The 144179-nt window shown below is 36.5% G+C and overlaps 2 protein-coding genes across 3 annotated transcripts; both read right to left on the bottom strand.

Annotated features, from left to right (window-relative positions):
• Positions 1–25914: 25914 nt before the first annotated feature.
• On the bottom strand, positions 25915–91223 carry cdh19 (cadherin 19, type 2). Of its 2 annotated transcripts, none has more exons than XM_022680293.2 (12): positions 90854–91223; positions 73664–74033; positions 71701–71995; positions 63828–63947; positions 61650–61817; positions 51250–51437; positions 44575–44828; positions 40770–40906; positions 37093–37214; positions 36162–36279; positions 34118–34369; positions 25915–28207 (listed from the first exon to the last, which is right to left on the bottom strand). In XM_022680293.2, exons 2-12 carry the CDS (start codon positions 73871–73873, stop codon positions 27699–27701), a joined length of 2373 nt encoding a protein of 790 aa, XP_022536014.2. In that variant the 5' UTR covers positions 73874–74033; positions 90854–91223; the 3' UTR covers positions 25915–27698. The 2 variants fall into 2 exon arrangements, with proteins under 2 accessions (XP_022536014.2, XP_049319532.1); XM_049463575.1 differs by lacking the exon at positions 25915–28207 and adding an exon at positions 31413–31569 and having other exon boundaries at positions 90854–91222.
• Positions 91224–120771: 29548 nt separating this feature from the next.
• LOC125800758 (uncharacterized) lies at positions 120772–125570 on the bottom strand. The gene is made up of 5 exons (XM_049476497.1): positions 125551–125570; positions 125136–125223; positions 123456–123623; positions 123190–123285; positions 120772–121574 (listed from the first exon to the last, which is right to left on the bottom strand). The coding sequence occupies exons 1-5, from the start codon at positions 125568–125570 to the stop codon at positions 121257–121259; spliced, it is 690 nt and encodes a 229-aa protein (XP_049332454.1). The 3' UTR covers positions 120772–121256.
• Between the last annotated feature and the right edge of the window lie 18609 nt (positions 125571–144179).

Here is a 144179-nt window from a genome sequence, read left to right as displayed (position 1 = left end):
CTTAACCTCCTTTATATACAATACAAATTGCTGCAAGTGATCTGATTAGACTTTGGCATTTTGCCAAAAAGAGTGCATGAAGTCTCAGAGGCTACTTTTACTTTTGGGTAGTGCACCTCTTGGTGAGAGATCACAAACCGCTAGCTATGCTTTAAGAGGGGGCAAATCTTTACACAGAGAGAAGCAAGATCATTGTTTATAAAATAATCCCACCATAAAGACCATAATCTCTCATCCAAGTCACATTTGTTTTTTTTTGTTGTTTTTTTTTGCATTGGTGTTGTTAACAACAGGTTTGAGTTTGGAGAATTAGTGGTGAGCACTTTAATCCTGCCTTTGCTGTGGGGCGACAAACTGGGTCCTATGTTACACCCTGTGCCGCGATGCTCATTGCTATCTTACACCTAGTCAACATTTTCATGCCTGCCCCATTAACATAGCGTCGGAGTTTAGAACTATATCTATACTGATGGGCGTGGGTGTCTGGAAATTAGGTGTGTTCAGGTAAATATCTGGTATGTTTCTATCTTGGCGGTGAGAAATACAGGTGCGCCACTGACTGATTTAAACCATGAAAACAATCAACAGTCAGCTGCCCACTCATGAAGGTTGTGCAAGCTCAGTGCATATACGCCCCTGCTTGTTACACACACATATAGATTCGCTGCAGAACGCAAATTCAGCTTTTACATCAACAATAAACAGAGTAAAGAACAAAATAACATTGCTGTTCCAATAAATTAGCTGCTTAAACATCAGTTTTCCTTTGCTAAGAAGTGCAAAACCACTGTGCTCTTATGATATCAATGTGCCGATGTCAGAGCACACCTGGCTCTTAAAGGGAATGATCTATTTATTGCATGTTACACCCAAAACACACCCATGATTACACATGATTAATTTTAAAGAGAATTCATTCATGTCTTTTGCACATTTTGAGCCGTGTAAGGCCTATGTTTTGCATCCTCACGATACCAAAGACACACTGACACACCCTAAATCCAGCTGCGTGATATGCAATTGACCTGTGCATTAAAGATATCTAAAATAGGGCCTACTATTCCACCTGCTGCTGAAATGATCCGGGGAGCCATCGCATATGACAGTCAGTCATCCCTAGTAGAGAATTGAGGAACACAACATCTTAGTCCCCATGTTTCTTCACATGGCAGATCTTCCAGCGGGCATGTTTCAGCAGGATAATGCTCACCCACACAAAACGAAGGCTTTTCTTGCCTGGCGTGCCTGATTATTAGATTTATCTATCTCCACACTTCCACTTGCAACCTTCCTCATCCGTTATAAACTGCATTGAACTGACTGACAGGTGGTTTGTAACAGTGTATATTACATACAATTACTTGTATGTTATATTGGATAATTTTATATTACACATATATCATACATAAGAGATGTTTTATTAATACATAATAACTGTGGACACAACTGCACAATGTGTACAATGGATAACCTTATTATTAAGCATGCAGTATCTATATTTTACACAGTATATAGAGTCTTACATAAAGTATGGGCCACATGTATGATCTTGCATTCTGCTGGTGAAAAGTGTGTGTGTGTGTGTGTGTGTGTGTAATAAGGCAAGTGAAAATGAAGTAGGCCTAGAATAGGAGAGTCATTTCTCATTTCCGTGCTCCACTAAGCGACAGGCAGGAGCTGTGCATTTTGAGTGATGGTCCAAACAACACAGAGACTCCTTTATGTTTGACTGAACAACAACCCCCACGGCCCTGAGATGGAGAGAGGGAGAGAGAGAGAGAAGAGAGAAGAGAGAGAGAGAGAAGAGAGAAAGCGAGAGAGGTAGAGAGAGAGAGAGGGTGAGTCACTCCAAAAAAACACCATCTACATCAATATGCCTTCCCAATACCCTGAGACCATATCCAAGACTCAGCTCACACTCATGCCCCTGAATACCCACAAATCCTTTCCATCTCACGCCGTCCGTACAGCTGCTCACATATACACTGCTTGTTCAAAGTTTGAGGACACTGGGCTGTTCACAGTTTTCACCAGTTTGCAATAATTTAACACAAATACAGTAGATACAGAAGAGTTTAGCTCTTGCCATTTACTTCCCACAGGTCCAGTGGATAATAAGGCACATTATATAACACTAGTAAGGAACAGGGGAGTCTTCCGGCTGGGTGAAGAGATCTGTAAAGCTAAGCTAACTTAAGTGAACAAAACTGTAGTTATTAAAAAAGTCAAACAAGCATATTAATCTACACAGATTTTTCTCCTGAAAAAAAAAAAAAACATTTATTTGGCTGAGAAAAGTGCTTCAGTTTATTTACAGTAAGTTTAGATTTCTGGGTATAGCAGCATTAGCATTAGCAGCTAACCTCCAGCGCTAGCCTGACAGTGCTACACTGAGGAACCCTGAGTGTTCCGGTAAGCCAGGGCAATATTAACAAGTGGTCACACGTAGCTTGTCTTTTAACCCGGTTTACACGCAAGGTACAGTCCGATATACTCACCTCTGAATGGCGAAAGAGCTAGCGCTGTGGTTAGCGGCTAATGCTAATGCTGCTCCAGCAGTGATAGCCGGGGTTAGCAGTAGGCTACCTTTTTGTAGGATGGGTACGATGTATCGTTGTCTTCAACCAAAGAAGTGTGGAGTGTGGAGTTAAGCAGTATATTATGTTATTTGGGTTAACACTGACATATTTAACTCTTTCAAATAACTTCAACAGTGAACACCATTTAAATTCGAATGAGATGCATTTACAAAATAAATCAACTCTGATTTTTTATAAAAGTTTTTGCTGTGCACAGGTAATATTTTTGATGTCTTTTATTGTTTAAAAAATAAAATGAACTACACTATCAATAAAACTGGGCTAATCGAGAGAAATATAAATGTGATTGCTGTCCGAATTCACATTTAATGGCGTTCCTACGGGAATAACAGATCCAACTCTGCAACTCAAGGCCTTGTTAACGTTAACGAGCTGATTAGTTGAAGCAAGTATGTTTGGAAGAAGAAGCCGTGGGAAAACAATAAATGCGCAGGGCAGAGTGTATTCTCCAAGACTGTTCTCCAGGAACAGGGTTGAGCAACACTAAACTTGGCTAAATAAAGCATGCTAGCTTTTACTCTGCGTTAGTCTGCTCCCACTTTCCTCTAACAATGAAAATAAACCATTAGTTGGAAAGTTTTAAAAGAAGCCCGATGCCTCCAAATGCCTGATGGGCAGGGTGTCTTACCGAATTCAGTGCAATCTCAAAAATGCTCGGCTGGGTGGGGAAACAAACACACAGGCAGCCAGGCTTCAATACAGCCATGTACTCGCTAGTTTAAAAAAGAATGACATGGGGCTTCTCACCTTCAAGAGCTCGCTGTAATGAGGAAGCATCAGTCCTGCAGCCGGCTGAGGGCCCCTGATGGTAGCCCTCAGTAATCTCTTTCTCATTAATGGTGTTTCTGACTTTGCTGTCTGAGCCTCTGATATTTTATAATGGCATCCTGACGGAGCCGACCGACAGAAGCGGCGATATTAAATTAGATCAAGAGGGGCTAGCTATAATTGTCTACGCTTTTTTCCCTGTTTGTCCGGAGCCGATCTCAGGAGGGGTGTCAAGCTCAGCGACTTGACCTCTCGTCATCGGTGAGCAGACTTTACAACACGAAATTTGAGAAGTTTTGGCTCGTTTTTGGCAGGTTTCCTTCAAAGTGCATAGACCGTCGAGCTGCGCGGCACGGGTGGGATTGCTCAGTTTCTTAACCTTAAGGCAAATCGTCAGTCTGAGTTTGATTTTCGATGCATTTAAATAGTTACAGAAAGCTCATAAAATCCAAACCTGCGGAAATCTTAACAAACATGCTACAATGGACTTAAAAAAAAGGAGAATTATTGGATCAACTTGAATTCTAAATCAGCTCAATATAACTAGCCATGGAAATGGGTGAGCTGCCTACTTTTCTGCCAAACAGGTAATCACTGAGCTTCAGTAAGGTTTGCTAACCAGTGTTAGCAAATTAGACTCCTGTAGCAATTTAACACGGTTGCTCACATTTATTACTGGTTGTTCCTTTAAGGCAGGTTGACTTAAGTTTCCAGTTGTCAACTTAATGATATTATATATGATTTTGTATTACAATGTAAAATATAGCTTAATGTAAAGTACAGAATGGTTTCAGAAAAAGTAGCTTCCATTAGTGCATCATTTGAGTCATTTCTTTAAGTTGACTGGAAAATGAAAAAAAAAAATGTATAGAAAAATAATTACATAATTATCTGGCAACTTTAAATTGACACTGTGTGCCCTATTGTACATATTTTACAATTACAGATTGCACAGCCTAATTTAATGTGTGTTAATTTGTCTTTGGTATCGACACAAAATATGCTTTGCATGGCTCAAAACATCTAAAAGGCGTTTACCAATGTACTACTCCTTCTCCTTATTATTCATGGGTGTATTTTGGGCGTAAAGTGAAATAAACTAATCAGTGTGTATCTTGACATTCCCTTTAAAAGGCAACTGCACTGCGACTTTGGCGCGTTCGTATCTTAACAACGCGGCACTTTGTGCGTCTCAGATGAGGAAGCTGACCTGCACATTCATGGTGTAAAGATACGTCAGCAGCTCATTTTAGGGAACAGCAATGTTATTTTATTCTTTATTCTGCTTGTTATTGAGTTAAAAGTTAGGGTTTTAATCAGTCAGTGGCGCACGTGTATTTCTCACTACCAAAATAAACACATCTCACTACCAGACCACCACGCCTATCGGTGTAGATATATTCCAAAACTCTGACGCTATTTAAGGCTTTTGATGGGGTGTAAGATACTGTAGCAATGAACATCTCATGCATCTATACACCTTGCACAGGGTGTATGATAGGGCCCTTTGTCTTAACTTAAATTAAAATAATTACATTAAATCCATTAAGGGATATATTTTTTGTACTAACTTATAACATGATCAGGATGTATCATCAAATATTATGGAAACTAAATAAGTGGCATCTTATGTTAGCAGAACTTCAGGGTTAGTATTTTTTTTATGTGAACCCAGTAGTATGTCACCTAAATCTTTATGGGTTTTAGCCTCTGAATCTGCCCACCTCCATCCTCCCAGTTCCAGGTCCACACTCAGGGTTGCCAGGTATAGACAGCAGCATGCAAACAGTGTGCTGTAGCCATGTAAATGGGTGAGCTGCCTATTGTTTTGCTGAACAGGTAATCACTGAGCTTCAGTAAGGTTTGCTAACCATATCTGGTTTAATTCATCACCACCACTAGCATAGTAGAGACAGGTATTTTGGACATTGAGATAAATGTATGTATTCACTGATTAGCTACAGAGTAAGACTTTGCTTTTCATTGTGTGTCAATCTGGCAACCTCACATCGCATCTAAAGAGGAGTGGGTGGGGCAAAAACTCTACCAATGTTTGCAAATTAGACTTCTGTATTCGCTCACATTTATGTAATTGTTCCTTTCAAGTTTTCAGTGTTTCTAACCTAATTCTATTAGAAATTATGTTTTATTTGAATGTAAAATACATTAAATAAAACACTAGTTTCAGAAAAAAGTAGGTTCCATCAGTGCATCATTTGTGTATCTTTGTAAGTCATTTAAGTTGACTAAAAAATTAAACCATTTAAATGTGATTTTTTTTTTAATATGACGTTATATTATTGAGAGTGCATTAAAAAAGAGGATAAAAATATAATTTTTCTGTTCTGATTAATGACTGCACTTACATTTCCTCTCTCAAACCAATTTCACATTATTTTTAGTAGACTTTAAATGCCATTTGGCTACCAAAGGGGGAAAAAAACAATTATTGAAGGTTTTATGAATTATTAAACCACAGGAACTGGGCACAGTTTTAAATATTAACATTCACATAATGTTCTGCTACATATTACATGCGACATGGTGTGCTCATATAGTGATCACGGCAGTTACAGAAGTTAGATAAGCTTTCTGATAAATCCTAGCCATGGGAGGCAGTTTAACTCGCTGTACTGTAATAATACAATGTGTGCATATTTGTAATAGACATTTTTTTTAAACTTCATTCTTTATGTTTATAAATATTTTAAAAATATGTGATTTGGTGTGTGTAACTTGGATGCTCCTTAGACAAAACTGCCATAACTTCTTTAAATCTTCATGTGCTTTACTTAAAGAATAATATATTTTGTTTGGCTTAGATTAAACTGAACTACTGGCTACACCCACAGAGCTTAGTTTGACAACATAGATAGAAAAAAAATATCGACATGAATATATTTTTATGATTTTTGATTTCTTAATCAGTACAGTTGCAAAAGTACATGTTGTGTACTGAAGTTGAATAATATTAATATATAATAATTACAAACATTAGTAGTCTTAGTAGAGATTAGATTTATTACAATTGTCAAAAATGGGGAGGGGTTGCAACCCTATCTTTTTTAATTTGATTGGTTTAAAGGTTTATTGTGGTTGGTGGTGGTTATGGGGGTATATATTATGTTTGTTGGGATTCATAAATAGGATTAATTTGTGGTGGTACCATTGGTGCACCCTCTTGGTATTGGGTTGGAGGGTGGATAAGGACCTCAAGCCTATTTTGATGTTACTTTTATTAACTGAAGTTGGACTAGCATTAGCTTTAAGTCTTTACAGATGCTACACAGACTTTCACGTATGGGTAATTGTAGCGACAATTTTATTTCTTAATTTTGCCTTTTGTTAGCATTTAGCTTTTTATGGGGTTCCTCAGGTTTTTGCAAACCAAAGGGCATCAACAAATATTTTGGAAGTCTGTTGATTTGCCTAAAGATGGAATGACAGTACAAAGCTGCTGCATATCCCAACTGTACTTGACCTTTATGTCACAAACTGACAAACGACAGACTTTCTCCTTCAGGATTTTCTGATTGAGAGCAGAATGCATGTTTTCATTAGTTATGACAAGTCATCAAGATCCCACAAAGAGACAAAGCAGCTCCAAACCATTACACTACCACTGCCAGTGGGTCAACATGTACATGTACAATTAATAATAATAAAAAAATCTATATAAATGCTTATTATTCTTACATTAGTTACCAAACATAATTAACATAAGCAAACATAATAAAGAAAGCTAATTAATTAGTAAAAAAGCAGTAAATTGTGTCTAAATATTTGTGAAGCAACCAGTCACACAATGTATTTCTGTGCTATTGAAATGCTGGGATCATTAGACAGTATGTTTTTATATGGAGATGTATGTTTATAGAGGCCTTTTATATTATTTACTACATTGTCTGCAGAAAAGCATAACCTAATGACATAAATGGTCAATATATTAATTCTCACTTTGTGTTGATAACAATAAACAGCCTGTTTAACAACACAATTAAAGTGCCCTAGCTATATTACTTCAGAATAAAAATGATGAAATCTATCTATCTATCTATCTATCTATCTGTCTGTCTGTCTGTCTGTCTGTCTGTCTGTCTGTCTGTCTGTCTGTGTCTGTGAATATTTAGCCCCATCTATTCTGAAACCACTAAATAAAAGCCAGGGCAATCAATTGCCTTCAGAAGTCACTTAATTAGTTAATAGAGTACAGCTGTGTGTAATTCAGTCTCAGTATATATACAGTTGTATATACTGTACAGTATATACAGTATATACTGTTCTGTAAAGGCCTCAGTGGTTTGTTAGAGAACACTAGTGAACAAACAGCATCATAAAGACCAAGAAACACACAAGACAGGTCAGAGATAAAGTTGTGGAGAAGTTATGAAAACATAGCCCAAGTCTGAGCAAAATATTCTACAACTGCAAACATAACAAGACATGGCCGTCCACCCAAATAAACATATTTGAGCCAGGAGAGCACTGGTCTATCTATCTATCTATCTATCTATCTATCCATCCATCCATCCATCCATCCATCCATCCATCCATCCATCCATCCATCCATCCATCCATCCATCCATCCATCCATCCATCCATCCATCTATAACATAAGTCATATGGAAAACGGATCACCACTTCTTGGAAAATCATTTCATCTCAAATTCATATATGAAATTTTCACTGTATATAAAATCACTTCTCCTGATGCTCCAGGTCATACACTACAGTAATATGCCTGATCAAATATGCCCACAGCTCTATATGTGTAATGGTGAGGCACTTTACTATCTTTAGGATTTGACATTTTCAGAAGATCTCATAGATATGCAGAGAGAGTGTCTGTCCTTATTATTATGCATTTCGTGGTGTCTTTCTTTGAACAATGTAGCATATCCACTGCCTGGAAATATGACAGATGACACCAGCACATTTATATGATGTTAATATCCCATTTCGCTCTCTTTACATACATATTCTCTCAATGACACAAATTATGGACAACCATCAATTTCTCGTCCTTTCTGCTTGGACACCTTGTCTCATCCCTCAGCGGATGATTGTGGAAACTTGTAGCTTCCCCATTAGTAACAGAAGGAAACCTCTGACAGATATGTTTTCCATTTGAGGAAAATTGGAGGGTGACAGGGGGTGGGTCTGGGTTCTGATGGAACTCTAAATTGTGTTGGACGTGGCAGTCCTCTCGGCTCGGACATGTCTGAGAAAAGGAACATTTGATAGCATGTGTCATGGTGCAGAAAGGCAAGGCTGATGGAAGGAGAACCTTTCACCCAGTTATAATGGATATAATTGAGTAAAGAAAGGGACCCCTCACATTAAATTAACCGTGGTATTCAGGGCCAGTAATGAAAAAGGAGAGTCTATAAGGTTAAATGGCTTTTCAGAGCTCTGAATGCTTTCAGAAGTTCCAGTGCCTTTTTGAAAATGGCATTACAAGAAGGTATTCACCGCTGATTACAATCTGCCACATGTGGAATGTGTAAGTGGTGATTGAACTCACTTCTTCTTTTTCATCGCTTTCTCTTTGGCTCACTTTCTCGTCAGACTCTTGCTTTAAACATACGGTGAATACTTTATACAAATATGATACGAGATTTGTTTTTTCTAGTTTCAGAAAAGTGTATTTAAGAATTCACTTATGTTTTCTTTAAGGAGTCAGGGTTTGACAAAAAGCTATTTAAACACGTATTATTGTTAACTCTTTAACATGCATTGTAACGATTGGTAGACCTTTTGAACAAGCAAATTGATGCAATAAAAACTGACCTTATTCACCTCATTAAATATAATATACAATGGACATTTTCTTAACAGTCTGTTGCATTGCAATGAATTTACCTACAAACGAGTTTTGCTAATTGCTTAGAACATATCCATAACTAGTTTGTAGAGACTAGTATCAGGATAATACATCAAGTTTTGATAATGTTTAGAACCCTAGATGAAAGTTGTTAGATGGATAGTTAGGAACTAACAGGATCTTAGTTTAGGATGAATCTTCGGTCAGTTTTGAAGACTGCTATATCGACACGCAGTGGAAGCTCATTCCACCACCTTGGTGCCAAGACTAGAAAAGTAGAGAAGAGTCAGGAATATCTGTCTTGTGTGGGACTTGAGCAATGGTGGGTCGAGCCAAGCCATACTGGAAGCTCAAATAGCTCTTGGTGCCAATCTAGCTTTGACCATTGCCTTCAAGTATGAAGGAGCTGGTCCGTTTTTGGCTTTGTAGGCCAGTGCCAGGGTTTGAATCTAATGTAAGCAGCAACAGGAAGCCATTCGATGGACCTTCAGAAGACTGAAGATGAGGCATGCTGCCACACTATTCTGAATCAGTGGTGGGGGTCTGTTGGCTCGCAATGGAAGACCAGCCAGAAAGGAAACTGCAATAGTCAAGTCCTGAAATGACAAGATACTGCACAACACTTGACAAGTCAAATTTGAGAATTTAAGAATGATAACTGGTCATCCTTAACTACACCAAAGCTTCATTCTTCTGCCAAAGAAGTGGCCACTAAGTTCTCGAAGCAGATGGATAGCTTGTGGTGAAGACCAATAGTTCCTGGGATGAAGAGTAAATGCAGCAAGTTACAACCCATCACTGCTAGGCATAATTCATGCTTCATAATACAAACAAAAAAATTATCATAAATAATAATGTGGAACTTACATTATTTCAAATATGTTTTTCCCATTTTATACCAATTCATCTGGCCAATTGTCCCACCCATTCAGCGGTAACGCTTTCTTTTACAGTACCCTAAGTTCTAGGTATTAACCAGGTAATAGTGAGGTACAAACTCTGAAGTACTAAGTAATTATTTTTGGTAACGAGATGGTAAGTACCAGGAAAGTCTTGCCTAATTACACTGAAATATCTAGGTATTAACCAGGTAATAGTGAGGTACAAACGCGGAAGTACTAAGTCATTATTTTTGGTAACAAGATGGTAAGTACCAGGAAAGTCTTGCCTAATTACACTGAAATGTCTAGGTATTAACCAGGTAATAGTGAGGTACAAACTCGGAAGTACTAAGTAATTATTTTGGGTAACGAGATGGTAAGTACCAGGAAAGTCTTGCCTAATTACACTGAAATGTCTAGGTATTAACCAGGTAATAGTGAGGTACAAACTCGGAAGTACTAAGTAATTATTTTGGGTAACAAGATGGTAAGCACCAGGACAGTCTTGCCTAATTACACTGAAATGGAACTAGGTAATAAACAGGTACATGGGTGGTACAAACTCTAAAGTACTAGGTAATTATGTTGGTTAACAAGATGGTAAGAACAAGGCCAGTTCAATTTAATTACACTGAAATGTCTCACAGGTTCTAGGTAATAACCAGGTAAGTGTGAGGTACTAACCCCAGTAACATGATGATAAGTACCAATACTGTTCATTTTAATCAGTCTCTATTTATTTGATTTAAAAATAAAAGGTCAATACCTGATAACAGAGAAGAAATAGCTTATTTCTCTGAGTTCTTACCATTTAGTTCAACAAATAACCCTCTGTAGAACATCCTTCTGTAAGTACCATATAAAACACTGTGTAACTAACAGAACTTTCTGCTTAATAAAGGAGTAAAAGGACTGTAAAAGAAAGCAGAGCTTATTTCTCTGGTTTTACTCAGTTCTTACCGTGTAGTTCAACAAATAACCCTCTGTAGAACATCCTACTGTAAGTACCATATAAAACACTGTGTAACTAACAGAACTTTTTGCTTAATAAAGGAGTAAAAGGACTGTAAAAGAAAGCAGAGCTTATTTCTCTGGTTTTACTCAGTTCTTACCGTGTAGTTCAACAAATAACCCTCTGTAGAACATCCTTCTGTAAGTACCATGTAAAACACTGTGTAACTAACAGAACTTTCTGCTTAATAAAGGAGTAAATGGACTGTAAAAGAAAGCAGAGCTTATTTTTCTGGTTTTACTCAGTTCTTACCATGTAGTTCAACAAATAACCCTCTGTAGAACATCCTACTGTAAGTACCATATAAAACACTGTGTAACTAACAGAACTTTCTGCTTAATAAAGGAGTAAAAGGACTGTAAAAGAAAGCAGAGCTTATTTCTCTGGTTTTACTCAGTTCTTACCGTGTAGTTCAACAAATAACCCTCTGTAGAACATCCTTCTGTAAGTACCATGTAAAACACTGTGTAACTAACAGAACTTTCTGCTTAATAAAGGAGTAAAAGGACTGTAAAAGAAAGCAGAGCTTATTTCTCTGGTTTTACTCAGTTCTTACCGTGTAGTTCAACAAATAACCCTCTGTAGAACATCCTACTGTAAGTACCATGTAAAACACTGTGTAACTAACAGAACTTTCTGCTTAATAAAGGAGTAAAAGGACTGTAAAAGAAAGCAGAGCTTATTTCTCTGGTTTTACTCAGTTCTTACCGTGTAGTTCAACAAATAACCCTCTGTAGAACATCCTACTGTAAGTACCATGTAAAACACTGTGTAACTAACAGAACTTTCTGCTTAATAAAGGAGTAAAAGGACTGTAAAAGAAAGCAGAGCTTATTTTTCTGGTTTTACTCAGTTCTTACCATGTAGTTCAACAAATAACCCTCTGTAGAACATCCTACTGTAAGTACCATATAAAACACTGTGTAACTAACAGAACTTTCTGCTTAATAAAGGAGTAAAAGGACTGTAAAAGAAAGCAGAGCTTATTTCTCTGGTTTTACTCAGTTCTTACCGTGTAGTTCAACAAATAACCCTCTGTAGAACATCCTACTGTAAGTACCATGTAAAAACACTAACTGTTACACTCCCCAGGCGTGGGTTAGGCTATAACAGTTTGCGACCCCGGGTGAGCAGGGCCTAGATCAGCTGAATACAGGATACAGAGAAGACACAGTGAGACGGTGTTTCCAGTGAGTTCTCAGCTTAATCTCTTTATTTAACAACATACACAAACTAAACCACTTTTACTTTGGTCTCTTTTCTCTTTCTTTTGCAGTTTCACATACACATTGCATCTCATCTGCATTTTACATACATTCACAGAGAATCCTTTTTTTTTTTTACTTTTTTTCAGTTAACAAAACTCTGTATATCACAGTACATATTACCTTTACTTTTTAATCAGCAAACCCTCTTAATACTGTTTCTACACAAAATATATATGAATATATATGAATATATATATGAATATAAAAATACTACTCTATATTAATACATTTACATATGCATACATATACCAATACTCAAACTTCTTTCATATTAACACACTACAATACCAAAAACACCTTTAACTTTTACTGAGCACACTAACTACATCTTAGTGCTTTTAAATCTCATTTCAAGCAGAGTTTCTAATATTTGTATCTGCATAGAGTGTATAGAATTGACCAAAGTATAAAACTTGAACAAAGTGTATAAAAACATGATTACTTAGAGAAACCTTAAACTGTAGCTTATCTAGCTGTAATAACTCATTATTGTGGTTGGCAGAGGCTCTATATTTACTTTAACAAGGCCAAACTGGCTCTTAAAAAGAGAATAAAATTGACTTGACTTTTAATAAACATGTATTTAACTAACAGCGACTGCTAATGCTAGCGTAAATGTATAGAGAAACAATAGGAATGAAGGCGCGAAATTAGCCCGAGCTACTTTGAGAAACAGCGACACACGGGCACAATTACCGAGCGAAAATAGCTAAAACTAGAGCGCGAACACACGAGAGATAATTACAGGCGTAAACACGGTTATAGAGCGAAGTTAGCGACCGAAAGAGCGAGAGGAATAACAGCGGGGAGCCGGTAAGGCGCGCGTTTAGCGGGGGCAGTGGCTAATGCTAGTGGCAGAGGCAAGAGCGCCGGCCAGGCGCGCGGCTCGCGGGCCGCGGGAGTGAATGCTCCCCGATGCTGAGCGTCCACCAACACACAAGACCATAGCGGCTCATATTACACAGCAAAACCTTTTAACGAACATATACACTCAAATATCCCTCTTATAGTGCTTTGGAAACATTTATACTTGCACAGTTCCACATATTTCCCCACCTGGATACAGAGAAGACACGGTGTTCCCAGTTCTCAGCTGAATCTGAGACCCATCTCCTGTTGCTCACCTAAGCCACAGCCTAGCGCCCGCCCCCTGGCACTGCTCCCCCTACAGGACTGGATGTTTCACGTTTCACATACAAAAACCCATTCAGAAACCCAAAAGAATATATATTACATGGTACTTACAGAAAGTTGTGTCACATTTAAGTAGTTATTATTTTATATATAATAACTACTTAAATGTGACACAACTTTCTGTAAGTACCATATAAAACACTGTGTAACTAACAGAACTTTCTGCTTAATAAAGGAGTAAAAGGACTGTAAAAGAGAGCAGAGCTTATTTCTCTGGTTTTACTCAGTTCTTACCATGTAGTTCAACAAATAAGCACTTCAAAAAGAACAACATACAACTTCAAAACAAAACAGAACTGTTTACTGTTTATTATGTATCTCTTTTTTGACACAACCAAGCATGCATTACTGAACTTATATATATACAATGAAAGCTGAGGACAGCTTTTATTGGGGTAAGCAGCTTGCGGGCAGGAGCTTGCCTTCGCCCCCTTGACCCTTCCAAGCCACTTCAAATTTTCTATTTCTCTGATCTTACTATGTATAGGTACATGTTTGAGTAAAATGAACCCTGTTATTTTATTCTATAAACTACTGACAACATTTCTCCCAAATACTAAATAAAAATATTGTAATTTAGAGCAGAAAATGAGAAATGGTCAAAATAATGAAAAAGATGCTTTAGTGCTTTCAGATCTCAAATAATGCAAACAAAAGCAGTTAATATTAATTTAGAAACAACTATAATAATGTTTTAAGATTTCAGAAATCAATATTTGGTAGTTTTAATAACCCTGATTTTTAAGCAGTTTTAATTTATATATATATAAGTTAAATATATATATATATATATATATATATATATATATATATATATATATATATATATATATATATATATATATATATATATATATATATATTTAACATGTAAGACCTTATTCTACAAATTATGTTTAAAAAGGGGGTAAATACACATATTCAACACTTTATTCTTATGGTATACTTTTTCACCCTTAAACCTTGTAACATGCTCTAATGTCTTTAAACATATGGCCAAGTATTCCATTCCTGTGCTGTCTTCCTAGTGAAGAATTCCACTCTATAAACCTTAAATTCATTTTTAGGGATTTCTCAGTCAAATAAATAGAGACTGATTAAAATGAACAGTATTGGTACTTATCATCATGTTACTGGGGTTAGTACCTCACACTTACCTGGTTATTACCTAGAACATGCGAGATATTTCAGGGTAAGGAGACTGTATTGGTACTTATCATCATGTTACTGGGGTTAGTACCTCACACTTACCTGGTTATTACCTAGAACCTGTGAGGTATATCAGGGTAAGGAGACTATATTGGTACTTATCATCATGTTACTGGGGTTAGTACCTCACACTTACCTGGTTATTACCTAGAACCTGTGAGATATTTCAGTGTAATTAAATTGAACTGTCTGGTTCTTACCATCTTGTTAACCAACATAATTACCTAGTACTTTGGACTTTGTACCACCCATGTACCTGTTTATTACCTAGTTCCATTTCAGTGTAATTAGGCAAGACTTTTCTGGTACTTACCATCTTGTTACCCAAAATAATTACTTAGTACTTCCGCGTTTGTACCTCACTATTACCTGGTTAATACCTAGACATTTCAGTGTAATTAGGCAAGACTTTCCTGGTACTTACCATCTCGTTACCAAAAATAATTACTTAGTACTTCCGAGTTTGTACCTCACTATTACCTGGTTAATACCTAGAACTTAGGGTACTGTAAAAGAAAGCGTTACCCATTCAGCTGCCATTCAACTGTATATCCCCGATCACTCGATATACCACAACACACAGAGGGGGAAGACTAGCACATGCCTCCTCCGATACATGTGAAGTGTCAGTCATCGCCTTTTTTTCCGAACTGCTGCTAATATAGTAGCCAGTAGAAGGAAAGCGCAGCAACTCTGCACCAATACATCAGCTCAGAGATGCTTTGTGCTGATCGACATCACCCTAGAAGTGATGTGGGGAAAGAGCGCCATCTACCAACCCAGAGAGAGCAAGGCTAATTGTGCTCTCTCAGGGCTCCAGCAGCTGATGGCAAGCTGCATGACCGGGATTCAAACCAGCGACCTTCAAAAATGTTTCTTTTATTAATGTATACTTTGATGAAGTAGTAAAATCTGAGTTTTGAGGGCTGTGCACCAGTAAATGCTGTTTTGTCAAAATTTTGTGAGCCTCCATCCACAGAAAAAAGTCAACCAAGAACCTAGAAGGATAGAAGGGAGAGTAAAGCAGCTAAGTCTCCTGTGTAGCCTGAAATGCAAGTGATTTGATGTACATGAGGAAGAGCAGAAGAGTGAAAATGTGACACTAGGGTAACACCACTGCTGACAAGAGTGAAACGCTCTCATGCAAGGTTAGGTTTTGAAGTCTCTCCTGGTTTTGAAGTGAACAATGAAAGTACAGTTCTGGATACCCATGACAGACTGAGCAGAAAACCAAACCTGATGCTTCATCAAGTCAAAGGAAGGAAAGAGTAAAGAAAATGGGCAGTGGGATGTTTGTCACGATTGTGATTGTGAAGTGATTGCCAGGAGTCTGATAACTTGCCTCGCACACCAACTAATTTTTGTCAAGGACAATCTGTTCCTGACTGATACTGTGACTGACAGGTTGCCTACTGTGACTCCTGACTGGTAGCTGCTAAGAAATCATAAAATGACAAAGATAACACAGGCTATTAAAAGTATATTAAACAGGATATCATAAGTAATTTTTTTATTTTAATAATTATTCATTACTGTATGTCTCATTTAAAGCACGCCATCAGGCCTTGCTCAAACCCTGATGATCTTCTTTACGAGATAACACCTCACAATTTTATGTGTTTCCATTTTATGATCAGTTACATGCTGCTGTTACATAAGTGGAGCTATGTATTATAGCTAAGTTTTGGGAGTTGATCCACGCCCTCACTCCTCCCACTTCCTTCCCTATTTAAACCGTCACTTCCTCTCTACCTGCTCGTTGAACAACCTCGCACCCACCTCCTCCCCATCTTCCTCCTTCTTTAATTTTATTCTTTTCCTCATGTTTCTCTTCGTGTGAGGGGGGGCTTTGGCTTCACGCTTTACAGCGAAGCTGCCCCGAACTCCACCCCAAATTCTCTGAGTTCACTCCCCCTCTTTTCTTCTTCTCTGCCCCGTCAAGGGCCATTTAATGTGGGTGTTTATTTATTTTTTTCTTGTTTCAGTTGCTTGTTACCACAAAAAGTACAAATTATTGGCAGGATAGAAAAAACTACTATATTTGCAAAATGCAATATGCACTTGCATTCTTTTATAAATCATATGCATGCAAAAACTAAGGATTGTGATTGTGAAGTGATTGCCAGGAGTCTGATAACTTGCCTGGTACATTAATTTTGTGTCAAGGACAAGTTGTTACTGACTGATACTGTGACTGACAGGTTGCCTACTGTGACTCCTGACTGGTAGTTGCCAAGAAATCATAGATAACGCAGGCAATAAAAATAGGGTGTTAAAACGGTATTTTTTTTATTTTAGTAATTATTCATTACTGTATCTCTCATTTGTAGCACACTGAGACAATCAATATCATATTTGTATGTTGATTAAGAGACATTCTCACTTGAATTTAATGACAAATTACTGTTATGTATTATTATCTTGCAGAAAGAAAAACAAATTTTATTTGTAATATCTTGTATAATTTAAAACTACATTATTTCATTGCTGTCCAATGAAAATCGCATATCCCCACAACAGCAGTTTTACAGGAGAGAGAAAAAACCTTCTAAACTTTCAATGGAAGTCAATGTAAAACGAGTCTAGTTTAGGTCATTTTGAAGTATTTCTATTGGTCCGTTCATCAAGACATTTTGGCACAATGTAAGGGACAGTTTTTCTGCTCAAATTTTTTAGTAAACTAAAAATCGACATAAATGGAGATACTTGTTTTTCATTGGACAGCGAAGATTTGCAATATGCAGTATGCATTTGCATTCTTTTATGAATCATATGCATGTGAAAAATAAGATTTTTTTGTTAAACATAGATTTGTTTCTAGCATGTTTTTTTCTTTTACAAACATGATTCCTAATGGAGCTAAAAGTGGTGTGTCCATGCTATTCCTCAGGAAACCATTTAAAACACCTTAATATCATAAATACCATATTAAAATGCTAGTAATCCATAATCATTTTCAAAAGTTTGAAGTTGATGGATGTTGGCTGATTGTTATTGTCTTCATTGGATCTTAAAAAGGATGGGTTGGGTTGGGGTTGGGTTTGAGAAGTAGCCAGAAATTTTTAGGCTAATGTTCTTTTTTTTGTCTAAGAAAGGCCATTTCCAGGCTGAGGTTTGGAGTGAAGGAGAGGGGTGGAGAAGAACAATGAAGCAGGTGAGTTGATAAATGGAGAAGGGTCAACGAGAGATTAAATGCGGTAGAATTCTTTTTGAATCCGGTGTCCAGAAGGTGGTGGGTGTAGGGACAGAGAAGTGCAATCCTTTAGGGGAAGAGCACAGAGCAGAGTTAAGTGGCCTGGAGGACAATTTATGTGAAGTTTAAGTGGTAGGACTGCCATTACTGAGCACACCAGGATCAAGAGAGGTCAGACAGAGCTGAAAGAGAGAATGGCCCAGAAGAGGCAATTAGCAAACTTGCGCCACCAGCCTTCAAATAGTGAAATGAAGAGGTAGTGTACACTGATTAGTGATGAAGTCAGCATCCACAGTTAGCTCTTCACCCAGGCAAAGCTCCAGACGTGATGCTTCATGAATTCATGGGGCAGCAATTGTGAAACCTGAATTAATGGACCAGTTTACAGAGTCAGACTATGTTATTTTTAAGTGTTTTACAAGTTTTAGAACAGCATTAGATAAAAACAACACACTGAACACATTCTGTAAACATTTTGCTCAATTTATTAGTTTCACTTAAAATCTTTTTTACTTAATATCATATGAAAAACTAAAGTTCAGTACAATATGTTCAGCTGTCAGGGTCAGGTATTAAAGAGGCTTTATTAGAAAGGGACAATCCAAAAACATACCAAAGAAAGTGAGACAGTCCAGGTCAAAACACGCCACGGCAGTATCAGAATACAAGGAAAGAATTGTTGTAGGGGTATAAAAAGGGAACCAGAACAAATAATCGGCAGATAAAGTAAATTTTCTGGTGATTGTGGTCTGGGAGGTCAGGTCAGATGATGTGTCATATGAGGGAGTGAATGAATAAATAACAATATAAATAGAGTCTGGAGATCGCTGGTAGACACAGTTGCAGGAGAAATATAAGCACCTTTGATCATTTTGGCAATTCTTTACTGTAGGACACACTGTAGTTCAGCATTTACAGTACCAGCTTATTGAGGATAACAAGTGTGTGGTTGATACCCAGGTTTAGCAAGCTGCCCTTAATTCTTACTGCTTCTCGGGTGCCATAATGATGGCAGCCCACCGCTCTGGGCATGTGTGATCACTGTATGTCACAGAATGTGTTTGCTAGTGTGTGTGTGTGTGTGTGTGTGTCTACTTGCATAAACCAAAATTGGGGACAAATCTCAGAGTACACACCTGTCGATCAGGGACGCTATTGCAATTGGGGACAAACCCGCACCAAAATCATAATTCATTTTCCGTTAATCGGCCACTTCCCATAACCCAACATAACTGTAATCTTTGTGCCTGTAAGAATCTTGTTTTCTTCCTTTAAATATTTCCCATTGTGACCATCAGGTCCTGTAAAGTCTGCAGTATGAATCTTGTGTATGTGTATGTCCTCATAAGTCTGCAGTATGAAGTTTGTGTATGTGTATGTCCTCATTTTGATCATATGATCCCCATTTGTGATCTTAATAATATTTGTCCCCAAAGTAAAGTAAAAATTTCAGATGTATAAATAATGCTTTTATCAAATATCTGCAGTTGTTTTCTTTTTTGTTTTGTTTTAAATTACATACAAATCAGTTAACATTATCTTTCTAAACCCTCTGGAAAGCAGTGTCCGCAAAAGTGGCATCTATTTCATACGTCCCCAATTTCCTTTTATGGGGGTATGTGTGTGTGTGTGTGTGTGTGTGTGTTCACTGCATGAACAGATTAAAGGCATTGGTCCAATTCCATCTTTTTCCAGTACATATAGTAATCATTGTTGTGTTCTTACTTTGCAGTATACACTAGAATATTTGCATTTTTGGTTAATGACGGAATAAACTATAATCCTTTTGCAAACCATATGACCACAAATTAATGTTAAATATATAAGCAATATTTTATAGTATAGTATAGTATAGTAGAATTACGTAAAGTAAAATATAGTATAGTAAAGTATTGTATAGCACAGCATAGTATAGTATAGTATAGAAAGTAAAGTAAAGCATAGTATAGAATAGTATAGTAAAGTATAGTACAGTAAAGTGTAATATAGTATAGAATAGTATTGTATAGTATAGTGTAGTATGGTATAGTATTTTATAGTATGCTATAGTATAGCACAGTATAGTAAAGTAAAGCATAGTATAGAATAGTATAGAAAAGTATAGTACAGTAAAGTATAATTTAGTATAGAACAGTATAGTATTGTTTAGTAAAGTGTAGTATAGTATTTTATAATATGCTATATTATAGCATAGAATGGTATAGTATAGTATGGTATAGTATTTTATAATATTGTATAGTATAGTTTTTTGCAAATCATATAATCGCAAATGGATGTTGAAATAAGAGCAATATAGTATAGTATAGTACATTATAGCACAGTACAGTATAGTAGATTTAAGTAAAGTAGAATATAGTATAGTAAAGTATTGTATAGCATAGTATAATATAGTATACAATAGTATAGTAAAGTATAGTACTGTAAAGTATAGTATGGTATAGTATTTTATAGAATGCCATAGTATAGAAAAGAATGGTACAGTATTTTAATTGTATAGTGTGGTATGGAATAGTATAGTAAAGTATAGTATTAGTTATTTGTATTATAAAAGGCACATGTAGTTTATTTTCTCTGGTCTTTTTTTACAGTTGCATTGTATGGAAGTGTATGGAAGTAAAATATGTCTATGGTTAATTAGCTAATTGGAAGCAGGTGGCGAGAGCTAATGTCTAATTAGTGATTCAGTAAAACACCCTGCTTTTAGAAGTTATAAATCACTGTCTACACTGGCCTTGCTGGGTCCCAGACCTATCCTTTAAAACAAGTATGATTAGAAGCCTCAATAAAACACAGATTATTGTGCTTACACCTTACATCAGCTAATTCTGATTTAACAGCACTTAAAACAGTGGAGTTAAAAGAAACAAGGCAATCAACAGAGGACTAATTAAAAATGTGTATTTAACACATACATGCTTTATTTACAGACATAGATTAGATCATGTTTACCTACATGTTTAATTACTCTTTTAACACTCATGGTAAAATAATATTCATATTGTAAATGTGTTTCATGGCACAGAAATAAAATGCACAGCTTGAGTCTAAAAATTAAATTGTACATGAGTGTCTTAAACATCTCTGAAACAAAAAATAATTACAGGAATGTAGAGATCTACTAAACAATAGACAGAGAGAGTTGTTATCCAGTGTTCTGGATATTGGCTGTACCATCCTACACTTGTGCTTCGTCCTTGTCCTTTTCTGACCCTCTCAGACAGAAAACTACCCAATTAGTTGATGAAGTGAACATGAGGAAAGGATGTGGTGATGAGTACTGCAGCATCCAATCGCTCATCAACTTCAAAACATCTTCCAGCTCTCAGAAAGACAAAACCGGCAAGATAAGCCCCAGAGATTTCTCTGTACAGCAAAGCCAAATATTGCTTTTTTTGTATTTTTTCCTTTATTTTTTGTCTGTTGGTAATTGTGGTGTTATTTAGGCTTTGTATCATTTATTTATTATTTTTTTATCAATAATATCAGACCATGAAATTTCATACTATAGTATGAAACCACCTCATGCCTGAATCTCACAAAAAAAAAAAAAAAAAAATCTTTTATAGGTAGCCTCGGTAGGCAAGAGTAGTCTGCACTGATGGTGAGTCAGGGGTGGTGAGACATGTCCAGGGGCCAATAGTAAGGACGTACATTTTTGTGAAACAAAGTTAGTTTAGCTAAAATTAACTCAAAATATGGAGTAAAATATATTCAAACAAGGTGCGAGCACATTGTTGCTTCAAATGTCTTAAATATAACCACCTGTTGTTTCCTCAAATGTTTCTGTTAAATGTACAGGTAGCAGCTGTATCCATAGAGTATCACAGTATACATTGAATTCTACAGTTTTAGAAACCAAACAGTAATATATTTTTAATGAATTTACTGTAAAAAATAAATACAGGAATTGGTTGCAGTGCATGTTTCATGTTCACAGTTCCTGTTCAGGGCATGTTCAGGAACTTCAAAAGTGCAGCAATGTTTTTTCGGACAGCAGTGGCTTCCCCCGTGGTGTCCTCCCATTAATTCCATTCTTCTTGTTTTCTAATGTTTTCCTTATTGTAGATTTGTCAACAAAAATGTTAGCATGTGCCAGAGATTTCTGTTAGTCTTTAGCTGACGCTCTAGGATTCTTCCTCACCTCATTGATCATTCTGCGCTGACTGTGCTCTTGCAGTCATCTTTACAGGACGACCACACCTAGGGAGAGTAGCAACAGTGCTGAACTTTCTCCATTTGTAGATGGAGAATGAACATCAAGGCTTTTGGAGATACTTTTGTAACCCTTTCCAGCTTCATGCAAGTCAACAATTTTTGAGCGTAGGTCTTCTGAGAGCTCTTTTGTGTGATGCATGATTCACATCAAGCAATGCTTCTTAAGAACAGCAAACTCAAAACTGGTGTGTGTTTTTTTTTTTTTATATGGCAGGGCAGCTTTAACCAACACATCCAATCTCATCACATCCTGGCTCCAATTAGCTCTTAGAAAAATCATTAGCCTAGGGGTTTACATACTCGCCCCCGCCTGCACTGTGAATGTTAGCATGTTGTGTTCAATAAAACTATGCAAACATATATATTTTTTGTGTTGTATTAGTTTACGCAGACTGTGTTTGTCTATTGTTGTGACTTAGATGAAGATAGATCAGAACACATTTAATGACCAATTTATGCAGAAATCCAAGTAATTCCAAAGGGTTCACATACTTTTTGCATCTGTAGATACATCACACGCTAAAAGATAATCTGTGAGGATGATCGTTTACCATTACCCTGAAATCGTGAGTCTTTTGGATCTGAATATCCTGTAGTGTGGGCCAAATCTTAGTCAGCTAACTTCAAATTTACAGTATGATTTTCAGGATAAACCTGTATGCAGTTCACCCAGTCCATCCCAACCTGTATTTGGTCTTCTTTTATAAATTAAAAGTTCAGTTTAAATTGATGGTGGTTATATGTTAATGTGTTGGTTCACAAAACCAAAAACAAGTAGCTGATATTTTTCATTGCATTGCATTGCTACACCAAACCCTTGTGTAGAAAAAGGAAGAACATTATGTTTTCAAGCTACGTGCCCTTTAAACTCAGTTGAAGGCAATTTCGTGCAACTCTAGCCTGTATGCCACATCATTTATTTACGCCTTTGTTTCTGTTCCTCCAACTTTCTTTTTCTTTTGTCTCATCACCAATGCTCCAGTCAGGCTGATAATCTAATTCTGAGAAAAGAAATCTGCAAAACACAGCCTCCTGATAATGCAGGAACTCTGGGTTTTAGAGCATTGTATAATCAAGCCCTATTCACTCAAGTGGCATGAAATAAACAAGAGTGCAGAACTTGCATTCACAGAGCTCTGGGTCTGAGCTATTTCTCCGCTCTGCATTCAGCCGTTATCAAAAAAAATCTGATGGCCAGATATAGAGGTCATACAGTTGAGCGCTGAAACTGAAAGCTGAAAGAATGAGTGTTTCATAAGTTATACGTTAAAGTGTTTTGCAATTTGCAATTGTGTGACAAAGAAAGTATAAGCTGTGCACTGGGGCTTGGCTACCTTTAAGTTTAGCAGTGCACAGGTTTTGCATTTTTCTTTCCTTCTCAGTTTTTCAATATACATTATTTTAAAGACTGACCAGATTGAATTTGGGGACAGAAATATATATTAAAAAACACAGGGGTTGGGCAATGAAACTGAAACATCTGTCATTTTAGTGTGGGAGGTTTCATGGCTAAATTGGAGCAGCCTGGTGGCTAATCTTCATTAATTGCACATTATTGCACCAGTAAGAGCAGAGTGTGAAGGTTCAGTTAGCAGAGTAAGTTTTACTCAAAACACTGCAATGCACACAACATTATGGGTGACATACCAGAGTTCAAAAGAGGACAAATTGTTGGTGACCGAGACAGCAAGTCTTTGTGATGCATCAAGAGCCACGGTATCCAGGGTAATGTCAGCATACCAGCAAGAAGGACGAACCACATCCAACAGGATTAACTGTGGACGCTGTAAGAGGAAGCTGTCTGAAAGGGATGTTCAGGTGCTAACCCGGATTGTATCCAAAAAACATAAAACCACGGCTGATCAAATCACGGCAGAATTCAATGTGCACCTCAACTCTCCTGTTTCCACCAGAACTGTCCGTCAGCACAATAAATTATTCTGGTCTAAAACCAGGTGTTTCAGTTTCATTGTCCAACCCCTGTATATGCCTGTATTAATTACGTGGGTGGCACTGAGTATTTTTGGAGTATTCTTATTGTTAGAGCTTACAAGTTTTACGTATGTTGATTGGGTTGTGTGTGTTTATTTACAGTTTTGTTGGGTAGCACTCTGTGTTGTCTAAATAAATTTGCATTTGCATAATGGCCTGACCTTTATACTCTATAATATATACTATATACTGTAGTTTAAAATATAAAATACAAGCAAGCTTTTCAGTACTGGTTAAAATACTGACCCTCCAGGCTAAAAGGACAAATCATATTTAAATGATTTAACTGACTATTTAACTAAAATACTATTTAACTCAAATATGTGACCGCTTAAACACTGCTAGCTGGCCATAATGGCTCAATGTGAAGCTCACTCGGGTTGCCAAGTTGAGGAGGCTGAATCTACACAATCCAGTGCAAGATGAGTTCAGTAACTTTTACCATGGCCCGCAATGATGAGTCATACTCTAAGTTAATGAGCTAATGAATACATTTTGAGTGTTTTTATTGGTTGCACATTATAAACCAGCTTATGTGACCTTTATCTGTAGTTAACCTAACCTAGCTTTATGCACCGCTAGCAGCGTCAGCCTAAGCCAAGCCTGTTATATCGGAAAAAATCCCACTGCTTCAAAAATACACACCCTAGAGTTAGTTCAGCAGATATATACATGTATATTTGAGTAGCGTACTATTTTATCTTGTTGCAGCCTGATCTAGATCTCAGTTATGACCTCCCCCCTTACTGCTGTTCAGCGAAGCCAGTGAAGACTGGGCAGCTGCCACTGGTAGGAGAGGCAGAGAAACTTTCGAATTACTTGCAAATATTTACTCTTGTTTTATTCCTTCTTTGGTCACTGAGCTTTTTTTAAGACATGGTGAGGCTTTAAAGCTGTGTAACAGCTAAGGTTTCAGCTGAACCAATCCTGCTTGTTAGCTTCCATGCTGCACCACCACTCACTCGCTGTTGTGTATCGGCAACCTCAGGGTGGAGTTAACATTGGGGAATGAGCAGCAGGCGGAGTCAGAGGCCAAAACAAACACAGATACCTGCGGCACACCACATAAATAGTCCAAATGGGGACGTTTTTAGCTGAAGCACTGCTGACAAGAGCTGCCAGTGCTTTACCTCAACATGTTTCCTTAATATCTGATGATACATCCTGATCATTTTATTATTTACTACTGAAAATATAATCTTTAAAGATACATTTACCATTAGAAATGATTAAAAATTCCTTGAAATACAATAATAAATGTACAAACTGGCTTGTAGTAAAAGTTTGGAAGAAAGATTTTGGCTTCTTCTCACAAGTTTTTTTTATTTTCTCTGGAGATTTTTAAGTGACAGTGATGATGCGCTGTATGCAGTCCCATTACAATCATTAATTCCAAACTTTTGAACAGTGATTTTAAATAACAATATATTCTACACTTGGGGAAGGAATGCGTTTGCCGATGTTCATTTTTACTTGATGTACTGCAGCAGCACGTTCAATAAAGCCCATCGTTTTTGCTCAGGAAATTTATTTCAGCACAATTGATTTCAGGATTATGCAATTCTCCTATCTTCCTCTCTCTCAGTGTTCCTCTTTTATACAGTCCTTCAATAAAAAGATGAGTATCAGCTGATACACTTCTTGCTATAAGCAGAATGAACAGTACCTTAGAGCCCCAGAGACCCTAGGGGAGCCCAGAGTTTGCAAAACCCCAAGTCAGGAAAACGTTGGGAGAGAATCAGACAAAAAAAGTTCACATTTACATTTTACTTTGACTTTTATTTCACTGTAGAGAGTAAGATGCCTGCAACAAATTTCAAGTGATGAAGTGTTTTAGGGATTACTTTGTGCTGTTTTTTCTGCAAATACATCTTAAGGCGTTCAACGGCACAGGGTTGCCATTTCAACAAATTCTCCACAGGTTAGGACTGCAGACAAGCCAGTCAAGTACCTGTAACCTTTTCATAACCTTTTCTTCACCAGCCCTGCCTTTGTAATGTATGCAGCGTGTGGTTTTACATTGTCTTTTTTTTTTAATGCCTTGACAAGACAAAATTGTCTTGAAGCCAGCATGTGTTGTGCTAATATCTTAATGTATCTTCCCACATTGATGCTGCAATCACAGAAATATACTTACAAAACCCCATAACATGACAGTGCACACATTTAGACTTGTTGCTGATAACAATCTGGATGGTCCTTTTTTTCATCTTTTTTCTGAAGCACACTTTGTCAATTTTTTTTGTTGTTCAACCATAACATAAGTTTACATTTAAGGACACACTTTTAACATGGATTTCTGAGCCAATATCTGAGGTAAAAGAATCATGTCACTCATGTGGATTTTACACAAATATGACCTGGGATATGCCGCTTTACATAGTTTTCATAAGCATTGTCTGAATTATTTACATAGTGCAGTTTTTGGCATGCTAAGTCCAAAATAGGCATTATTCTCCCTTTTACTGCTCAGTGGAGCATCACAATGGTTTTAAAGCTGTTTTTTTAAGGTAAAAATGTTACATAATGTTTTTTATTTCTAATAATATAATACATAATATTTTCAAAAAGGCACATTAAATTCTGAGAGGATTGTATATTTTTTAGTGTTTGAAATTGTGTAGTTATATTTTTGTGTCTAATTGCATACACATTGGGATAGCTAAAAGCAGACTAAAACAAAATATATAGCCATAATACATATATGCATATTTAATATATGACAAATGGGACAGTGCAGAAAAAAGCATTCCCTTTAATACTTTGCCTATACATAAAATCAATCAATCAGCAATTGATCAAAATACTCCAGCAAACAACCTATACTTTATATATAAATAGTACTGTACTATATTGGTTATTAGGAATTATTGCATTTGTAACTAATACTCAATTTACAATTCAGGACTCAGAAGTCCAAATAATATTAAACTTTTTTTTCCCCCAAGAATATTAAACGTTTTTCTTCTATATAACACTGTAGGTACATTTATAATGTATATAAGAACCTAAATGCACACCTAAGTTTACCATCAAGGTTGACGTTTCTCATACAGTTGGCAGTAAGTGCACATAGTGGTTAAAGCCCCAGAAATGTTTAATCTTTGGCTCTGTCATTGAAAAACCTTCCTTAGCGATGCTGTATCTGTTACCAGGAACCCAAAAAGTATCATTATCATCATTCTGTCTTTTTGGATAGGTAGGATGGGTCTTTATTAATGCCCAGTGCTCAGCAGTTCACCAGCTAGCCAATGTGGGAGCCTGTTAGCAGTTAGTTAGTGTTCTCCTCCAAGCATGTTGAGCTGTCCGGGGATATTTAAGAAGATGCAATGGTTCTTTCTGCACTATTCCAGACAGCTTGGAAACACTGTATGGTTGAAGGACACTTAGGAAGGGGGTTGAATTGGACTTCTTGAATTGAATTGTGGGGCTTATATTATGTAAGTGTTTCTGATAAAATGGCAATTGAACGTAGGTACAGAAAGTACAGTAAGTGCACATACTAAACTCACATTAAACATCATTTGTCTTCAGTTCAGGAATCAGAATGAAGTCTCATCCTCCTCTGCTCCTTGCCAGGGGCTCAGTCTCAAGAATCGTGGTCCAGGGTCGTGGGGTCGACTTACGCAGGGATCAAAAGTCGAGGACTCCAGTGAGCTCAGGGATCCGGTTAGTGACCCCGTCCCCTCGAAGGCGTACGTACGCAGGCAATCGAAGGGCGGCACGTAGGGGTCCTGATCGGCCTCGGACAGACGGTCCATGATGAACTGCCGGAAGACCTCATCCTCGGGGCCAATGAGATGCGAGTGACGGAGAGACATGCGTATGCTGGCGGCCACTTCCTCCCTGCGGAGTCTGTGCTCACGGCGCCGAGGGTGGGGCCTCAGGGGGACCGGCTGGGTGGAGAAGGCTGCTGCGTCCTCAACAGTCTTAGCCTCTGTGTAGAGAATCACTCTATCAGAGTACTCCGCTGTGTCCAGCTCCTGAGCAGCTAACTTCTGCTGCTGCAGCTTCCTGTGCCTCCACACTGCTAGCATTAATAAGGACAGGGCTGTGGGGATGACAAGGAGATATATGGAGATGACATGCATGCTCTGTTATGATCTTCAGTCAAGACATTTGTGTCTAAAATTTGCTTATTCAGTTTTGCTCCACAAAATCTAGCAGTTACTTCTGGTGTTCTAGCTATACAGTGATTTGATTGGTTATGAGATACAGTATCGTCTTGATGTTTCAAATACAGTATGCCAAATGTCTCAAGAACATGGGACTACTGTTGTGTTCTTTTTTATTTCTTTTCTTATTTTATTATTAATAGTTTTGTATTACTGCTTTATAAGTTTTTTAACTCTATTATTGTTTTTTATTAGTTCATTTATTTATTTGTATTTTATTGTATTATGCAAAAGTTAGTTTTAGTGCTTTTTAACTCATTTTTGTTGTATTATCTTATCATCTTTTGATCTTATTTTTTTATCAGTTAAACCAAGCTTTATTATAATTATATATATATATATATATATATATATATATATATATATATATATATATATATATATATATATATATATATATTTATTTTATTCCAATTCTATTTTTATTTTTTATCTATTTTTATATTTTATTTACTGTTATTTTAAAATGATTTAATTAAGCTATTATTTTCTTTGTCATTTCAATCCCTGTTTTTGTAAATGCTCGGCTACATTGAAAATGTAATCAAAATAAAGGTTGATTGATTGATTGATGTCCCGTGACTTTTGCCAAATCCCATGGAAACTATTGATTGCACTGCACTGACATAAAGGATATGCATGTAGAGACTCCTGCATTAAATGTCTTGGCAAGTGACTACAGTCTATTGCCAGAGTCACTTATCTTTTCACATTGACAATTCTAGAGAGATGCCACCAGTCATGATCATTACAAACCACTGCACTGTCCACTGTGGAAGGTAATGTCTTATATGTATTCCTGGTACACAGTTGACACTGTGGATTGAGGAGTGTTAAAAGCTAGTACTTCAGAATCGGAACAAATGTTTTATCTATCTGACACCTGCTATTTTGTAGTAAATACTGTTTTGTGTCTGACATTCAAACAAATGGAATGAAAGATTTAGTTGATGTAATTATTAAATTTCAATTGAGCTGTATATCAAAGTTAAAGTATTCATTCAAATTCTTATATACAGTATGTGTATCTGGATTTATAGAGGTGTAGGTCACAGTAATTTACATCACTAACCACATTGACCAAAGAACCAAACAATGTGGGCTGGGAAAGACTTGATAAGCCGTTACTCCTTATGCTTCAGCTCTTCATACTTATTTAATGAGCATGTACAATGTATATAAGTCTATTGGTCGATTCATATATCTCATTGTTACCTTACACCCCGCCAACAGTCTATTTTCACGCTTTCCGCCGGTGGCTTCTGGCTTATTGTTATCTTGGCAGCGGAAATGACCGGAAGTCCGCCACTGACTGAACTCAATAAGGACAACAGTCAATCCTTAGACATTCTTTGCTATCTTAGTTTCTCCTGAGAAGTGTTGGAAAAGCTCAGATTGCTGCACCTTTAAAATAGCAATGCGCACCTATGGATCACTAAAATAGGTCTTATATAGTCTGATTAAGTTAAGCATTTCTAATAAAGTGGCCTTTATTGGTTAAAGCTCCCCGAAAAGTGGAGCAAGTAGGGTTCAGAAGAATGATTCTGACCTGCGTGTTCACATTGTGAAGGTACTCATTTAAGGGAACAGCAAAGTAATTTTATTCTTTATTCTGTTTATTGTTGAGGTAAAAGCTGTGTTTGTTTGTGTAATGAGTGAGGGTAATGAGTGGTACGTTCGCTAAGGGTGCACAGTGTGCACAGCGCTTCTGCATAAGTTAAGATATGAATGGGTGGCTGACTGTTGACTGTTGTCATGGTTTTAATCAGTCAGTGGAGCATCTGCATTTCCCGCCGCAAGATAGAAAAATGCCAGATATTTAACTGAACACACCTCACTTCCAGACCACCACGCCCATCAGGGGTGACGGGGTGTAAGATAAAAACGAGCATCACGACATGCCTTGTGCAAGGTATATGATAGGGCCCAAAGTGTTGTTCTCAGTTAAACTCTGACTCAGACCTTTACTCTCACTTTCATTTGGACTTTGGAAGTGATGATTGGGTCTCGGCCTCTTTTAAACTCTCTTGGTCTTGGGTGCAGATTAATTATTTTAGAACTAGATAAACTAAGTATTAGAGACAATCCTTCACAAGATAAAAGCGTGGATGAGCTTCTCCAGATCTTCTTAGGACATTGAGTCATTAACTCTGGATATGTTTTTAAGATGATAAAGGCTGGTTTGATGACTGTGTGGATGTAGCTGGTGAAGGAGAGATCAGAGTCTTTTTGAAAACTGGGATTTTGGTCTTCAGTGATTAGAGTCCAATAATCAAGTAAAAGTTGGGATAATTTATCAGGATAGTTTTAATGTATTAAGTGAATAATATGTTTTCTTAAAAGGAGTGGGGGTGGGAATAATTACAGTATTAATGTGTTCAATAATCGTCTGGTGAAGATTTTTAGATAAATTGGAATGTTATGATTAGTAGGACTAAAAGCATATTGGCCTACCAATAGCATATTGTAACTGTCACACAAAACCTTGTATCTCCAGTTTAATTATATTCATGTTTTTGATATGTCACAATGTGATATTGTTTTAATTAGCCATTTATGTTGTTTTGAATCACGTTGAAAGTAAGAGTTACAAATTACAGTACTACAACAATAATAAACATTGTTAAATGGCTAAGTAATGTATCAACAAATTATTAACTGACACTAGTTAAGACATTATTAAGCATTTAGCAATTTTTACATAATATTTATCACTAAAGGTTAAGAAATGCTGTAAATAATAAAGAATTGGGACTAACTGGGGACTAATTGGGACTGAAATAATAATTATTAATGTCTTAACTAGTGTCAATGAATAATTAGTTGATATTTATCATTCTGTCATAAGTCATGCTAATTAATGTACACTTACTATAAAGGGCATAACCAATTAAAAAAAAAAAAAGACGATGAAAACAAAAAAACATATTTGCTTTTAATGTAAAGTTCTCATTTTGGACATACAGTACAAGGTTTATTTCTGGACAGTCACAATATATTCATATTTCCACATGTGATGTACATGCTTCAAGAAAATATCATTATTTCTATTATTAATACTATTAATATCATCATCATCATTATGTATGTTTTCAGCTCTACTGCAATCCATGTTAGCACCACACTGGTAAGTATGTTCTATGGTGAGGTTGGATTAGCTTGTCAAATGTCCACTCTGTTCATACTTGCCTGTGTGATGTGAAGTGGAACTGAATTAGCTTGCACTGTTACAAGCTCTCTGTAGAAAAAGAGTAGTCTGTAATTTTCTTTTTCTGTTGTATTGTGTTCACATGCATCTCCACAGGCTTCCAAGATTCCTCATATAACATAAAAAAACACCCTAATAGAGATCCGAGGACCTGCTGTTATTGTGTAGATCTGCATTAGCATCTGGACGATCCCTGGCAAAAAGCCTTTGTTTAATCTATGGTAAACATTAATGGTATTTGAAAAGCCCCTCTACAACTGTTTGTGGTTAACTGAAGAAAACGCCTACTAATCATTGAAACTAATAATTTAGAGGGTACAGTGATAATTGTGAGAAAAAAATGAGTTCTAACTGAATGTAAAAGCTAAGATTTACATTATTTGAAAAATAAAAATGTATTGTAACACCTATACTGTTTTAGTACATTTTCCAGCAAATTGATAAAGTGATAAAGTTTTACCGTACAGAGGTGAGTATTATCGGACTGTTTACCATGATAAAACAAGCAATGAGGGACAAACCACTAGCTAATATTGCCCTGGTTTACCGGAACACTCAGGGTTCCTGTCAAGGCGGGGGTGCAGGGAGGACGAGGAGGCGGACGCAAATGCAAACATAAACAGGATTTATTAACGAAAACAGATACAAAATAAACAGGGATTTACACTTACTGGGAATAACTGAAAACTGGACTGAGGAAACTGGGGAAACACACGGACCACTAACAGACGTAAAAACGTACAAGGATCGACACCGGGGAAATGGAACACGGACCTTAAATAGAGGTGCACACACACAGGAAACATGAAACACCTGGGACGAAGGGGCGGAGTTACAAAAGAACACAGGTGAGTGGAAAAACACAGGCAGAACACAGGGGCACGGGTCACGTGGGACAACACAGGCACGAGGACAGACAGGAAACAGGGCCAGGACCTTACAGTTCCTCAGTATAGCGCTGTCAGATGGCATAAGCTAATGCTCCAACATTAGTGCTGGAGAAATTTGTGAATCTAAACTCACTGTAACTAAATGGAAATGCTTTACTCACCCAAATAAACAGTTTTCAGGAGAGGAATTTGTTTAGATTAACATCCAGCGTTCATTTGACTTTAAAAGAAAGTCTTTTTTATTACAGTTTTATTTACTTAACTAAGCTTTACTTAACTTAGCTACTACCCACCATCACCCAGAGACGAGACCTGCTGAATTAAAAGTTTAGTATAGTGTCTCTTAAAATGCGCCTTATAATCCAGTGCGCCTTATAGTGCAAAAAATATGGTAAATGAACCGTAAAATACTGGCAGCAGAGACAAAGAGCAAAGTTACTGCATTGTACTTCATAATCCTGCATTACGGAATACAGTAAATTGCTCTTATAGCCTACAACAGTGTGGCAAGGCAGAGAACCATTATATAACCATTATATAGAATATATACCTCCTCCAATGAACGTCGCATCGCTTTGCCAAACATTCACACAAACCAATCCAGACTGTTCTCATACAGAGTTCCCCAATGGTGAAACAAACTACCTTCCACTACCAGATCAGGAGAATCTCTCGCTATCTTTAATAAACTCCTGAAGACAGAGCTCTTCAAAGAGCACTTACTCTCCTAACACCTCTAACAAACTAACTGCTTCTAACCTCATTTCCTTCTTCCCCTCCTTCACTCCTCTATCCCCGTATTTCCCTTCGACCTCCTTTAAGCCCTATATAAAAATGTTTTTTACCTTTAACTTCTATTATTTTTGTACTTGACTATTTGTTGGACAAAAGCGTCTGCCAAATGTAATGTAATGTAATGTAATGTAAATACCCAAAATACTGATTACCCAAGGGAATGTAGCCTGAGTAGGCACAACTCCAATTTATGGCAATTTAGGGGTGGGGGAGAATACACATTATGCAAATAAAGGATGTCGGGGCGGAAATATCGGAAAGATGTAACATACTGAGAAGTGGTAGATTTTTAAAATGACTGCAAATTGTTGCTTCATATTTATTGAGCAGATTGGAAATGTTACATTCCACAGTCTATTATCAGGTACAATTTAGAATTTGTGTGGCAGATTTTAAGTGTTATATGAATTGATGTGTTTTCACAATGGTGTTTAGTCTCACATTAAAGCAGAAAAACATCTGGGAAATGTATAAAATATAAAAATAAAAATTATATTTTATAAAATACATTGTGTTTTACAGTTTTTTTAATGTAACATTATTAAACCATTTTTTTACTGTATGGTTGTACTGTGAAAATAATACAACAGCAGCAATTGGTTACAGGGAGCACATTACTTCTACAGAAGCTTTCAAATATCCCATTTTAAATCCATAGGTATTAATATGGAGTTGGTGCTCTTTGGCTGCTCAAGCAGCAGGTGTTTGGTGTTCTGCAGTTACGGAATCAGCAGAGCTTTGAACAGAGGCTTTAATGCACTATGGTTAGACTCCTCATAGCAAATAAAAACAACTGGCCCTGCTGTTCCACTGCTTTCTGAAGTCACTAATCTAGGCTACAGATGGTTGTTTTATTTATTTATTTATTTATTTATTTTGACATTGTAGCTTACCTATGAGTGTGATGATGCACACAGACAGTCCCAGTAGTGTCTGTGTACTGAGGCCCATAGACAGTGCCAGTGCTTCCACCCCTCCTGATGGGCAGTGTCCTGCAGGCTGACAGGAGCACACGCTGATAGTGAGGGTACTCGTGCTGGAGAGGGCGGGGGAGCCGCTGTCCGTTATGACAACTGGAAGTTGATAGTGTGTCCGGTCACGACGGGTAAACGAGCTCCGACGTGTCAGAATACCTGCAGTGTTATCTGTGACAAACAGAGATAAGTGCTTTAAATAAATGACTTAATATGCATGTAAAACATTTTAAAGGGAAACAATTTAAGATTTACATCAAAATACTTAAAATACAAAATACCTAACAAAGAAAGTAATTGGAGTATTAATAATTATTCTGAACTAATTACCAGGTCTACTTAACCTGGATGTGTTAATCCAGGCTTATACATTGCAGTCTTAGCCTGGGGCTTCAATTCAAATATTTTAGGTTAGTTTCCTAAACAGGGATTAGGCCTAGCCATAGACTATATGTTTACTGTCCAATGAAAACATGTATGTCCAAAACAGCAAGAGAGAGATAAAAACTTTCAAGGGAAGTGAATGAAAGAAATTTTAAAACAATGTAGTAAACAAAAAATCAACAAAAATGTAGAGAATTTTGTTTTTCATTGAACAGCGACCTTTCAATTGAATATCTCCATTATACACTGCCTGGCCAAAAAAAAGTCATCACCTGGATTTAAGTAAGTAAATGATGTGGGGTTGATGCTGCAGTTGGTCAGGTTTAGGTTCAGCAACAGTATGTGCTGAAAGAATGAGGTCAGCTGACTACCTCCATTAATGATTTTTTTTTCCCCTGATGACACGAGCATATTCCAAGATGACAATGTCAGGATTCATGGTGCTGGAATTGTGAAAAAGTGATTCAAGGAGCATGATATCATCATTTTCACACATGGATTGAGAGAGTTCACCAGAGTCCAGATCTTAACCTCTAAATCTTTGGGATGTGCTGGAGAAGACTTTGTGCAGTGGTCACACTCTACTATTATCAATGCTGCAAAATCTTGGTGTGAAACTAACTGGATTAAAATAAATCTTGTGACATTGCAGAAGCTTATTAAAACAATGCCACAGAGAATGTATGCCGCAATCAAAGCTAAAGGCGGTTCAACCAAATATAAGAGTGTGACCTTTTTTTTGGCTAACAGTGTATATTCTGTGCAGTTTAAGGCTAGGCTTAATACCTATCTAGGAAACTGACCCATTGAGTAAATGGACATTCCTCAGTGTCTCACCATGTTGAGCAACTGAACACAAAATATGCATAGTTTGAGCAACTTTATAAAAGGAGCTTTATTAATGTAAGCAAACAACAAACCATTTTTTCACTGCACAATTATGTTAAATTTCCTACATGATTGTAGGATCCTGAACAAACCATGTAGATAACTTTTAGATTTTGGCTAAACAAGTTGCTAAATAGCAGGCTAACACTAGTGAGCTAATATGAACAAGCTAGATGACTTGTAAATGCATAGACAGATACAATCATTGTTGCTGGTATGTGAGTTTTTAAATATGCGTGATTCTAGCAAGCTACTGTAAGTTGCATTATAAGGCTTGAATGGAGCTGCTTGGCTTGGAAACCCATTCTAATGAAGCAGTCTGCATGAATACTGTAGGTGCTTGGTTTTATATACCTGTGCACATGGAAGCGATTGGAACTTCAATGGAGGTCAATGATTTGAATGAGTAAGCAAATACTTGGAAATATAGTGTAGTTAAATACTAAAACTTGTTTAGCTTAAAAGGCGATCTGATATTTTGAGGCAGTGCGATGTATCAATATTTTTAATATAGTTTTCTTGTCAAATTACCGAGATCCCAGTCGTATGTGTATATTGCTGCAGCCCAAAGGAAAACATGTATCTCCCAGATAGTAACTTTACAGAGTAGTAAAATACTATAGTTGACTATGGCTCATGCATAATGTTAAAATATATGAGTTAGGTGATATAAGTTAAAGTTGTACTGCACCTTGGTTGTCTCTGATGGTGAAGTTGGGGTTGATGTGTTTATCTGGTAACATAGAGAAATAAAAGTGGTGGCCTTCCGATGGGTCATCTGCATCCACCGCACTGATGATCTGGATCAGCTTCAGAGAGAAACACTGGTTACTGCAAACCTGCAACTCTTGACACGCTTTCAGCTCCTTCTAAATCGCCCTGCACCAAGTAACTTCCTGCCAATGGAGATTCATCAGCATTTGTCTCTGTGTACAACAGTGTACACATGTAAGCCTGAGCCAATCTGAGACTGTATTGTTTATCTGACCTTGATATGATATAGAGCTTACACCTTGGAGTTCCACCTTTATCCGCGCAGCTCGCCGAGTACAAGCCGATTGCCAGATAAATGCGGCGGGATCGCTGCCAGGGGTTCACGCGTGCTATTGATCCTGATGCCCGATCCACCACGCCTGCTCTAATTGATCATTTGTGGCATGAAGACAATGTCTGGCGCGCTGAGTTTTAGTAACACGTAGAATATAAATTGGGAAACAGGGGCTTAAGTAAAGTCTACAGCTCTGGCTGGTCATACCCATGGGGCTTAGCCTGACAAAGTATGAACAAGCGTTCACAGCGCTTTACGAAGCCTAGAGCTGAGTGGGCCAGTGTTGAAATACATCCCCCCCCCAGTGTGCTCATTCATCCTTGATTTTACTTCTTTGTGCTGGTAAATGCGGCCTATTGAATGAAGCGGTTCTTTAGAAGTGAGGGGCTTGACCGAACGCAGACAGACTGGAAAATCCACTGCATACTTCACACACTGTGAGTGTAGCACTTCGCCTAAAACCCCAGAAAAGCTGCAATTCCCCAAGAATGTCCCTTGTGTGATTTTCCAATAAATGTCAGTGTGTGTGTGTTTCTCTGTGTGTGTGTCTGTGTGTGTGCTACCTCCACCTTACCTCTCCTGCCTCTGTGCCCTCACACACGTAGGGCTGGTAGTCCCTGGACAGTGTGGGGATGTTGTCATTGATGTCCAGGACTTTGATGGCGACAAACACTGAGGATGAGAGCTGATTCTCCTCTGAAACAAACAAACAAACAGATAAATAAATTCCAGACAGACAGTCAATCTGAATGTAAAACTTAGTTTGGACAGTGCCTAGAGGCACAATTTCACTTTTCATCTCAACAAGTATGGCTCTGTTTGACAAATTGGAGATTGACAGTGCTCTAGAATATACAGTATCAGAGTTTGGTACCTGGAACTGCAGACATCCTCCCCATTTCTCCCATTTCTGTGGGATTTTCATGCAACCATTATTTTTTTTACAACAATGCATCAGTTTAATATACGGTTCAAATACAAAGTATATAGAATCCACAATGCCTGCATGGATTGCTCATGGTGGACAAAAGACATGTTGAGATAATGCAGATGGTTTTTTTAAATTCTTTTTATCTTATTGTTAAATAATTAAGAGACCAATTCAGTTTTTGAATCAGTTTCTCTGATTGTTGCTATTTATAGGTATATGTTTGGGTAAAATGAACATTGTTGTTTTATTCTATAAACTACAGGCAACATTTCTCCCAAATTCCAAATATAAATATTGAATTGATATTTGTTTTAGAGAATGAGAAATGGTTGAAATAACAAAAAAGATGCGTTTTCAGACCCCAAAAATTGCAAAGAAAACAAGTTCATATTCATAAGGTTTTAAGAATTTAGAAATCAATATTGAATTTAATAACCCTGGTTTTTAATTACCGTTTTCATGCATATTGGTATGTTCTCCTCCACCAGTCTTACACACTGCTTTTGGATAACTTTATGCCACTCCTGGTGCAAAAAATTAAGCAGTTCAGCTTGGTTGCAGATGGCTTGGATTATGTTCCAGAGGTTTTTAATTTGGTAAAAGCTAAGAAACTTTTTTTCATTTTTATGTGGTCTCTTTTTTTTCCAGAACTGTATATGCAAAAGGAAAATCAAAAAGTTTGTTTTATCCTGTGCTAAAGTAAAAGTGATGTGAATACTGTAGGCTTGTTATACGAAATCTCAACAATTCTCCTGCCAACTATTGCCACATACTTACTATCAAATAACTACCAAAAATCAAATATTAAACAAAAGCATTTGCTACCTTTACCAAAAATGCTATATATTCTTTCTTTTTTTGAATCACTTTTTTAGTGCCAACTACTGGACATTAGATGCTAGTGACCCAGCTCACTCATACTGTATGGGTGTGACCATAAATCAAAGAATACTATAGAATAAAGATATACCACATTCTCTGGAGCTAATGTTCTCTGTGTTGTATTCTGAAACGGTTGCAATTGTTGTGTTGACGGCAGGGTGGTCAGGCATTAGCCTCCCAGTTTGAAGCCCACCTGGCTCATTACAAATATTTTCCCTGTAGATATCCAGTCAAAATGTCAAACCCCTCCTGTTCCAAATATATTTTGTCCAGATTTCACGCTGAGTAAGCTTTCATTTCTCTCTCTGTAGAAAAAATGCCACTGGTGTGTGGTTTATCCTTTGTTATTAGAACTGGACAACAGATTTGTATCTTTTCTTACTACATTATAATGATGTAGGCAGTTTCTAGTAAATTCATTATTCTTACTTTAACTGGATGATAGTCTGAGTCTATGAGATTTTTTAATCCTTGTTTTTCTCTATGTCAGAAGCCAATCAAGTACACCTATTAACATCGGAGTGTGTTCTCAACATTAAACTACAACTTGAGATTACGTGTAGTACTTTGAAGTTATTTCATAAGGTGTAAAGGTGCATAATTGAACTCAATAATTGAAGCAATATTTAACACTCAATTTATTTAGGTAAAGTTCACCCCATATTCTGAGTAAAATAGTTGTGACAGCACTGTCTACTTAATATTTCTTAATAGGTTACAAAAAATTGGCAGTAATTGTTTGAACCATGGTAACTGGAATGGCTTAGGTCCTCTTTCACCATCAGCATATATTCATGCCTGCCAGGGCTATCTTCCCTTGGGTCTTATATTAATAATTTATATAAAGGTTAAATGCCTGGCCACAGTGTTGTAGGCCTTAGGAGCAAGTTAACATTTTCTTTTTATCATTTTGCAAAGTGAGACTTGGGAATTGAGAACTGCGCTGAAGTAACTCTATGCTGGATTCATTTCCCATTTTAAGCACGTTGTGTTACGTCGGGGAAGAGTAAAATTATCTCAAATTGAGAGTTGTCATTTGCTTCAGACTGGAAAAAAGCATTATTATTTTTTAAAAGAGGTAAAATATCAATTTCTAGAAGAGCCTCTTGAGTCTCTAAAGTCTATTTGATGGTCACTCATATAAACTGAAAATTAGTTGATTTCAACAAGGTGTGAGGCAAACGTATGACCATTTATGCATGTTATTTATATTTATACTTTATAGTCATTATAGGCCCTGCTAACATCTGACACTAACATGCATCTTAAGTTATTGTATAACAAGTGACTGGCAAAGCATATACTGTAGCCTAATTGATTGAATGCATCTCTGTTGACCTTGCCAGTGACCACGGTGTATCCACCACAGATTTATTGGTTGCCTCCATAAGTAAAAAGCAGGACTCATCAATGAAGATAACCCCCTGCCAGTCAGACTAGCAACCAAGTTTCATTCCTTTTAGTTGATTCCTTCTGGGTGCAACTATTTTGTTGTAATCTAAAATGTACTTTATTTAGCATTGTATTTCTTTTTTTTCATAAAGAAACTTAAATAATCACTTTTTAAAAAATAATAATAAAAGACAGAAATGGATGATATATTTTTTGTTGTTGTTGAAAGGGATCAAATTTGCTGACGTCAGTATTTTATTTTATTTTTATTTTATCTGTAAAACTAATTATTAACTAATATTAATTATACCACATTTAGTTCAGACCCTGCATTGTAAATGGCTGAGAGGCGTTTTATGAGTGCCATTATCAACCGGTAATGCACCGTAACCAAAATATCAAATACACTGTAACCATGTATTACTCCACCACATACAGGTAACTAGCAACGATGCAGCGCTTACAAGACAAACAGCGCAGCTACAAACAGAGCAGCAATGGAACTATTTTAACTCGCAGAGTTTTAATAACCAAAGAGATCATATTTTCTCGTCCATTTTAACTCAAAATCTTTCAATAAACAGCGATAATGGAACTGTGGTATAATCACAATAATACACTCAAGGTTCGTGCTATAACATGTAATATACGAACGCAGCACAGCAGTGCCAATATTACATGTTATAGCACTCTGTTTTGTGTATTATTGTTTAATTATGATGTAATTGTTAGTCTGAAGAACTAAGTGGTTACATATCAAGTATAAAGCATTAAAGAGCTAAGGAGGCAAAGATCTGATACCAGGCGTGTCTAAGTAACTACGTTTGAGACAAGCTCTGGGGTGGGGGGGTTGTCTAAATTGTTATCATATAGCTGAATGATCAGAAATGATTATATTGTATCTATTCTATACAAGACTACAGAAATCAGTCTGTGTGTGTGCAGAAGTATCTTTGCTGGAGATATGGACCTGGCATTTAGCCATATCATACTCCCCCTACCCCATGTCACCCTGTCAGTGAGAGAGGGGGGTTGCAGTCACTCACTGGTTTCTTTGGCTGTGACAGTGAGATTATGCCAGGCTGCTGTCTCTTGGTCCAAAGGTTTGGCCACTGACACTGTCCCATTGTTCGGGTCAATCCGGAAGGCTTTTCTCAAGTCACTGCTCTTGGTTATGGAATATCTGTGGGGGAAAAATGAAAGGAAAAAGTCAAGTCTTTGCAAAAATACTAGATGACTTGCATTGTAAGAGGTTGATGGACTTAATTAAAGCATTAATTTCAAGCAGAAATATACTGTGTATATATATATATATATATATACAGCTCTGGAAAAATTAAGATCCACTTCAGTTTATCTGATTTTGTTATTTATGGGTATACCTTTGGATAAAATAAACATTGTTGTTTTATTCTATAAAACAAAAAAACAAGTTATTATTCATAAAGTTTTAAGAGTTTAGAAATCAATATTTGGTGGAATAACCCTGTTTTTTTTATCAGAGTTTTCATGCATCTTGGCATGTTCTCCTCCACCAGTCTTACACACTGCTTTTGTATAACTTTATGCCACTTGTAGCACAACAATTCAAGCAGTTCAGCTTGGTTTGATGGCTTGTGATCATCCATCTTCCTCTTGATTATATTCCAGAGGTTTTGCAATTTGGTAAAACGAAGGAAAAACATCATCATTAAGTGGTCCCTTATTTTGTTTTCCGGAGCTGTATATTAAAGATATTGAATACCCATCTATAGTAGCACATGGAATGTAACAGACTTGAAATAGAGAGAGTCATATTTGTGTAAAATTCTGCTCAAGGACAAAATTACATTCTATTTTATTTAGCTAATTTCCAAATCATATTTTACTGCAAATAGTTTTGTATATTTTGGGATGTTTGTATAGGAATACCATTTTCTGTTATAGGTCAGTTAGGCAGTGTTTAGGTCAGGTTACTGGAACATCCAGATACATAACTTAACATGCTTGATTCTGCCTGATCCAGTAGCCAAGTGGATCCATAAGCTCTTGTTATTATATTGTATACTTACTGAGGGTATAAACTTTAGATCACATTAAAGTTATAATCAGTATTTCAATCTGATCAGATTGCCAATCAGCTAATCAAAACAGTGATGTTTTCATGCGGATTTCATATTTCAAATATATATATATATATATATATATATATATATATATATATATATATATATATATATATATATATATATATATATATATATATATATATATATATATATATGTATATTCCATAAACATGGAAAATAACTTATCTATCAAGGTTTCAAACTAGTGTGCCTCTACTTGAAAGAAGTGGGTCAGATTGATTAGAATTGATGCAACACTCAAAGACAGGTTAGATCTGTATGTGGTGGCATATCTCTGAATAAATTCTGAATTATTATAAAATAAAATAAAATATAACAGAACAACTAATCTCCAGACATGCTCATGCTGTGACCTTTCATAGGTAAAAAGCAAGACCTGTTAATGTGCCACTGTGCATCATATTACCACATATTTTGTAAATGAATAATGGCCCTGGAGGTCTAATTAAACACAGCAACATGGAACAATCCTTATTATTTAATAATAACATTTTTCTTTTTGCACCCGCCCTTCCAGATCCTGTTTTTTTAATCTGAAATACATTGGAGGATTTTATTCTGCCACAAATTGTGTTCATTTGATTGGGTTGTGCAGGCAAACCTTAGGATGTAGCTCATGAATTGAACTTGAACAGCCCTTAACACTTGAAGTTGTCAGTAGGTGAAGTAAATTAAATACACTTTTAATTTAAATTCAGCAAATATTTTCCACTGACTGCTAGCTGTCAGAAAACAAAACATAAAGTTCATACACATCTTAGCTTTGTAAATAGGAAACAAATAAAGAAGCTTAAACTGTGCAACACAATGCTATTCCAACAGCCACAGTTCAATAATCCCATAAAAGATTTTAACTACAGTGCTGGAAGATATGACCTCATGCTCTTCAGAAATGTTAGATAGCATAGTTGACCCAGTTCATGAGGAAATCCTGAACACTGGAGCTGTTCATGAATAGGTTTACTGGGAGTGTTATTCACTCTGTTGGGGTTGGGTTTAGAGGTCACCACCAGTGGGCTGCCATTTTAAGAAAGAACCACTGTTCATTGGTGGTCATTTCTGTCATTTTAACATCAGCCATGAATATTAATCAGAGGAAAAGTTATATTTGTTACTTTTCTAGTCCCAAACACACTTCTCTATCCTTCAGACCATAGCAGTGTTTTTAATTCCACCAAAGTAGCAGCAATATAAGAGGATCATCCTTTTGTCAATATAATGGATGTCAATTGGCTATAGGTTCATAGCTTTATTACTATTAGCTTCACTCAGACAGTGATAACTTTCTCGCGACGTCTGTGGTGAATTGTTAAAACACCACCCTTTGTGCTGAGCACGGTTCTTCTCCTTTCACCAGCCTCCACTGAGCCAATGACAGAGCTGCTGTCTCTCCGCTGTAGGCGTGCATCACTTGCAAATCCACAAACGTACACAGCTCTGAATTCCAAATGCCACCTCATACTGAGAGTTATTATTTTGGCACAACCAGCGCCGGCTGCTTTGTAACACAAGAGAGAAAGGAAGACATGGAGAAACAGAGAGAAGAGAGAGAGAGAGAGAGAGAGAGAGAGAGAGAGAAAGGTAAAGTGAGAGAGAAAGAGAGAAAGTGAGTGAATGAGGGAATGAGAGAGATAGACCTATGTTTTATTCAGCAGCTCTCATTTCCTACTAAAGTAATATGCGATAAATATGAGCATGTGGCAAGCAGCTGCTACGACGAAGAGCTGAGGAAGAGGAAGACAGGGAGTGGGGAACTCAAGCCAGAAAGAAAATGATTCCTTTCTCAATGAAGGGCAAACACACACACACACACACACACAAACGGACACACACGCACACACACATACAAACGGACACACACGTAAACAATCAAGCCAGAATTATTATTTTATTATTTATTGTTGCTGTTTCTAATGAAGACCTTGGATCTTATTTACTATCATTTCTTAGGAGGACAAATCTTCTTAAAACCCACTTGTGCAGTTTTTACGAAAAATCTGACATTCACAAAATACTCTTTTTTGTGATTTATTCAATTAACAAGGACAACTGGATCCCTTATTATAAAAGCATAGACGAGGGAGCAAAACAATTCCACTGTTTAAAAAACACATTATTCAAAACATTGTGTTATCTATTTAATATATATTATCTATTTATTATTATTTACCATATTTTTCCTCAAAATGTTCCTTAAAAATATCATTAAAATAAAAAAAAAGGTGTTTTAATGTGTATTGGCATTTTACAAAGAAATTCTGTATAAGTGAAATACACAAATTAGCTGTTTGTAACAGATTTTTGCTGGTAGATTTGAGCAAAGTATGCTGTTAAAAAATAAATGTAAGAAAACGAATGTAAAATATATATTTTATGTATATTATATTCATTTTTAACAGCGTGAATCTGACTTTTGTTTAAACAGATTCAAGACAATATTGGATATTTAAAAAGGCACTAAACCCTAAACCATATTCTTTTCATTAATAGCTGAAATATGTTCCTCTGAAGTAGTAAAACATACCAGTCTTGCTTAAATTTTTTATAAACTTTTCCCTACTTACTTTCTTTACCTACAATATGCAAATTAGCCAATCACTAATAGTGCTCTCACCAGCACTACTATTATATATTTATGTAGTGATACATCTGTTTATTGCTGTATTTTGCTCCAGTGTGAAAATGTACAGAATATACAGTAATAAATGCATGTGTGGTTTACCTGATAGGGTTGTTGGCAGCATCGTTATCTCTGCCAGAGACTGTTCCAACCTGCGTTCCAACAGGTGCGTTCTCCAGAACCTTCCATTCATAAACCTCAGCGGAGAAAAGTGGAGGTTCATCCACATCCGTCACCAGGATTTTAATCATCGTCCGGTCACTAAATTCACTGTAGGATAGGAATCTGGTGTCCACGTGGGCGTTGATGGCCTCTATGGCAATGACAAATCTGCGCTTGCTCTCATAGTCTAAAGGCTGAGTGGAAAAAACAAAAATAAAAAAAACAGAAATCAATGGTTAATACAAGGGTAATACAGTATCACACATCAGTCCCTCTAAGAAAAAAAGCCTAAATATTAGGAATAATAATAAAACCTAAAATAATTTTAAAAATAAGCTTTAAAATGATAAATTATTGTATCAATTGACATTCCACTTATGATTATTAGTGCCATGCTCAACCAGCCTCTTCCCTATAGAAACAAATACATAAAAACATTTATTTATTTTATTTATTTATTCTTTATTTAACCAGGCAAGTCATTAAGAACAGTTTCTTATTTACAATGGCAGCCTGGCAAGAGGCAAAAAGTCTCTTGAACATAAACTCACATACACAAAATATGTAAAAAAAAAAAAAATGATGAAAAACAGAGACATGGACAAAAACATCAAGCAATGTGACAACAACATTTCTCATTCAACAATTCTGCAATAGTTTTCTTAAAATCTGACATTGAAATAAAAAGATCTAATTTTAATGTTTTCTGCAGCAAGTTCCAATCATTGGCAGCAGCAGCTTGGAATGCCGACAAACCAAGTGAAGTTTTCATCTTGGGGACTTGTAGCATGATAAGATGGGCAGAACGGGTGTTGTAAGAAGAAGAGGAATATTGTAACAAACTACTGAGGTACTGAGGAGACAGACCAAGAAGAGTTTTATAAATAAGCATGTACCAGTGACTCAAACGACGAATATGCAGTGATGGCCAACTTACAGCAGAGTACAGGGAGCAATGATGTGTTTTAAAAGGAGCATTTATGGCAAACCGGATGGCTGAATGATAAAGCACATCAAGTTTGTGGAGAAGGCTTTTGCAAGCAGATCTGTATACGACATCGCCGTAATCAAACATAGGCAGAATAGTCATTTGAACTAGGGTCAGTTTCGTATTGCGACTTAGAGAGGAGCGGGTTCTATACAAATAGCCGATTTTAGACTTAACATTGGACTGCAGCTTGTTAATGTGTGTTGAGAAAGACAAGGTGTTATCCAACCAGATACCTAGGTACTTATATTCATTAACTTGACCTATTTTATCACCTTCTAGAGTAACAATATCCTGGTGGGGATGGGGTACAAATCCCTTTCTGTCAAACCATAGCACCTTAGTCTTAGTAGTGTTTATTTGAAGTTTTAATGTACAAAAAGCTTGTTGGAGCCTGACGAAGTTATTTTGAAGTAAGTTACTGACTACCTCTGGAGACGGACCAGTTGCATAAAGGACTGTGTCATCAGCATAAAGGTGAATAGATGAACCTTTAACGCAGAGCGCAAGATTATTTATGTATATGGAGAATAATGTAGGGCCTAGGATTGAGCCCTGAGGGACACCCTTAGTAACCAAATGTGACTCTGAGAGGAAATGTTCTGACCTAACTCGCTGGACTCTACCTATAAGGTAACTAGCAAACCATGCCAAAGACTGTTCTGAAACTCCAATACTGCACAACCTATCAAGAAGAATCGAGTGGTCTACAGTATCAAAAGCTTTAGCTAAATCTATAAAAATAGCTGCGCAAGATTGTTTTTTATCCAAAGCAGAAATAATGTCATTAAGAACTTTAAGGGAGGCAGTAACACAGCCATGACCTTGTCTAAAACCGGACTGGGCATAAGACAGAATATTAAAAGTATCCATGTATTTTGTAAGATGTTTGTTTACAATTTTTTCAAACACCTTTGACAGACAAGGCAAAAGAGATATTGGTCTGTAACAGTTCGGGTCAGTCCGATCTCCTCCCTTAAAAAGTGGTTGTATTAGTGCTGCTTTCCATGCCTGTGGGAATTCGGCTGTATGAAGGGACAGATTAAAGCATAAAGCATTACTTTCACAAAATCACAGAATATTCATAAGAAAACCAAAGATAAAACAACAACAACATTTCTTATACCCTTACATTTTTTATGGTCTTTTTAGAATTTCCTATTTTTATTAAATATTGATTTAAAATTTGGATTTATTTATTCATTTATTTATTTTGTTCCGTATTATTTCTTACTAAATGTTTTCAATCCCTTTTAAACTGTAAATGCTCAGCTGTATTGTAAATAAGTGTCACCCTCAATATATTCCCAAGTGAAAATATAGGTCGATTGATTGATTGACATTGAAAAAGTAATTCTAAACATTTTTCCTGCTCATCTGTAGGTTATCTTTTTCATGTGCTGTAATTTACAGACTGTTTCTACTGTATAATCCAATGTCCATATTCCAATGAATATGCTTCAGACATTTATATTACGCAGTTGTACAATCCCTTACATTTTTATGGCCTTTTTAGAATTTCCTATTTTTATTAAATGTTGATTTAAATTATTTATTTATTTATTTATGTGTTTATTTATTTTTTATTTATTTAATATTTTGTTCTTGATTATTTCTAATTTCTTATTAAATGTTTTCATCACATTTTAAATTGTAAATTCTCTGCATTGTAAATAAGAGTCACCCTCGATGTATTTCCAAGTAAAAATAATTGATTGATTGATTGATTGATTGATTGATTGATTTGACATTGAAACTGTACTTATAAACATTTAACTTGCTTATCTGTAGTTTATCTTTTGTGCTGTAAATTACAGACTGTTTCTATAATTCAATGTCAGATAAATATGCTTCAGACCTTTATATTATGCTGTTGTAGAACTTATCAGGTATCACGCATTTGTCCAATTTAAAATAGTCTACTGATATTGGCTCCATGCTGAAACTTGGTACTTTATCAGTTCTATTTCATTACATTGTGTTTCCTTAATCTGTAATATTTTATGTTATACCGATTATATGCTTCCAACCATGCAATGTAATTGGCAAGATAATGGCACTCAGACTAAAGATTTTCAAATATTACTCTTCTAGCAAATATTATTACACACACACTAGCAAATGATGCGATGCTAACAATACAAAACACTAGCCAAAACAAAAAACAGTGTTCTAATTATATTAAAAGAACTGTAGAAAATTGCATTTATGTAAGTGTTTAGTGACTATATTTCATTTGTTACTGTAGTAAAAGCACAAATGAACACTGAAACAAAAGCTAACTACAAGAGAATTCACACAGTTATTTGCATGCCTTAAAACAGAGCATTTCTGTTGCTAGTCTATACAAACATGTTATGAATACATATCTACTAATTTCCTTCAAATTAAAATTAATTTCTTACTATATGTGGGTTAATTGTGTAAATTGCAGGTTGCACACTGAGTGTAAATTATGCTTAGATTTTATATTAAATGAGAAAAAGTTATACATTTTAGGAAATATTTTTAGGATTTTTTTTTTTTGCAAAAAAAAAAACAACAATATCCTCATATGAGAACATTAGTTTCTTTAAATATTTATACAATATCCTTGCCATTTAAGATTTTTTTTGCTTTCTACTGTAAGTAAATGATGGCCCATGGCCCATGTTTCTGTCTGGACTGGATGCAGAAACTTTTTTTTTTTTTTTTTTTTTTTTAAGATTTTTTCCCATTTTATTGGAAACTGATGGCAAGCTACATGAACAGGATTCGAACCGGCTATTTTTTTTTTTTTTTTAAGAACATCATGTGACCACTATAGCATGGGCAGTGTCTGATTATATGATTATAGTTTTATAAGGAAGAGAAACAGAAATGTAATGTCACCATATGAGGACACAGGGTCTCTAGAAGCCATACCAATGAATGAAACCCAAGATTTAAATGCTAAATTTTGAGTTTGAATTGAATGTGGATTTATTTCATAATTTGCTATTCTGTATTTTTTTATTACCGTATTCAGATTTTCAACAATGAACTTCAGCTCTACAAATAATGTGCAGTTCTTAAAAGTTTGTATTCAAACTTTTGACCCGTAGTGATGGGAAACCTCCTCTTCCTCTGATTGCTCTGTAAATGTTTACAGATCGCGGCACAGAAAGACTGAGCTATATTGGTAAGTGAACTCGGTGTCACTTCATAAGGGAGGAGACAAAAAAAAAGAAGAAAAAAAAGAAAAGAAACACAAGCGCAAGCTGTGGTTCATTTTCCTCCAGTTTGTGTCTGATGAGAAAATGGTTCATTCAAACTTGATGAGCCGCCAGCTGTGAGCTAGTCCTTAACCGGTGCTGAATTTTGACAGACACGATGATGCTAGTTAAAAACAGCATGCAAACCATTAATGCGTCTCCCAGCGGAGAGCAGAGCGAGCCGGCCGCTTTCATAACAAGGCGATTCCATCTCCATTCAATTCCCCCAGCATTCCCCAGCAGACACGGCCAGCTAAGCAGGACACATAAAACTATGTGTGTGAAGGGCACTGTCTGCCCCATATCAAACACACCATGGGAGCTGATCTCATCAAACTTAGGACACAACAGCATTACCTCACACACACACACACACACACACACACACACACACACACACACACACACACACACACAGTGTCACTTTCCTCTGTGGAGAATGGCTGATAATAGGGGTAATAATTATAAAAATATTATTATAAAATATTATATAATTATATTTAATATAATATTACATTACTGTAATCATGTACATATTTCCATCTTGGATATAAATGTAATATTTATATTTAGTTATATTTAAATTTATTTTATTTCTTTATTGTATATTTTCTACTTTTCTCTTTATGCGGCATACTTGGTGAGGATCAAAGAAAGAATTTAATTGCAGGAGGGAACTTGTTTCTTACTGTGCTATTGACAAATTTCTCTTTTAAACTTTTTGAATCTTGAGTCTAATAATCTGGTAAAGACAATAAAAAAAAATTACTAAGTCATACATCAAGTGAACAATCCATGTTTGCCTCTGAATGTCTGCCATGAATTTTTTAATAATTAAAAAAAAAATCATATAAAAACATATAAACAATATATATTATTTAAACCCACAACTTAATTATTTCAAAAACAAAAGAAAGATAAAAAAGATAAAATGGAAGATAAAAGGAGATAAAAAATGTAGATAAAAAAATAATTATTAAAGATTGACTAAATGGAGTTGGATTGGTATTAATTGCTTCAAAAATAATTCAGCATGATAAAATCGCTAATACACCAAAAGCCTCACAGGCAACTTGGTAAAGTCAGACCTGGTAAAATTATTGGTAACAATTAATTTTTAATAATCTGTAATCATGCAATATTTCTTAACATTGCATTTTTTTTATAGTTTTATACACAATAACACTAAAAATTATGTACACAAATTTTGGACCTTAAATATATTCTCATTTTTGTATTATTATTTGAAAACGTCCTGGCCCTGTTCCATGCCTGTCTTCCTCTGTCTCTGTGTTTTTACTGTCCTCTTGTTTGCTTATCTCCTCCATGTGCTCTGCTTTGTGTTCTTCCTTGTCTCCTCCCCCATCTAGTGCCTTCACCTGTGTTTCATCTGTAGCTCCGCCCCCTCTTTACCTTTCCCGTGGTGTTCCCTGTTTCCTTTCCTGCCTTGTGTGTGTATTTATCGCCCTATTTATTCTTTGTTGGTTCTTGTGCATTGTTACGTCCGTTCTGGTTTTGTGTATTTCCTATGTCTAATCAGAGTTTCTGTTTATTGTTTGTTTGTTTGTTATTTTGTTTTCTTCGGTTGTGACATAAAAATACTCGCATTTACATTCGCTCTCCACATCCTCTCCTTGCTGCTATCTGACATCTGCATTGTAGATTAATACTAAAGTAATCCAAACTATGAAGAAAAACATATTTTATTATTTAGCAAACAAAATGTTGTTAAACAAATGTGTTAAACAAACCAGAATATGTTTTATATTTTAGATTATTGGTTTGTTTCACACTTTTAAGTTTACTATATGATTTCTTATGGGTTCCTTCATAGTGTGGATGGCTTAATTTAGAGAGTAGAAAAAATAAAATAAAATAAAAATATAACCATTAAATGAGAAAGTGTGTTCAAATTGTCGACTTGTACTGTAAATAATCAGATCATCTCCCTAAAGGGGTACTCTCTGACACTCTCCTCTGTAGAGAATGGATGAAATGATGTCTGAGATGTCAGGCGGACATTTTATTTATTGAATATAATGTGGACAAAACACATACTATTTTCTGGAAATGAAAAAAAAAAAAAAAAAATTCTTACACCAAGTGAACAATCCATGTCTGCCGCTGCATGTCGGCCATGGATTCTTTCCAAGCCAATTTAAAAAATAAAAGAGAAATATGGGGAGAGGAAGAGACTGATTGCTGCTCTGACAGACTTGCTTTTTTTTTTTTATTAAATCATTTACATAACATGCAGCATTGACCACCTGCCAGCATTCATTTGAAACGTTCAAATATAATGTGCTTCACTGCAGAGCCTTTCCCTAATATTATAATATCTAAAATAAACGTAATGAGCTCTGTAATGGTAAATGGTAAATGTTTGCCACTCACTTTAGCCAGGGTCACTATCCCCTCCTGTGTTTCAGGATCCGTATGGACTCTAAAGGTGGCGCTCTCCTCCAGGTCGTCCAGACTGTAGTTCATCTTGGCGTTCACTCCAATGTCAGCATCTTCTGCCATGACCCTGCCCACCGTGGTGCCCACTGGTGCTGACTCCTCTAATGCAAATGTGTACAAGTCTGGAGACGAGAAAGAGAAGATCGGGAGATAAGGTTAAATAATGCCTTTATGAATGATTCCAAGCTTTAAAACTATTGAAGCAATACAACAATTCATAATGAATATGCTTTAATATGGACTGTGCCTTGGTTTCTACAGGCTAACACCACAAACTTTAGCTTGAAATCAAAATTATGGATTATGGGGGGTTGGTAAACGTTAGAACCGGTAAATAATACTGAAAATCTCTTCTCCTGCTCTTCGGAGTTGTCTTCATGTGAAAGCTGAGCGTTTGCAAACATTTCTGCCTGTTTGCGGGGTGGTGTTGGTTAGGTAGCTGTGCCTGCAGGACTGTGGTTAGGTTAGCGTAGCTTGCTTTAGCTTAGCATTAGCTTAGCTTTGCTTAGCTTAGCCTGGCTGGTTACCATTCTGCCAGTCTGCCTCATCAGACATGTGGCCGAGGTAACTGATGGATATTCTTTCCCTTTGTTTCCACAAAAGACGAGCCAGCACAGCGGTGCAATAGCAGTAAATAAGAGCAGTGGTCCTGGAAAATGATTTTTTTTGAAAAATGAAATTCATCTCCATAAAAGTTGTCAGCAGAGGGAAGCGTGAAGTGCTGTAAGATTTTCTGAGGAAACACGGCACTGATTTTGGACGTGATATAACACAGTGGACCAACACCAGCAGATCACATGCCTCTCCAAACCATTATTGCAAATCATCTGCTGGTGTTGATCCACTGTGTTATATCATGTCTAAAGTCAGTGAAGTGTTTTCCCGGAAAATCTTACAGCACTTCTGTCTTGCTTCCCTCTGCTAACTTTTATGGAGATGCAGATTTTATTTTCCAGCAGGACATTTGGTCTGATTAGTTTATTGAGTGTAAGGACAAAAAGGTCCTTACCACTTACTGTCACCATTAACTTCATGGCCTGCATCTCCCAAAATTTTACAATGCTCGATTTGTAGAATGTTTTTATTTCGACTAGTTGCCTTTTTTTAGATGTTGTGCTAAATTCTCTGGCAGAATTCTACTTGTCTTTGCAACAGTATTTGCAAATGATTACCCTCAGATTTATTTTATTTTCTGTTTATAAAATTAGGTTAATCTACAGTTAAAGATACATCAGCCAAATGAATCATGGTCAGGTTTGTTTGCAGTCAGACCAAATTTTGGTACTTTGGGCCAGACATTGGTTCACCACACCTTTCACACTTATTATTTTGGTTCGAACCAAACTGGACCAAATAAGGAAACTGTGAAAGCACCCTTTATCAAAATGCTTGCATAGCATAGTTTCAATGGCAATCATCAAATAAGCTAAAAGAACCTTAAAAATGCCACCGGCTTTTACAAAAGAACCCCATTCCTCCTGCAGGTGCTGAAAGCATAACTACCAGAGTTTCTACACACAGATCTGTCACATGTTGAATAGTCTAAACCCAGTTCTTTGAGTTCTGTGTGCTGAACTGCTTGCTCACAAAAGCTTTAAACCAGCCGAACTTAAGAGACATTTGGAGTTGAAACATGCCTCCCACATATAAAAAAGAAGAATAACACCACATTGTTGTGACGCAAGCGGTGTGAAATTCATAGCCAAAGTGGTTGTCTCAGGAGTGCTATGAGTAAGTGCACTACAATCCCTACAAGAGCCCTGGCAGCTTCATATGAACTGAGATACCAAGTGGTTTATTCGAAAGAACTCATACCACTGCTGAGAGTCTCATCCTGCCAGCGGCAATTATAATGCCAAAGCTTTTGCATGAAGACTCAACAACTCACAAACTTACACTGGTATTTCAGAGCTTGTGATACAATAGCAAGGTGGCTCAGTTAGCAGGAGGGGCTCAGGAGCCTGTATGTTTTTGGTGGGTTTAGCTTTTCAAAAAGGCTAAGAATCATATATATATATATATATATAAATCTGCATTATATGTGATATACAGGTGTTAAAGCAAACAGGCTGTTATAAAGGAATACAGTGGCTTCTACTGTAGAATGGAATTACCAAAAGAAAAGACACTTAAAAGATCTAAATATCTTGTGTTTCTGGAGCTCCCATCCATTGGTGGTGCTGTGTTGCCAAATATACAAACCCTTCCTGCTAATTACCCATGGAATAATTGACAAAACAGCTACATTTATTCTACTGTTCCTCATTTTGTAGCTTCTATAAAATAAATGAATGGAAAGAAACTCATGTAGAAAATGGTGAGAATTTCATATTCTAGTGTAGTTAGGGTTTAGGGCATGGATAAGGTAAAGTTTATATTAGATTAAGTTTAAAATTACGTTCAGAAGTAGGTGGTTATGTTCAGTTTTAGGTTGAATTGTTAAGTGCTCATGCTGATCTTCACTTCTCTTTTAAAGAGATGTGAAAAACCAATTTAGAAAACGATGTTGCGATCTACTTCATTTAAGTTAAGAAACTTTAACATTTTAAAAACCCTTGTATTATATATTTTTGTGATTCTGTAATCAAATGTTATACTGAACATTTTGACTAAAAATTCACAACATTTGATTAAAAAGATTCACAACTGCAAAATCAGGCCTACACAGCAGAACTAAACTTGTGCATAAGTGGGCAAGAAATTAGTGGAGCAAGCAGTACATTGTGCTGTAGATATTACTGTGTTTGTTCATTTTGAAAATACACACATGAAATACTGGCAATAGGACAGGACTGATGGGCGGACAGGAAGAAAGAGAAGGTAGATTGCTAAGGTTTGTGTATGCTGTTTGAGTTTGCCTCAGTAGCTGGTTGTGCTAGCTGTAGTTTGCTATTTAGTTGTTGCTAGTATATTATAAGGTTTCTGTAAACTAAAGTGGAAGACATTTATTGGTCATTTTTTGGATATTATAACTGTATTCATGAAGCACAATATATACCTGCTGAAAAATCTAGCTTTACACTGCGTAAACACTGGCAGGCAACAGAGCGACAGGTGACAACTCCTTTCCTATTGGATGGAACGATTTTGTAGCCGTGACGCAGCAAACTTGAGAGATTTTCTCTATTTTAATGAAGCGTGACACATTATACAACAGTTAGTTCCGACCTCACAATCTGATTGGTTGAGAAGTGTTCTAGCCGTGCTGATATTTGTGATAACATCACGGCCTTCTCACACTAAACTTGTATCACTCCGCCGACGCGTTGCCGAGTAACGGCGTATACACACAGGACACCCGCAGCAGCGTTAGCTTAGCACAGACTAGCGCTCAGCCGCGGCACGCTCGCCCACAGCACTGGCTCGTCTTTGGTGGAAAAAAGGGAAAGAAAATCGCTCGGTTACTGCCGTCTGAGAGCCAGAGCGCTTACCAGCCAGGCTAGGCTAAGCTAAGTTAATGCTGAGCTAAAGCAAGCTATGCTAACCTAACCACAGTCCAGCCGGCTAGCTAAAACCAACACCACCCAGCAAAACAAGCAGAAATGCTCAAAAAATGTGCAGCTTTCACCTGAAAACGACTCCACAGAGCAGGAGAGGAGAGAATCAGCGTTATTTCACGCTCCTAACATTACCATCTTCGCTTATTCCCAATTTCGATTTCAAGCTAACTTTCGTGGTGTTAGTCTGTATGAACCATGCACCGTTTTGTAGTTAAGCTTCAGTTCTGTTACAGTTGTGGTGGAACTACTTTTTGGCGTAAGGCACAGTCCATATTAAAGCATATTCATTCTTAATTTCTTAAAGTTCTTTGATTTATTTTCTTTATTCATAATGTAAAAAAAAAACTGTTGTATAAAAGCAATAGAACACTCGAGGTCGTGTGTTATCACGAATAACATCACGGCTATTCGTGATAACACACTCTCTCTCGTGTTCTATTGCTTAACTACTGGCTGAACAACTTCTTCGGCCCAATCAAAGGCACGGGGGTCAGTGAAATTATATTACTACCGTACTTGGTTCATATCCCCGGCAATGGGGTTCCAGGATTATGGCTGCTGTTTTTGCTCTTTCCTTTTTCCATGATGCAGTTTTACACAAACACAGAGCAATTTAGAGAAAATAAAGCTTGAAAGAAAGTAGTGAACAGCGCAATAGGTAGCTTGCTAGCATGCTAAATGCCCACGCTGACCAGTATAGTGTATGTTGAGTTTGATTTTGGTCATGCTGATCATTTCAGTCAACCAGCTTGATCTTGATGTTCATGCTGGTCAACCAGCTTGGAAATGTTGATCACAGGGGTCAGCCAACATGGAAATGCTTTGCAATTGGTCAGATTGATCATGACTATAGACCAGTTAAACCATCAAACTCAAACACAGACTCAGGATACACCAGAGCAAGACTACTTTGAGAAATTAAATAGCCTTTATTGCTTTACCATTTTACAATTTCTGTCACAACCCACACACAAATAAAGAGACTTACAAAAGTCAAAACTGTCTGTAACACAAAATACACATATCTCGGTACCTGAAGAAGCTCTACACAGATTGCAGTACACTACAAACAAGCAGATCATACATGAGAAGGAAATGCTGCAGGACATGGAGCCTTTCGCTCATCTGGAGCCTATCTGTGATAACTACAGTGATAGACACAGATGTGCTTGAACTCTAGCGTGGAAACTCTAGCGTCCTGCTGTGAGGTGAGCAACTGAGAAAACTGAACATCCAAACTAATCAGCTGTATAAGGAACTGTGATAGAGAACAGACTGCACCAAAGCAGCTAACCATGCTCTCAGTGGAAGAACCAGCCACACCACGGAGGAATATTAAAGAAAATTAAAGAATATATACTAACAGTGTAACTATTGCCACAGACTCCTTAAACAAATGAGAAATAGAAGATTCATAGAGTTCCTGAAGCACAGACAGACACATGTTACAGAACCCACTGTACTAAAGCGAATAAGAACAAGGCTGCTTACAGTTTGGTAAATTATATAGAAGATACTACTTAAATATTACTAATGTATTTAGACAATAATAGATATTAAACATAATGTTGCTTTCAGATTAAAACCATGTATCTTTAAAAAAATGGACAGGGAAAAATATAGGAAGAGACAATAGTCATAATTACAGTACATTTGTGATGATAATTGAGCCCTGTAAAAAAAAAAAAAAAAACATATCAACCATCCTCATTAATGGGAGAAATAAGTTATTTACTATAACTTTCTTTACATATATATATATATATATATATATATATATATATATATATATATATATATATATATATATATATATATATATATATATATATATATATATATATATATGCTGGATTTAGACTTAATTCAAGAGGGTACTTCAAATAAAAACTTACAATAATAAAGAAAATATCCAAAAAAGGAGAATCGGTTGATAAATATGTTTATTCACTGGAAAAGCCTAAGTATGATTAGTTTGAAGCTTAAACACAAGAAAAATATCAAACAATCAATAGGAAAAAAAAAAAAAAATCTTTAATGTATTACCTAAGCGGGGTCTGCAAAAAAAAAAAAAAAACTTTAAAACTACTTATTTCAATATTGTTTTTATTTTTTTTTAAAAAGGTGAATGTTTAAATATTCCCCTGTCAACATTTAGTGCTCATGTGGTTCTTAAGTTGTTCAATACAAAACACTTCTTTAGCTAAAAAAAAACAACTGTATTTTAAGGGTTCAAAAAGCAAGAAGTGTTTTTTTAAAGTAATTTTGCTATCTTTTAAATATACCTGTGCATGTTTGTATCTCTGGCTGTCTTAAGCATAAATATGAGGTTTCTGCTCACCAAAACTAATCAACTGTAGATATTAGTGTGAGTTCAGTTCACTACCCTCTTGAATTTAGAGACAAAGCACCTGCTGCTTAAGTGACTACATAATAAAAAATAGCCAGATAGCTAGCTATTTACTTCTAACTCATTTGTAATTTGTTTCTGTCACAAGTAGTTATGTGACCTTTTAATGAAAACTAATCTTCAGTTTAAAACCTTGCAAATCATAGCATACCTGAACCAAAAACTTTTAGGAGCAAAGCTTTATTATATTACAATTAGAAACATTGACAGCTTAAAAAAGATGTTTAGAAGTGGAATCTTAGATCTATATCACAAAAACTATAGTATTAATTACATTTTATGGAATTACTTATTTGATGTGAAACACTATGCCTTAGGATGAGCAGCAGTATCAGTAAATCAACAAAACATACACAACCTGGAGATGCTGAAGAGTACAGATGAGGTATTTTAAGAAAAATATATGTATAATAAATAGATGTGTTTAGTTAAAACACAATAGTAGTTCAATTACAGTGGTATCAGACAGTCTGATGGTCTGTATTATACAGTGCAGTTCATGTCTGTGGGATATACACATATCTTTGATGCCTTTTTTAATATAATAATACAAAATGTGGCAATTTTGTTTTTGCAGGACAAAAGAAAATCTTTCTTTGTTTGTAAGATTATTTTCTCTGATATCTTTCTGATGTGTTTCCTGTAATCAGGATATTATCTGGTATCATCTACCTAGAAACATCTCCCTATGTCAACATAATTAAGTAGAAGTCCAGTCCAGAGTTCTAAAGCTCAGTAAAATCACACTAATTCACTACACATGTCTAAACATATGGGCCCACACCCAAACAGCCCATAATCCACCTTGCAGCTCACGCGTTTAGATAGATGGTGCATAACTAAGTGCCTCATTCTTTTCGCGTCCAGTTCAAAGCCAGCTCTTCCAGAAACCTCTCTTTATTCATGCTGAGTCATGGGGCCTGGTTTAGTAGTTTAAAGAGCAGATCAAAGAGCTGGAATGTTCTACCAGAACCGGAACCGAGGGAGGTGGTATCCGAGCACGGTCTAAAAGAGGAACTCTGTGAGCCTTCAAATATTTAAAACTACTGTACACAGAAACTGAGATTCACACAGTGTTCCAACAGAGTGAGGACTGTTCCACTGACAGTCCAGATCAAACCGCCGGAGTATTGTACTGTATCACCGCCTTCATGCTGCTGACCCCAAATATTAGTAAAAATCTATTAATCTGAAATTTAATTGACTGGAAATTCACATTAATCCAACCCACTGTTTCCTTCAGGAGTTCAAAAGTGGCATTGTTTATTATTTTATTTATTTATGTATGTATTCATTTATTGACTTACTTTATAGATCCCTACAACACACACTGCACAAAGCACATCACAATGCTCATTGTTATCTTCCACCATGCCAAAAGTATATTGTTACGCCTTGCACCTGCGTCATTTAAATAGTGACAGAGTTTACAAATATACAGCTCTAGACAAAAAATAGGAGACCACTTAAAAATAATGAGTTTCTTTGATTTTACCAAATTGAAAACCTCTGGAATATTCAAAAAAGTAAGATGGATGATCACAAGCCTTCAAACGAAGCTGAACTGCTTGAATTTTTGCACCAGGAGTGACATAAAGTTATCCAAAAGCAGTGTGTAAGACTGGTGGAGAAGAACATGCCAAAATGCATGAAAACTGTAATTTAAATCCAGGGTTATTCCACCAAATATTGATTTCTGAACTCTTAAAATGTTATGAATACGAAATAGTTGTTTTCTTTGCATTGTTTGAGGTCTGAAAACTCTGCATTTTTTTTGTTATTTCAGCCATTTCTCATTTTTTGCAAATAAATGCTGTCGGTAGTTTATAGAATAAAACAACAATGTTCATTTTACACAAACATATTCTTATAAATAGCAAAATCAGAGAAACTGAAGCCATCCCTTATTTATTTTTTTCCCAGAGCCGTATCTGGTCTGGAAGTAAAGGTGTTTTAAGGTAAGTTTCTGGCGTATTGCTATCTTGCCAGTGGAAAACACAGGTGCGCCACTGACTGATTTAAACCCTGAAACAGTCAGCAGTCAGACGTCCATTCCTATCTTGGCTATGCAGCTGCTCGTTACACACACACACATGCATGCAAACACAACTTTTATGTCCCTAATAAACAGAATACACAATAAATTCACAGCATGAGAAAGCAGGTCAATTTTGTCTGCAGAGAGCAGACGCACTGCACCATCACAATGCCAATCTGCCAAAGTCAGAGCAATGGCAAGCAACGAGCTGATTGGTTTATTTCACGTTACACCCAAAACACAACAATCAATAATTATGAGATCAAGCATTTCAATCTGTGCAAAAACAAATGCCTTTTTTAGGATCTGCAGATACCCTGACACACCTGGTGTTGCAGTTTAGTATGGCAATTTCTATCATTTGCATAAGAAATAAATGCATTAGATTTTCCAGATTAACTGCATGCATTAACGCATGAATGTTGACATTCCTAGTTTAAAACACACCACAACCATTTATCCCAAACTGCATCTTAACTGTATCAGTTAAGGATATTTTAGAGTGAATAAAAACATGTGCAACAAACATTTAGTGTAATATTTGTTTTATGATTTATTAATTTATTTGTTCTCTTTGTGTTTTCTTGTTCGAGACCCCAGCAGAGATCTGTTGCTTTGTGCTCAGTATGTGGTCAGCATTAACTGTGTGGAGCTGCAGCTCTGCTGGGAGGTTTCATGGGAATGTTTAAAAGGTAAATATTGAACTGAAATTGTATTTCAGTCAGTAAATATGTGAAGGAAATCTTGTTAAATGTATCCAGGCCAGTTTGCATTACATTTTTTATTGAGGAAATCAGTAAAAAAAAAGGGCTTTGGACAGGTTACTGGAGAAACCGACCGATGGCTGGCTGCATTTGAAACAACCTTACATAGATTTTGCTTAAGAAATGATGGGTATATTTACTGAGCTCATGAGCTACATTTCAGGTAGAAATGTGAAAAGCATTAAAGCTTAAGTTTTGAATCATTTTAAAGCATATTCGCATAATTCAGCTTAAAATAGAGTTTTAAATATCTGTTAATAGTAAACCCCAGGTTTAGGCCATGCTCACCTCAAATTTTAATCAGAATATAAATCTTAATTTTATTATGTATAGTGGAAAATCCTTAACTTATAGGGCAGGCAGAGCTCAGAGGGGTCTAGCAGACTAAGGCACTGTCTACTGTCTATAATCCTAAAGTTCATACTGCTTGCCATCAGCAGCCAGAGTCTGAGAGCCAGCACAAAATGCTATACAGGTTCATAATGTTATGCCATTGTTCATGGGATAACATTACAATGGCAATCTGACATTAAGACAATAGAATTGAAGTTATGATCTTGTGCACAACTTATGCTTCAAGTAAATGTATAAAAAGCTAGGTACAACAATATAAGTAGATGTTTTTTTTTTTTTTACAGCATTCAGAAAATGATTTACAACAGTGATTATTATTATAACACTCCATTTAAAGAGGGAAATAAGGTCAAACAGCTTAAGATGGGTTTGCCAAGTTTTTTTCGCAACATTTTGATATTTTGAAAAACCAGAAAAGCATCTGAAGGAATATACGCATAATAAAATACTGCTTAAAGCAGCATTATGTGAGAATAGGGAAGGGAAACATATGTTTTCTGCCTCTCCGCTAAAACAAGCTTTACACATACATTTCCAGACAAGCTGAAAATAATGAAATGCGGCTTAAAGCAGCATTATGTGAGAATAGGGAAGATAAAGTTTTCAGCCTCTCTGCTAAAACAAGCTTTACACATACAGTTCCAGACAAGCTGAGATACAGTACCATCACTAAAAGTGAAAAAAAAAAATCTTCTGGACAGAAGGCAGTACAGTAATACTACAGGATTTTAGAAAAATATTACTTAAGTTGCTCAGAATATCACAGTTATCGTGAACAATATCTGTTAGAAATGATGAAGCAGCTTTTCTCCATATTACAGGACAGTGGAGCATCACCATGAATTTGAAGAATTTATTGTAAAATAAAAAAATATCTACATAATGTTGTGTAAAATGATCTGCTAATTGGTCTGTTAGTGACACACACACACACACACACACACACACACACACACACACACACACACACACACACACACACTTCTTATTCAATATATACACTGTATATGCATTTTGGGTATCCAACCAATACAGATAAAATAAGTCTAAGGAGACATTTTGTCCCTAAAATTAGTTCCTTTTTCGTAATTTATAAGGGACTGAATATGGCTACAGGATAAAGTAGCCAGAGAATATCCCCAAATGACCCCAGACAGCCTAAACTGAAATGTCATATCCCAGCCATTCACATTAGCCTTACTATTAAAATTAAATGAATGTCTTTATGTCTGATCAGCTGAGACATGGTAGGACTGGCTGTGACTCACTGTGTTGGAAGGTTGGTCCATTATCATTGACATCGGTGAGGGTGATGGTCACAGTTGTCGTAGCGCTGTAGCCTCCAGAAAATCCAAACATGTCTTTCACTTGAACCACCACCAGATACGTCTCACTGGCTTCTCTGTCCATGTTCTGCCAGGAGGTCACTATTATACCTTAGAAGAGCAGGAAAAAATGTTATAATTTTCCTTACATGTGAAAAAGGTGCTTTTTCAACTCAACTATTCAATTCAATGAAGATTTGAGATAAGTATCGATAAGTTTGACAAAAAGAAAGAAATATGCTGTGTAAACTGTGTGGATCTGCTCTGAAGTTCTGGCTTTTTCAAAGTATAATTTTTCATTGAGTAGACAGTGGTCTCCATGTGCAAAACATGGACAAAAATATAAAAATCTAATTTAATATGCATTGAGACATTAGTGATGTTAACGACTGAGCTAAATACATTTTGTAGGCACACCCAGAAGATCCTAACCAGGCCAATTTAAGGAACAAATGCTAGTTTAATTGGGTTATTTTGTGAAGAATGAACATATAACATCATAATGGCACAAACCACTGGCCCACTGATAGATTATACTTGCAGCACTACATACAGCATTGATGATAGCAACCTTTTTTAACCCTTAGTTTTAACCCTGTCAGATTCACTGTGGTCAACACCTCTGAAGAACCTTTAAATCAAGCCTAGTGCAGAAGCTACCTGATCTCTAACCCAAAGTACATTTACATTTGCAATATTTTTCTTAACCCAAACCCTTACACTTGAATTCCGTTACAAAGGCAAAATAATGTTAAGTTTGTAGAATTATCTTTAAATATTTAAAGTTAAATTTTATTTAAGTTAAATAAAGTTATATGTGCTTGCTCTGGCCTTGTTCAAAGTAATTGCTTTGAATTGCTTGATTAACTTTATTTAGAATAAGAAAGATCCAATAAACCCTACAGGACACGCTCTACACATGCATTTCTGGACAAGCTGACAGATACAGACTATTGCTGAAAGGGAAAGAACCATGTGAACTGATGTGGAAGAGTGCTATTTCACAAATTTTCATGAATACGATTCAGATTAGGAAGCACTATGCTTGATGCGATATATGTCATGTCAACCACTTTACCAAAGTAACATAGTGCAGTTAGCAACGTGCAAAGTCCAGAGTAGCTAGTCTTCCTATTACAAGTCAGCAGATCATCACAAAAGTAAAAAAATAATAATAATAATTACACTGTGCTGTAACAAGTCCATGTCTTTTGAAGCAAACTTGTGCTGATTTTGGTAGCCGTTTAACATTTAACATGATGCTAATGGAAATATTCTAAAGTTTCTAATTATTGCTAGTTATTTAGTTAAAATAATTTAGGCAACCATATATGACGTATAGATTTCTTTTTTTTTTTTTTTTTGCTTTTTTAAAATCAAACTTCAATTGTTTAGATTATCAAACAATCTTTGACATTCGTCAGAGTTTAGCTGGGTAAATGCCAAAAGCAGTTGTTAAATGATGATTATTTTACTAAGAAAAAATTGTGGTAGGGAGTGGCTGCCATTTTGTTTGGGTTTTAAATTGGGTTTTGTGCATGTGTTTATATTAGAAAGGGAGTTAGGTAAGCGCTGTGTCTTTTGTATATCTGTTTTTGTATATTTCATACGTTAGGTAGCACTTTTTATAGGAGTTAGTGTGGGTTTTGTTTATTATTTTGGCCTGGGTTACTCCTGAAAGTTTTCTCTGGTGTTGTATATATATATATATATATATATATATATATATATATATATATATATATATATATATATATATATATATATATATATATATATATATATCCTGTGTGAAAAAGTATTTGATGGAACCCTGAGTTTGGAGCTCTACCAGAATGTACAGCCATCAGTTTGTGTCCTCAAGCTTTGGGTGTACTTGGGTTCTGCACCAGGACAATGATCCAAAGTAGACAAGCGAATCACTTCTTAATAGCTTCAAAAACAAAAAAAGTCCTTAATAAATAAAATTACCATTTAAAAAATGCTTATTATATTTAAAATGTAAGTACTACAAAAAAGCTAAAAATAAAAAGAAATACTTTTTTCCCAGCACTGTTTGAGCTACAATATTGGTGAAGCTGATACTGGACCCAAGGCGACGTATAATAAAATGGCAGCTACCTGTTTTGGGCTCCACTGAGAAGTAGGGCTCTCCTTGCAGGATGGAATAGATGAGTTTGGCATTGTTCCCAAACATGGGGTCATCTGCATCTGTGGCTGTCACCTGGACAACTGTGGTCCCTGCACAGAGAGAGACAGGGCATACACATTGTCAGCGCTAGCCTTTGACTCATGTAAATAACCTGTGTGTGTGTGTGTGTGTGTGTGTGTGTGTGTGTGTGTGCGTGTGTGTGTGGAGGTGACGCAGGTGAGCATGACAGTTGCAGGGTCTATGTGACATATCTCCTACTTCTTTTACCCCGAGCTCTCTCTCTTTTTCTCTCTCTCTCTCTCTCGCTCTCCCTTTAGTGCCTCCTTGTCTATCTCTCGCTCTTTATTCTTCATCATTCCACCGCCTTTTTCATCTCTCTTTCCACGTCCTTATCATGTCTCCTTTTTCATTCTTCTTTATCTCTTTTTCTTTCAACTTCTCAGCTAGTCAGTGCATCGCTGTGATTTCTGTTTCCCTGTTGTTTTTTTTTTACTCTCTCTCTCTCGCTCTCTCTCACTCTCTCTTTCCCTTTTATGAATATCTTTGACTGCAATATTCTCCAGCGCAAGGCTATCCCTCTTTCCGTGTCCATGTTTATTTCTTTTCACCTTTCTCTCGCTTTCCATTCCTTCTCGGTTTCCTTTCCCCTGCAGTATGATTTATTGCAATAAAGACATTATGCAGCTGAAACAGATTACGTACAAATTGAAATGGTAATGTGCGTGCAATAAAAAGGCAATAGTAATGATAACAATATTTAGGCAGAAATAAATCATATTGCGCGGATTCGGGCATATCATATCTCCAACCAATACTTTTTAAGTGGCAGAAGCCTCCCTCACATTGAGAAAACCCGGACACCTTGGCAGGAGCAGGTAAAAAAACAATGCGGGGAAATGATAGAGTAGGGGAAACCTTCAAAGCTTAACAGTATTATTTTAAGTTAATTCAGTTCATTTTCAAATGAATCCCTTTATTAATAAACATGACATGACAGTTCCAGTGCTCTGCTTCACCTAGAGTCAGGAGAAGGTTTGAATGATAAAAAAAACACAAAGCTTTATAATATTAAACATACAGTGCATTTAATATTGTTGCTGTTGCACTAGACTATTGTATATCCATTATTGTATATACATTTTTCAGTTTTGGACAAAATGTGAATCTGTCAGCTGTTCTTTATTATGGGTCAGAGATCATGATGAACTGACCAAGAGAAAAATCAAAAATGACTTGGAATAAAATCTTCTTTTCCTTGGTTTCCATTGATAGTTATAATTGACCTAAACCCCCACCCATTAAGCTGCTAGTCAGCTGTATCTCCCCCACTGCATCACTAGTGATGCCACAAGTCAGAATTGCCAAGTAGCATCACAGTGCACTCGGAGGAAAGTGCAGCGACTCGGTTCTGATACATCAGCTCACAGATGCCTTGTGCTGATCGACATCACCCTTAGGAGTGATGAGGAGAGAGAGAGCGCCATCTATCCACACAAAGAGAGCAAGGCCAATTGTGCTCTCTCAGGGCTCCGGCAGCTGATGGCAAGCTGCATGATCGGGATTCAAACCAGCAATCTCCCGATCATAGTAGCGGTTCTTTAGACTGCTGGACCACTCTGAGCACCCATTCTAACTCACTTCTAATTAACTAATCCACATTGCCTTGCCATTAGCATGCTGGCTAGTGTTCTAGTGTTATGATCAGTTTATTTACTGCTATCTCTTGACCTTTGACACGGCAGTGTATATATTTGACCATTATTGGTACTAGTCAGGGCTCAGTAAAACATCAACACGAGAGCAACAGGTGCAGAAACAGCAGCTGCTAGCTGACCCCTGAGGAGATCACCAGCCTGGACATCTGTTAGTTCACACACTGGTGCATCATCGTTATCATCTGGCCTCATGACAGGCAGGTCTGGTTTAAAGATGGCTCCATTAGTGATACACACATTGTGAAAGATTGCACAACAGGTGACCAGAATGTGAGCAAATGATGCCTTCACTGTCTTCAAGACCTTTGGTCAGTGTGAATGGCTATTTATAGCATGTATGCTATATATGTTCTGGTCAGGTCGTTATCAGAATACTGTGCCACTTGGCCAACATAACTTTCAGAAATATTGACTTAAGACCTTGTATTCTTTTGACTATTCATCATATTTATAAGACTTTCCAGCTTTATTACTTTTTATTTTTTACTTTTTATTGCTTGTGATAAATGCCTACATCCTGTCCTGATAAAAGCTGCATGATAAAAGGAGGCACTATTTTGTAAAATTATGCATTTAAGGAAATTACAATTGACTTAAAATTGCATTATCAAAATTGCATTTTGAATTGACCATGATTATCTTGGTCTGTAACAAATAGTATTTGTTTTTTTATGTTTGAAATTTATTTTAATGGATATGGAGACAATATGAGAAATATTAAGCAGAAACCCATAGAGAAATGCAATATATGACACTCTTGTATATGTCCCTATTGAATATCAAGAATGGAATTCCATATACATTACAGCAAGCTTGGGAAAACCTTAAATTCAGTGTTTGTTTGTTTTTTTTTTTTCATTATTTTGAAATTGTCTGGATTGTAGATTAATACTTAATCCATCCAAACTATGAAGAAAATCATAAACCAGGATATGTTTTATATTTCAGATTCCTCAAAATAGACACATCTTAATTAGATAGAGACAGATAGAGATTTGCACATCAATGCATTTTCTCAGTCAGCTTTATGAGGTAGAGTCACCTGGAATATTCAGCTTTCAGTTAACAGCTGTGCTGAACTTATCAAGAGTTAATTACTTGAATTTCTTGCCTCTTAATGTGTTTGAGAGCATCAGTTGTAAAGTTGTGAAGAGTTGGTATACAGTGAATAGCCCTATGTGAGTAATGTTCTAATCCATATCATGGCAAGAACATCTCAATTAGGTAAAGAAAAATTTACTTTGAGAAATGAAGGTCAGTCTGACTAAAAATTTCAAGAACTTTGAAAATATCCTCAAGTGCAGTTGCAAAGACAAAGACCATAAAAAAATAACATTATGATGAAACTGGCTCTCATCAGGACTGTCCCAGGAAAGGAAGATCAAAAGTTACCCCTGTTGCACAGGATAAGTTCATCAGAGTTAACAGCCTCAGAAACCATAAGTTAATAGCAACAGCTCAATATCTGTTACTTTAGTCTGGATAACTTTAGTATAAATTTACATTGTAGGAAAAACAAAAAATAAAAACACTGAATGAGAAGGTGCATCCAAACTTTTTATCGGTTCTGTATATTTACAATATATTTACAGTAAAAAATTGGGCATATATGTAATGTATGTCAATCTTCTATATGTAAAATCTACAAATGTAAATTAAGACAAATATATTATACAGTGATTGTATGCTGTGGACACTTAATGCATGTTACATTGACATTGACTCAATATAAAAAAAAAAATATATATATATATATATATATATATATATATATATATATATATATATATATGCTTATTTCATAAAGTTGGCACAGAGTATATCTACCTCTTAATTGTTAGCATTAGACAATAAACTAGCATGAGCTAAATGCTCCTACACCTACTTCTTCCTCCCTAACTCTCATCTTCAGCTTCTAAGAACATTCTCCCATTGTCTCTATTTAGTACCGGTTTTAATTTAATTGATTTACTTGATTGACTATAAATTGCTTCTTATTTGCTTGATTGAACTGTGAACGTGTCACCCACCTGGTCTTCTGAGCTACTGATAAAAAGAAAAGTGTGTTCATATGTAGACTGAGGACCTATACTGATCAACACTGTGACCTTTTCTCTGACATTAACTCACTAATCAACAGTCTGTGGCTACTACTGTTGTGCTATATATGGCTGAGGAGCTATGTGCTATGTGAATGTACAGAGCTGCCAAAAACATTATTTTTATCTCTTTGTCTCATCCTCACTTTCATCACACCTGTGGAGTATGTAATAAAAACAGCATAAAAATCAATATATAGATATCCATACTGACAAGAACTTCAAACCGAAGATGGGTATCACACTAGCTGGCATATGCACAAGCTTTGGTTACAATACGTCTCAATGTGTCCATTTCTACATCACATAACTCTGCAAGCGCACACCTGCTAAGCAAACCAAGCTAGCTGTTAACCAACGACTGGAAACAATACACTGTAAGCCTGGATAAGCTGAATTAACTTAAATTATTTAAGGAAACCTGTTCATTTTATTGATCTTTATTTATTGATTTTATACAATGGCTTTTTATAAGAATTCTACACTGAATGTTATGGTCAGGTGAATAAAACAGATTTGTATTTAGTCTTCCCTTTGATTTACTTTAGGTAACACACAGACTTGAAACACTCATACAAAATTAGATGAAGAAAGAAAGAAAGAAAGAAAGAAAGAAAGAAAGAAAGAAAGAAAGAAAGAAAGAAAGAAAGAAAGAAAGAAAGAAAATGCCACGAAGAGAGAAAACTATAGCAAACAGCCAACACAGAGTTACTGCAGCAGCTCAGAAAATGATGCTTGTTCTTACAGCCTACAACACAGAGACCAAGCAGTTAATCATCATATATCATATGTCTTAAAATGTATCTATGGTAGCCTGGGGGGAAAGACCACACACTGATGGTGAATGTCAGAAACTGGGGGACACACCCAGCATGCATACAAATTGTTCCAGAAACCAATGGAAAAGAAGTGTCAATGGCAACAGGCTAAACTCAGTAATTATAAATTGATTTTGAACTCAAAGATCTCTGTTTGAATGTATATGTGCTCACACATGTTCATCTAACTCAAACTAGTTCAGTATAGTGAAAAACAGAATCTAACAATATTTTTTTTTTCACAGAATATTTTAAAACAACCTTATTTGTCAGTTAGACTTTTAACACAACTAACCAGATACCCCACACAAGAGCACATTACTTAGCCAGTACAGTGAGTAAACGATCAGAGCACAGCTAACAAACAACACTAACCACACAAAACTGCAAACATAGCAGACCAATTTAGCTATAGCAAAAACTACAGCAGCAATCTGCAATCAACAAAGTGTATTGTCTAATGATCTGTGATCAGAACAGGCCACAAACACCATATCTAGAAGTTACACTTTTGTAATTCCCCCACCAGATAAGGTACTTCAACACCATAAGATACCCATTGTGGACCTTTCAGTCTGAACTGCCCACTAAAAAAAAATCCCACATCACTATGCAGCAGTGAAAGCACTGCCAGAGACCCTGCCCTCCCCATTAAGTACCCTGCTATCTTCGTATTTGGAATTAGGAGATGTGATGTCCTGCTGAGTAATAAGAGAATATTTAAAATAATAATGTTCACTCTGAAAAAAACATTTAAGTAAGGTAAAGCTCCCCTTTAGCTTTCACAAGCTGTAAAAAGCCCTATTTTCTCTATATTCAAAGCGGTATATTCCTGTTAATACTGGGTTAATACTAAAAACTACTTATCTTTTTGTTGCAGTACTATATTTTTAATTCAGTCAAAAATTTGGACACATTATCATTCAATGTTTTTTTTTTTTCCTACACTGTATATTAATACTGAAATCATCCAGACATAAAGTACACATACGAAATCATGTAGTAACTTAAAAGTGTTAAACAAACCAAAGGTGCGTCTTATCTTTGGTGCTGTTAACTTGCCTTTTCTGAGGCTGGGGTCTCTCTATTGGTATTTGTGTTTACTCCTTCCCACCCCCTCCCCCTCAAGCTTCTCAGGCATCAGCAGCCTGTCACTTACACAGACACAGAGACAGTGCTGTGTACCTACTTCTTGAGTCAAGAATCGAAACAGACTATTGCCCATGACGATGCTTAAATTACAGAACATATTAAATAATAATAAAAAAATAATGGTACTGAATTCTTCTATGTTTTGTCATATTTCCAAGGATTTTGATTTTGAAAAAATACTCTAAAAGTTAAAAAAATTATGTGTCCTTTGGCCAAAGTTCGTCCGATTGTCTTTTTTTTTTAATTATTTAACAAAGTGGAAACAATTACAAATGTTTCACATGCAGCTGGAGAGGAAAATGTGCACTTTAGATACTAAAAATGTGGACATTTTCTGTTAAAGCAACAATAGCTTAATAAGACTGCCATTGTAATTAGCCTAACATATTATCCTATTAAAAGTGCATCAATATACGTGCCTTTATACTGATTGTTGATAAGCAGTGTCATGTCCTCTTGTGATAAATGAGACTGAAGCCTTAATTCAAACCAGCAGAAGCATGTTTTTGAACCACGTTACATCACAAGACATAAGACATAAGGGTTCAGTGACAGCACTACTTTAATGGGAATCATGTGGGCTTCGGGGAGTTGTGTAATGTAGATGATTTCTTATGTAGCTTGTTAACAGTAGGTTTATGTTGCCAAGCAACATAATGCTCAAGGATTAATACATGAACATTACAGTGATTCTCCAGCTACTTATAAAGTATAATACTAATTTCAGCTATAGGCTCTAATTAATATACCAACATAATAACTAGTCAATGGGACATGATACTTGTATTGTATCCCATGACTTTTGCCATGTCCCATGGAAAATTATAAAAAGTTGCTCTGACATGATGAGCCCTATCCTACACCTTGTGCAAGACACGCCACAATGCCCATTGTTATCTTACACCCCATCATCACTCTATATTCATGCCTACATAAATATAACATCAGAGTTTGGGAATATACCTGCACTGATGGCCGTGGTGATCTAAAAGTGAGATGTGTCCAGGTAAATATCTGGCATGCTTCTATCTTTGCGGCGGGTGCGCCACTGACTGATTAAAACCATGACAACAGTCAACAGTCAGCTGCTCAAACTTTTCTTAGCCAGCACAAAGCACTACGCTGTTAAGATACGAATGTGCCAAAGTCACCTGGCACACCTGGCTCTTAAAGGGAATGACGAGTGGCACACTGGTTTATTTCACTTTAAAAACAAAACACACCCATGATTAATTAAAATAATTAGTACATGCCTTTTGTGCATTACGAGCCGCACAATGCATGCTTTTTTTCGCCCTCACAATACCAAAGAGTTACACTCTAAATCCAGCTGTGCAATACACAATTGGTGGGTGCACTATACAGTAGATCATTTAAATAGGGCCCGATATGTTTGTGTGGCCTCCTGCATTGAATGCACTGAAAATTCAAGCCAGACACCACCATATACAGTCATTACCACCAACTGCTCTGTCTACTGTGTGTAATAATGCTTTCTATGACATGTTTTCAATGTCCCGTCCATCTGGCCTCACTTCAACTCTGATAATACATGCTGCCTTGCCATGAGCACACTGGCCAGTGTTCTCATGGCACTTACAAGATAACACTTACACAGAGCCATCCCCTGAAGTAACACTTTGTGGTCGATTTGCATACTGTTTTTGTATGAATTATAATCTGTAAGTGTAGTTCCAGCCTTGAACGTGATTGGCTCACAGGCATTCTATGACTGCCAGTATCTCCCACTATTGGTAAAACATCAGTCCACCTACTTTTTTTTTTTCCAAAGACGGATTCTAAACAGAATACAATTTAAAAAATCTAGATTATGCACACAAATCCGATGTCACTTTTCTTTTTCTTTAGTTCAGGAAATTCCTGGAACACTTTCCATTTTACTTCTATAATCTATATCCCGTGCTTTAATAAGTGAAGCTCAGCGCTCATGCTCTGTAGCTCTGGCGCAGTTTCAGACAGTACTTCTTTGGACTTCAGTGAACATGAAAAAGATGAATCACACTCTGAGAGACATAGAGGCAAGAGAGGCAGACGTACCTATCGGACTCATTTCTGGAATACTGGACACGTAGGGCTCGTTTATGAACTCCGGGGCATTATCATTGATATCCTGGACTTTGATGATGAACTCGGACTCGGGCTCCACTGGCTGGCCGTTCCTGCGGTCAATAGCGTGGGCTTGGAGCACATAGAAGGCTTTTTCTTCTCTGTCCAGACTCTTTAGAGCATGGATCTCACCGCTGAACTCGTCGATGCGGAACACATCTCCTGCTCCTTCTCCAGACAGGATGTACCTGATCGTAAAGTCTCCTTTGTCGTAGTTTGATTTCAGCTAAGTTGAAAGCAGTTAAGCAGGAGGTCAAACACAGTAATTACAGTGGCTTAAGCAGCAACTGCAGCAACAACAGTAATCTGAACAATACGTGTAGCTATGCCTCAGTTTCCTAGAATTTACCACCAACTGCTCTGTCTTTCTAAGAATAAACAGTTTTTCTTCAATAAAGTATACTTTACTATCAGGTACATTTTTCAGTGTCCCACCTGTCATCAGACCTCGCTCCGTCTCCAATTGATAATACAAGTTACCTTGCCATGAGCACACTGGCCAGTTTTCTCTAGGCATTAACAAGATAACACTTCACAAAGTATAGACAGATTGTACTTGATAGTAAAGTATGCATCATTTTCCAACAATAAACAGTTTATAGAAGATGCAGGTCAAATCAAATGTTATTTATGCTAAAGGCAGTTCTTTTTTCAACGGTGAAGTTTAATTTATATTCAATCCCATTCAATTCAGTTAAATTAAACTTACTTTAATTATACTAATACAGTTTATTACATTATAATAAAACACTGAAAAGGTAAATTAATTGTAACTAAGTCTCCAATGCAATGTAGGTAAGGGCGTGAAACAATAGTGCTAGGAAAATAGTGCTATTTTGTGCTAGGTTGCACAAAAATACACAAAATACAATTATGTGCATATATGTGTGATTTGTCATGTCTGATGTGAATATTCATTATGTGAATATATAATGGACCAAAATTACCAATTTAAATTAACTAAAAAAAATAAAATAAAAAAATAAACAGCCAAATATGTGTATATAAAAAAATCAAAACGGTTCTTTATCAGTTCACATTTAAGAATTTAAAGAAAAAATAAAAGTCACTCCTAAAATAAACGTTTTTTAAACCAAATATATTGTATACTTTAAAGTAATTGTTAATCAAATAATGGTCCATTTTAAAATATAAATTTCAGTTTAATTTGTAACCTTTTTTTAGATGGAATGATTAAACCATGTTACAGTGCAGTTTCTATGGTTATCTAAAGAATCATCCACTGCAATATTTTTTTATGGAACCACAATTTTTTTTATACAGAATGAGCATTAATGGCTTTATTAAACTACTAAACGTAACAGTGTGGATCATGATGTTTTAATAAAACCTTTGCCACTGCTGGTCAAATGACATGGAGAATGAAAATACTGGAAGAAATAAAAGATGAATTGTGGCATGTATTGACTCTGTGTCTCCATTTTGAATGGAATCTGTTTTATTATTTACTATTGTTACTAAGTTATTTATATGTTTATTGACCTTAATGAATGGAGACATATGTGTTTAAATAAAGTAGATTTTATTTTTTGATGTAAAAAATCCAGCACAATACAAATCCAAATAAAATCTTAATGAAATTTGCTAGTATTTTCAGAGGTTTTGGGCAGGAGCTTTGCTGATTGGGAGGAGTAAAGGGCTCCCAAAATTAAGTTATATTCATAACATATATATTTTTTCCCCAAAAAAGGTCACTTCCAAAACATCTCACTTCCAAAATTGGACATGTGAAGAATCACACACTGTTATATTTTTTAGGAATCCCCCTAAACAAAAAAAAATCGTTCTATTGCAGAATAAGCCTTGAGTAATTAGATCTCAATTTTAACTCTCGTGAAATTAGTCAAACATGAAACTGCACAGAAGGTTTTACCTGGCCGATTATTTTGGGTATGGGATCCTCTTCCTCCACAAACAGCTGTTTCCAGATCCAGCCACGCTTGGCTCGGGGACGGGGGACGCCGAGGCCTTCTGTCAGCTGACTGCCTCTCAGTTCTTGTCTAGACATTCTTAGCTCACTCCCCACCAAACCGGGCATGATGGAGATCATGATGACCACTGGAAGAACAGAACAGCCCTCCATTGTTACACCACTTCCTGTCTGCCCCGCTCCTCTCCCCTATTTCCAGAAGATGTGGTCAGAGCCCTGAAGCAGTTAGTCTTCAGTTAGAATACTGAAGCCTCTTGTGATGGAAATATTCCAAGAGCTTGTTGACGGGGAGAGTGCAGCACGGGATTTCATTCTATGGTTGAAAAACATAGAGGAAATAAATTAGCGAAGAAAGCAATTGCTTTGACTTTGTCAACAATGATCATGTGCTGAATGCAGCTTAACAAGTCATAATGTTCACGACCCAGGAAATCACTGGAGAAAAAAAAAAAAACACAGCCTGCAGAAACCAGAAACCGACTGCTGGCTGAACTGCCTGAGAATCTTTGAAGAGTTCCAGGAACCAAATGACAGCTTTAGCCAAGTCAGAGGCCTCAAAATAGAAGAGCTTCGGGCATTACCCAGAACTTACGAGACAACACCACTTATTGTCTGCAGGGGGAAGACTTTCTGAATACAATCTGTTTACTGAGACATGAAGTTCTCCATCTGCTGAACGGAAAGCCTTAATTAAATCAGCCTTTTCAAAGAGACGGGGGAACACAGGCGGCTGCAGTATGAGCAAAGGGATTCCCAGAACTACGTATAATTGAAAAGCTATTTGCAGTACTATTTTAAACAATTTTATCATATATTTTCAATATATTACGTAATAATATAATATAATATCAAATGCAAGCTAAAGCAGAATCTGCTCTTTTAATAAAAAAACAATAAAACTTTTGCTGCCCAACTGCTGCTCAACTGACATGGGGAATAAAATACTGGAACAAATTAAATGTGAAATATGGCATGTATTAATGAATTAATGTTAATGCACATTTAATATGCAATATTTAAATTTTTGTAATAAAAAACACTTTGCAGAAAATTTGAATTCATGCTCTTTCATTTGTAAATGAAATAAATTTCACTTAGAATATAAAAGAAATGGTCAAATGAGTGCTCCTAAATGTGTAGATAATGCTATATTTCTCTTAAAATATAATAAAAAACATAAAGCTGTGCCTAAATTTTGCATACGATTCCGAGTAATAAGTAATTTAATGGTGTCAGAGCTAATACGCTATTGATTAATCAGTAAACAACAAACCATATTTGCTTGGTAGTAACGTAGGCTGCTAATAATAATTTACTTATTTGACACCCATAGCTAATAAATTACACATGTAACATGTTAAGTTACAAAATATTATTAAAATATAAAAAAACAGAATTATAGGTAATACTTTACAATAAGGATAATCAACATTAATCAACAGTACTTACTTCATAAACTCATTATTAATTAACACAATTTAAGACTATCTAAGAAATTGTTACTTTATTTAAAATTCATTATCATTTACAACATTTCTAAGCATTACAATTTAAAAATGTTTATTTATACAAATGTATTAACTTCTGTCAATTTATGATTAGTTAAGACATTACTTTTTTTTAATGTTTTTTTTTACAGTGTTTAAAACAGTAATAAATCATTTTATTTATAGGATATATTTACTTTTTTCTCCATTTTTGAGAGAAACCAATTATTTTCTTTACTATTGTAAGTGATTTTTTTTAGATGCATGTATCAATTAAGACATTTAAGTATAAGTTATGACTTTTTTTTCTTTATGATAAAAATAAATTGTGTATCTATTGCTATTTATTGAAAGCGTTGCTATTTGTTCTGCCCTGTTGTTTGTTATAAATTCTGAACATGTTCTATAGGTATTCTTTGCATTTACATTGAAGCTTTTCTTTTATATATATATATATATATATATATATATATATATATATATATATATATATAAAGATCTAGCCCCCATGAGCCCCAGTCAGTCCACACACTTGTTCAGGGTAATGTGGTATTTCTTTAACAGCTGTGCGTCCTGCAGCGCGTGATTACCTGGTTCAGGGGTGTTTAAGTCTAGTAAAGAATGTATAATGTGTACGGGCTGCTCGTCCCACAGGGCTGGGTTGAAAACCCCTGCTCATATTAATACCAGCGAGAATGATTTCCTCCACCTTGATTGACTTTGAATGAGAAATGGCCTGCAGCGGGTTGACATTACACACGCCAGACTGGAATAGCATTAGCATAGATACAGACGGATCCTATAACACGCTGTTGGTATGGTAACCCGGGCTAACGCATAGGGCAGCAGCTGTTCATGCCACTGTTCTGACTGGAGTAATGTCACTGATTGTCTTTCATACATTCTATCTGATGGATTCATATTCACATCGTCGCTTTAGCAATATGTGAACTGAATACATGAATCCAGAATGACTTCTGTTTCTAAAATAAAAGAAATAAAATAGTATTGGTTGTATTCTATGGAAGCAGATTAAATAAAAAACGACACTATTGCTATTGTGAATTTGCTCTCAGTATCATCACATTTATGTACACTTATTTTAGCCCTTTAAGCTCTTCAGGTACAGTCAAGAACCGGAAATGGAATAAAACACAGTGTACAAAATTTTGCATTGAACTTTAAGGAAAACAAAGGAGCTAAAATCTAGAAAATGTTATCTCTGAATCAGTTTCTCTGGTTTTACTATTTTTAGGTAAATGTTTAATTAAAATTAACATTGTTATTTTATTCTATGAACTACGAACAACATTTCTCCAACATTTCAAGTAGAAATATTCTCATTTAGAGCATTTCTTTGCAGAAAATGAGAAACGTCTGAAATATAAAAAAAGATGCAGAGCTTTTGAGACCTCAAATAATGCAAAGAAAACTAGTTCATATTCATAAAGTTTTAAGAGTTCAGAAATCAATATTTGGTGGAATAAACCCTGGTTTTTAATCACAGTTTTCATGCATCTTGGCATGTTCTCCTCCACCAGTCTTACACACTGCTTTTGGATAACTTTATGCCTTTACTCCTGGTGCAAAAATTTAAGCCGTTCAGCTTGATTTAATGGCTTTTGATCATCCATCTTCCTCTTGATTATATTCTAGAGTTTTGTTTCCAGAGCTGTATATAAATGTCAATTTACAGAGCCAGTTTACACTACAGAAACACAGTAACTGTTAAGAAGTAGAATTCTTTCATTTAGATAAATTACAGATGAAGCCAGAGAACCATGAGTATGGTTTCTTACATCTTCAAAAATCTTGTGGAAACTGAAGAAAACTGGTAGAAAAAGGAAGAGGTCTTGGTCTGGCTGACCCACATTGCAACAAAACCTTTAGCTTAAGTAAAGAAAAGAAGAAGAATTAGAGGTTTGACATGTGAAGCGCTGTAATAATCCTTGCTAAGATGAGAAAATAAAAAAGGCAGCTTGTCTGGGCCATACATCACTGCTACTGGAGTATATTAAAAAATAGGGGTGTTCTAAAACTTTTAACCGGTGATGTAAGTAAAAACACATTGTGAACTATTTTTTAGAAGGCTGCAAAACATTTTTAATTTATACATCAAAATCCACCATGGACTACCTTTTTGAATGTTTCCCATGACCTATTTGTAAAAATACCTTCACCTATTTTGCAATCTATCAAAGTGTCATATTTTCACTGTTAATCTATGGAAAGATATAATAAAAGTGTTTTTTTTTTAAGAGATACTGTATATATGTATATATGTAATTTGACTGATTAATCATGCGAGAATTAATTCATGCAAGAACTGAATTAGCAAAAGCAAACTTTATCTACAGCCCAGATTGACCTTCCCGTGGCCATCTTTCTTCAATCAAAGGCCAACATGTGGCCTCCAACACTGGAAACTCTTTCAGAGTTAATTATCTCCCACAGCCATGACCAACGCAACCTCGAACAATTACAGGAAAATATCAAAACCTTTCTGCTTGTCACCAGGGGTATCATCAAATCTTACTGACATTCTCCTTCAAAACACTCTCCCCAAAAATATCTATTAAAATCATTAATCATGTCAATGCGACACATTTGACTTTGCTTGGCTGCACCAAGGACTGCACCTTCCTCCTTTATTACATCAGATAAAAGAGCACGTCTTAACTCGGCCTACTACTTCATCATTTCCTCCTCACACACGCCATGCATTCAAATGACGGGCAAATTTCGACTTAAGACAAATGAGTTCATGCAGAATGTCTATTATCCTTAAAAGTCCTCTGTCACTAAAGTTTGTTCAAGTAGATGGCACTCCAGAGGAGCAGGGTATTATTCATTTCTGTTCACCCTAAGTGCTACTAGCAATTATAGGGATACGAGCACCAGAACTAGCACTGTGTGTGCTTCTGATGTTGAATTACAGCTTTGCAAATCAACAAGATCTCATAAAGAAAGTACATATGCTACTAAAACGCACTGCAGAAAAAAAAAAAAATATTTGCACAGATATATTCAGTACATTTTGTGCATATATACTGTATTACAGTTGACAGGGAGCTTCCATTCACTGGTGGTGCTGTTTTGCTACTTAAACACAACCAATACAGGAAATGTGAAAACAGTGGCGCTGTTAGACTTTTACTCGGCACATTGAAAGACTATTTTAAAAAGCATCAAAACTGCCCTGAGACATTATAACAAAGTAAAAAAAAAAAAAAAAAAAAACGTCTAGTCTGTTACTCACTACACAATTGTTGTTCTTCTTAAAGTGATTTTTATGCTCCTCCCCTTTTGTCTAGGGGGGAGGAGGAGTAACAATATGGCATGTGATGGAGGAGAAAACACTAATATAGAGTACCAGTTAGTAGTTTGGACACATCTTTTCATTCAGCTTTTTCTTTACTTCCTTATTAAATTTATGTTCTACAAAAAAAACATGAAAACAATAAAAGGAAAACTATTCCAGGTGACTCTACCTTATGAAGACATGAATAGATTTAAATACCAAGAGTGTGCAGATCTGTCTTTAAAGATAAATGTGCTACTAAAAAGAATTTAAAGTATAAAACATATTCTTGATTGTTTATCACTGTTTTGCTCCTGAATCATTGTAATATATTTAGTGTGAAATTGACAATGTAAAAAAAGAAAACATTGAATGAGAAAAGGTGTGTTCAAACGGTTGACTGGTACTGTGAATATAATTCTATAATAATACAATCTTACATCCATCACTTTATTCAAATGCTTTAGTTTTTAGGAGAAAGCAAATGTGATTACTTGTGATCAATCAAAAATAACTCATTTTTAACATATTAATTTTTATGTCCACTTGAAATTCTGCTCATCGGGATAAGAGCAGCATATCTAGCAGTAGTATGTGTGCTTGTGCTGTTGTATGATAGCTTTGTTAATAGCACTGAAGGGGCTTAAACTGACCGTGGTGTTATGTGCTTTGCAATTAGTCAAGTTTGATGACGGTGTAATTATGACTGTTTCATCTCGGGGATGTAAGTTGCCAGTCAAGCCCTTTTGCACCATGTCACGGCGATAAAAATCAATTACTGATGCCCAATTTCCTCTTTGAAATTCAATTTGCTTTAGAAACGGCAGCGAGGGGCGTGTGTGTGTTTGTGTGCGAGCTGCGAGTCTCGGGGAAGTGCGGCTGTATCCGGCCGGGCACAGGAGTGACATTCCAATTAGTGGCTAGTGAATCGTGAGCTAATGACGAGCTCTCATAAGGCTGCCGTACGCCACAGTCGAGTGCCACGGGCCAAAGATACGGAGCGCTAGCGCTCCTAACACCCAATCTGCTGTCAGCACCTTACATTACATTAGCTAGCCGCCAAAGGCTCAGGAGACAGAGCGATGTGAAGTGCTGAAACACCGGCCTGAGATTCAGGAGCAAGCAAAGACCTGCGAGCAAAACAGAAGCTTCGCCGAAATTCACAACTAGCTTACAAATGAACTCTTATTAACATCTTCTTATGTCTCAGGGTGTCAAACAAATGATTCTCCGGAGTTCTATCACAGCATATTCTGTCTATTATACTCATTGATATACAGTAAATATGAATCTTAAATTGTATTAGTCCAGATAAGAGATTAGCTTAATACTGGAACTGTTACAACATAAAGTTCTTCCAAATTAGCTAGGTCAAATATTCTATCCATCCAGCTGCTAACCACAGCTGTATATCCTTTATGTCACGCCCTGCTCTGTTTCCCTGTGTTTTCTGCGTTTCCCAGTGTGTTTCCACAGTTATTTTCCGTCATGTGTCAATAATTTGTAGCTCCACCCCTTGTTACCTGTCTCCCCTTTTGTCTATGTTTATTCGTCGATCTTTGCACCTTCCTCTGTCGTTTGTCTTGCCACGTTTGCTATAGTTTATTCACGGTTTTCTTTGCGCTCTGTTTATCTCTTGTTTATTTCTAGTTCCTTGTACATCACGTATATTTCCTTGTATATTTCCCTTTTCCTGTTTAGTTAGTTACCTGTCTAGTTTAATTCCTCGTTGTTTTCCCTGCTTGTTTATGTTTACTTATTTTATCGTTTATTCCCTGTTTGTTTGCTTATTTATTTGTTATTTAATAAATCTGTCTGTCTTACCCGCTTTATGTCCGCCTCCCGTCTGCTCCAGCGTTACACTTCATCACTAATGATGCTACAACACAAGGAGGGTGAAGACTAGCATATGCCTCATCCATATTGTACATGTGAAGTCAGCCACCGCCCCTTTTCCAACTGCTGTTGATGCAGCATTGCCCAGTAGCATCACAGCACACTTGGAGGAAAGCGCAGCGATGCAGTTCCGATACATCAGCTCACAGATGCCTTGTGCTGAGCGACATCACCCTAGGAGTGATGAGGTAAAAGAGCAAGGACAATTGTGCTCTCTCTGGGCTCTGGCAGCTGATGACACTTTTTGGATGGTTTGGACTTTCAGACCAATTACAGGAAGTTGAAGCAGGTTACATTAGTTCATTCAACAAAAGAAGACACTATAAATATATTTATCATCAATGCACTGTACATCTGAGTTTAGTTCAAAGATTTCTCAACAAGTAGGCGGGAAAAGCACATAGTCAGCTGTGTATACCTTCAACAATATGCTATCCCTCATTAAATAAATAAATAAACAAAACTTACAGAAAAGCTGTTGGGCTGGATTCATAAGTCATTGGGATTGCTGTTGTGCATTGCTGTGCCCTGAATTTTGCAGTTAAGACTGTATAAACTGCAAAACTGTGGTGCTCCTAGAGGTCCAGTGGTGAAAAGCGCACGCTGACACTATGAGCGGGAGATTGCTGATTCGAATCCCGGGCATGTAGCTTGCCATCAACAGCCAGAGCTCTGAGAGAGCACAGTTGGTCTTGTTCTCTTTGGGTCAGTAGATGGTGCTTTTTCCCTTCATCACTCCAAAGAGTGATGTTTATCAACACAAGGCGTCTGTGAGCTGATGTATCGAAGCAGCAGTTTAAAAGGCATGTGCTAGTCCTGGTCACTTGTTTTATTTTTAACAAGCATTCTTTCATACTCATTCTTTCCAAAAGCACACTTTTCATTGCACACATAGCTCAGCACTTGACATCTATTCTTCAGTAGTAAGGTATCAGCGCTAAGTGAGAGCAGGCCACCCACAGCCTAAAAACAGAGACTCAAATTCTGTCTAAATGGCAAAACTGTGAGGCGCCAAGTGCCCCAGTGGTATAAAGAACTATCACTATGATCGGGAGATTGCTGATTTGAATCCCGGTCGTGTAGCTTGCCATCAGCTGCCAGAGCCCTGAAAGAGCATAGTTAGTCTTGCTCTCTTTGGGTCAGTAGATGGTGCTTTTTCCCTTCATCACTCCAAATGGTGATACCGCTCAGCACAAGGCTGCGTCTGTGAGCTGATGTATCGAAACCGAGTCACTGCACTTTCCTCCGAGTGCGCTGTGATGCTACTCGCTAATGCTGCATTAGTAGCAGTTGAAAAAGAGGTGGTGGCTGACTTCACATGTGTCGGGGGAGGCATGTGCTAGTTTTCACTGTCCTTGTGTTTTGGCCTCACTTAGTGATGGGGGATACACTGCTAGAGTAGCAGCTGAATGGATGGGGCAATTGGCTTAGCTAAATTGGGAGAAAATGGGAAAACATTTGTTACCTGAAGTTAGTTTTGTTAGTTTTATTTTTTTCAGAATGGCCTTCTATGAGGTTTGGCCGCAAAATACAGCACAAGTCTTAAGTGTCCGGCATTGACTGCCCCTGAAAAAATGTTCTGCATCCTTCACTGGCCTTCATTCTCAGTTGTAAACAGAAAGAATGTGAACAATGTCTTAACATTTTTACACAGTACAAAAAAATACAATCATACTAACACTGGAGAGTTGCTGAATTTCAACGAAATGTAAAAAAACAAAAACATACAACCCCAACAAAAACAATCTAAGAATTAATTCCAAGTAACAGCCTGCCTTTATTTTCTTTATTTTTAACAAACATTCTTTTTTCATAGTCATTCTTTCCAAAAGCACAGTTTTCATTGCACACATAGCTCAGCACTTGACATCTTTTCTTCAGTAGTAATGTATCAGCGCTGAGTGACTGCAGGCCACCCACAGCCTGAAAACAGAGACTCAAATTCTGTCTAAATTATAAACACGAACAAACCCATGTGTCTGTAGCTGCAAGCTAGCCTGCCATAATATTCCATATGTGGAAAGATTTATATTCTGCCAGCATTTGTTTTAATACAGGAATGCTTTATTTATCTTTCAAATAAATCTAGAATATGTTCTCTGGTCCTACTGAATACTGTGAATACTGTGATTCAAAAGAATTGAATGGAAAATAATCAGAAATTTTGATTTTTTTTCTTTATGTGTGTTTGGGATATGCATGTGTTCTCATATCCTCCATTAAATGATCTCATTTTCCCATTAGACTTCTGTCCCACAACTAGTCACTCGCAGAGTTTAACACTGTTTAATTGGTCATTAGGGGGCCCATGTTGGGACCTGTTGTTTACTTCATGCATCACAGGAAAATGACACCTTATTTTAAATGTGTAACCATCCATATGCACAACAAAAATAAAGCAATTATGTTCAGATTTTAGAGGATGGCAAATCAGCAAGTGAAAGTTCTCCCCTAACTTACACAAACATTGAAAGGTGAGTTAGGTTTCCCAATGGTGGGAATTAGTAGTTATTTTTGAGGTCTTTAAAAAGGTGAACTATTTAAAATAAAGGTAACACAATCCTTTATAGATGTGTCTTTATACATGCTCCCCAAATATTCAACTGCATGTATCCTAAATGGAACTGAACTCTTAGTTGATTGTAAATGATTCTCTACAAAAACTTTCCCTACACTGAAAAAAAAAATGATGAGTAAAATTTACTTAAAAAGTTTCACAACTTTCTGCATTTGCTTTTTTTTAAGTAAAATTAATTTCAGATAAATTTAAGTAACTTCAACTCGGTTTCAAGAATTAAATGTTACATAGAGTAAATAAGTGTAACCCTTCTTTTAATAAACTTTACTTAATTTCTGTATACAATATTACCTAATTACAATTACTTCATTAATACAATATTACTCAAATAATTTATGATGCATAATATATTATAATTCCTGATTTTTTTTTTTATTAAAACACACATATTACACTCAACACATGGATGGCATGTATTACATTCTTTATACTAGTATACTAAAAATAATGTATTACATGCCTTCCATGTGTTGAGACAGTGAGACTTTGTCTGTTTATAAAAATAAATCTTTGAGATTATGTAAATATTTAAATGTGTGTGACTAAAATTATATAAAATAATATTATATGAATTAAGAATCAGAATCAGAATTGCCTTTATTGTCACATGGGCACAAGTACCAGCGAAATTAGCCATCCACCCATCCTTACAAAAACACACAAGGGGGAAAACAGGACAGGACAGGAAGACAGGGTAAGCCGCAGCATGTGCACGCGCAGTACTTGTAATTAGGTAATATTGTATGCAGAAATGAAGTAAAGGTTACTAAAAGAAAGAATTGACTGAAGTTCAGTTCACTTATTTACTCTATGTAACATTTAAGTCTTGAAACCGAGTTGAAGTTACTTAAATTTACATGAAATTAAATTTACTTTAAAAAAAGCGAATGCAGAAAGTTGTGAAACTTTGCATTTAATAGACATGCAGTCGAATGAAAGTTGAATGTTAGAGGAGCATCTATGAGACATATATGTATAATAGGGGGTCCCAATAAAGTGATAGCAAAATAAATGTTATATTCATGCTACAGCCAAAAGCACCCACAATGACTGTCAGGTAGACTCTGGAATGACAGTAAACCTGATCTGGGAGAAGCAGGTACATTGATGGATGGATGGATGGATAGATGGATGGATGGATGGATGGATGGATGGATGGATGGATGGATGGATGGATGGATGGATGGATGGATGGATGGATGGATGGATGGCCACCCAATACTAAGTTGATTTCTAGAGCCAAGGCTGCAATTAAGATTGGGCAGGTCTTTGAAAGGACTGTTCTATGAAGTCTGCGTCTGAGCAACCTCTTGGCCCCACTTACGGAACAGTGTACTGATGCTTTTACATGCTTTTACATTTCATTATAATTATAAAATATTTAGTTATAATAAGTTCAGTCATAATTCATCCTTCTCCCTCTTACATACAGTACAGGCCAAAAGTTTGGACACACCTTCTCATTCAAAGCTTTTTTTTTTTTTTTCATGACTATTTACAGTGTAGATTCTCACTGAAGGCATCAAAACTATGAATGGACACATGTGGAGTTATGTATGTATATATCTATACATATATATCTTCTCTCATCTCAGTGTCACATTGACCTACATACATTGACCCACCCCCTTTCCTCCCTGCTTTAACTATATTTACTTAAACAATGAAGGTGGGGGTGGGGTTTAGCTTCATGTGCCACCTTGAAGCCACTCTAAACTCCTTCCCAGACGAATTCTGAGTTTGCCTCCTTATGATGCAATATGGTGTTATCCTAATTCGCAAACTAAAATTTAAAAACACATTCTGCTATGGAGGCTTATATCGCTTATATTTTTTGCCCATTTTTTGCAGTCATTCTGTATGTTTTTTTGGGGGGTTGTACATGCACAGTAAATGTACTATGGTGGCAATTTAGGGCCACTCTTAATAAAAAAATAAAATAAAAACAGTTCACTTCGAGATAAAAAGTTGTAATAATACGAGATTAAAGTAAATGGGAATGGGAATGTTCTAATCTGATACATTAAGCCTCTGTGTCCTCTAAATTCTGGGACTATTAAAGAGTTAAAATATTTAAAAAAGAATTTTAAGGGACATGTTGCTAATTTTTACATGAAATTGTACTTTCTTCACAACATATTGTTATAAAATAATTAATGTTTGAGAGGAGGAACATGCCTGAAGCTCCTACCTGTTCCAATCTAATATCATATAAACACCTACTTACATATCATGACCAGCTTTCATAACCCTCCACCTTTATTTCATAGAATCTCCTCCTTTCTCTTCTCTTCCCAAATAGCCATAACCTGAGGACATGAGCTGAACACATCAAGCTTCATGTAGTGCTATAAAAAGTCCCAATGGCTGGCACTAATAAGAAATATTATAAAACATTTGCTTAAAGATAAAAATACAGCAGGTTTGTCACGGTTCTATAGTACATGCACATTAAGTTCAGAAAACTTTTGTGGAACAACAGAAGTGTTGAACCTTTACAACAAGATCCTTGAAAAAAAATAATACACACATATATGTCTAAAAGTGTATCCCAATAAATTGGTATTTACGATTTACACTACAGCTCCTGTCCACTGGTTCGAACTGTTTTTGCTATATATATATATATATATATATATATATATATATATATATATATATATATATATATATATTGTGGCGTGAGGAGGCGGGGGGAGTTGGGGGTCCGCCCCACGCCAGAGCGCACAGCTCTATGTGTCCCAGCTGGCCCGCATCCGGACTGATTAAGCAGCCAGCCAGGACAGGTATAAAACTCAGCCTCAGCTCACTCAGGGGAGGACTTTGACTGGGGAGCTGAGGGCTGAGGCCGCACGGACCTTTAATAGCTAAACTAACTGACTAAGTTAGTTTCTACGGACTCTAGAGCCCCATTGGGCTGAGTTATGTTTCTTTAAGTTGTTTTGGGTGTGGTGGAGGGCATTTTCAAACCGAATAAAGGTACATTTTAAGTTCATTTAATCCCCGTGTCTGTGTATCTCTGTGAGCTTCCTCCTTCCGGGTCACAGTGGTCACGCCCCTAACCCCAGGGGCCTACCACAATATATATATATATATATATATATATATATATATATATATATATATAAACAGTCTGCATTGTACTCCTTTGAAGAAGAACTGAGAAAACAGTGGCTACGTCCCAAAGCCTAGGATGCAGCTGGTGTAAAAAAAGGCACTCCCAAAGTGAAGAAAATTTTGTATACAGCTGAGAAATGCAGCCGATATTCAGTTCATACAGTGCAAAGGAGAAAAGAAAAAAAAACAGTGCTACAGAAGTTCTAACTTATGTCCAGAAAGAAATAAATGTCTAATTTCCTTATCGGTCCACCCAGACAACTGTTAACTCTTCCAATATGTCTACAAAACGTCTTCATTTTGATTAAATTGATTCATTTGATTGATTCAACAGCTGTCAGGTTGCGTAGGGTAACACGGCTCTCAGTGGTGAAATGTAATTAGTAGCTTAATAGTGTGTGAAGGACCATTTTAGAAGAGAGAGGGGTCAAAATATGCACTCAGTAAGAGAGCTATGTTGGGAACAATATACTATCAATGGATAGGGCATCTTTGTGGTCTAAAAACAACCTCAGCTTTTCCTGCCATGGATTCCAAAGGATGCTGAAAACAAACATTCATCCAGTTTGACATGATTGCATCACACAGTACCTTCATGACTTCATGATGCAACTCTTATATTCAACCACATCCCAAATATGTTATATTAGGTTTAGACTGAGGAGGTCACTGAAGAACACTGAACTTTCAATTGCTTGTTATGTTTATGAAACCATACTAAAGCCCTATCTGGACAGAATTCCTTTCTCAGGGGGTCCTGGGGCAATTTTCTCTTTTATAGGGAGTCCTCTGTGATTTTATTCCCTTCCGGAATGACCATGAATGACGTCTTTTTCTCAGACGTCCTCTGAGAAAATTACAGGCTCAATTACCTACTGTTTTTCTCTGGTAATTTTAGTCCTGTTCAGATGCACATTTCTGAGTTTCATCACCTTGCATTTAATAAAATAGCTAAGTTTCAATGGATATCCACATATACACATAAACAAACAGCGAGTGGAAATGGAGGAGCTACTGAACGCGATGTCATGTTACCGAGAAAGTCTAAAAACGCACTGGTTCTTCTGTTTTTTCAATTGCAGTCTTGATGCAGGAGTTTTAACACTGAGTGGAAGTGTGAAATATTTGTCATAGACGCCCCCCTGAGAAACGAATCCCATTTCTTAAGACCCAATGTGTCTCTACACCATTACAACTCTTCCCCCCAAGTTTACCGCTGGCTCCAAATTCTTACCCTTCTCTAAGGTCTGATGTGCTATGCATTGTGAGAGGCTTTTCTGTACACCACAATTGTGCAGGTTTAGTTACTGTAGCTTTTGTGTTAGCTTGAACCACCTAAGTGAACCTACTTAATTCACAAGGTATTTCCATCTGCAGAACTGATGCTCATTGGATGTTTTTTTTTTTCCTTTATTAAGTTATTCTGGGAAAACTTTACAAACTGTTGTGAAGAGAAGTCTCCCCAACAAAACCAGTTCTAGAACCCACTGAGATCATATTGTCTCTATGGTAATGGTTGTGGTGTGCTCTTAGCTTGTATCTACATGATTATATGCACTGGATTACTGCCACACAGCTGCCTAATTGAACACGTTGGATGCTTTCGTAAATTATGTGTACAGGACTTTCTGATAAAGCTATCAGTGAGTGAGTAAATGTATAACCTAAATAAGTTAATAAAATTCTCATTAAATATTTTTTCTTTCGTTGTATGAATTTTTAAATCTTTTTTTTTATCTATAGGGACACATGCATAATTCCTTTGTAAATAAAAATATGTTAAACAAACCGGAATATGTTTTATACTTTAGACTCTTCTAAGTAGCACATTTAGCTTTGAGGACAGATTCATATATGTCCCTTAATTTATTATTATTATTTTTTAATAATAATTGACACTGTATGCTATCAATAAAATAAAGGAATATAGAAAAACACTGAAAAGGTGTCTTAATATTATATTATATTATATTATATTATATTATATTATATTATATTATATTATATGACATTACATTACATTACATTACATTACATTATATTAGGGGCGGCACGGTGGCGCAGTGGGTAGCACCTCCGCCTCACAGCAAGACGGCCTGGGTTCGATTCCCGGCTGGGGCGACCCGGGTCTTTCTGTGTGGAGTTTGCACGTTCTCCCCATGTCTGCGTGGGTTTCCTCTGGGTGCTCCGGTTTCCTCCCACAGTCCAAAGACGGCATGTTAGGCTGATTGGATGTCAGATACAAATTGCCCCCTAGGTGTGAGTGTGTGAGTGCATGTGTCTGTTTGTCTGTCTGTGTCTGTCTGCCCTGCGATGGATTGGCGGCCTGTCCAGGGTGTATCCTGCCTTCTGTCCGATGCCTGCTGGGATAGGTTCCAGCACCCTTAATGGATAAAGCGGTTGATAATGACCTGACCTGACCTATATTATATTATATTATATTACAAATTACTAATCTTTTATTAATTGTTTTTTTTGCTGACAATATAACATGGTTTTGGTCAGCGGATAATTTTATTATTATTAATATTTTTTTTTAAACATCTTCATTTTATTAAACTGAATGAAAATAACATTTCTCACGCTCATAATAAAGTAATTAATAACCTGAATAGAAACAGTGCTAATGATGAAAATATATTGAATTAATTTGCAGAACTGTTTACTTGAGGAACACAGCTCATCTTAGACGCTACATCAGCCTGCATGAGCTTAGAATTTTTTTTTGTCACAAATTGTTCATTCATTGTTACTCAATGTTTGCTGGACTGTCAAAAGTGTGATTGATGAGCTGCAGCTCCAGAACGTATCACACCAGTTCAGGCGTCATCACTGTGACTTCCTTTATTTTTATAGCACCATCACACATCACAAAGCGTCTGTCTCTGTGTATGTTATTTGACACAAAAGCAGTGTATGTTTGACTACCAAAATGCCAATATATTGTATAAAAGTGGGGAAGCAGTGTACAAATTAAACGTGATTATGTTTAGACAATCATTTATCAGTTTAAAACTCATTTGAAGACATTTTTAGCTTATTTTATAACACATGTTTAATTTGGTTTTTTTTTTTAGTTTTTTTTGTTTTTTCCATATTGTCATGTATATATCTTGATATATGTTTGTATTATTTTTTATTTCATAGCATATAATTTATTTTTTTATTGTCAATTAGTATTTTAAAATTAGTTTTTCCTTGCTTTGCTACAAGAACATTAATGGTGTTTTTATTGCTATTACCTATTTATACACCTATTATTATTATTATTATTATTATTATTATTATTATTATTATTATTATTATTATTATTATTTTAAATGGAATATTATCAAATTCGATGGCTTTTGAGACAGGCCCTTTTAACACAGCCCAATTCAACATAACTAGGAGGAAAGTTATTTTTAGTACAGTGAGTCAGCATGTAGAATTCCAATATTCTTTTCGTTTTACTGAGCGTGCTCAGTTTGGATCAGTAAGCACTGTTACTAAGCGGTGTGTCAGAATTTCAGTTTTATGTTTTGTTTTTTTAACAAAAATGGCCATTTCTGACATAAACTAAATAGAAATCTATGTATCTTCAACTCCTTCACATATCAAACAAATGCAACAACAGTGTTGGGAAACTATGTTATTAAAGACGAAGATTAAACACCAGAAGTAGCCTCTTTTTCACATCAGACTTACAGGTATAAAGGACCATCTACAACTGAAAGGTTTTGTGAAGCAGATGTTCATGAGGCATCACTTCAAAAAAAGACTTTTGGAAGTTTATTATTTATCAGTGCTATTTAATCCCTTCATTGTCTTTAATATACGTCATATTCTTACTACATTGTGTAAATAAATTATTGACTAAATATTAGTGGAAATATTTCTATGCATATGTTTTCTCTCTGTATAGTATACAGTATATGTTATGTTTTAATGTTATCTGCTTAAGCTTTATATATTATATATGTTATGTTACATCTTATTTTGTTTTGGGATTGAGCAGTCATCAATTTTTAATGACCACTTGACTAAGTGTTTAATTTGCGTAAAACTGTACTGTAGTTTCTTGTTATTTAAGGAGATATAAATACATTTTAAAGCATCCAGATTATTTACGACCTAAAGGATGGAACCTAAATCCGCTTTCCAGTTAGGGATTAGGCCTAGTTTATAGACCTATTTTCCATTCAATAAAAAATCTCAATTTAAGATGATGTGTAGTTCAAGACTTGGCTTAATCCCTTTTCTTCTTCTCACCTTCTCATTTTACATCTTATTGTTTTGTGTGATTGAGCCATCATCAATGTTTATTGACCACCCAAATCAATAAACATGGGATTAAGCCTAATTTTGGACTGCACAGAATCTTAAATTGAGATTTTCTATTGAAAGGAAAATACAATCTACAGGTCTATAGACTAGGCCTAATCCCTGACTCGGAAGCTGTCCCATAATATTTGATCATTGGGACACACAATTTAGGTTCCATCGTTTGGGTCTTTAATGATCTGGATGCTTTAAAATGTAATTATATTTATTTTAAATAACTAGAAAGTACAGTACAGTACAGTGATACGCAAAATAAACACCCGAGTCAATGTTTACTAGGGATTAAGTCTAGTCTTGGACTACACAGCATCTTGAATGGAGATTTCCTATTAAAAGGAAAACACAATCTGTAGATCTATAGACTAGGCCTAATCTCTGCCCAGAGAACCAACCCAACATTGTTTTACCAAATGGGATTAAAACCGACTCACCTGAAAGTTCTGGCCTGAGCTTCTGACCTCTCCTCTCTCTTCACTCTCCACAGCTTGTTAACCTCTAAACTGGCCTACAACTGAAAAACCCTGACTAAAAGCACAGTATGGTTCAAGGCTGATGCCCACTCTGCTCACAATGGCCAGCTCCGTCCACTGACGACCTCTGCCTTTCTCCTTTCTCGCCCATCCCTCCTTCTTCTCACCCTCCCTTTCTCAATACCTTCTCGAGGAGAACAAACAGTGCTGGTATTGTCTGCCTCCCCCCGTCCGAACCACACTAGTAACACACAAGCCATTATTTTCCATGCAAACAGCTCGGCCTGGAATACAAATGGATTTCTATCCTTCTTTGCACCATCTCTCTTGCTTGCTCAGTCACTCTCTGCCTCACACTCTCTGTCTCTCTCTGTCTGTCTCTCTCTCTCTCACACACACACTTTCTTTCTCTGTGTTTCTCCCTCTCCCTTGGCTAACAATAGGGCACTTATTAGAATCTCGCTGGCCGGGTACGGATTGCATCCATCAGAGAGGAAACTATTTCGCAGGGTGATAAGAGCGAGACAGTCTGTTTTTGACATTTAGACTGGAGGAGAGGGGCCTCCAGGCAGGCCCAGTCCTCCGTATTTGGCATAAAGAGACGAGACCCCCTCGCGACCCCCTGTGTCTCAAATCCATTAAAGGTTTTTGAAGTGTAACGACTCAAGAGCTCTGCCAAGGCTCCTCGCAGGCAGCCAACAGCAATGGTTTCTTTGAGCAAAACAGAGGGAAAAGACAGCGAATAATTGTGTTTGGTAATGATTGTGATTGTTCCGATTACAGCACGTTTCAAAAATATGACCAAACCGAGTAATATTTACACAAAGCCCCCCCCCCCCCCCCCCCCAATTTAATGATGCCACAAGAGTATATGAAAAAAATATATAATAATAAAATAAAAATAAAAACAATCAGGTTCTATCTATCCAGCCATCGACAGACAAAGAATTACTTTGGCAAACCCTGATCAAGCACTAGAATACAGAATACATTTACAAATGCTTAAAACTGAAAACTTTGCTGTGCTATCAAATATGTGTCGACTTCGTTGACTTGAGCTCGGATGCATCTGAAATAGATCTACAATATTCACCCATCTACAGTTGCAAGAAAAAAGTGTGTGAACCCTTTGGGATTACTTGGATTTCTGCATAAATTGATCATTAAACGTGTTCTGATCTTCATCTAAAGTCACAACAATAGACAAACACAGTCTGCTTAAACTAATACCACACAAAAAAATATATGTTTGCATATTTTATTGAACACAACATGTTAACATTCACAGTGCAGAGTGAAAAAAGTATGTGAAGGTTGAGGAGGATAGCAGGGCGATTTGTCAATGGATGTGTGATATATATATATATTTTTATTTAAACAATGTTCCTCAAAGAAAGACTGAAAAAGATTTATATATTTCTTCCTTTACAGTGTATAATACCATTAAAACAAAAGGGAGGCTAAATGTCCTCAGGATCCTGAAATTTCAGTCATCCTAGTGTTAAGGAATCAGAAGAAATGTCAGTATATTAGGTACAAGGACGCAAGCCTACACTAAACAACCGCAATCTCTGAGCCTTTAGATGCACTGCACCAAGAACAATCATTTAACAATAACCAATAGAACAGCATGGGATTGCCTTCATAAAAGGACAATCAGTGTATTTCTTTTGAAAGCCAAATAAGAGGGTTGTAAATGGGTTTGTAAACTGCATCTGAGTATTTTTAAGCACTCTGTGTAATAAAGGTAACTAAACTCTTGGTAAGACCTTACTTGACTTTTACAGTTGATGCTCAACTGATATTCAACTATCACTGAATTGAATGTCCATTACATTTAACGTAACCCTATGTTGAATGTAAATGATTTAAAATAGAACCTAACCCTACACCTAACCCTAACCTTAACTTTGACCTAAGCTTCAAATCTAACTCTACGCCTAACCCTTACCCTAACCTTAACCTACTCTTAAAATTTAACACTAAAACCAATCCTAAAATATTAAGCTAAGCGTTTGGGTTAGAGTTGAATGTAGGGTTATTTTCAATAGAGAATCATTTACTTTCACCTTTTAGTTCATTTGCATTTAATAGACATGTAGTTGAATGTTAGTCGAATGTCAGTTGAGCATCAAAGAGGCCATCAAATGGACCATCCAAGTGAAGTGTTACCAAACTCTTTCCTACGTTTTAACTCATAACCACTGAATTAACAGTCCCCAAATTTACCAACTGGTGCTGGTGTATGGCATAGTGGATAGGCTTGTGCCTCACAGAGTCCAGCAAACACTTGTCAGTCATAAAAACCCATAATATTAACTGGATATGTTCAATCATGGTTTATTGAATAAACACAAATAAAAGCATGGCAATATGTACTCTACGTTTTACATTTAAATAATAAGAGTTTTCTGTATTTATTGCCACTTACAAACCCAGACCAAAGATGCTTCACAAGCAGATGCTAACAGCATTTAAGTACCATTTTGTGCTTCATTGCAGTGTTATTTTGTTTTCTTCTATGTTTGCTAACTGCTTAGCCATCTAGCACATATCAAGCCATGTGAACCACTGTGTACATTGTCTACATTCAGTAATATTGTGCATACGGTTAACCCTGCTCTCCCATTAAAATGAGACATTTACAACAACAAGAGCCCAAAAGTTCAGCGGTGTATCAGTCAGCGATAGGAACAGGAATGTTCTAGGTGTAATGGCGGGTACGTAGGCCCCTGATGTATCGACAGTGTGCTTTCCTCCCAGCAAACAGAGCGGGGGATTTGTCATTTGTAACTGCAGATTAGTTCCGTCTGTGAACTCGGCGACTCCCGTTCTGATAGCGTATCAAACAGAGAAATGTCACGGGCCTGCACTGTGACATTTCGAGCCCCCGTTTTAGAGCAGGTCTAATTGAGCCTCCCTTATTATAATGATGGAGAATAGGCCAACAGTCCAGAGAGAGAGGGAGATGAGACAGAGAGAGAGAGAGAGAGAGAGAGAGAGAGAGTATGACACTCTGCAGTACAGCCAGGGGAGGAATTGTATCTTCTCCTTCAAACAAGTGAGAAAATTCCCTATCCACCCACTGAGCCTGGCACTTAAATAGTGTATATGTATATGTATACACAGTATATATACAGCGCAACCTATAGGCAAAGCTGTAAGCAGTAGTATATGGAGATTGAGATATGATATGTGCAACACACACACAAATACACACAGACACACAGTGTAATGAACAGGCTGTTCTACTGATGCATATTTTTGGGTTGGTGGAAGGCGAGCTGGGGGTTTGCTGCAGAGCGGACTGACTCAGTAGCATCCAACTAACCTATTCTCTATAAATACAGAAACAAATGATGGAGAACCTCAAAAAAAAGAGAAAAAAAAAAACGAACCAGCGAACACTCTATAAAGCTAAATAATAACAGCTTAATTGTGAAAATGCTAAAAGGCTAATTACATTCCAGAATTTATGATTTAAGTTAAAAAAAATGGTTTAGGATTCATAGTTAATGTTATTGTATTTCCCGAATGTCTAATCCACGATTCAAATATCTGATTAAAGCCATAATTAAGGCAGAAACTTAAAAATAAAAACCTTAAAAAGTTTTTTTTTTTATTTGCTAACTAGATTTCGCTAACCAAAGATGTCAGTTGGGACTCATGTTTGTGTACGTAATCTCAGTGTGTGGTGTTTATTTCAGGGCAGATCACATAGTACACTTTTCTTTTACAAAGAACAGGGAGAAAAAAAATATATTGATCTAAAAAAAAAATGTCATTATGCGTGAGATTTATCACATTTTCATTCGTTTGGATCTTAAAATCCCTTAGTTGGATCTCGTAATTGGCTCAGATTATTGTCACAACACTGGAAATTAAAACAAGATACATTCGATTTGTATTTTATAAATCGAAAATGAATAGATTTTCGTTCATTTTTCTCTTTTTTATAAGTGATTAAGTTATATAGCCTAAAAAAAGTGTAAACTAAAATCTCAGTAGAAAAATCAACAAGACATGATAAATGTAATTTAGCAGTGCTTTTTTATCATGAACTTACATTAGCCGTGCTTTTCCAGTCATAAATGTACATATATCAGGTTTTTTTAATCATGAATTTACTTCAGTAGTGCCGTGCCAGTCATAAATGTAGTGCCACTTGGATCATAAATGTCCCTCAAATTATGTGAGTAAACAGAGAAATGTAGTCAGCCTTTTGGTAAACAAAGAGATGCTAGCCGAGGCTAAGTTTGCTCAGCTAACATTATTATTCTTACTCTGTACATTTTCTGCAAATTATGCAGGTACAAATTAAAATACTAAAAGCTCAGCAGAGAAATCAGCAAGACATAATACATGCAATTTACCAGTGCTAGTTTAATCCTGAACTTACATTGCTTTTCCAGTCTTAAAAGTGCATATACCATGCTCTTTTAATCATGAATTTACCTCAAATCACATGTGAGTAAACAGAGAAATGCAGTCAGCCTTCTGGTAAACAAAGAGATGCTAGCTTGCTCAGCTAACATAACTATTCTCACCCAGTGCAGACATATTTTGAAGAGATTGAAGAGCCATATTTTGAAGTGAACCCTTTATTTTCTGTAATTTATACATGTAAAAATGAACTGAAAATAAACCAGTGATTAAATGTTATTAAATCTCAGCAGAGAAATCAACAAGACATAATACATGTAATGTAGCAGTGCTATTTTAATAATAAACTTACATTAACAGTGTTTTTCAGTCATATAAGTACATATACTATGCTATTTTAATAATATATTTACTTCAGTAGTGCCGTGCCAGTCATAAATGTATCCCTGTAGTGCCATTTCAATCATGAATGTACCTCAAATCACATGTGAGTAAACAGAGAAACACAGTCAGCCTTTAGGTAAACAAAAAGATGCTAGCTTAGGCTAGGTTAACATTACTCAGCTAACATTGCTAATTTTGCCCTGCACAGACATATTCAAAGAGCCATATTTTGAAGTGAATCATTATTCTCTGCAATTTATGCATGTAAAAATGAACTGAAAAATGAACCAGTGATTGAGTGTTATAGTTTTAAAAAAATTACAAACTAAAATCTCAGCAGAGAAATCAACAAGAGATGATTAAAACATATCATTTAGCAGAGCTAAAACTTTAAAACTTTAATCATGAACTTACATTAGCAGTGCTTTTCCAGTAATAAAAATGCATACTGTGCTATTTTAATCATGAATTTAGATCAGTAGTGCTGTGCCAGTCATAAATGTATCTCTGTAGTGCCATTTCAATCATGAATGTACCTCAAATCACATGTGAGTAAACAGAGAAATGTAGTCAGCCTTTTGGTTAAAAAAAGAGATGCTACATTAGGCTAGGTTAACATTAATCAGCTAACATTAATATTCTTGCCCTGCACAGACATATTTTGAAGAGATTAAAGAAGTTATTCTCTGTAATTTATGCATGTGAAAATGAACTTAAACCTGCCGTTTGTCGGCTCACACTGTCGGCAATCTCTGCCAGACTCCCTCTCTTAAGGCCTGGGGAAGGACGGGTCCAGAAAAAGGGGTAAAGGGTGGGCCTTTAAAACCCTCTGTTCCTCCAATATTATACTAATATTTCCGGCTTCTAGATATTCTGCGCATCCATAGATTCTAGTCATTCACAAGACATGCAGCCTATGCTTACATAGATTTACTAGTCAAATGCTGCCTGTTGAACCGCAAGCAAGGCAGGCCCTTATAAATGCCCCGAGTGCATTCTCAGTCTGCTATCGTGCTATTCAAATTCCATTCATACTCCTCCTCTGCATTCAGCCAGGCTACAGCATTAAAAATGCATGTATGCTCATATCCTCTTTGGCCTCTGACTCGAACCACAGGCAGAATTACGTCAGTCACTGGTGACAAATACTGAATACTGACGCACAGCGAGCGCAGCAAGCTAAGCACTGCATTTCAGCCTATAGCAGTGCACCCAACAAACCACTCAAACCACACATCATGCTAAAAAATGTGCATATTTCAGACTGGTCTCAACGCTATTATTTCTCCAATACAATCAGAATAGAAATCTCTCTTTTTTTTGGCAGAGTACAAGATGTACAAGCATGTTCTACTGGTGCAGCCACAATCCAACATCCAACTTCTCACTATTTTTTAACAGAAAAGTATAAACCCTTTATTGTCTATGTTCTTGTATTTGTAGAATAGGTTTTATTCATTTATTTATTTATGTATTTTATTATTTTTGTAGCATTGTCATTTGTAAAAGTTTAAACGGAAAAAAAAAAGTTTCCATTTTAAAGGACCATTTCTTTTGGAACGTTCATTTAGAACTTTTTTTTTACATAATACATAGAACAAGAGTTTGTCAATATAAACTAACTGAAAAAATAAGAAAAAATATATATATACATGCACTGTAATTCAATTTTATTTATATAAGTGAAATATATATATATATATATATATATATATATATATATATAATTTTTAAATTTTATAAAGAAAACTAATGTAAATTTGTTTTTTTAATAAACAATTACTAATTAAATGCTAATATAATAATATATTAGCATGAAATACAATAAAACAATCTGCCATTATTTATTGTGTGTACCGCTTTAAATTTCTTTCACATGGTTTATTTGTAAAGAATAAAGTTAAATCCATATTTGACTTGATCGATCTATCTATCTATCTATCTATCTATCTATCTATCTATCTATCTATCTATCTATCTATCTATCTATCTATCTATCTATCTATCTAAACATGCTAGTCATGTATGGGGTGACAGTACCTCATAAAGAGAGACATCAACACACAACAAAGAAAACACAGATCTTTAATCCTAATTACATACAATTTATAGTGTCCTGTGCAAGTCATGACAAATTCTAAATCTGAGCAGAGCATTATATATTTGTAAAAGAACAGTATTTACATGTATTCAGATGCTGCAATCTTAAATTAAGTGCTATCTGTATGTAAACACTGTAGTTTTACTTATTTATACCGTAATTATGTATTTGTATTAAAATTATGTAATAACTATGTGTAATTATATGAAATAAGACTTAAATGTGGGACATACTTTTCATTCAATGTTTTTTCTTTACTTCTTTATTTAAAGTATTGTTTTAATATATGTAGATAAAAAATATTAAGGGGAACATATGGAATTACATAGTAAACAGTAAAAAACAAAGTGTTTGTCCAGCACAATCCCCTAATCTAAACCTGATCAACTGAGATGGTGATTTGGGGTTATTTGGGATGAGCTGGAGCTTCACAGTGTGCAGGAAGAAAAACACCTCCAGGAACTCCTTATAGATGCTGAGAAAACTATTCCAGGTGACTCTCCCTCATGAAGACACTGATATTAAAATACCAAGAGTGTGCAGATCTGTCCTCAGAGATAAATGTGCTCCTTAGAAAAATCTAAAGTATATACACTAAGATAATTATGCATGTGTTTCTGCATAGATTTATATTCAATATTCAATTTAAAATGTTAAAAATGATCATAAATAGACAGAAAACTCTGAATTGAATGAGAAGGGGTGTGTCCAGACTTTTGAGTGGTACTGCACATATGGTTGAATTAAGTAAATTTGAATATTTTGTGAAGAATAAAAAAATACAATATTTTAAACTGTGTTTTACTGATATTTAATGCTATCTCTGACAGTAATCTAACTTAGTTTGATAATGTTAGCTGATTTTGTGAACTACAGTAAGTACTTCTCCTTAATGCTACTTGACACTTTATCTCAGAGCTGCACACAGAGCTGCCAGCCTGTCAGAAAGTGAGACTTTTTCTAGCTCTTTCAGTTCAGTGACTGTGGGATATGACTAATCCCTGACTAATTACAGTAGATTATTGGTCAAATTGCTATTACTTTGCCTCAGTCAGTGTTTTAGTAGTACAGATACAGAGAGCTTGGGGGGAAATAATGAAAAGTATCTTCATTCTGTGTCACTGCATGATATTATGGGTATAAATAATAATGTCAGAGTAAGCATTTGCACATATGAATTGTCCATCATGTTAACACACTGCCTGTAGAATCCATCGCTAACCATTTTAGACCTCACAGCTTGGGTAACGGTTATTCATCTCCCTGACAAACACATTGTGAGTGTGTTACTGTAATCAGCAGCATACAATCCACATGTTATATATGGTGTGGAGCAATGTAAGTCATCTCTGTGGCCTCACACAACTCTTATATGACTTTCTCAAAATTATTAAAATACTCAATTTATTAATTTTCTGAACTTTTTTACAGGGTTCAGACTTTGGAATTAATTACATGAGGTTGAGGCATACTAGTATCAACCCTTCAGCAAAAGAAGAAGAAGAAGAAACTGTATGGTGTACCTTATTTTTCACACTATAAGGTGTATCGGATCATAAGGCGCACTATCAATAAATATCTATTTTCTGGTCTATTTTTATACATAAAACACACCGGATTATAAGTTGCAACACTAGTCAGGAACGGGGTGTCACCATGTTTTCCTTCTAATGCTAATGCTGCTCCAGCAGTGCTAGCCGGGGCTAGATGCAGGCAACAGGCCGATAATACTCACCCCTGATGGCAAAAGAGCTACTGCGGTAAGTGGGTAATGCTAATGCCGATTTTTGGGAAAATTAAAGGATTTTAAGTGTAAAAAATATGTTATTTCAAAAGGATGTGCAACACAGCATTCATATGATCAAAAAGTTGTGTTCAAGCAATGAAAAAAAATCGCCATTTATTTATCTCAAAGTGGAATTAGGGGTTTGGTTAATACATGTTTCCAAAGGCAATATTAAATAATATATTTAACATAATGGAGATAATTAATTGTTTAAAATACCTGCTCTTTCAGTTTTGCTCGTTTTTTTTATGAATAAACAAATATGCTTTTGAGCAATTTGTAATTATTAATCAGTTGTTCTGTTTTTAATAATGCCATTTGCATAATGTTCAGACAATGATGATTATTACACAAATAACTAATTAAAATGTTTATTTTCTTTTAAAAAACACAATATGCACCAAGAGTCCATACGTAAAGGTACAAGCAACATACTGATGATATTTAGATTCTATACTGTTTGAGTGTACTTAACTGATGGAAAAATACAACTTTTAAATAAATTAAAGAATTAATGTAGTTTTACAACAGGGAAATTAATGCCAGAAGCAAACTTCAATACACAGCCAAATTGTAAATTAAACACATTTATAATATACATTTGTTCATGTATTATAGTGTAGAAAGATGGATTTGCACACATGCATGCCACCAAAACTATAACATAAATTCTATAACATTACGTTCACACAGTAGGTAATGGGCCAAATCCAAACTTTTCTTCATATGTAATACAGATGTGACATTTTTTGTGGTAATGCAAATGGCAATAAACACATTGAATTTATTGAATATTGAATTTAATTTCTAGGCTATTCAACAGTTTATATGCCTCACTCTCTCTCTCTGTCTCTCTCTCTCTCTTTTGTCTACCATCCTCATTTTTAACTTTTTCAGTTTTTTTTTCTTTCTCTATCCTCATCTCCCCTCTCTGTAACAGTTATGAAAACAGGTGCAGGTGAATTGTGTCCAATCTTCATCTGTTCATTTCCTGCACTACACTTCCCATTATCCTCATCATCACCTGAATACTCATTTAGTCTCACCTGTCAGTTTACTTTTTACTCCTATAGTAAATTTTCATAAGCGTGTTCTTTGCAAAGTATTGCCAACAGTTGCCAAAACATACTCCTTCTTTGTTTCGCCTCATCTGGTTACTAATGCGATTCCATTGGCTGGCTCGTTATCTGTTATATATGTACAACAGATATCAGTTTATGTAATGTCAAATGTAATGGCTGCAGCGTTTGAGAGGGTTAGTACTATACCCTTGAGCTCAGAAGCATGGATGAGCAAGTGTTCCAATACTTTTGTCCATACAGTGTATCTCAGCTTGTCATGTCTTAGCCCTGTCTCATGTCTCTGTGTGTTTTCCTCACGTGACCTGTACTCCTCTGTGTCTCTTGTCAGCAGATTTCCACCATGTGTTTCTCATTTGTAGCTCCGCCCCTTCCCCAGGTGTTTCTAATTATAGTGTGTTTCCTGTTTCTTTAAATAGCCCTCCTCTGCCACTTTGTCTCCGTCGGTCTTTGCACCTTCCAATGTTGTTTTGTCTCTCTCAGTGTTATCAGTCCTCTTAGCGTTTCTCTGTTCTCTGTTTTTGCCATATATATATATAGTCTATTTCCTTGTTTATTTCTTAGTGTTTTGCTTCTTGTTGTTTCCCTTGTATATATATGTAGCCCTGGTTTAGATTTCTGTTCTGGTTAGAAGATCTGTGTGTATGGGAGGGGTCAGGCAATTATGAGGTCAGCTGATGGGTTAAGTCAGGTATATTTATGGCCACCCAGAGTCCTCAGAGCTAGACAAGGTGAGCCTAAGCTGGGTGTGTGACTGCTTGGAGCGTGGGGCCTAGTTCCCTGAGAGTTTGTGATTTTAAGGTATGTGCCTTCTGATAAATCTTCTGTTTTAATATGTCTAACTTGTAGCTAGCACTAAGTGGTTTTCTTGCTGGGTTCTAGGCGGCAGAGTTGTTTGAAGTACCCATTTAAGCAGTGTGTTTATGGTGAACCACATGTTAAGGTATTGTGTTGCTTATTTGGTTTTAACTGGAGTGTACAAGGTGTGCCTGCTAGTTATGGAAATTTTCTCTTTTATTAGAAGGCCACTATTTGTGTAGCTGGGAGTCAACACAAATAGACCCAGTCTTTCCTTGGTGTTGGTGACTTGGTAAAGAGCAGGTATGTTTATTTTAAACCATCAGTTTTTATATACTGCTAAGTTAGGCCTCTGTAGCCCTCTAGTCCAGCCTGCTAGCCTCTGTTGGCTCTCTAGCCTAGCCTGCTAGCTTTTGTAGCTCTCTAGCCCAGCCTGCTAGCCCTTGTAGCTCTTTAGCCTAGCCTGCTAGCCCCTGTAGCCTCTAGCTTGCTAGCCCCTGTAGCCTTCTAGCCCAGCCTGCTAGCCCCTGTAGCTCTCTAGCCCAGCTTGCTAGCCCTTGTAGCTCTCTAGCCTAGCCTGCTAGCTTTGTGTAGTTTTCTTTTAGCTTGGTCTGCTAGCCCATTTAGCCTCTTAGCAGGCATGGCCAATATTGGGATTGGTTAGACTGATCTTTGGTCAAATCATGGTTAACCAGTTATGGGACATTAGATTGCGGTTAAAAGGGTGTAATCTAAAGCACTGTTTTGGGGTAAGGCATTATAAAACAATGTAAACTGTGTACTAACTGGTGTGTTTGTTTGTAATTTAGGCCTACCACTGTGCTTTCTTCTGACTCTTGTCCCCTTACCCTGTAAACTGAGTGGTATGTTCCTATGTTAATTTCAAGGCTAATGTTTATTGTATTTATATTGAGAGTAAACTGTTTTTTGTGTGTTTTAGATTGTTTCAGCGACTGGGTTGCTGGCTGCTTTTCTCTACTTATATTTTATTTTTTTTATTTTATTTATTTTTTTTGTCAACTTCCCCTAATGCTGCGGCTTGAGCCATTTTTAACTTGAGTGTGTTGACTTACAGTTTACGGTACATTTGGGCCCTGTTTCTATTAAAACTAATGTTTGATTAGGGCAGCCTGTTTGCTAGAAGCCTTTTCTATTTTATTTTATTTTAATTCTTTTATCTTTTGTATTCAGGCTTGGGGTTTTTTGTAACGTTTGGTAGTACCAATTAGAGTGGGATATATTTTGTTTGCTCACTAATGATATTGTGCAGTGTAATATCGTGTGGGGGTTGCTGTGTTTTTTTTTAGAATATAATCACGTGTGTAATTGTATCCCTAGTTGGTTCCCCAACATTCTTAACTTTCAAGCTTTTGAAACAAACACCTTACCAAACAACTGACAGTGTTCCCGGTTTTGTTGTAATCCTCAGAATAAAGATTTATGTATTTTTGCTAAAAATTGTGTATCAATTCTGTTTCTTTCGGAGCTCCCCTTTGCTCTAGGGTTAAACCAAGGGGTGGCGTAGTCTGGCATAAGTAGTAAGGGGGCGCCACATTCACATCCCTGCCCTGTTTAGTTTTGGTTATTTCTTGGTTATTTTTGGTAGTTTCTAGTTTCTTGTTTATTCCTTGTTTATGTTCTTAGCTTTGTTTGTTTCTTTGTTTATTTACTCCCTGTTTGTTTGTTTATTATCTAGTTATATCTAGTTGGTTTAGTTTAGGTTCTTTGATTTGTTATTGGTTATTTGTGTATCTTTGTTTCATGTTACTTGTTCCTTGTTTTCTTGTTATTTATTTATTAAATTATTATTTATTTTCACCCTACCTGCACTTGTGTCCGCCTCCTCGTCTCCCTGCCTGGGTATTCCTGACACAGCTCTAACTGCCATGGTGAATTACATATTTGGTTTTAAAATAGTTTATACATTTTTAAGTCATTTTAGTCTCATAAACCCCCAAAAATATTATAAATAGATCTCTGGAGACTGATGTGGGTTATTGCCCTTTTGAAAGAGTTTACCCTGATGTAGCAACATTCCGAAAAGAGGCTGCAAATGATTAATGGATGCGCTTACAAAGTATTTACACAAATAAGTTGAAACTGATCGATCCGGACGGGCGGGTACACAGAGCACTGTGGCAGGCCTGAGGGATGCACCTCTCCAGTTAGAATGCACAATTCCCTCCGCTGAGGTTAAATTGAGACGCAGATTGCGTCTGATTGATCAATGTGGAACTCTGCTGAGCCATCAATCTAAGAGGTGGATCGAGGAGAGGGAGAGAAGAAGCGCGAGAGAGAGAGAGGGGGGAAAGCATTAACATGTATCAGCTGCCGCCTTGTCCCAGCAGTGTCCTCTACAAAGACTCAGACAAAGAAAATGCACCAGCTCAGTGTAGAAACCTCTCTCTCTCTCTCTCGTCTACCACTCTCATTTTTGCTCTTTCTGTTTTTCTCTCTCTCTCTCTCTCTGTCCTTATCTCCCCTCTCTCTAAAAGTTCGGTAAGAGGGTGCAGGTGAATTTTATCCCACCAGAATTAGCAGACTTCCTGCACTACACCTCCCATAACCATTGTAAGCTAAATAATCAATTAGTTTTTCTCATCTGTGAATCATTTTCAACACATTCAACATAGAGAGAACACATTACACCAGTTCTGGCATTGGCTTCCAGTCTCTTTTAGAATAGATTTTAAAGTACTGCTACTAGTTTTTAAGGCATCAAATGGATTGGCACCATCATATATTACAGATTGTCTAATGTCTGCTTATGTTCCCAGTTGTTCCGTCCAGTTCCAGTCTGCCCAAAGTACCTAAAGTTAAGAAGAAGAGAAGAAGAGGGGAAGCAGCATATTGTTTTTATGCTCCGAAAAAAAAAAAAAAAAATGGAAGAGCTTACCAGTTGAGATCAGACAAGCAGCATCAGTAAACAGTTAAAAAAAAAAACATTTTTATGTTTACTTTTTTAATGTTTTATGTTTATATGTTTATATTTTTATGTTATATCTTTTAATATATCACAGTCACAAACGTTTGTAGTTTTACTTGATATTATTATTTTATTTGTCCTTTTTACAGTTTTAATATTTTTTATTATTTTATGTTATTTTCTATTGTCCTATCTTATTTGTTAATTTTGCTTTACTTTTACTGTTTTTTTCTTTTCCATTTTTCCTTTTTAGTTTGATTTTATTCTCTCTGTATGTACAGCACTTTGATCTGCATTTTAGTGTATGAAAGGTGCTTTATAAATAAAGTTTATTATTATTATTATTATTATTATTATTATTATTATTATTTGTGTGTGTGTGCACTTTGCGAAGTATTGCCAACTGTTGCCAATACATACTGTGACCAGTCATTTATGGCAGATCTAGTCACCAGTTTTAGTCACTAGATTTGCTTTGGTTTTCTCTCTTAGTTTTTCCTGTTTTTGATGTGTTCACTTGCTGGGTTGGATCACTGGTTACACTGGTTATTTCAGTCTTTGCTTAGTTTTTGCTTCTTGTATATGGATTGACTATGCTTCTTTAAGTTGCTAATGAGTTTTATGCCCTGATGATTGTCTACAACATTAATCTTTCTTTTATAATTTTTGTGTTTTATCTTTGAACATCTTACTAGTCTTTCCAGTGTTATAGGAACTGATATTTCTACTGTATGCAATACTTTGTCTCTGTCCCTCATACACACACAGTTTCTACTTCTCTTACATTCTTTCTCTGGTGCTCATTTAGTCTTTCCCCTCTTTCTCTCTAGCCGTTAAACAGCTATGCTGTATATAAAGGCAGAGAGCTATTAGAAACTGCTATGTCTCCACCTGTGTGTCTGGTGTCTGGGTAAAAGAATGTGAAGTTTCAATTCACAGCAATACAAATTACCCAAGGGCCTGTAGTTTACCCAGGTGCTAGCTGAATGAGACTTGTGTACGGTTGAGGAGACAATGCAGTTGGATTCTAATGCGCCATGACAAACCCTGCTTATTGTGTTTTTTGAGTGAGGGGGCTTGTTTTTTTTTCTTTCATATTAAGACTTTCAGTAAATAATCACAGTGTCTTGCTGTATTTTTCTTTTTTTAAGATTTTTGTAATATTGCACTCTATAAAAATGCTTAAAACACTCTACACTGAAACTTCACAGAACAAGAGTGATTAGAAATGCAAGTTGTGTAAAAAGAGAATGTAGATTATTTGTATTCTTTGCGTTGATTTCTCCATTGGATATTAATAAAATGTGGTCTGATCATTTTCCAGGTCACAGTTATAGATAAAAATAAAACATTCTAACTAAACTAAGAACAAAAGCACTTGGACTGTTCTTGTCTCAGTATTTAGCATATTGAGAAGGCTAAACATCCAGAGTGCAGGCTAGAAAAAGTAAGTGACACTCTGTGTGGATGACATCATGAAAGCTGTTTCAATTCTGGAGATGAGATGACAATGGCATACCACCATTAAAGCTAAAGAACACTCCACTCCACCTGCCCATATGTGAATGGGCCTGGTATGTACTGAATGTTTTTAGTTTTGTGGGTTTTAAAGCTGCTTTGCTTATTAAATAAAGCAACATTTGATTTTAGTCTTAGCAATCTATAGACAAGCTGCCAACCATGCACCACACAGCTGGATTTAGTGCGTGTCAGTGTGTCTTTGCTATCGTAACATTGAGAAAAGTATGCCTTGTGGGGCTGTAAACAAGCAAAAGTCATGTACTAATTCTCTTAATCAATCATGGGTGTGTTTTGACCAAAACCTGCAATTAACCAATCAATGTTTCCCTTCTCATTTCCTTTAGGAGCGAAGTGTGCTTTGACTTTAGCGGATTGCTATTTCAGGGGTGCAGCTACCTGTATGTGTCCAATGCTTCTCAGCAGAGAAAACTGACCTGCTCGTTCACGCTCATTTATTCTGTTTATTATTGATGTAAAGTCTACATAGCTGCCTGCAGACATGAACTATGGGTTTGTGCACTGCTGCTTTGTTTCTGTGTGTGTGTAACAAGCGGAGTGTACAAAAGTTAGGGATCTGCCTGTTGACAATTCAATGCCAAGATAGTAATGAACATCTGACTGTTGACTGTTGCTATGTTCATTTCAGTCAGTAGCGCAGCTGTGTTTCCCATTGCCAAGATAGCTATACTCCAGAAATTTACCTGAACACAAACGTTACTAATTAAACAAAGCAGGACCAAGGTGTGAAGGTAGACTGCTGGCAGGGTGTAAGATAGCAATAAGCCTTATAATCTGTTACTCTCAACGATGACTAATTAGTCTAAACCACGTTTAAATTAAAGCAAATTTTCATGTGTGCACCATATGCTACACTAATTAAGAAAAGTGGCAGTACTGTTAAAGTCTTGCCAAAAGCACAATGGCCAGTCTTGAAAAAGGTATGATAAAGGACACATGAGTAACATAAAAAGACCTACATTAGATCATACAAAGTGCAAAAAAAAGATAATCTTTGTTCAATTAAAGAAAAACAGTAAAAATTTTGTTCATGGAATGATACCCCATTAAAAGAGAAAAGATAAAATCCTCAACAAAAAACAAATTCCTAACCTGTGAAGCATGGTGAAGGTAGCATCATAGTTTGAGTGAAGCATGGTGAAGGTAGCATCATAGTTTGTGTGAAGCATGGTGAAGGTAGCATCATAGTTTGAGTGAAGCATGGTGAAGGTAGCATCATAGTTTGAGTGAAGCATGGTGAAGGTAGCATCATAGTTTGAGTGAAGCATGGTGAAGGTAGCATCATAGTTTGAGTGAAGCATGGTGAAGGTAGCATCATAGTTTGAGTGAAGCATGGTGAAGGTAGCATCATAGTTTGAGTGAAGCATGGTGAAGGTAGCATCATAGTTTGTGTGAAGCATGGTGAAGGTAGCATCATAGTTTGAGTGAAGCATGGTGAAGGTAGCATCATAGTTTGAGTGAAGCATGGTGAAGGTAGCATCATAGTTTGAGTGAAGCATGGTGAAGGTAGCATCATAGTTTGAGTGAAGCATGGTGAATGTAGCATCATAGTTTGAGTGAAGCATGGTGGAGGTAGCATCATAGTTTGAGTGAAGCATGGTGAAGGTAGCATCATAGTTTGAGTGAAGCATGGTGAAGGTAGCATCATAGTTTGAGTGAAGCATGGTGAAGGTAGCATCATAGTTTGAGTGAAGCATGGTGAAGGTAGCATCATAGTTTGAGTGAAGCATGGTGAAGGTAGCATCATAGTTTGAGTGAAGCATGGTGGAGGTAGCATCATAGTTTGAGTGAAGCATGGTGAAGGTAGCATCATAGTTTGCGTGAAGCATGGTGAAGGTAGCATCATAGTTTGAGTGAAGCATGGTGAAGGTAGCATCATAGTTTGAGTGAAGCATGGTGAAGGTAGCATCATAGTTTGAGTGAAGCATGGTGGAGGTAGCATCATAGTTTGAGTGAAGCATGGTGGAGGTAGCATCATAGTTTGAGTGAAGCATGGTGGAGGTAGCATCATAGTTTGAGTGAAGCATGGTGGAGGTAGCATCATAGTTTGAGTGAAGCATGGTGGAGGTAGCATCATAGTTTGCGTGAAGCATGGTGAAGGTAGCATCATAGTTTGAGTGAAGCATGGTGAAGGTAGCATCATAGTTTGAGTGAAGCATGGTGAAGGTAGCATCATAGTTTGAGTGAAGCATGGTGAAGGTAGCATCATAGTTTGCGTGAAGCATGGTGAAGGTAGCATCATAGTTTGAGTGAAGCATGGTGAAGGTAGCATCATAGTTTGCGTGAAGCATGGTGAAGGTAGCATCATAGTTTGAGTGAAGCATGGTGAAGGTAGCATCATAGTTTGAGTGAAGCATGGTGAAGGTAGCATCATAGTTTGAGTCTGCTCTGCTGCCTTGGGCTTTGAAATTGTGTCATCATTGAATGAAGAATTAATTCTTAGGTATCTCAAAGTTTTTTGCTTTTTTTATCGGGGAATACAAAGGAAGCAGCAGTTGCTGTCCACGAGGTTATGAAACGTTGATCTTATGTTTCATTAAATGTATGCAAGCAACATGCATTCGTGTTTCAAATAAACTGCACCATGATGAAGCTCCCTATGCAGCTTATTCTCTGCACAATCTGATGTGTTCTGATGTATTCCACAAACAGCGCTTCATTGTGGTGGTAGAGAATTGGAGTTGTCTCAGGGCTTTCCTGCAGGCTCTGGAACACAGTGAGAGTTTAACAAAAGCATTTTAGCGCTAACAACTTTATAAAGTGGCAGAGAGTGTGATGTGAAGGATCTGTCTAACAGCTAAGGCACTAAGCCACGATGCCTAGAGGAACTGAGCCGAGGTTTGGAACACGATCAGAGCAGCTTTGGACAGGAGAAAATGGAGATATTTGCTTGTACACTTCACCTCATTGGCTGTGTCTGCATTGTGTAGCGTGTAGAGACGGAAACTTCAATCAGGTCGCCACGCATACACCCACCCACACACACTGTCAGCACAAGAAACTGACATGTAAAACTCATCTAGCACAGAGAGAGAGAGAGAGAGAGAGAGAGAGAGAGAGAGAGAGAGAGAGAGAGAGAGAGAATGTATTTGAGTATTGTAGAAAATAAAACAGTAGAGGAGAGTTTGTCTTTTGAAATTATTTTTTTATCCATGTATTATATAAAATAAAATACTTTGCTTTTATACTATAGAACAGTAGTTCTGCAGTAGGATTGAGCCAGTGCACAGATTTTACATTTTTCTTTATACAGAATTATTTAGGGCACCATTTTTTAAAGATTGTACTTGACTAGAATTAGCAATGGTATGAAATGCTTTGAAAATATAAAATTGTTTACACGCTAAACTTAACTTAAAAAGTTTTATTTTGGGCAATCCAGGGACTTGTTTATGAAATGTACCCTTTAATGTGTTTTTGCAACATTTGTGTGGTACAAAAGTAACTTTCTACATGGTAAAAATGTTATGTGACTATAACAATAGTGAAACTATTTGATGCCATTTAAAAGTATTTTTCTTTTAAGTTAATAATAAAAAAATATTTTTTCCATCATAGTTAGGAACTGTTTAATCAGACGAAAACGTTCAATTTCTATTGCACTGTTAAAATGTAATGTTTGTCTGTTGAATTTTTTTCTTGATGAGAAGCATGTTAACTATGTTTAATCCAAACAACTATGAACATACTTTTATTAAACCAATGTTTTATTAGGTGAAATACTGGGAAATAGTCTAGATTCCTTCACACTGAAGAAAAAAAATATTTCAACATTGTCTCTACCTGGGCTGGAATAAATCAGCATAGCTTTGCGTTTACTTTTGACCATAACTGTATAGATTTATTATAAATTATTCATGTGAAACCATAGTGCTAATTTTATCAAATAAAAGAGTGCAGGTGAAAGACGTATATTAAAACAACAAAATAAAAAAAAATGGAATTAAATAAAAGATTTACGTTGTTTCACCTTTTTAGGTATGTTTTCATATGCACTGTAGAAAATTCCTGTAACAGTAAATTAACAGCAATAAATTATAGCACATTCACTGTGGAGGAAGATTACAGCATATTACTGTATAATACGAATTGTAAAGTAATTTACTGTTAATGAATTACAGAGAATTACACCTCTTTTAGAGTAAGTACATTATGTAATTACATACATTATGATCCTGTGATTATTCCTGACAGTAACTGCGTTTACCTTAAATGTTGTTTACTGAGCACAATATGGGAATCAACCTGAGCCACATGTGCCAGTACCCCGGTTGCTGAGTATATACCGTATATGGCCTGAGCTGCATATGCCAACATCCCATTTGTATAGTATAATATGACAATTGGCACCAGCCTCATGTGTCAACACCCCGTTTTCAGAGTATAATATGACAACTGGCCTGAGCGGCATGTGGCAGAAATGTTTATTTGCTTAGTATAATATGACAAAAGGCAGTAGATGCATGTGCCAACACCTAGTTTGCTTAGTATGATACCACGGTTGGTCCGAGCTGCATGTGCCAACACCCCGTTTGCTTAGTGTAACATGATAATCCGCTTGAGCCTCATGTGCCAACACCCCGTTTGCTTATAGTATGAGAGTTGGTCTGAGCCACATGTGGCAACACCCCAGTTGCAGAGTATAATATGACAACTGGCCTGAGCAGCATGTGCCAGAAATTATTATTTGCTATTGTTGGTATAATATGATGATCAGCTTGAGCCTCATGTTTCAACACCCCATCGGCTTAGTATAATATGACAGTTATATTGTTATTGAGTAGAATATGGGAACTGGTTTGCGCTGTTTGTGCCATCTTTCCAGTTGCTGTAAGGGCTGGCTCCAGGGCTAGACAGCCTCCAGCCACCAGAGGGGGCAATGGGTGGGTTCTGGAGGCAATCACCTGTGGCCAGCTTTTAAAAGAGGGAGGAACACAAAACACTAGAATAGTGGCTACTATTCTTTCTTTTGGGCTCTCGAGTCTATTGGACCTCTTCTCTGTCATTCCTCTCACCAAAAGTAAAGAGAAAATAAGTTTAAAAGTTACATTTAACTGTGGAGAGAAGGATGAGCCTGTATTCTAAGGAAGTTCCGGTTCAGTCTTGTTTACATCCAGTATATAAGGTATTTTTCTGTATTACGTTTTTTTCCTTTCGTCTCTGCCCTTGTTGGATTTGTTGTATCGTTGGACTGTCTTTCTGGTATTGGATCCTGGATTGTATTCACTACTACGGTTTCTGTATTCGGTGAGAGTTTTGTTTATCAAGCTATCTGGCTGTTTGTTCCTGTTATACATCTTGTAAATAAACCAGTCATTACTTTTTACTTAGCAAGCGACACTCCTATCTGTCTTCCGTTACAGTGCCTTCCTTTTCCAGTTTCTTAGTTTCCTATTTTTGTTGGAGGAGCCATTTTGTTTGTTTTGTTAATTTTGCCTTTTCTCCTGGGAAAGACAGCTTTCTCCATGGCATCCTTTGTACTTTTCCCGGCAAAATCCTCACATTAGGCGTGGGCATTTCTTTTGGTTTACACCTGTTTTTAGGATCCACCCCTTTTAAGCCTGCCCTGGAAGTTGTAATCACATCTGCTTTGTTAGATGAGTGGTAAAACACTTGTTTAGTAACAAGACAGCCTGGGTTAAAACCCCTTGCAAACAGGCTTTGCTGTGAATCATAAAATCTAGGTTCAACACCCTGTTCTGGGTGAACCCTTACAGTTCCATCAATGCTTTAGCCAATCCCACCATAAATCAACTGAGCTCAGGCTGATTTTTAATGCTTTCTGACTCATCTCTCTCTCTCTCTCTCTCTCTCTCTCTCTCTCTCTCTTTCAGTAGGGCAGTGTATTTCAAATTGACTGTGTCTAATCTTTAAACTAAAAGAGAAGCACCTCTTTATGAAGACACATAAATATTAAGACAAAAAATATGTGTAAACACAGTTTAGTATAAAAAAACACTTTAGCAGTACAAGTTTCTGCACTCAGTACTGGCATAACAATCTGGTTTCAGATTCTGTGAAAGTGGGAGTTCTCCACCTGAAACATGCACACTTAGAAACCCTGGAAAAGTCAATCAGTCTCTCAGCAAGAAAACAGCCTGCTTACACGTAATGCATAAAATTCTACAAATTCCATGGCTTACAGTCAGCTTTTATTGACTTGGTGTTCTCTTTTATCGTTTACAAATCTGTGTCCTTTGTAGGTGCAATCCTGAATACAAATATCCTATTCTATTCAGAAAGGCAAAAATAATGCTTCAGTAAGAAATACTTCCAGTCTGTATTTTCTATCTGCCATAGACATTCAACAACATTGTATATTTGCTTCTCGTTTAACATATTTTATCTGCTTCAGTTCAGGCCGGAAATATCAAAAACACAAGAAATTAAAAAATACCACAAATTCCTATTTGGGCTAGAACTAATACTGGATTTTTAATTGGTATGTTGTATATTTTCCTTATTGCTATAAATTGATAAAACATTTACATTTTTTTACTGTTTGGAAACAAATATTTAAAGAGTTCATTTGCAAAAAACAGATAAATATGCATTTAAATATGCGTTCAAATAAACTCTCTGTATTTTAGAGGCTCTTCCTCTCGTTAGCTTGCTCAAAAGGTTCTGAGACGGGTTCCAGTAACTGTCATGCAGAACATTGTTCACAAATTAATGCACAATGCACTAACTCCCTGACTCAGAGTTTTATTGCCAGTTAAGTATGTGAATAGAGAGTGGCACTTAATTTGATTGTGGAGTCATTCAGAGGCTGCGCTGCCCTTTGAAATGAATATGGATGTGGGAAGAGGCTTTTCATGGGTCTTTTTGTTTTTTTTTTTACATTTTCTGCCAGTATATTTAAAACCAGGTTCAAACTAGCGAAGTAGAGTAGAGGTAATATGATCGGCTAAGTCAGATCCTGTTGAAATAATTGCATATGGAAAATCCTCTAATCTATATATGTGGGGATTTTTATTTTTTTGCCTTAATACATAATATCTAAACATTTTGGCAAATGACTGTATATAGCACGGTCATTTCCTTAACAGACATTTACTTCCGTTCTATATAAATTAAGCTAAAAACTGTCTGCCTTTCTTTTCGAATTCCAAAGTGTAGGGTGCATCCTAGATGTACTGCATTTCTAAGATGATGCAATATATAAGGCTGTTACAAAATAAAGGATCCTTTGTACACAGCACAAAAATGCAGTCAAAATGTGGTGTGATATGAAGGACGCAACTGATGTATCCTTCCTTGGCCCTTGGTTGGTCACAATTTACTGTGCACATATGATGCAAAAGAGGGTAAAAAAGAAAATCAGCACCAAGAAAATTGAACAAAATATGAGAAATGTCATGTGACATCACCACAAAGCCTTGGTAGACCGTTTTAAATGTGTGACCAACAGGCTACTGTGAAGGACTCTTCATCGGACAGTCCTACTTCAACTGCAGCCTAGAATTTAAAACACAGCTATAGTTTGAGCAGTAGAGTTCAGAGGCAGAGCCTGGCTTGAGTCCTCAGTAGAATGGTCCTATGAAGAGTCCTTAATAGTAGTCATATGGAGACACATATGACTTATAACAGTTGGTAACACTTTATATAAAGGCTGCCTACATAGGGGCTATATAACAAACTCATAAGCATTGATAAAACAGCTTATGCCTTTAATCGCAACATGACATAGATTTTTAAATAAATTAATTATGTTGTATTGATATAACATGAATAAGTGTTACATAGTATAAAAACAGTTATTTAAGGCACAAAATAACATTTCCCATACATAACATATCTACTAAATTCTGCTTAATAAAGCTGTTATGAAAGCTTTAGTTTGAGGGCCTCAAAATAATTCTTAGTACCTAAGTCATATTGTAAGAAATAATATAAGGTAGTCATAAATACTCAAAAATTGCTTCAAAAATACATTATTCAATGCTTATGAATGTGTTATGAAGCCTCTGTTTAGGTAGCAAATAAAGTGTGAATGAACAGTCTAACGAAGCTTTATGGCGTCGTTGTAATGTGCAAATATCACAATTACTCTGAAATAAAGTATAAATTATTTTTTAAAACATTTTACCACAAACTCTGCTCTAGTGGCTATGTTTCTGTCATTTTAAGTCTTATTTTGTGATGCTTGTTTTTTTTTTTTTAATTCCACACATTAGTATGCAGACAGAGAATTGTGAGTAAGGAAGGATACATCAGTTGCTTCCTTCAAATCGTTCTGAATGTCAGCTGCATTTCTTGACAGTATATGAAGGATCCTTGACTTTGGAACAGCCTAGAAAGCCTGTCCACCTTGGCTACAGCTTAGTTTTCAGAACCCAGCTACTGAGTTTATAGCACAGCCTAAAAGACCAGCAGCAAAATGCATTTTTCCACTGAACACCCAGTTTTTGTCAGTTCCTCTTTCAGGTCTTATAACACAGTAATTACATCAGACAGACACATGCCCTGAGCTCTTTTACTCCAGAAGCCAGCAGCACTAAAGGTAAATAATATTGGTTGGGGAAGGAGATCTCACTTTTTAGGTGATTTTCTCAATGGGTTTCTTGTAGATACTTTACTTTTCTGCACTGGGAAGTCATCACTATTTATAGAAAGATAAGTTCTGCCCTTACTAATCATATATGGATTATATTTATGTGTAAAGGGATCCTGAGTAATTAAGCTGAGAACACAAGATGCGATTTTGGATGGAAAATCCGTCTGTAGGGTTCTAAGGGTTAACCCCTGAGCTGCTTTGAGATTCAGCGCTGCCATCAGCACCACAGTGGGGTTGATTTAAAGAACATAAAAATATGTTTTTAATGGTATTTGGACTTGCTCTAGACCGGAAACAAAAACATAGCAAGAGTGCTGTACCATGTACAAATACCACCAGCACCAACAACAACCTGAGTGAACTTGAGTGTAGCAGTAGCTGAACTCTTAGCATGGGAAGGAGTGACATCTGAGCAATCTCAGAGTAAGACAGCACCCTGATGCTCCAGCACTCTGAAGCCTCTCCTCGCTTCAGGCACAGACCTCTGCCTCACTCCACACCACTCACATCAACCCACTGACATAAAAAAAGACAGTGCTATGGGAGATCCAGCCCGTCTTCTCTACAGGCCACAATATAACCAAAACAAATTTATTCAAGAATAAGGATGCATGTTTTTTTTTATTTTTTATTTTTTCAGAGTGTGCTGGTTAACCATTCACTGGAGTCAATGTTTCCACCATTCAATAATTTTAAGTATGTATATATATATATATATATATATATATATATATATATATGAAGAAGAATTATATAAACACAATATAATACAATATAAGTAAAATACAGCTCTGGAAAAATAAAAAAGAGACCACTTTCTGAATCAGTTTCTCTGATTTTGCTATTTATAGGTATATGTTTGAGTAAAATGAACGTTGTTGTTTTATTCTATAAATTATAAACAACATTTCTCCCACATGACAAATAAAAATATTGTAATTTAGAGCATTTATTTGCAGTAAATGAGAAATTGCTGAAATAACAAAAATGATGCAGAGCTTTCGGACCTCAAATAATGCAAAGTTCATATTCATACAATTTTAAGAGTTCAGAAATCAATATTTTATTATCAAGTTTATTATCAAGTTTTTATGCATGTTGGCATGTTCTCCTCCACCAGTCTTACACACTGCTTTTGGATAACTTTATGCCACTACTGGTGCAAGAATCCAAGCAGTTCAGCTTTTTTTTTCAGTGTAAAATCAAATAAGATCATCATTTTTTAAGTGGTCTCTTATCACCACAGAACACCGACTACAGTCTAAATTGAATTACTATAGGCTTGTTTAATGCATACCTATGCTTTTACTTGTTCTTTTCTATAGTATGCTATATTATCTTTGTCTCTCTCTGACCTCAAAACATACAAGCCGGTCCTTTTCTTAATCTTAAACTGAAGATGACACCATGCATATTCATATTTGTTTTCCCTCTGCATCTGGCACAGCTGGCACAAGTAGTTTTTTCAGTAGCTATGCTGCCTTTTATTATTCATGCACCTTGTGTTAGAATTGCATCACTGATCATCATGAAAGGATGAAGGGGTTTCATCACAACTCATAGCGATAAGTAAAATAATAATAACGTCTGTATAAATGATCTCTCAACGAACATTGCAGCATGTAAGCGCGTGATGACAAAGATGAGTAACCGTTCTCGTCAACTGCTGGAAAAAAAGAAGAAAAAAAAAAACACGCTGTGAAAAGTTGAGCCCCTGAACCGTCGGGAAAAGAGCACAATCTTCAGAAGATGAGTTTGAGAGAGAGAAAATTATGACAGAAAAAAACAGACAATCTCTGAGCTGGTGGGGGAGATGCCAGACGCACCAGTCAAAGTTAATAAGGCTGAACCATATCAGGACGGCCCAATCAAAGTCTGGCAGACATACATCTGTTTATGAGGTTCAGAAGAGATTACAGCATGTGTGTGTGTGTGAGTGTGTGTGTGTGAGTGTGGGATTGATGTGCCTGGAAATAATGTTCTGCACTCATCCAGAAGTGTGTGTTTGTGAAGTCTGCGTTGTCTACATTCATTGCTATGTTGATGTGGATCTTCATCAACATCGAGATGATTGATTCTGTCCGTCAGGCTAAGGGGATTTAATGTTCTCTCGCTTGAAAACAACTTAGAATACGGAACTTTTACTTTAAATAACTTTAGAACTTCTTGAACATAAGTTTTGACTAAGAATAAAACTCATTTCTTGAAGCGAGAAGGAGACATACATCAGGAAAAAACAAGGCAAAAATATGGAAAAAAAATAACTTTATAGGCAAACATTTCCTCACTCAGACTAATAGCAATACAACTTAGCATGCTACCATCACTAACCCTTTGAGGCATGGAGGTCTGTCAGTCCGGACACTATAAGTCTGCCTGCTTTGGTCTCTGAACTACACAAAGACTCCTTAACTACTTAATTCCCAGCATGTACTCACACCGGACTTCCCTGACTCTCGCTGATCACGTGATGCTACGGCGTTCCCACTCTCTCAGTTACGGATTGTTTCCACCTGGCCTGTGTAGTATAAATACCCCTCAGTTTGCTCTGTTTCCTGCCGAGTATTGAATCTAGTTCTTTGTTTGTTTTCTTTTGTTACCAACTTGTCTTTCCGACTCTTCCGATTTTTTTATTTTTTACTACTCTGTTGCCTTAGCCCCCTTTTACCTGGATTTACTATGCATGAATGTGTTTGGCCTGACTTCGCTCTGGTATGTTGTTTATTTTTGCTGCCTTATTGTTACTGACCCTGCCTGTCCCTAACTACTCCTGTAAACCTAGCCCCTTTTTTAATAAACTGTGTACTTGGTATCTGCGAGTGTCTGTCATGAGTCTACCCAGCGTCACATGGTCACTGTATGTAAGAACAAATCAAAGTAGTTTGGATACAAATGCAAGGCAGATTTTTATTGAGTCCAAAACACAAGGCAAAGGATTAAAAAAATCTGAAATAGCAAAAACACTACAGACACTCAGACACAGTTGTAGCAATACCTTGCAACTTGAGTGTGTGAGTCCCAGTATATATATAGTCCTGTTAATCCTGCTAATGTCCCATATGTGTTTGGGAGGGGCGGAGTCAGCCTATTAGTACTACAGAGAGGCTGATCTTGTTAGAAGTTTCTAGGTTCTAGGTCATTTTTAAACAAATGCAATACAATTTAAAAACTGTAGTTTGTCAGCAAAGCTGAAAACCTACTTACATTATAGCTGCCCTGTGGTGGTCCTGTGGGGTCCTAACCATTGGAGTATAATAAAGTATTACAGTCTGTAATTATAGAACTACAAAGTGCTCCTATATGCCTATTGGAGCTGATAAAATGTGTAGAGAGTATAAAAAACAAGTAGGTGGTCTTAATATTCAAGTATGAGAGTTTTTGTTTAAGGTTAGTATAAGGGTGCTTTCACACCTGAAATTCCAGACCGTGGTCCGAACCAAGGTTCATGTGTTTGCTACATTGTATATATTTGGTCCACTTATTTTTGTTTTCACACTGCAGTTTAGGGAGCGCACCAAAGAGCTTTGTGTGATATTCCTACATCCTTTCGTCATCACTTACGTATCGATGCATTTTCCTTAACTGAATGCTGATTGGTTTTAGAAGGACATGCGTCTGACTTTGGCATGTCGACAATTCAGCGGGTGGTTCATTCGGTGGAAAGCCTTTCCAGGATAAGGATGAAATGAATAAACAGATTCATTTCGTCTTCATATTAGTGCTTCTATTGTGGTTTTTATACCAGCAGCAGCAACTTCAGACACAGTACTCAGTTAGTTCAAATTCACCAAACGTACATGCTTGTCCTGAAGCAGCTGTATCCACGGCTCATTTTTCCTGCTTTTCCGGTTCTTTTGAGAGGGTACTGACTGCAGCCTGCAGGAAGGCGGAGTTGGACGTTCAGTGCGTCTAGTCCCGCCCACTTTGTTAGCATCATGCCGTCTAGTCCTGCCCACTTTGTCAGCATCTTGTCTTCTCCGCCTCTGAACAGAAGTAAACAATGTACAGGGCAGTTAGCGGACTTTAAATATAATGTGCCGCGTCGTCCAGCTTAAGTACTGTGTATACACTACAAATTTCGAGACTGACAAGGCGTGGCGTGGCAAAGTGGTTGGGATTGGACGCGCTGGACGTCTAACTCCGCCTTCCCGCAGGCTGCAGTCAGTAGTAGATGGTTATTTTTCTTCTTCTGCTGCCGTTGTTGAGGAACGCCTGCTCAGCTTCCTGTAATTGGTCCGAAAGTTCGAACCAACTAGAAAAGCGCTTTCACACTGCAGGCGAACCGGACCATGGTTCAGAATATCCGGAACGAGACCACCTCTCTTAGTTGGACCAAAATCTGGTCCTTTGGTCCGGACCGTGGTTCGCGGCCCCTTTCACACCTGTTACTTTGGTTCGGACCAAACTGAAAAGTCCGAAAGTCCTGACCAAATGAGACAGGTGTGAAAGCACCCTTAGAATCATGCCTTCTGCCTACTTCGTTTAAATAGCAGCGATGCTTACACTGTAAAACCCAATAAGTTAAGTTAACTCAAAAAATTTGGCGAAACTGATTACATAAAAATTATTAATTGATAGTAACTCAACTTTGTAAGTTAAAGAAACTGTCTTATTTAAGTACCATTTACTAAATAATTTTAAGTTATAATAACTTGCAATTTTACATAGAAGAAACTCTCTTATTTAAGTACCTTGTACTAAGTAATTTTAAGCTATATGAACTTACAATTTTTAGTAGAATAAACTTTCTTATTTAAGTACCTTCTACAAAGTAATTTTAAGTTACATTACCTTACACTTGTAATATAAATAAATACTTTTTATTGAGTTATCATTACTAGATAATTTTAAGTTCAAAGTACACAATTAAATCATGTATAGGTAACGAAATATTTTTATTGCATTTACTTGAAAACATTTCTCGTTAAAACAACAACAAAAAAAAAACTAATTCACAGTAGTTTAAAAACGTTTTTTGAACCTGTTAGAAATGTACAGGGGTTAGACAATGAAACTGAAACACCTGTCCTTATTTTAGTGTGGGAGGTTTCATGGTTAAATTGGAGCAGCCTGATGTCCAATCTTCATTAATTGCACATTGCACCAGTAAGAGCAGAGTGGGAATGTTCAATTACGTTTACGCATCTGTGACCAAGACAGCAAGTCTGTGGTCTAAAACCAGGTGTTTCAGTTTCATTGTCCAACCCCTGTATTTACTTGAACACATTTTAAAATAAAAACAAATATGTCAACAGTTAACTAACTTTTTACTTGAATTAATCACAAACATAAGGAAATGCCTGAGGAAATGGATCAATCATTTTTAGAAGTGGAGAATATGAAAAAAAAAAGTATAAAAAAATGTAATAATCAGGTCACAACAATATAAATATAAATATATATATATATATATATATATATATATATATATATATATATATATATATATATATATATATATTAAGCTTAATTATACAGCCTTTTAACACAAGGATTTCTAAAGTGTGGCTTCTCTAATAGAAAAAGTGAGCACCAAAAAAAAAAAAACCCCTTCCTCTAATAATTCATTGTTTTTGCAGAATGACGCATTAGGGGTTTTGTGTAGCAATGCAAAAATAAATTAATAAAATACATTAAAAAAAAATCCCACTTCAAGAGTAACTCACTAAAACCAAGTTGAACATCATTGCTGTCCAATGCAACTTCACAGGAGAGAGGGAGAGAAAAAAACTTATTATGGTATGGTCATTTTGGAAAATTTCTACAGGGCAATTAATAAATACATTTTGACAGCATAAGGCAGGGTTGCTAAACCTCTCCATATTGGCCCAGTGTGGCTGCAGATTTGTATTCAAACCAACCAGCAACACACCTGATTCTACTAGTTTAATTCATTAGTCAGTCTTCAAACAAACATGAGCTTCTGCTTTGCAGGAAAAAAAAACAACCTGCAGTCACACCAGCCCAATGTGGACAGAGTCGACACCCCTGGTGTAAGGGACAGTTTTGTGTGTTTAAATTACATAGTTTAAAAAAAAACTGGACAGTCACTGGACAGTTTTTTTCTGCATCTGGTGAATGATAGTCCCATTAATATAATTTGTACTTTTGGGCATAATATTATTGAATCATCAAAATCATCTTTACTCCCCTGACATTTTTTTTTAACACAACACCAGACTAATTTTAACACAACCTCCACTCATAGTTCAGTCTAGTTAACACAAAATAAACTTGATGATCATAGCAGTAGAAAATGTACAGCACTGGCTACATTCATACAGCAGGTAAAATGGACCAAATACAATTTTCCCTAATATGTATCATTTTTTCTGACATTCAATTCCAATTTGGCACACATTGATATGTGGTAATGAAAATCATTAAAATTTAAAATTGAAGTTTAACGCAAGAAAGTAACTCATAACACTAACGCTCATTTCTTTCTTATTATTCCTTTAAAATTGAACAAGAAAATAACATTTGGGCCACGCTACCTGCTCTCCACCGGTTTTGCACTGGTAAAACTGTTTTTTTCTGCAAGTAAAACCAAGAACACATACAATACATAGGTACAAAAAGTATTGGGATCCTTACAGAAGCTTTTATGGCATTGCTTTCAGCAGATTGAGAGTCCTGCTGGTAGTGATGAGCAGAGCGCTGAACACTTCTGTGCACTACTCCCTTCAGCAATCAGAAAACCAAACTCTAACATAACATGGCTGGACACATGGGACTGAATGTAATAACTGAACCATGTCCAGACACTTGCATGAATTAGCAACGGTGTAACATTTCTTCATACTTCAATTTACTCCACTGCCAACAGCTCGTTTTTAAGGGTCAACACTCTGGGCCTCAACTTTCCATCCTCCAGTCCCATCAAGACTTTCTGGGTGAAGTCAAAAGTGTTTGCTAACTCTTTTGGGTAACTTAGATGCAGTGCGTACATAAGCCCAAAAAGCGTGACAAATGCATCAGCTAATGTGGGGTGTTCGATAACAATGTTACCCTCAAGCACAACTGCAATCCTCTCTGGACACAATGGCGTGGCATCAGTTGAATTGGCACTGATTGAGAGGAGACCAATTGGCATGTCATCAATGTCGGGTTCATCAGATTGGGACACCTGAAGAGAGATGTATTGTGTTACTTTATATTTCCAAAGGCTAAAAAAAAAAAAAATCTAAAAACTACATAACATCATAGCATAAAATAAAACATAAAACGTGACATCAACTGGTGTATGTATAAACAAACATTTGGACATTTTATAATTGTCATGTAATTTTTTATGGATGATATAGTCCCAGGATTAATCATGAGAAACATTTATCACGTATTTGTGTACACAAATATACATATTACGTATATTTGATTGTTTTACAATTAAGTCAGCTCAATCACGTTAATGAGCTCTCCTTCCAAATTGATCAGAAAGGATCCTAATTTTTGGGTAGCGCATCAGATCATATTTACCAAATAATTATATTTGATTTACACATGTTCACTTCCTACTCTCCTCTCTCAGATGGAGCAGACAGGAGAAACAGTGTACCTGTTTAAAAGTCTTCACTTACACATGCAAATAAACACTACGCTATTATCAATGTTGTCAAAAACGATTGTCATGTTTAGCGTATGATAAATCGATAACGAAATTATGCACCAGGCCTAGTTAGAGTTTTTTTACTGCTTGAAGAAGGGCAAGAAAATATCATTGATATCATATCGTATCACAATGTTTTGCACCCCCAATATATTTTTTATTCAGATTTTATAACATGGATTAGAGTATCAGCTACATAAGCCTACAGACAAATTTATTTAAAATGTAGGTACACGTCAATGAAGAAAAGAAGAAATAGCTTTAATCTGCCTTCCAGAGAAGAGAAATTGAGGTTTAAGTGGACAAGAAACACCATGGATTTTTTTACAGGTTTTCTACAGAATTAAACATGCTGGAATTCACTTTGGGGAAATTTTAGATAAAAAATATTTACATGGTAAATTACAATATTTTATTTGCTATTATTGAATAATTTAGCTTTAGATTGCTGTTGCCCCTATGGTAGTGATAACATCACAAGTTTTGTTAGTAGAAATTCGTAGATATATCGTTAGACAGATAACTGCCTTTTTAAAAAACATGAAGCCATGATGGCTGATACTTGCCAATATTTCAAACGGATATTTATTGTAGGCTGGAAAAGTACCAAGTACCAAGTGATGCTGGATGTGCTGCTACAATTGGCCAACACTGGCAGTGCTACTTTAAAATGTATTAACTTAAGCACATGTGTAATATTGGATATCGGCTCAAAATTCCCACATCGGTTCATCTCTATTATGGGTGTTTGGATGGATGTCTTGCATTTAGCCTTGTCAATTATACCTCTTTTGCACAGTGGAGCTGTGTCTAGGTGGTGGATATGGGTGAAAGATCAAGACCCTGACAATTTTGTCTTCCCCATTTTGTTAAAAAAAAAAAATAAATAAATAAAAAACTGCTCAAGCAGGACTGTCCATTTCTTTTTATTTAGTGTGACTCCTTGTAACTGAGTACATTATATTACTTATTCTCTGTGTTTATTATCTGTGTGGATGTAATCTATATCATTGGTTCGCTGCTCAAAGTTCTACACAAAAACAAAAATGTCCTTGTCATCATGCAGATTAGGTTGGATACTAATAACCATTATTACAATTGATTTTATGATTAACAAAACAGCATGCTTACTTACATTCCACGTCTTCAGAAAACTGGAGTCGTCCTCATGAAGATAGGCAGGAAGAGCGCGGAGGACAGCAGCACGTCTGACGTGCACATCAACTTGCTCCTTAAGCATGAAAACATTTTTTAACTTTTGGTCATGCTTGTCATTACAGCCACACTCCACTATGATTACGTTATACTATAACCATGTATTTATAAATGAAATGTAATCAAACAAATGCTATAATACACCATAGCATATTATTCAGGTATCACAAAGTGCAACCAACTGACCTGGAGGTCATATATTCTGAAGAGCTGACACAGAACTTCAGACACTATTCCAGCACGTCCTGCTTTAATCCTGAACAAGCTCAGAAGATGAGGGGCATGTCGGTCCAACTCAGCATAGAAGTGTTTTTTTAGGTTGACGTTTGTAATTCTATGAAATTCTGCACAGATCTGCAAAAAAAAAATCACAAGATTCATTACGATACAATTATTTGAGTCAACGATACGATAATGTACGATACCTCAAATTATGTCACGATACGATACGATTCAATACGATTTAATGCGATTACAATCTGTTCCTTTTTTAAGAACTCACAAATGCAAACTAAATATAATTTGAATGTTTTGTTATTAAATGTCAAATGCAGTGTAATCAGAAACAGTAAACAATAATTCACTTCAACACTTTAATTTCCAATATTTGACAACATCAAATTCAGAAGAAAATGTAAAAAAAAAAAAAATAATAATAAATAAAAAAAAGCGTCTGTTATATTTAAAGTTTACAATGTGTGTATGGATGTTGGTGATGAATAGTCAATCATTCTCTACATTTCCTGATTCAGTAGGGTCTTGACAAACAAATTACAAAATTTGTAATTTATATCACAAAGCATTGAAGAGTTACACTGCATTATATTATGTGTCCACCAGGCGTCTCCAAAGTGTTCAAAACCTCTCCAGAGTTCCCCTAATCTAATACAGAGATACAAGGTAATCTGTCTCTATACCACACGAGTTTGTAATATTTTTGTTTGTTTGTGATTAAATTTGTAATGGATGAACGATAAACGCAAATATGATTAATAATAATAATTAAAATCCCAACCAAGGAATTTTTCGCCCTAAATGTTTATTTTCTTAAAGGATAGAGAGATTTTAAGCTTTAAATGGTATATTGTATGTCTATATTGAGCCTATAACTGTTCATAACTATTCAGAAACAAAACTACATTTGAAATTTTATAAATTTCTGGCCCTCCGGCGGGCCAGGGCGTGTTAAGAGGTTAAAAAAAAATAAAAGAAAGGGGTTAAAGGCGGGAGCTGGCTCAGCTATAAAGCATCTGGGGCTAGCTAGCTAAGCTAAGCTAAGCTAAGCTAGCGCCAGAAGCCCTATTAGCGATAGCTTTTTAAAATTAATAATACATTTTAATAAACTTTTCTATTTTTATATAACGATTTTAACCAATGTTAGCCCCCAACATTTAAATGTATGAACGTTTTGTCTCATCTTAAGGCGGGAGGTGGCCTGACAAGAAGGCTTAGCTAGCCGAAAATAAGGGGTGGCCGTAATAGGGGCCTGCTAGCTAGTAAGCTAACGTTAGCGCTAGCTAGCTAACAATTTTAGCTAATGTTACCCCACGACATTTAAAATATATACACAGCTGATTCAGCAATGTAAACTCTGAGACAATGAAAAATAATGAATTAAATATTAATATGCGGGCTTCTACTAGTTTAGCTAGCTAGTTAGCGTTAGCTAGTTTAGCTAGCTAGTTAGCGTTAGCTACTTTAGCTAGCTAGCTATCAGTTTCCACCATTGAGATGGCAGAGAAAATTTTAACTCACAATACATACATAAATATTAGCAAATAATGTATTAAATATTCAATGTAGTACACGAGGTAGCTAAAACACCAGTAAAATATGAATATGGGGCAAAATCACCAGATAACTCACCTCATTCAGGAGCCCAAAAAACAAAATGCCCGCCTGAAGCGAGCAGAGCAAGTATGGCGCACTTGCCCAGGAGAATGTGTAGGAGGAGCTTCGTCAGGTCAGGTGGCATTGCTGTAAAATTATTTGAGTTCAGTGACACAGACAAATTAAAATGATTGAGCACAAAAACCTTAAAATGTTAAAATAGTACAGATTATGTTGAAAATTTGAGTCAAATTAACTTCTTACTTGTTTTTGAGTTATTACAACCTATTTAATTTATCAAACTTGTACTGTTCGGGTTTACAGTGTATGATTATATCTACGGTGATGGGTGTGGTGGTCAGGAAATGAGGTTTGTTCAGGTAAATTGCTGGTGTATTGCTATCTTAGCAATGGAAAACCAAGGTGTATCACTTACTCAACTTAGTCAGACATCAACAGTGAGATGTTCATCGCTATCTTGGCAGTGAATTTTACTTAAATTCACAGTCATATTACTTAAATTACCTGCTCGAGCACCTTCATAGCATCAACAAGCAGTTCAGTAAACACCTTCCTTCCCACTTACAATTAGGTGCATTATGGGAAATGCAGTAAGTAGAGTTTTTAGAGTAAGAGAGCTGACAGGACTGGGAGGCATAAGATCTCCACATTTGAACACGATATAAAACCAGTTTTGTTTTTATATTGTGTAGAATTATTAGTGCCAAAATAGTAGTGCTGTTAATGCATTTATCATGATAGCATATTTTGAAAGTGCTAACATTGACACCACTACATTGTGCTAATTGTGTATACTTTTGGGACTGTAATGTGCTTGCACATTAAAATGCAGTGGAGCAGCTTGAATTTCCTGCTTTAACACATCCACATCATCTCATCAAGGGCTTGTTAATTAGTTCATTTGGTACTCCAGGTACTTCAAGAGCAGGATTAATATATACTGCAGTAGAGAAGAAGAGAATGGGTGAAGATAATTATTTAAACATTATTTTAATGGTGAAATTACATTGTATTGCTTGAATTCATGAAAACAGCCACTGAAACCCAGTCCGAAATGTGACTGGTCAAGATGCTCATAGCACACCATGGGCCCTATCTTACACCCTGCGCAAGGCGTGCCACAATGTTTGTTGCTATATTAAACTGCACAAAGTTAAAGTAATTGTCTGGAGTATTGCTATCTTGGAAACGGAAAGCCCAGGTGCGCCACTGACTGAAATGAACCCAGAAAACGGCCAACAGTCAAACGTTCATTGCTAGGGGTGGGAATCGATTACTATCTCACGATTCGATTCGATTCCGATTTTGGGGGCCACGATTCGATTCAAAATCGATTTTTGATTCAAAACGATTTGAATTATAAATATTTCTGCTTCTGGCTTATGAATCGTATTGAAAAAAAACCCTCCATAATATACACTGGTCCTGGAGCAAGTAATGTGTTACAAAAACAATAAAATGTGCAGGAATGTGGGTCCTCAGTGACAGAGGAATCACTGGGATATCACAATGACGTTAATGAACAATAAATACATAAATAAATAACACTGCTTTATTACCAGGCTACTAGCGGTGGTGTGTAGGTGACGCTGCTGGGCTGATGTGATGATAGCAGTGGAGCGCTAAAGTTCAGGAGCAGCTGCTGATTAACTAGTTAATTTAAGGTGGTTGTATTTCTTCAGAAAGGGGGCAGGAGGTGGAGAAATTAATTCATATTGTCCATTCCTTAATTCCTCTGTGATGAGGAGCTGAAATGAGCTCTGATTAGCTTATTGTTATTTTTCCGTTCCACCTTAAATGCTGCAGCCCGCTGCCACCTGTAGCGTTATTTAAGGTGGAACTGGAAAGTTAGCTAGTTAGCTAGCTAACAGTTACTGAAACTAACTACTAGCGATCTTTTTTATGCTTGTTATGAAGCATTCTGCCATAAAATATTGAAATTACACGTTAATCTAAGGTAATATAGTGCTTGTTCTGCCATCTTACCGGTGATTCTCAAACACCTACGCTCTGTGTGTGTCTGGAAGATCTCCAAAGGGACAAGCGCTATCCCCAGGGTTGCCAGGTCCAACAAAAATACCCAGCCCAAAATCAGTCTAAAACCCGCCCCTCAGAATCGATTTTGGGACATTTTAAATCGATTCTGAATCGTAGTAAATGAGAATCAAGATTCTTATGTGAATCGATTTTTTGGCACACCTCTATTCATTGCTATCTTTGCAACACACCCACTTGTTGCACATGTAAGGATGTGCAGCAGCAACAATTAACAGAATACAACATTAAATAACATTGCTGTCTCTGTAAATGAACTGCTCACACACCTTCACAGCATGAATAAACAGATCAGTTTCCTCTGCTGAGAAAAGCAGAAGCACTGCGCCACTAAAATAGCAATCCGCCAAAGTCAGAGCAGAACTTAAACTTAAAGGGAATGGCCAGTGACACACTAATCACCCATGATTAATTAAGAGGATTAGTACATCCCTTTTTTTCTTTTCTAGCCATGCGTTTTAAGACGTACTTTTCCCGATGTTATGATAGCAAAGACACACTGACAGAAGGGAGAAGGAGAAAGAGACATACATCAGAAAAAAACAAGACAAAAATATGGAAAAATAATTTTATAGGCAAACATTACCTCATTCAGAATAATAGCAATAAAACTGCCAATCAAAACACTGACATTGCAAGTTGTGATATCGTTTACAAATTATTTTTTTTTACTAAATATTTGTCATTTTCCCACTTGGTTCCTTTTTCTAAAGCTTTATTTAAAGGCAAAATTGTTACATAATGTTACTTTAAGTGATCTCATCTTGCAGTAACTGCTGTTTAAATGGCTGCATGTGCCACAATTTTTCCTTTTTAATTAGCCCACTGCTGTTTAGCATGGTCTACGGCGCTAAATTATTTTCTCCTTTTTTGACGTTGTCTCATTTTATACACAACACATATTGCTTTGGGATTAAATAGATGGAAATGGCTATATAAAAGGAAGAGTGTGATGCAGTTTTTAATGAACTTGCTTTAAGAGCAGGGTGAGTGAGATGAAATCCAGCCAAAATAGTCACTTGAACATTCATTTTAAAAGGCTTAAAAAAGAACACATCAAAGAAGACAAACGTGGAAAAAATAATAGACAGGTAGATGCTTTTTTTGAGTCCTGTTGCCTTTGCCATGAAGAAGCCAATAACAGCAGAGCTTCCTGTTGTTTTTCATTGTTTTGTTATTTGTTTTTCCATGAGCCCTTTATAAAAATAGCATTCTGAGGCAAAAGAACAGGGTGGTAAATAGGTTGTAAAATATTATTATCAGAATACTGTGCCTTTTGGTCCTCATACCTTGACAAAAAATACTTTAGATTTTAGAATAGATTACAGAACTACTCAAAATATTTGAAATCATATTTTTATCTTTACTTTTTATTTCCTCTCATGCATGAATCCAGCCTATCATGGCATGTTGCATGCAATGACAGCATGGACAGTGGCAGGATGGAAAATGCCATGCTGGACAGTAACAGGATGGACAGTGATAAGATGGACAATGACATGGTGGACAATGAGAAGATGGACAATAACAGGATGGATAATAACAGGATTGACAATGACATGATGGACAGTGACAGGATGGACAGTGACAAGATGGACCATGACAGGAAGAACAATGACGGAATGGACAATGACAGGATGGACAGTGACATGGTAGACAGTGACAGGATGGACAATGACAGGATGGACAGGTGCGGGTTAGAATGGACAATGACAGGATGGACAATGACATAACATGATGGACAATGACAGAATGGACAGAATAGACAATGACAGGATGGACAGTGACAGGATAGACAATGAAAGGATGGACAATGAATTGATGGACAGTGACAGAATGGACTAAAACATGATGTACAATGACAGGATGGGCAATGACATGGTGGACAATGACATGATAGACAGTGACAGGATGGACAATGAAAGGATGAACAATGACATAACATGATGGACAATGACAGGATGGGAAATTTTAGCGAGAATTGGCATTTAATTAAAAAAATGTCGTAAAGATTTTGAAAAAGTCATAATTGCTTTGTTCTGTTTCTAAGATATGTTCGCATTTTTCATAATTATTTTAATCTGTCATTTGATTAATTTATTTTATGTTATTATGGAGACACTATAAGAAATATAAGGCGAAACATTCAGCAAGTGTCTTCAGTCCCTTAAAAATAAAACAATATGAAGGCCAAAGTAGACTTTTTTTTAAAGGGGTGGTTATTCCAAGATGACAGGGAGGACTGAGAATTCTTGTACATGTATAGCTTGATATTATGAAAATAGCTCAGTAAAAGTTTGTATATTTTTAATAATGTGTAAATCATCTGTATTGAAAATATATATTGTGACGCAATGTCCGTATGAACTTTATACAACTGTACTGTGGACACAAAAGACACATTATATTTATACTGACTGACATTTTTTCACTTCATACAAAGTATAATACTTTCTATTATTTCATCAAAGAACAATTTCCTGAGTAAATGCATGTTTGGCACCTTTAAAGAATGAACTCGAATGACATTAAACGGCACCCTCCATAGAATACTCAAATCTTGTTCTTTAATTAGGAAACAAAACAAGAAATCTGAAATCCCCCTGTGGAATAGATCAAAGAACGCGCTGCAGTGGACAGCCAGATCGAGTCTACGTCTTTAAATCCGCTGATTAAAGCCCCTGTGGGTGTCCTCTTATCACATTCAGATTATCTTAATTACACTAATCACTGCTAATCACACAGCAGTAAACACATTTATAATAATTTCCCCTGAATATTTCTTAAATATTTACTCGGGGTGTTTTTGCATGATGTGAAATAAGAGCATTAGCATAAATAGAAAAATTAGAATGAGATGGCTATTTTCCACTTGTTTTTAAATATCCATTATACAGTATATGCAGACAATAAACACAAATATATATATTCATAGATAAATACACTGCCTGGCCAAAAAAAAAAGTCTCCAGCTGGATTTAAGTAAGTAAATGATGTGGGGTTGATGCTGCAGTTGGTCAGGTCTAGGTTCAGCAACAGTATGTGCTGAAAGAATGAGGTCAGCTGACTCTACCTGAATATACTGAATATAGACCAGGTTATTCCATCAATGGATTTTTTCTTCCCTGATAACACGGGTATATTCCAAGATGATAATGCCAGTATTCATGGGGCTGGAATTGTGAAAGAGTGATTCAGGGAGCATGAGATCATCATTTTCACACATGAATTTTTCATCACAGAGTCCAGAACTTAACCTCATTGAGAATCTTTGGGATGAGCTGGAGAAGACTTTGTGCAGCGTTCAGACTCTACCATCATCAATGCTGATAGGTAGATAAGATAAGATAAGATAAGATAAGATAAGATAAGATAAGATAAGATACACATAAATACAATAAAATAAAAAATAAAATTAAAAGTATAAAAGTACAGTCTTTAGTGTATGTGTGTAATGGAGAATGGAGGTAGTGCAGTTGAACACAATAGACAGTGTGTGCCACAATCAATGCTGAAGACAGTCTAATGAAATAATAGTGTGTGATACTTTTATTTTTGGCAATGTGTGGCGGTATATCTGGAGCGCAGGCGCTATAAGAAATATTTATGGCAAACCAAGACACAAGCTAACCATTTTAGCAATGTTGAGTATTGAGTTCCTGATATTGATTGTTTAAGAATTCTCTGTTTGAAACAAAGTTTTCATTTCATCTTAATAATTTACTATTTATAATTCTCCCATTTATGTTATCCTATCCAATGTTATCCTAAGAATTCTCTGACATTTGTTTGTGTGAATTTTAATTAAGTTTAAATAAAAAGCCAATGTTAGAATTGTTCTGTTATTGTTCAATGTCTCTGTAAAATGTCTCAATTTTAACATCTAAAACATGTTATATCTTCTACTGTGAATAAAATATGTGATCATAAGTGTGGCCATTCAGTTTAGTTTTTTCTTTACATTTTACACAATAGAATCCCTTTGAAACTGAGAAGAACTTCGAAACTGAGGCTGTATAAAATGTAGCTTGTGTAGTCTTTCCTAGAGGGCATTGGGTCATTGGTGTTCCATACCCAGGTGAGTGTTTGTGGGAGGTGAAGTGGTTGCATCCTCAGTCTCTGCACAGAACTTAATAAAAGCAGTGGTATTGAAACTCCCAGTAACATTTAAGCAGCAACATCCATTGACCTGTTGATAAGGTTGTGAGATTTCAAATCCAAATTGGTTTGGTTTAAAACAGGCAGCCACTAAAAAGGGTTTAGACTGTGACTGCAGACAGTAGAAAATAAATAAATAAATTTAATATTGATTTCAGTTTTGAATAGCTGGCAACCTGAGGGCAGATAGGAATGTACAGCAGTGAAACTGTGATTCTTTGCTATACAAGGTTGTAGCAAAAAAGGGGGGTAAAATGAGCTTATAGGCAGAGTTGAACACAAACAGTGGCAGAAAAATAAACTGTCGATGGGGACAAAAGTTGAGTCTGTGATAAATCACAGTATTGATTTACACATTATTCGTAACTTTATATGCATTATGTATTGTATGTAAAATCCACCAGAAGCATGATGGGAAAAAAATATAATAAAATAATCTAGTTGCAGTCTTGCAGTTAGTGATCCCCAGTCTTTGCAAAATCTTAGCCTGTGAGTATTCTGTGAGTAAAAATCTGTGACGAGTCTTTAGCTGTGAGAGGGTGTCAGACTTCAGTCTGTTAAAAGTCTTTTCAGAGTCTTTTTAAAGTCGTGTAGTGTATGGACAGCTTAACCCGATTGGCTACTAGCTTCTCTTTGGACCTATCACATACAAGGTGGTCTGAGGTCCTCAAGCTTCTGCTCTCATAAACTGCAGGAACGGCTGACCTTCCAGCGCAGGTAAATTACATATATGCAAGTGATTCCCCATATTCCCCATATTTATACCCTATTTTATACCTATATTTTTCAAGCGCGACTTTTGGTGATTTTAATTCTCTACATGTTTAATACAAACACACATTTAATAAATTATATTTTTTTTGTTTAGGGCCACTGAAGCATTACAATTTTTCTGTGACTTTTTTCTTGTCTGATGCTGGACCATAATAGACCTGCTGCATGTTGAGCTTTGACACACCCACTGTACTGTTCTTAAAGCCAACAGCCAGCTAAACTCATCTCTCCAACCAATCCCCCAAGGAAGAGGCAGGTCTTGTAGTTAGCAAGATTTATTAAAAAGAAGGTAAAACGGAAACAAATACAAATACAAATACAACAGGTAAGTATAAATAATTTCTAAACAGCAGATAAGTATCAAATAATAAGGTAAGTATTACAAATATCTACACAGATAGGTAGGCCAGATAGGTAACTAAATGCTACACTTAGCTTAGATTCAGTGTTAATCAGGTCTATGGTAATTTAGGCAAAAGGAACTTCTAACATTATCTCACTCATGCATCATTTCTAGTACAATAAATGCTTTACAGTTTCCACATGAATTCTCTTATTTTCTTATGAAATGTTCGACCAAACTATATATTTACACAATAACCTCTTCCTTTTACAGGTCAATCAACATAAATGTACTTACTAGCAATGCCACACCAAAAGAGAAAGAGAAAGTTTCAGAAGAGCTGAGCTGACGTGTCCTTCACCTTGAACAACTGAAAAAATGGCTGCGCCCAGGAACAGGAAGTGACATCATACCACAATCTGAGAAACTGCTGTGTCAAAATAGAAGCCCCTTTTTCAAAATATATATTCCCCGTGGCATCACACCCACAATGACAAACACAGGGTGACACGAGCGACATCATTCTAGTGTGAACGCAGGGTAAAAGTGTGACACAATTTGGTGAAATTACTATAAAACTACAACACTACAATCACCTACAAGGTGATGACAGAACAGCTCCTTCCTACCTGCATTCACTCCTGAAGGCTTACGCTACCTCCCGGCCGCTGCGCTCCTCCAATGAACGTCGCCTCGCTTTGCCAAACAAACATTCACACAAAGCAATCCAGACTGTTCTCATACAGAGTTCCCCAATGGTGGAACAAACTACCTTCCACTACCAGATCAGGAGAATCTCTCACTATCTTTAAGAGACTTCTGAAGACAGAGCTCTTCAAAGAGCACTTACTCTCCAAACACCTCTAACACACTAACTACTTCTAACCTCATTTCCTTCTTCCCCTCCTTCACTTTTCTATCCCCTTACTTTCCTTCGACCTCCTTTAAGCCATATCTAAACAATGTTTTACCTTTAACTTTTAACTATTAACTATTACTTTTGTACTTGACTATTGTAAGTCGCTTTGGACAAAAGCGTCTGCCAAATGTAATGTAATGTAATGTAAACATGCTCACACATGTCAAGAATACTCAAACCCTGAAAGAATGAATAAAGAAAGAATATAAAGCATATAAAATCCACCTGAGAAATGAAATCACATACAGTTCTGGCTTTTTGGATTTATACTGCATTTTAATCAATGTGAACCTATGACCCTGAACACTAATGCTGAAGTCTGAACCCATGAACCTGATTCCAGGTTCCTCTGAATGAACTCATCTGAGCCGATCGCACTTGAATCAGGAGGACAACAAAACGTCCCCGGTTCCGTCCGCGGTAACGGCGTGTCTCCAAATTGATCGATAGCCAGGATGCTTATCAGGCCCAGGGTGTGTTACACACACATAATTGCAATTGATCCTTTTCTCTATCGCATTAATTGTGAATCCACCTCCAATCACCTGCTTGTTTGGGCAAACAACCCACAAGCCAAAACTCCGACTTCATTTGTCATTGCGCGTCCTAAAGGTTTTCAATAAGGCAGTAGCTAGTCTTTAATGCTCCTGCTGTACCTGGTTGGGATGACCACTAATTTAGTTGAAAGGTCACATAAAAGGTCAAGGTTGGTATGAAAGGCAGTGCTATTGAGGCAGCACGTTATTAAGCGAGCACAAGGGAGGAAAAGCAGGAGTATTCATCATTCTCAGTTTCAAAAATTGTGCATGGATTTCATCTCACATATTTTTACATAAAAAAACATAATGTTGGGTTCTGTACATTCTGCAAGCCCCCCCTCCTCTGTTGTTAACCCCCAGTGTTTTTCAATACAGTTACAGCGTTTTATAGGGGATATTTCATGATATTTAAAGGGGTGTGGCAATGTGGTGATTGATACGGGTGGAGGGGGTCTCAGACATGTGGGCGGGGTTTGGGCAACCTCCCTTCTCCCACCTCTGCTGCTCCTGTTCTGGCTTCACTTCCATTTCCTCCATCTTTTGGCTTCAAAACACCATAATGAGAGTGAATGGCGACATCCTGTCCATACTTATATACAGTCCGTCTATGGTCTAATTACATAATTTGCAGTTTTTTAGTACTTTTTTCTTTTTTAGTGAGAGAAAAAACTGTTTTGGGCTTCAACAAGTGAGGTAAAATACAGTTTAGTGTCTGAGGTGGATATGTGAAGGACCGGGCATACCTGTCAAGTCTCCCGTTTTGGCCGGGAAACTACTGTAAATGACCGAAATTAACTGAACTAATCAGGGGTGGAGTGATCAAAAGAAAGAAATATTAATTAAAAATGATTAATTGTGTAGGCCCCTTAGGACTAATTTTTACTGATGGAACATATCTGGTCCATATCCTTTAAGTAAAAGCTCATGATACTATTTTTAGGTCACCAACAGTCAATTTGCAGAATTTGTGCACCCTTTGTTCAATTTTTAATTTGTTAAATAAAAAAAATATATCATATAAAAGATGTATAATGATATACACTGCTCAAAAAAATAAAGGGAACACTCAAATAACACATCCTAGATCTAAATGAATGAAATATTCTCATTGAATACTTTGTTCTGTACAAATTTGAATGTGCTGACAACAAAATCACACAAAAATCATCAATGGAAATCAAATTTATTAACCAATGGAGGCCTGGATTTGGAGCCACACACAAAATTAAAGTGAAAAAACACACTACAGGCTGATCCAACTTTAATGTAATGTCCTTAAAACAAGTCAAAATGAGGCTCAGTATTGTGTGTGGCCTCCACGTGCCTGTATGACCTCCCTACAACGCCTGGGCATGCTCCTGATGAGGTGGCGGATGGTCTCCTGAGGGATCTCCTCCCAGACCTGGACTAAAGCATCCGCCAACTCCTGGACAGTCTGTGGTGCAACGTGACGTTGGTGGATGGAGCGAGACATGATGTCCCAGATGTGCTCAATCGGATTCAGGTCTGGGGAACGGGCGGGCCAGTCCATAGCTTCAATGCCTTCATCTTGCAGGAACTGCTGACACACTCCAGCCACATGAGGTCTAGCATTGTCCTGCATTAGGAGGAACCCAGGGCCAACCGCACCAGCATATGGTCTCACAAGGGGTCTGAGGATCTCATCTCGGTACCTAATGGCGGTCAGGCTACCTCTGGTGAGCACATGGAGGGCTGTGCGGCCCTCCAAAGAAATGCCACCCCACACCATTACTGACCCACTGCCAAACCGGTCATGCTGAAGGATGTTGCAGGCAGCAGACCGCTCTCCACGGCATCTCCAGACTCTGTCACGTCTGTCATGTGCTCAGTGTGAACCTGCTTTCATCTGTGAAGAGCACAAGGCGCCAGTGGCGAATTTGCCAATCCTGGTGTTCTCTGGCAAATGCCAAGCGTCCTGCACGGTGTTGGGCTGTGAGCACAACCCCATCTGTGGACGTCGGGCCCTCATACCATCCTCATGGATTCGGTTTCTAACCGTTTGTGCAGACACATGCACATTTGTGGCCTGCTGGAGGTCATTTTGCAGGGCTCTGGCAGTGCTCCTCCTGTTCCTTCTTGCACAAAGGCGGAGGTAGCGGTCCTGCTGCTGGGTTGTTGCCCTCCTACGGCCTCCTCCACGTCTCCTGGTGTACTGGCCTGTCTCCTGGTAGCGCCTCCAGCCTCTGGACACTACGCTGACAGACACAGCAAACCTTCTTGCCACAGCTCGCATTGATGTGCCATCCTGGATGAGCTGCACTACCTGAGCCACTTGTGTGGGTTGTAGAGTCCGTCTCATGCTACCACGAGTGTGAAAGCACCACCAACATTCAAAACTGACCAAAACATCAGCCAGACAGCATAGGTTCTGAGAAGTGGTCTGTGGTCCCCACCTGCAGAACCACTCCTTTATTGAGTGTGTCTTGCTAATTGCCAATAATTTCCACCTGTTGTCTATTCCATTTGCACAACAGCAGGTGAAATTGATTGTCAATCAGTGTTGCTTCCTAAGTGGACAGTTTAATTTCACAGAAGTTTGATTTACTTGGAGTTATATTGTGTTATTTGAGTGTTCCCTTTATTTTTTTGAGCAGTGTATATCATATATCATTATGCCAAAAAAGACATGAAATCTTAACTTTTTTTTTTAAATATCTAAATCTAAATATCTGTTTTTTTATTTTTTGGATAAATGCCTTCTGTGTTTGTTTGCTTGATTCGAAATAAGGAGTCTCAATTAATTCAGCATAATTTTAGTAATTGAGTTTACTGCTACCTTCCTAATACTTTTTTTGTTTGCTTTGTGCTTTTTTTTTTTTTTGTTTGCTCTCTCTCTCTCTCTCTCTCTCTCTCTCTCTCTCTCATTTACACTTTATCCTAGGGTTATTGATATGGAACCCTTACAGTTTACACCAGCATAAACACATCACACTCCTACAGGGCTGGAAGTGTAACAGTAAACCAGTGAGTCAGAGCACGATTCCGGCTAGAGAAGGAGGCTTATGTGGACACGTCCAGCAGCTAACCCCCAGCAGGACTTTTCTGGAGTTAGATTGGATATTGAGGAATGGAGGGAGGGATTGAGGGGAATGCGATGTGGGCAGTAATAATGCGGCTGATTTTTGGTGCTGATGTTATTTATGGGCAGAGCAGGTTGACACCAGCAGCTCACAGAGGAAGAGAGGAAATTGATCCTGGAGAGGATCTGTGGAGCACCGAGAGCCGTTCTCAACGATCTCTCAGCCGGGAAACCTCCCAAAACAGAGGAATTCAGCACGTCTGGAGGTGTGCATGCTGTGCACAAACACAGCCAATGAGCATAGTACTTTAAGAGAGCCTCTTGAAACCTAAAATGTAACATGGATATTTCATACATTTTTTATTTTTATTTTATTATTTTCACTCAATAAATAGTGTTAGTCTGACTGCAAGTACCAACAGTAGTCATGATCTATTTCTTTATAATCTTTACATTGTAAATTGGTGATGGAAGGCATTATATCTATATAGCAACACTGAAAAATATCTACAGTTTATAAACTGCATGGACTATTGATTAAATTGTATTTTAATGCTCTTTGCATACAGCTCTGGAAAAAAAAAAATAAGAGATTACATAAAAATGATAATTTCTTTGATTCTATCAAATTGAAAACCTCTGGAATATAATCAAGAGGAATTTGGATGATTACATGCCATCAAACCAAGCTGAACTGCTTGAATTTTTGCACCAGGAGTGGCTTAAAGTTATCCAAAAGCAGTGTGTAAACTGGTGGAGAAGAATGTGCCAAGATGCATAATACTGTGATTAAAAACAGGGTTATTCCACCATATATTGATTTTTAAACTTTATGAATATGAATTTGATTTCTTTGCATTATTTAGGGTCTGAAAGCTCTGCATCTTTTGTTATTTCAGCCATTTCTCATTTTCTAAAAGTAAATGCTCTAAATAACAATGTTTTTATTTGGAATTTAGGAGTAATGTTAAATGGGCAAACAAAATATGACAATTAAATAATCACTTTCTGAGAATTATAAACTTTGTAGAACATCCTTTCCCAACAAGTCCTAGCCATACCTAGCTAATCATCAATCTTAATATGAATATAGCAGAGAAAATTAACTGTTTAAAAGTTTAAAGCACACGTTTAAAGTTTGGAAGAGAACCTTCATAGTCCTGAGTGTTATTCTTTATTATTGAGGATTTGCCACTTTAATAACAAATTAGACTATTAATGTTCATGCAGAATAATAGCAGAAAAAAAAACAGTCTAAAAGAAATAATAAGTCAAAGGTTTACTTAGAGATCTATTGTGTTGCTAATGTTTCCTCAAATATACTTATTTAAATTATATTCTTCTGAATAGCAGAAAAAAAATAATAATAGTGGGTTTGGAGGGTTTGAACATAATGAATAGTTGTAATGAGAACACATCCAGTGACATGAAAACACAGTTCACAGAACAGATTTCAGCGAAAAATATTTCACTTTTTACTTCAAGTTAACATGTAGCAGAATGCCTAATGCAGCTGCAACAGAATACTGGGAAAAAATAAGCTTTTCACTGACAAGCTATTCACTTGTTTCATTTAAGAACAAAGAGCTTTTTAATTGGCTTCTTAACACTTCAGTTTTCCTGCTGTCCAAGTGCAGTGCACTCTATATCTGTATTGCTGTATTGTATGTATTGGTAAGAATAACAGTTTCATTCCACTTAGGTACATAGGGTACATAGACAGCACTTAGCAGATATGTTCATTTAGTGGCACTTTCTTAAGACAGGGTACAGTATGCATATGCATGAGAAGATTAAATGCAAGATATTATTAATACCGTAAAAAAGAAGCCCACTTTCATAAAAACGACATTGGCAAAAAAAAAAGTACAGCACATTTTTTTAGAATTAAAGGTGTTAAAGCTCCACTAGGTAGGATTGAGATTTTGTGCTCTTGGGCTCCCCCTACAGTTGTAGAGTGTAATAAATGTTTCAGGCGGATTGGTTTCTCTTTCTCGTTTTCTGGCTTTCACAGACATATTCGGTCTCTTTCCAGCTTCTGCCAGAGTGTCTGTATGTTAGTTTGTAAAGAATGAACCAATAGTCCTTGTATAACTGTTAGATCTAAAGGTCGGAAAGCAGGTCGCAGTTCTCGCGAGCGTTGGTCGCGGCCGCCTTGGAAAACTTAGAGTCTGGTTTGAGCTCAGAGGAGCTCCAGCACAGACACGAGAGCACCGCTATTCCTCCTATCACACCTCAATGCAGAGCTGCAGTGAGTTTCAAGCTGTAATTTTACTTCTTTAAAATGATCAAAAATCAAGGAAATCCTACCTAGTGCTGCTTTAAAGAAACCAATGTGAAACATTAAGTTGGGCTCTTATATGATCTTGCAGTATTCTGAGACTGGCAACTGTGATGAACTTATCTGTACAACAGAGGTAACTCTTACTCCTCCTTAGCTAAGGTAGTCCTGATGAGTGCCAGTTTCATCACAATGTTTCTGATGGTCTTTGAGACTGTACTTGAAGATACTTTCAAATTTCTTGAAATGTTTCTGATTGACTGACCTTAATTATTTTAAGTTTTCTTTTTTGATTTTAAGTAGTTGAGTAGTTCTTGCCATAACATGGATTAGAACATTAGTCAAATAGGGCTATTCACTGTATACCAACTCTACCTCTTCACAACTTTACAACTGATGCTCTCATTAACTCTAATTGACGAGTTCAGCACAGCTGTTAACTGAAAGCTGAACATTTCAGGTGACTCTACCTCATATAAAGCTGACTGAGAAAATGCAGCCAAGATGTTCAAAGCTGTCATCTAAGCAAAAGGTGCTACTTTAAAGAATCTAAAATATAAAACACAGTCTGGTTTATTTAACACTTTTTGTTTACTAAATAGTTCCATATTTTTTTTCTTCATAGTTTGAATGACTTTAGCATTAATCTGCAATGTAGCACATTGAATTTAAGGTGTGTCCAAACTTTTGACTGGTACTGTATATACACCGTAAATCTCTACTCTCACAGTTAAACAGGACAAAGACATTGTGAAGACGGATGATGCCCAAGAATGAAAAGACAGCTAGACACTGACAAGTCAGAAAGCTGAATATTACTAAATAAAAAGCACTTTTACAAAAATCCCAACTGGCCCGGCTACCTCCTCGCACTTAAAATGAAGAACAGTGAAGAACAGAGACTCTCATCCATCAGCGGAATTACAGGCAGAGGAGGCTGTGATACAACAGAACCTAAAGAGATTAACATGACCTTTCAGAACATTTATATCCAGTTTAAATACCTCAGAGACATCACAAATTCCTACTAAAGTCCCTCAACAGTCCTGCAATTTACACATACTGTACACTCAGTAGCACACTGACACAGACAGAGCCGGTCCACCCGTTACGCTCAATACACACGCTGTGCAGGGTCCCGCAAATTAATGAGAGCCCTCCATCTCCCCCTTGTGTCAAGTTAGTGAGAGTTGTGTCCTATATCAATCATAAAACAACCATAATATGACTACATTTGGACATGAAATGTGGAAAAAAGTCTCAAGATAAACTGATGTTACAGGAGTCAGGTACATTTCTGATTATTCTTGATTGGGTGATGGGTGATTACACTCCTCCTATACAAATATATAAAAACTTATAGGGTTCTGAACATATTTACTGTATATATTACCACAACATGTGACAGAGGTGAGTTTTTGAAAAGCCCATTCATTCCAGCCATTAAGAAATCCCTCTTAGATACCCCAAATATGGGCATAAACAAAATGAAGGCATGACTGCAAAGGTCTATAGTAATTAGCAATAGCTGCATCAGGATTAAAAGCTGAACAATTAATGTAGAGTTTAGGGGGATACTAAACAGCCCTCCATTGTTTTTCTCTGTCTCAAGCATTCCAAAAATCTCCTTAGACCATGTCAGCAGGTGGCAAGTGGTCCAGCGGGCTAAGCACTACCACTATGATCAGGAGATTGCTGTTTTAAATCCCGGTCATGCAGCTTGCCATCAGCTGCCGGAGCCCTGAGAGTGCACAATTGGCCTCGCTCTCTCTAGGTGGGTAAATGGCACTCTTTCCCCTTAACACTTCTAGGGTGATGTTGCTCGCCATAAGGCGTCTGTGAGCTAATGTATTGGAACTGAATCGCTGCGCTTTCCTCAGAGTGTGCTGTAATGCTACTTGGCAATGTTACATCAGAAGCAGTTTAAAAAAGGCAATGACTGACTTCAGAGTAGGCATGTTCTAGTCTTCACCCTCTTTGTGTAGTGGCATAACTTGTGATGAGAATATACAGTCGAGTAGCAGCTGAATAGGTGGGAAAATTGGCCTAGCTCATTTAGAAGTAAAAATTTGAAATAAAATGATAGAAAAAGTCAACCATGTTAGCTTTCAGAGTGGCAAAGTAAACTGGTGAAGAATCATTGGCAAATAGTGGGCAGGTACGATCTGTGGAGACCACATCTATTCAACTGTGTATACTTGTTTAGCAAACTGGACTATTATTGCATTACTTAGTGGTACTTGGAGGTTTTAGTTGGATCATGAGGGATACGTCGTCCAGGTGGTGCAACGTTCAAACCACCAGTGACGGAGAATCCAAAATCCAAATGTAGGCCTACATTTTTTAGAAAAAAAAAAAAAAATAGTAGCAGCTACTGGTAGAAATGGCAAAAACAATATTGAACAGTTTGACTCTTCTGAAACCCTTGTGTTTAAATCAGAGGTTTCAAAAGAGATTGAAATCCAGTGTGTCATCACACACTGGACTCAGTTTTCTCCAATAAGAATCATTGTCATCCCTGCTGCTTCAGCACACCATGGAACTGCACACACACACATTTCCGTCTGCTATATAAATTGGTACAGCTCTGAAACAGCAGGTGGTTTTGGTCCAGATCAACTGAACCATAGTCAATTTCAGGACGTTAAAGCAGAATGTCTTCTCCTATTATACAATACAACATAACTGTCAGAAAAAGTCAGAACAGCCTCATTAAACATGTTTCTTAGTCTTTTTATATATAAATACATATACATTTGTGATTGGTTCTGTTGATTAGGTGGATGCAAATACATTCTTTCCTAAACTGCATTCTTGTAACGTTAACCCAAGTTTGGTCAATCTGGCAACCCAGCACGGAGCCCAGTGTGAATGAACCCAGTATAGATTGCTTTGACCCAGTGTGCTTGCTGGGTCAGTTCAGCCTAGCTTGTGTCTTGTTATATTATGATATATATATATTATGATATATATATATATATCATTCAGATTTTTTACTTTACTTTGGACTTTTACTCAAGTCATTTTGAGCATTAAGAACATTTTGTTTCTTAACAGGTTGTTGGCTTAAACTACCAAAAGCCCAACTACCTAACATGATTATCCAACAACAGAGAGTACTAATTGGTGGTTTAACCACTTGGTTGTTATTAGTCAAGTTGTTAAAACTGCTAAAGCTCTACGACACAGAAATTTTAGCAACCTGGTAGCTAAAACTAACAAAGACCCACCTGATATCATAGAAATAATCCAATAACAGTCACTAACCAAATGAGAAATTGTCCTTTAAACTACCCAGAACTTTATTTGTCACCAATACTTCCACACCACTTAACACTTTCTTACTAACCCAGTCAGCAAAACTACCAAAAACCTTCACATTACAATTAAAGGGTACCACTTTAAAATAAGACTACCTTTATAAAGGGTTTATAAATGGTTTACAATTAGTTTATTAATGGTTTACGTAGGTCTACGTACATTTCTACGTATGTGTTATAACTGATTATTAATGATTTTTAAGGCATTTACAACCTAGTTACTAACCATTAATAAACTAAACAATTTATAAACCCTTTATAAAGGTAGTCTTATTTTAAAGTGGTACCCAATTAAAGTAACCCAACACAAGACACTACACAAGTGATAAAATGACCCCCCAAACTACCCAACTGTTCATTTATTACCAACGTTTTGGCTTTAACCAAAAAGACCAACCTAATATTATGGAAATAACAAAAAACAAATGGCAAAATAACCATCAAACACTGTACACTTTAATTGTTGCCAACTCTTTGGCTAAAACACTTGTATTTATTCTATTTATTGTCTGCTGTCTACTGTTCTTTTTGTCCGTAAACCTTGTCTGTCTGATGTATATCTTTGCACCAGAACTCTAAAATATCAGAATTTCATTTTATTGTACAACCCAGTAACAGTATAATGACAAAGTTTAATTAAATTGAATAGAAAATTACCAAAGACATCCCCAATATTGTAGAAATAACCCAACAACAGACACCAACCATAGGAAAATAACCGCCAGACCGGTGATGATATAGTTACTTTGATTACATACATACATAACAATTTTGCCAAAACTCAATTTACTGGCAGCTTCGCTCCACCTTTGAGACTTTTTCTGTAAGTGTGCCGCTGTGACTCCAAACGCTACAATAAGGACAAAAATGACAAAATAGTAACACACAGTGAGTTGGATAAGTAACATTAACACCTTAACAGTGCAGAATTTTTTCAGTCAATTTTCTGCCTTTTATTACACACCTATATCTTGAAGACTTATATTCAAGCATTACATAAAAAGGTTTTATGTTTGATAATAAACATTACTACAAATTCTAATTGTAATTGCAATAAAAAATAATTTTAAAAGATTGAAGTAAATCTGCAACTTTTAACTTTGCTAAACATCATTTTATTATTATTATTTTTTATTTAAAAAAACTTTCATTTAAATACCAGAAATGTAAATGTATTATTAACCCAGTATTAACACAGCAAAAACTAACAAAGTCCTATTTTGTACAAGGGCAATTTTACTACAAAACTACCCAACCCAATGGCTAAAATTGACAAATACCTACCCAACATGATGGGAGTAACTTTAATGAAGTGGCTAAATGACCGCAAAACGGCCCGGCACTTTATCTGTTGCCAACTCAATGTTTTTTAAAGAGAAGACCTCACAACTCTGCACATACTGTAGTTCCTCCAGACAATCATAACCCTTTTTACTCACACACTATATTAAAGTAGCCCAAACTCAAATGTATGCAGACACAAGGTCCCTACTGTGCTTCTGAATGCTGCATTGAGATGTGATATTCAGCACTTGCCCTTTCTTGCTGCTAAGAGTGATGTTTGGGGCCTGTAGCAACAGTTCCTCATCAGTCACGCAGAAGAGTGCAGCAGACGCAGCGTGCTCCCACA

Source organism: Astyanax mexicanus, chromosome 1 (assembly GCF_023375975.1).
Source record: "Astyanax mexicanus isolate ESR-SI-001 chromosome 1, AstMex3_surface, whole genome shotgun sequence".
Classification (NCBI taxonomy): domain Eukaryota; kingdom Metazoa; phylum Chordata; class Actinopteri; order Characiformes; family Acestrorhamphidae; genus Astyanax; species Astyanax mexicanus.
This window is presented reverse-complemented; position numbering and strand designations above follow the sequence as displayed.

Bases quoted from the DNA above. Each gene is read 5' to 3' on its own strand.
- cdh19 (XM_022680293.2), bottom strand. From the start codon at position 73,873: ATGGAGGGCTGTTCTGTTCTTCCAGTGGTCATCATGATCTCCATCATG. The intron at 61,818-63,827 runs GTAGCTGCCATT...TGCTCTTCTAAG, and splicing joins CTCAGTGGAGCCCAAAACAG to GTATAATAGTGACCTCCTGG. The intron at 44,829-51,249 runs GTGAGTGGCAAA...TTTTCCACTCAG, and splicing joins GGATAGTGACCCTGGCTAAA to CCTTTAGACTATGAGAGCAA.
- LOC125800758 (XM_049476497.1), bottom strand. From the start codon at position 125,570: ATGAACATCTCACTGTTGAT. The intron at 123,624-125,135 runs GTGAGTTATCTG...TTTTTTTTGCAG, and splicing joins TTTTTGGGCTCCTGAATGAG to ATCTGTGCAGAATTTCATAG. The intron at 121,575-123,189 runs GTAAGTAAGCAT...ATCTCTCTTCAG, and splicing joins GTTTTCTGAAGACGTGGAAT to GTGTCCCAATCTGATGAACC.